Here is a 144,179-nt window from a genome sequence, read left to right as displayed (position 1 = left end):
AAAATAAGGATGGATTGATTACTTTCCAACTCTTTGGACTTTCGGAAAAACAGCATAGTAAAATAGAAAAAAATTACGCAGGTCTGAATTTGAATCCTGTTTCTATTTATGTATTATATCAGTGTCATTTTTCTAATCTATAAAATCTTTAAGGCTTTTACCTTAAAGGAATATTGTCTTTTGCAGTCAAACTCCTAGGAAAAGTTGTATTCCTTCAATTTCTTCAATCCCTAGAGCCTGGATTTTCTCCTAGACTCCTATCATCTGGCCTTTCTTTCACCATTCCAATATCACCGCTCTTGCCCAGTTCACCTGTGACTGTCATATTATAAAATCCAATGATGAATTCATGTCCTCATTTTACTGGTTCTCTTAGTGACACTCACACAGGTGCTCTCTCCCTCTTCACTTTCTTTATATGCTTTCCTCACTTGCCATTTAGGATACCACTATCTCCTGCTGCTGCTGCTTCTACTTCACAAGTGTTCTTTCTTTTTCTTGCCTGTTTTATTTTAATACTCTCAATGTCAAATTTGTGAAAGATCTCCAGGTTCAGTTTGGCCCTTTTCTATTCTTGAATTAGCTTCTTTCCTTGGTGAATTCATGCAGTGTCATGATTTTAAATACATGTACATGCTATTGATCCTCAATTTATATCTTTAGCCTGATCTTCCTTCTGAACTTCAAACTCAATTATTGGCTGCTTACTCAATATCTTTACTTGTCTGTTTGTTGAAAATCTCAAACTGAATGTATATAACATTGACCACTGTTCTTCTCCTCCTAAATCTGCTTATACCCACATCCATTCTTTCAGTTGCTTAACCCTAAATCTTTGGAGTCATCCTGCACGCTGATCTCCCTCTCCCACCCCCAACAATGTTGTCTGTCACAGAATCTGGCAATCCAGCACTTTCTCACTACCTCCCTACTGTCTCTTACTGGGATGACGGCAATAGACACCTGACTGGCCTCTTTGCCTCTATTCTTAGTTCACTACTATTAAATCTTCTACAGGTGCCATCCAAGGCAAGGGTAGGGGTAGGAACCCTCTATCAGGTCTTGTCTCCCTTCAACTCAAACCCTACCAGGATTCCTCATTGAACTCAGAGTAAAAGTCAGTCTTATGTACTCTGTAAAGCCCTATAATCTTATTCCTGCAAATTCGCCTTAAATCTTTCACTTCATTTTCTATGCTTTCTATTTGTCACCTCCACCAAGATATGCCAGCTGCACTGGCCTCTGGTTCTACCATAAAAGATTAAACATTTGCTATTTATTTATTCTGGCATAAGTCTAGAAGTCTGTGTGATTAAATCACTTACCTTCTTAAATCTTTGCTCAGATTTCATCATCCCAAAGAGGACATCCTGAGAGATTTTTTTTTAAATCCTCATATTTTCCTTTTTTTTCTTTCTTTTTGAGACACAGTCTTACTCTGTCACCCAGGCTGGAGTGCAGTGTCTTGATTATGGCTCACTTCAACATCTGCCTCCCAGGCTCAAGCAATCCTCCCACCTCAGCCTCTCGAGTAGCTATGACCACAGGCACGTGCCACCATGCCTGGCTAATTTTTGTATTTATTTGGTAAAGATGGGTTTTCACCATGATACCCAGGCTGGTCCCAAACTCCTAGGGTCAAGTGATCTGCCCGCTTCAGTGCTGGGATTACAGATGTGATCCATTGTACCTGGCCCTCATGTTTCTAAACATTAGATATTAATAATTCATTCATTATATAAATTTTTATTGTCTATTTTTTCCTGGTAGAATAAAAGCTGCAGAAAGACAGGAATCTAGTCTCTTTATGCACAGATATAGCCCAAATTCCTACAAGAATTCCTTGTACATAAACACTTATTAAATAAAGTTATCTAACCATTATAAGAATGCAGCATAGCTCCTTCTTGTATATATTCTGCTATGTTTTGGTATGTTCAAAAGACAATAATAAGTACTGATTCTATGCAAGATGTATATCTTTAAACAATGTGCTGTGTGGAAATCTTCACACTGCTGGCAGAGATAATTTGACATTGTAGGGCAGTGCTTAAAATGGCAAGCTGCTTGTCTTTCTATTCTGATGAGAAAAAAAGGCAATCATGAAAGCAGGGTTGGCTGTTCACATAAGTTTTTACTGGAGTTGACATGGGCAAAAAAGAAAAGAAAAAAAAAACAAAAAAGTCATAAGTTCTCCCCTGAGTTGTCAGGAACATCAATATCAGAATGTGGCTTGAATGCAGTGTTAACTAGTTAGACTTAGTGACCAAATACAGGCTGCATACCTGAAGGGAGTTGAGGATAGCGTAGGTATCCAGTCTCTTTGAAGGCAAAAATGAGCACAAGGCAGCAGTGTCTTAATTAGACACTGTAACTTCCCCGTCCCCTATAAGAAAGAGGAGTTTAGGCATTTTAGCAATAGCTAGAGTTTTGCTAGATAAATCACCCACAGGCAAGGATCAGGGCAATTTATATCCTCAAAATTTCAAAATCAATTATTATAAGGCATGGATGAACATCAGTGTTTTCAGTATATTACAAAAATAATTCATGACTATTTTCAAAGAGTGTTTTGTTTTGTTTTGTTTTGTTTTGTTTTTAATGTTAATATGTGGCTGGGCACAGTGGCTCACACCTATAATCCAAGCACTTTGGGAGGCCAAGGCCAGCAGATCACTTGAGCCCAGGAGTTCAAGACCAGTCAGGTCAACATGGCAAAACCTCATCTTAACAAAAAATACAAAACAAAATAAAACAAAATACCATTAGCTCAGTGTAATGGTCTGTGCCTGTAGTCCCAGCTACTCCGCAGGCTGAAGTGTGAGGATCTCTTCAGCCCTGGAGGTGAAGGCTACAATGAGCCAAGATTGTGCCACTGTACTCCAGCCTGGACAACAGACTGAGACCCTGTCTCAAAAAAAAAAAAAAAGGTGACATGTAAGTATATATGTCTAGATACTGGTAATTGTTATACAATTTTATGGGAATAAAAAAATTAAATCAAGTTACTTAAAAGTCATGATTTCAAAACAGATGTTTATTTTTCCAGGAGAAACTTAGAAAGATCTAAATTATGTGCTAATCAGTACCAATAAAATAACTGCTACATGTTAAAGAAACTACTGGTCTAAGCTTTACCATGAAAATTTTATTTAAAACATTTCACACTTTGATACTTTGTTTTCCTGAAGAGTAGAGAATATATTTTAATCTTTATTTATTTACTGTCTGGTAAACAATAAGCACCTTATAAATATTGTTTAATAAAGAATGTAGGTATTATATTTGTATATTTAGGATACAAATATTATCCTTTAGGTGCAGTCCATGTCCACTCTCTGTATCTAAAGAAAACTGGCCCAATATCTGATAAGAGGGGTAACAGATATATGGTCCCAAACACACACACACACACACACACACACACACACACACACACACAGAGAGAGAGAGAGAGAGAATCTGAATGGCTTCATAGCTGCCTTTGAGGCAGTATAAGAGGTTATTGAAATAAAAATCTTCTCTACTTCCATTCCCCAGGTCACTGTCCAAAGAAAATTACTGATACCAGATTTTTCATTTCTGTAATTATTACATGCTTAAAACTCAATTTTTTGTTTTGCAAATTTGTATAATATCTATTTTCTTTATTAAGAAATATGTTAATGCACTCAAACATTTATTTTCACCTCTACTACTTCCTCTCAGCCTCAATATTTCCTTGGTACATTAACATTTTTCTACTTTTAAGCTTTGACTAGGAACTAGGTATTGAATGGAAATTTATATTTTCAAGTTGGTGGTGAGGCACCAAACATGAAGATAATAGATGGAATGACCTGTCCATTTTCTGGAGCAGTGTCAGAGCCAGACACAACCTTGCAGGACATAATGAGAGGCAGTAAAAGCAGCCCAGCAACACAACTCCCAAGAGTCTATACATCTTACTGATTCATTGGAAGAATACTGATTAATTGAAGATTTTTTTCTAGAGATTCAGAGTGCTGTAAAAAAGATTTCCTACTTAAAGAAGCTTCTTCGTCCACAGCCAAACTGGTAGGAGTAAGGAAGAGAAACTTCTTAAAAGACACTTCAGATGTTTTCATCAAAGGGAGGGCTGGAGTGTCAGTCCCTACAGGACATAAGCCATGGTAAATAAATTGTAGTAGACCTGCACCTTGCTGACACTAGAGCAGAGCATGAGAGAAACTCACAGTAGTGCCAGGAGTGTGGAGAGATATGTGGAAGTAAGTACTCAAGCCCCACCTCTCATCCCAAGAATGCTGACAGCTGGAGACTACTGGCTGAACCAATCAAGATGGCAGCAGCAGAAGAGGCAGCAAGTGCTGGTCAAATTGGCAGAGCAAATATTTATGACCTTAGCAATCAGTCCCTCCAAATCAGTTCTGTGCAGAGTTTCCCATGGAAAGGTGGGTCACCCATATAACATTCTGCCTTTGTTTCTGCCATGACAGTTTACAATCAAAAGCCAAGAGAAACCCATGAAAGACTCCAGCTACATAAAAAGTTATTTTATTTTTTCCTCCTATGCCTAGTTCACATGCCCTGATCCAAGAAGAGCCGGAAGCAGCCTAGTAAGTGGGAAAAATGAAGTGTAAGAAAAAAGTGACAAAATCATGAAAGAACAAACCAAATCCTCTTTTTTTAGTTCCTGATCCCTAGTTCCAAGCCATAGGTAAACTCTAAACTGTAGGGAAAGTAGTATGGACCTGCATGCAAGAATGTAAGTATGGTGTCATCTCTGGGGCACCCTCTAGCATTTGTGAATTTGGTATATTCCATCTTTATTCATTCCTCAATAATTTCCCATTTGTTCTTTCTAGTTAATAATACATTTAAATTATGTGAATAATATTGAGTACTTTATTTTTATAAGAAAATCACAGCAATGTAAGTAAAGCAATAGCTCTCCCTGACCCTCATTTAATATAGTTTTCTTTCCAAGACATTGGTTTCATGTTTGAATTGTTTTCATGTGTATTTATCTAATTATTTTTACAAAGAACTTATATATATATGTGTGTATATATATATATAAATTCTCCCTTTCTATATATACACACAGAAATGTGTCTCATAAGCACTCTGAAATACTTCATGTTAAAAACAAACAAGTGGGAGGGGCAGAGCAAGATAATTGAATAGTAACAGATCCAGTCTCCAGCTCCCAGCGTGAGCCACACAGAAGACAGGTGATTTCTGCATTTTCAACTGAGGTACTGGGTTTATCTCACTAGGGAGTGCCGGACAATCGGTGCTGGTCAGCTGCTGCAGCCCGACCAGCCAGAGCTGAAGCAGGGCGAGTCATCGTCTCACCTGGGAAGTACAAGGGGAAAGAGAATCCCTTTTCCTAGCCAGGGGAACTAAGACACACAACACCTGGAAAATCAGGTAACTCCTACTCCAATACTGCCCTTAGAGCAAACGGGCACACTAAGAGATTATATCCCACACCTGGCCGGGAGGGTCCCATGCCCACGGAGCCTTCCTCATTGATAGCACAGCAGTCTGCAATCTAACTGCAAGGCAGCAGCGAGCCTGGGGGAGGGGTGCCCACCATTGCTCAGGCTTAAGTAGGTAAACAAAGCCCTGGGAAGATCGAACTGGGTGGAGCTCACAGCAGCTCAAGGAGGCCTGCCAGTCTCTATAGATGCCACCTCTGGAACAGGGCACAACTAAACAACAACAACAACAACAACAAAAAGCAGCAGAAACCTCTGCAGACGCAAATGACTCTGTCTGACAGCTTTGAAGAGAACAGAGGATCTCCCAACACGGAGGTTGAGATCTGAGAATGGACAGACTGCCTGCTCAAGTGGGTCCCTGAACCCTGAGTAGCCTAACTGGGAGACATCCTCCACTAGGGGCAGACCGACACCCCACACCTCACACGGTGGAGTACACCCCTGAGAGGAAGCTTCCAAAGTAAGAATCAGACAGGTACACTCACTGTTCAGCAATATTCTATCTTCTGCAGTCTCTGCTGCTGACACCCAGGCAAACAGGGTCTGGAGTGGATCTCAAGCAATCTCCAACAGACCTACAGCTGAGGGTTCTGACTGTTAGAAGGAAAACTATCAAACAGGAAGGACACCCACACCAAAACCCCATCAGTACTTCACCATCATCAACGACCAGAGGCAGATAAAACCACAAAGATGGGGAAAAAGCAGGGCAGAAAAGCTGGAAATTCAAAAAATAAGAGCGCATCTCCCCCTCCAAAGGAATGCAGCTCATCGCCAGGAACAGATCAAAGCTGGACGGAGAATGACTTTGACGAGATGAGAGAAGAAGGCTTCAGATCATCAAACTTCTCAGAGCTAAAGGAGGAATTATGTACCCAGTGCAAAGAAATTAAAAATCTTGAAAAAAGAGTGGAAGAATTTATAACCAGAATAATTAATGCAGAGACAGCTATAAACGAACTGACAGAGATGAAAACCATGACACGAGAAATACGTGACAAATGCACAAGCTTCAGTAACCGACTCGATCAACTGGAAGAAAGACTATCAGCGATTGAGGATCAAATGAATGAAATGAAGCGAGAAGAGAAATCTAAAGAAAAAAGAAGAAAAAGAAATGAACAAAGCCTGCAAGAAGTATGGGATTATGTAAAAGACCAAATCTACGTCTGATTGGGGTGCCTGAAAGTGAGGGAGAAAATGGAACCAAGTTGGAAAACACTCTTCAGGATATCATCCAGGAGAACTTCCCCAACCTAGTAGGGCAGGCCAACATTCAAATTCAGGAAATACAGAGAACGCCACAAAGATACTCCTCCAGAAGAGCAACTCCAAGACACATAATTGCCAGATTCACCAAAGTTGAAATGAAGGAAAAAATCTTAAGGGCAGCCAGAGAGAAAGGTCGGGTTACCCACAAAGGGAAGCCCATCAGACTAACAGCAGATCTCTCGGCAGAAACTCTACAAGCCAGAAGAGAGTGGGGGCCAATATTCAACGTTCTTAAAGAAAAGAATTTTAAACCCAGAATTTCATATCCAGCCAAACTAAGTTTCATCAGTGAAGGAGAAATAAAATCCTTTACAGATAAGCAAATGCTTAGAGATTTTGTCACCACCAGGCCTGCCTTGCAAGAGACACTGAAGGAAGCCCTAAACACGGAAAGGAAAAACCGGTACCAGTCATTGCAAAAACATACCAAAATGTAAAGACCATCGAGGCAAGGAAGAAACTACATCATCTAATGAGCAAAATAACCAGTTAATATCATAATGGCAGGATCAAGTTCACACATAACAATATTAACCTTAAATGTAAATGGACTAAATGCTCCAATTAAAAGACACAGACTGGCAAACTGGATAAAGAGTCAAGACCCATCAGTCTGCAGTATTCAGGAGACCCATCTCACATGCAGAGACATACATAGGCTCAAAATAAAGGGATGGAGGAAGATCTACCAAGCAAATGGAGAACAAAAAAAAGCAGGGGTTGCAATCCTAGTCTCTGATAAAACAGACTTTAAACCATCAAAGATCAAAAGAGACAAAGAAGGCCATTACATTAATGGTAAAGGGATCAATTCAACAGGAAGAGCTAACTATCCTAAATATATATGCACCCAATACAGGAGCACCCAGATTCATAAAGCAAGTCCTTAGAGACTTACAAAGAGACTTAGACTCCCATACAATAATAATGGGAGACTTCAACACCCCACTGTCATCATTAGACAGATCAATGAGACAGAAAGTTAACAAGGATATCCAGGAATTGAACTCAGCTCTCCAGCAAGCAGAACTAATATACATCTACAGAACTCTCCACCCCAAATCAACAGAATATACATTCTTCTCAGCACCACATCACACTTATTCCAAAATTGACCAAATAATTGGAAGTAAAGCACTCCTCAGCAAACGTACAAGAACAGAAATTATAACAAACTGTCTCTCAGACCACACTGTGATCAAACTAGAACTCAGGACTAAGAAACTCAATCAAAACCACTCAACTACATGGAAACTGAATAACGTGCTCCTGAATGACTACTGGGTACATAACGAAATGAAGGCAGAAATAAAGATGTTCTTTGAAACCAATAAGAACAAAGATACAACATACCAGAATCTCTGGGACACATTTAAAGCAGTATGTAGAGGGAAATTTATAGCACTAAATGCCCACAAGAGAAAGCTGGAAAGATCTAAAATTGACACTCTAACATCACAATTAAAAGAACTAGAGAAGCAAGACCAAACACATTCAAAAGCTAGCAGAAGGCAAGAAATAACTAAGATCAGAGCAGAACTGAAGGAGATAGAGACACAAAAAAACCCTCCAAAAAATCAATGAATCCAGGAGTTGGTTTTTTGAAAAGATCAACAAAATTGCCAGACCGCTAGCAAGACTAATAAAGAAGAAAAGAGAGAAGAATCAAATAGATGCAATAAAAAATCATAAAGGGGATATCACGACCGACCCCACAGAAATACAAACTACCATCAGAGAATACTATAAACACCTCTATGCAAATAAACTAGAAAATCTAGAAGAAATAGATAATTTCCTGGACACTTACACTCTTCCAAGACTAAACCAGGAAGAAGCTGAATCCCTGAATAGACCAATAGCAGGCTCTGAAATTGAGGCAATAATTAATAGCCTACCAACCAAAAAAAGTCCAGGACCAGATGGATTCACAGCTGAATTCTATCAGAGGTACAACGAGGAAGTGGTACCATTCCTTCTGAAACTATTCCAATCAATAGAAAAAGAGGGAATCCTCCCTAACTCATTTTATGAGGCCAACATCATCCTGATACCAAAGCCTGGCAGAGACACAACAAACAAAGAGAATTTTAGACCAATATCCCTGATGAACATCGATGCAAAAATCCTCAATAAAATACTGGCAAACCGGATCCAGCAGCACATCAAAAAGCTTATCCACCATGATCAAGTGGGCTTCATCCCTGGGATGCAAGGCTGGTTCAACATTCGCAAATCAATAAACGTAATCCAGCATATAAACAGAACCACAGACAAAAACCACATGATTATCTCAATAGATGTAGAAAAGGCCTTTGACAAAATTCAACAGCCCTTCATGCTAAAAACGCTCAATAAATTTGGTATTGATGGAACGTACCTCAAAATAATAAGAGCTATTTATGACAAACCCACAGCCAATATCATACTGAATGGGCAAAAACTGGAAAAATTCCCTTTGAAATCTGGCACAAGACAGGGATGCCCTCTCTCACCACTCCTATTCAACATAGTGTTGGAAGTTCTGGCTAGGGCAATCAGACAAGAGAAAGAAATCAAGGGTATTCAGTTAGGAAAAGAAGAAGTCAAATTGTCCCTGTTTGCAGATGACATGATTGTATATTTAGAAAACCCCATTGTCTCAGCCCAAAATCTCCTTAAGCTGATAAGCAACTTCAGCCAAGTCTCAGGATACAAAATTAATGTGCAAAAATCACAAGCATTCTTATACACCAGTAACAGACAAACAGAGAGCCAAATCATGAATGAACTTCCATTCACAATAGCTTCAAAGAGAATAAAATACCTAGGAATCCAACTTACAAGGGATGTCAAGGACCTCTTCAAGGAGAACTACAAACCACTGCTCAGCGAAATAAAAGAGGACACAAACAAATGGAAGAACATACCATGCTCATGGATAGGAAGAATCAATATCGTGAAAATGGCCATACTGTCCAAGGTTATTTATAGATTCAATGCCATCCCCATCAAGCTACCAATGAGTTTCTTCACAGAATTGGAAAAAACGGCTTTAAAGTTCATATGGAACCAAAAAAGAGCCCGCATTGCCAAGGCAATCCTAAGTCAAAAGAACAAAGCTGGAGGCATCACGCTACCTGACTTCAAACTATACTACAAGGCTACAGTAACCAAAACAGCATGGTACTGGTACCAAAACAGAGATATAGACCAATGGAACAGAACAGAGTCCTCAGAAATAATACCACATCTACAGCCATCTGACCTTTGACAAACCTGAGAGAAACAAGAAATGGGGAAAGGATTCCCTATTTAATAAATGGTGCTGGGAAAATTGGCTAGCCATAAGTAGAAAGTTGAAACTGGATCCTTTCCTTACTCCTTATACAAAAATTAATTCAAGATGGATTAGAGACTTAAATGTTAGACCTAATACCATAAAAACCCTAGAAGAAAACCTAGGTAATACCATTCAGGACATAGGCATGGGCAAGGACTTCATGTCTAAAACACCAAAAGCAATGGCAACAAAAGCCAAAATTGACAAATGGGATCTAATTAAACTAAAGAGCTTCTGCACAGCAAAAGAAACTACCATCAGAGTGAACAGGCAACCTACAGAATGGGTGAATATTTTTGCAATCTACTCATCTGACAAAGGGTAATATCCAGAACCTACAAAGAACTCAAACAAATTTACAAGAAAAAAACAAACAACCCCATCAAAAAGTGGGCAAAGGATGTGAACAGACATTTCTCAAAAGAAGACATTCATACAGCCAACAGACACATGAAAAAATGCTCATCATCACTTGCCATCAGATAAATGCAAAGCAAAACCACAATGAGATACCATCTCACATCAGTTAGAATGGCAATCATTAAAAAGTCAGGAAACAATAGGTGCTGGAGAGGATGTGGAGAAATAGGAACACTTTCACACTGTTGGTGGGATTGTAAACTAGTTCAACCATTATGGAAAACAGTATGGCGATTCCTCAAGGATCTAGAACTAGAAGTACCATATGACCCAGCCATCCCATTACTGGGTATATACCCAAAGGATTATAAATCATGCTGCTATAAAGATACATGCACACGTATGTTTATTGCGGCACTATTCACAATAGCAAAGACTTGGAATCAACCCAAATGTCCATCAGTGACAGACTGGATTAAGAAAGTGTGGCACATATACACCATGGAATACTATGTAGCCATAAAAAATGATGAGTTCGTGTCCTTTATAGGGACATAGATGCAGCTGGAAACCATCATTCTCAGCAAACTATCACAAGAACAGAAAACCAAACACCACATGTTCTCACTCATAGGTGGGAACTGAACAATGAGATCACTTGGACTCGGGAAGGGGAACATCACACACCGGGGCCTATCATGGGGAGGGGGGAGGGGGGAGGGATTGCATTGGGTGTTATACCTTATGTAAATGATGAGTTGATGGGTGCTGACTAGTTGATGGGTGCAGCACACCAACATGGCACAAGTATACATATGTAACAAACCTGCGCATTATGCACATGTACCCTAGAACTTAAAGTATAATAAAAAATAAAAAATAAAAATATAAAAACAAACAATTAAGCAGAATTTCCTCTTTAATTTATTTCTAAGTGCTTTCAGTTTTCATGAGTTCTCTGCCATTTAAATGGACTTTTATAACAGGTGGAAGGTTAGTCTATAGATCCCTTGAATATAAACCTCTTGAAGCAGTTAAAAATTTTGTGCATATTCTTTTTTTTCAAGCTCACATCTTAACTTTTAAACTTCTAAATAACATTTTTCTGTGTATCCTCACTCAGCAGCTTCCTGGACTTCTGGTTTTTAATCATAGAACTAGGCATATTTAAACAAATTGCCACAACTACATAAAATATAGAATAACATAAGAAAGAAAAAATGTAGGAAAACTGAAGTGGTTCATGTGACGGAAACTGAAGCTTTGAGAAATTGGATAGTTTTCTTAAGTTTGCACAGTTGATAATGAGTGAATTCAAAAATCCCATCTGATATTTTTTCTTAGTCTAACCTTTTTTATATGATTGCCTTTTCCCAAGAGTATAGCATAGCTAAGGAGAAAAATTACTGTCTTTTATATATATTATGTCAGTGGCTTCCTTGAACTTATGAGAACATTTCAAGGAGTAGATTTTTAAGTGATGCAGCAACATGTTGGACTTTCTCAAGTAAGGGTGTGACAGATTTCAGTTTTCTTTCTTTTATGTCTTCTTTTATACAACATTTTTCTACTATGCTTTTAAATCCCACATTGTTGAATCCTACAAATCATATAGTCTAATGCTAGGTTATAGAGTTCCAAATAAACTTACAATCTCTATGCCTGATACTATTATACAAAAGTAAAATAAAATTAAGGCAAAACATATATCACACTATCAAATCTTATTGATATAGCTAGAAGAATAAAAAAGTATCAGTTCCTTACCAGCTTCTGGTAAGCTTTGTGTAATATCTAGATATATTGAAATGTTTTATAGATATTTGTCTTGTTAAAGTTAATAAATTATCATTTTGATATCAAATCAGAAAACTACTTGACAAAATTCCATTTCATGGACTGAGTCAAATGTTTAACAAAGTAATCAAATCTATTAAAATTATTTAAAAGGCTTTATTTCTGTAGAAATATACAATGTATCATATACCAATGATATCAGCATAGAACTCATATTTTGTTGATCCTATTGATAGTATATTTTTGTAAGACTAGCTATTTTAGTGTATAATTCATCTTTGTGTGATAGAAGCATTTGATTATAGGTAGCAATCTTTTCTTTTTTTTTTTAACCCCCAGTCAGGGGGTTATTTAGTTTTCTTTGTCACTGATATAATGTAATGTCATCATTATGACAAATGTTACCAATATTCCATTATCCCTGGAATGCCAAAGCATGAATCTCCTTTATAACTGTAGCAACAGGGAGAGGTCTAGCTTCTGAGAATGTGCTGTACAGAGACCATTTGTTTGAGAAGTTTCTATGTGACCCAGAATAAAGAACGAGCCCCTGTGCATCCTCCCTGTATTTTATTTCTAAATGTGATGAATGTAGTTGTCTAGCAAAGCTAACCTGTGTTTAAAACCAACAACTTCGGCCGGGCGCGGTGGCTCAAGCCTGTAATCCCAGCACTTTGGGAGGCCGAGACGGGTGGATCACGAGGTCAGCAGATCGAGACCATCCTGGCTAACATGGTGAAACCCCGTCTCTACTAAAAAATACAAAAAACTAGCCGGGCGAGATGGCGGGCGCCTGTAGTCCCAGCTACTTGGGAGGCTGAGGCAGGAGAATGGCGTGAACCCGGGAGGCGGAGCTTGCAGTGAGCTGAGATCCGGCCACTGCACTCCAGCCTGGGCGGCAGAGCGAGACTCCGCCTCAAAAAAAAAAAAAAAAAAAAAAAAAAAAACCAACAACTTCAGTTTTCAAAGCCTAAGACAGATGTTCAGGGGATACATATTTTTTCCTGATGCTAGAAGAAAGCCTAAATTGTTTGCCTTTTTTTCTTTTTAAGAGGTCACGAGGTCAGGAGATTGAGACCATCCTGGCTAACACGGTGAAACCCCGTCTCTATTAAAAATACAAAAAAACTAGCCGGGCGAGGTGGCGGGCGCCTGTAGTCCCAGCTACTCCGGAGGCTGAGGCAGGAGAATGGCGTAAAACCCGGGAGGCGGAGCTTGCAGTGAGCTGAGATCCGGCCACTGCACTCCAGCCCGGGCGAAAGAGCAAGACTCCGTCTCAAAAAAAAAAAAAAAAAAAAAGAGACAGGGTCTCACTCTGCCACCCAAGCTAGAGTGCAGTGGTGAAATCACACCTCATTGCAGCCTAGAGCCCCTGGATGCAAATGATATTCCCACTCATAGTTGGGACTACAGGTGTATGCCACCACACCTAGCTAGTCTTTTTCTATTTTTAAGTTTTGTACAAAAGAGGTCCAGCTATGTTGCTCAGGCTTGTCTCCAACTCCTGGATTCAAGTACTCCTCCTGCTTTGGCTATTTTCCTCTCTTTTAGAGAGGAATGCTTCAGCTAGAATAGCAAGAGTAAGGAGAAATATTTTTTAAAAATAAAAAGAATCTGAGACATTATCAAGTCCACTTGGCGATTTATCATCAAAGAGGAATTCTCTCTCAAAGAAAGTTCTTGCTTTTGCAGTTTTGTTTAAAACAAAATGAACACCCCCACACAAATAATATAGAAAAAAAAAAGTTAGGCTTGATTTATACAAGACTAAAGGTGAGTATGAATAAACAATTATTGGATATTCTCTTGAAATTTACATCTCCTTTCATCTTACTGAAGTGCAATTGATTGGAGGAACTGTCAGATAGATAGGCACTGCTAAATTGCTAGGTTTGACCAAACGGAATGCACCTTCCTAGTGAAATCATCAGGCATTTCAATTTATGTATAACTTAAATATCAAAAAGTAGATAATGATTAATGTTTATATATGTACAATGAGTAGTTAATATACTGGAGTTGGAAGAAAGCAAATTTGGCTAAATTTTGAACTTCTAACAGATTCTTGGGTGATTATCTATATTACCTGAGACGATGTTACTGAAAGTGTGGTTCACAGAGCTGCAGAATTAGTATCACTCAGGACTGCTAGACCTACTGAATTGGAATTTCTGGGAATGAAACTGAAGAATCCATGCTGTAAAAAGCCCTCCAAGTGATTTTTATGTTGGTTACATTTAAAAACTGACCCAAGAGTTAAGCAGAAGGAATATTTGAGAACAGGATTTAAATTTTACCTGGGCATCTGGCATGATTCAGGAGTTATCTGATAAATAACTTACCGAGGAAAACATTGGGACTCAGATCACAAGTGAATGGCTCTTTGAAATGATGAAATAAAATCAAAATCCAGCCATGTACAATATATGCCCCCAGGGAAACATTTCATCATATTCTGATGTTTTCAGTTATTCATGTATCTTCTAGGCTAACTAGAAGATTATAAGGTTAATGTGAGAGTTAATGGGAGCCAACTCGTTTTCAGAATAAACAACATGCCATCTACATAAATTGCCCAAACCGCTCTAAAATACGTATTTTGAGATTTCTTGTGCTTTAATATCATGTCTGTTTTTTTTTGTTAGTTTATAGTATGGGTGCAACACACATATTTATAATGTTTTATATTGAGTATATATTTAATATTATATATTTCTTAAATTTAGTGAATATTTTTGCAGTTAACAATTGGGGCACATTGTCAAGTATGCTTTTTTAAAAAGCAATTATGGAAGCAGTGAGACAGAATACTTGATAAATGAAATCATTCTGCAAAACTGTCAAGTATTGACAATGAAGTCCTTGTTATGAGCTGACCCATTTCACATGAAAGTGACTAAACATTTTGATAAGCTACTTTATTAGATAAAACAATCTTTTTCACTTTTATTCTGTAGATCTGGGATATTAAATAAAAAAAGAATAAATTCTAAGAGGTAAAAAAACTAAAAATGGTCTTAAGAGAAGAGAACTTTTTAAAAAAGAGTTTTTATTATTGTCTAATTTCAAAGAAACAACGTAAGATTTTTAAAGTTGAAAAGGTACCGATTGATCTCTCCCATGTTAAAGTCTAGAGAATTGAAACCCAGATAGATCAAGTGACTTGCATGTGACCAGGTCCAGGTACAAACGAGTAGCAGAGTAAACTCTAACCTAAGTCTTCATGGATCAATGCTGTAGCCATTTGACAGTGCTATTTTTCTTCTTCTTCTAAGTTCCGAGTATTTTTTATGTTCCTCTCAATTCAGAATTTATGTGCAGCTATGAGTCTAGCTGTTCACTTACGTGAACAGAAGCCCAAATAATGAAGAAAAACCGTAGCTATTAACAAATCATATATATCCCCTGGTTAACGCGAAAATTACGTGTAAAGTAAGAAAATTCCGATAAAGGCTTTGATTTGATTCCATACTTACCAGCAGAGATTCATTGGCCCTCTTATTAAGAATGTCTTTTTGATCATTTTTCTTCTACTTTTTGGGCCAGCAGCCTGGGAGATTTGCAGTGAGATGGGTGGTGCTATCATAACGCTTTCAGAATTCATGAGTTTCCTTGTCACACTCAATTTCCCTAAACACGTATCAAAGCCCCTTATTTAAACTGTCACAAGTTCTGTGGCTTACTATATGCATTTTGAGGTAAAATTCACTTTATATTAAGTCTTTCCTAGATGTTCACTATGGAAAATATGGTAAGTATGTGTATAAAAGTTATTCTATTTCCTTTGAAATTATAACTTGAAAAGCATGCCTATAATTTAACCATTATTACTTTTGTAAGGAATACTTTTGAACTACTCTAACACATTTGAAGTAACTTTAATTGTTTACATGCACAGATATCAACAGATTAATTGAACAATAACAATTGAACTTTTTATACATATTTTTATTTTATCATGTAAATATAATTATACAATACTTGTATTAAAACCAAGCCTTCTGTTTACTCTAGGAATGATTTCAGGAGTTGAATTCATTAAGAAATGCACTATTATTTATGGCAGGTATAGGGTTGAAGTTCTTTAGACATGAGGAAAAATATTTGTTGTTGCTTTAAATATAATGATCGAAGCCTGGTTAATTATGAAGAATATGGCAAAGGGGAAGCAGTCTGACATCCTTGTGATTTGCTTCACTTACCATAAAATTTGTTATCATAGAGTTCTCCATTTGCATTTGCCTCACACATAAATCTTCGGCTTGACTTATAAAAAAAAAAGTCTTTAATAAATAACCAATAAATGACCAAGTGGTGAACATCAAACATACTTCCTTGCCCTCAGAGTTACAATAGTCAGCATAACATGTCATTAGTGTAAGCAGATGAGAGTCAGGATAACAAAAACCAAGTTCTATTCTTTCCCTATTTTTTTCTCTCATGTCAATAAATGACATTACAAGCTATCATGCTCTATGGTAGGAAATCTGGAAATCTCTTTGTTCTTGGTTTTCGTCACCACTACTATGATTCTCCACTTCTACAGCCAGTCCTCTGGGTTCTACCTTCATGCTCTAATCTGCAGTTATTTTCCATTTTTACCATACTAAAGCTCGTATTGTCTCAGGACTACTGCAAAATTTTCCCAAGGTTTCTTCTCATTGCTACATTTGTTGTGTTCTTATTCATGATATAAAAAGATCACCCACAATTCATTCTCACCTAAAATTTGCAGTGACTTCTTTTTGCAATCAAATTACACTCCAAACTTCTGTGAATGAAGTGCAAGTCTTCTGTGAACTGAGGCTGCATAAATTGCAGCTTATCTTTCCAAATCAATTTCACATCATCCCAGTGTTTGCTTTCTTTGCTACCTACATTGCTCTTTCCTTCATCTCTACCATGTCAAATTCTTTCACCTTAGTGATTTTCTGGAGTTTTTTCCTCAGGCTTTTCCCTGGGTTTAGTAGAGTTGTCTCCCAAGGTCCAGGGCTTACTTGGTTAGCCTCTTCAAAACATCTCACTCTTGGTTTCCTAGATGTCTTTTATATCAAAGCATAGAAAGAAAAGATAAGAGTAGCTTGAAATGAAACTAGGGAGGTAAGTGAGGATCAGTCATGAAGTCAGTTTTGTAGGTTGACTTGGCTTGAATGTTGGCAGAAACATTTATAAAAGTGCACATTCCTATAGGGAAGGGTTAATGTGATTCCTAATAAAAGATAAGATCATCTTTTATAAAAATTGTCCAGAATAGAAGAAGTAATTAGGCAGAAAACAGGTCTGGTGAAGGGAGTATTAACTATCATTCTTGGCCTAAACATCCTGAAGACCAAAATAGAGATGTTTCAAGTGGTTGTATTCACATTTAGAGAGGCTATGGTTATAGGTGGTTACCACGTGGGAGAGAATGACAGAGTTTAAACAGGGACCTCTGTATTACTGTTATATTAAGACAAGCACTACTTGGGCAATTTATATATCAGGATAATAAAGTTTGGATTACCTTACAAAAATAATTATATTCACATAGAGTATTATTGTGTATTGTATATTACGAAGTGCCAGACAAGTTCATGTTCATGATGCTTATGTTGATTTCTGACAGCATCTATATAAAGTAACGTGACAGCTATTTTTTTTTTTTTTTTGACAGGGTCTTGCCCTGTCACTCAGGCTGGAATACAGTTGTGTGATCATGGTCCACTGCAGCCTCGACTTCTTGGGCTTAAGTTATCTTCCCATCTCAGCCTGCAGAGTGCTGACACCATAGGCAGGCAATGCCACTCCCAGTTATTTATTTATTTTTTATTTTGTAGAGATGGAGTCTCCCTATGTTGTCCAGGCTGGTCTTGAACTCATGGATTATGGAATACTCCAGCCTCAGCTTCCCTAAGTGCTAGGGTTACAAGCATGAGCCACCATGCCTGGCCTATGACAGCATTATAGTTGGGAAACTAGTAGATGTGCTATATTTTGATGTAACATTAACAACAGGAAGGCTAGACCTAGAGGAATATTACATGATATGTTTAATACTAAATTCAACCTTGTGAATTGTTTTATATTAAATATTTTTAAAACTAATGAAAAAATAGCTATGGCAATTCTTTCTTCTAATATAAATATGAATTGCACAGATTCTGAGGATTATTCGGACAAATTTTAAAGTAGACATGAGCAGAGGGAAATCAATGAGATTTCAACTCTATAAGGAAATACAGAATGCCTTATTCACTCTTTAACATCAAGCCCTAAAATATACTCTTTGAATGTATAAATGAGTTATTTATACAAACATTTTCTATGGACTGAATACTTGTGTCCCTTCAAAATTAATATGTTGAAGCCTTAACCTCCAATGTGATGGTATTCAGAATATGTGGCCTTTGGGACGTGATGAGGGTTAGATGAGGTCGTAAGGGTGGGGACCTGGTCTGATGGAATTAGTGCCCTTATGTGATTAGACATCAGAGCTCTGTATCTCTCTTTCTGTCTCTCCCTTTCTCTCTGCACACAAAGAAGAGTTAGTATAAGCACACAGTGAGGATGTGGTCATCTGGACTTCCAGCCTCCAGAACTAGAATAAATACATTTCTTTCTTATAAGCAACTTGATCTACATGGTATTTTTTATGGCAGCTTAAGCTGACAAATACAATATTGTAAGCTAATTTTTAGCTGCAATATGGTATCACATAGTCAACAAAACTGAACCTTGAAGCACAAATTAAAATTGAGATGTTGCATATATCTTCTCCTTGAAACTGAAATGAGGATTGGAATTTAGAACTGTGTTTCACAGTATCTCATGATAGTATTTAAATTCTCTGTCAGAATTTGCATAGCTTACAGTTTGGACTACCCAGAATTTCCACAAAGGAAATAAGTTATGCTGTTATTATAACACTAAATGCTTTATGGAAAGACTGAATGAACCTGTGGGAAACATTTTATGAAAATATATTTCCAACATCAGTGATAGAATTGGAAAACATAATTAAAGTGATTGTTAGGTGCTGAAATAGTTTATCACATTTATGCTGTGTTTTAAAAAGTGTTATTCCTAATGGGACTGTGTTTTGTTATTTATAATAATCTGTTTCTTACTTTTCTTTGGAATTTAAGTATGCTCTTAATTTCAGATGCATTCATTATACTTAAAAACAATGTATTACAATACTGAGATAATTGGCTATCATATGGGAGAAAAAGTGGTATATGGGGAGTAGAAAGAGATAGTTCTGGTCTCACTTATGAAAATGAAGAATTTTATGTATGAATTTAGTTTTTTCAATTCATTGTTTTGTTCCATACACTATTTATAAAGGATGGCCACCTACCATTTTGGTGCAAATGGGTTTTCTGTAATAAGCCAATCATATCATATCTTTGGATATATACATACTCTCTCCTCTTGGTTATACTTGGAGTCCACTGCATCATGAGTTCTGCTTTTATAAAAGTATGTAAATAGCATTATTTCATAGACTAGTTGTGATGATAAAATTAAATAATTGGGAAAAATCCTTTATAAATCAAACAAAGTCTGGCAGGATTTCTAGCTACAGTAATAGAAAGATATTGGCAAATCTCCTATGAAAGCAAGTATAAAACTATAATATTATAGAAAATAAGTATTTCAGAACTCTGAAGTTAATTAAAGGCAAAAACAAATTGAGGAGTATTTATTTGTGAGAAACTTCCAGAACTTTATTAAAAAACAGTGAGACTCTATGGCCTTGCCTGGGGCTGCTCCCATTCCCACCCCACCCCTCCTGGCTCTGTCCGCACCTAGCATCACCAGAAACACTAGCAACAGTGCTGATAAAGGCAACTGACTGGATTTGGAGCAGAAAGTGAAAAACCACACCCTGCGGCGTAGTAAAAGTTTGTTACATAGTAAAAGTAGCAAACTAAGTTGGAAAGGAGGATGGAAATCTGATGCTCTGGCAGACTAAAGTTATAGACTTGATTGAGGAAAGTGGCAGAAAAGCCAGATATTTAAAAAGGAAATAAAGCCCAGAAATGAAAGTTTCCTGGAAGGGATAAGCAAGCTCCTCATACATCCCTGACTGACTAGAAAACAACTGAACTGCCTAGAAAACAGAGGAAACTGAACTGGACTGGTGGAAAGTGAAAGCTTAGGCAGAATTGAAAATTGTCTAACTCCCACTCTACCCCCAGATCCATCTGCCTTCGGGCACAAGGCATTTGAGCCTAGCCTTTGCCCCATCATTGGCTGACCAAAACTCATACAAACACATGGAAATCTGGTCTTGTGGCTAGAGGAAAAAAGAAATTTAGAGAAAGATTAAGTAAAACTTTTGTTAGTTTTAAGATATATTTTTGTGGATACAATTTTGATTATATTTCTGAAAACAACTAAAATGATTTTTTAACTATGCGATAAGATTCTGAAGGTCTCCCAAAGAACTACAAAGGTAGTTCAGTCAATGTATTTTGAATACTTAAACTTCTGATGCTACAAACAAATATATAGGGATCGAAAACTCAAATTGACAGGAAAATATGAACTTTACTCATTTTACAATGATTGACTTAAATCCCTGTAAATCTGCTGAGATATAGATAAAAATTAGTATAGCTAACTAATTCGGATCACAGTCTGTGTGAACTGTATAGTGCCTTGTACATTGTTAAAAGTTGGTGCTATTCTGTGACAAAGTAAAACTGCTGGTTAGAGCATCAAGACTATTAGCCCAAGAGCATTACTAGTTTTGCTATGTGCTCTGCCAGACCCCTATTGACTCCAATAGGGAAGGCACTGTGTCCAAGAGGCTGCAGAAAAGACCCAGCACCAGTGATCCAGACATAGGGATTATTGAGGACTTAAATACAGGGGTGGTCCAATGGTAGCTGGGTGGAGAGGAGAATTACTACTGTTTATAAAAAGCATGCAGTTTGCATATCATTTTCATTTATCACCCTCCACCTAGCAACCTCCATTTAACCCAAAGCAAAGGGCCTTGGTTCCTTGCATGTCTATATTCCAAGGGATGGTCCAGGAGTTTGGGTGTTCTTAACAGAAAAGGGGTTAAACTGGTTGGCCCCTCCTGGTTTTTTTTTTTAGCTCAGATCTCCAAACACACATTCTTTTTAGACCTTAGGGTCATTCTCAGGGTATGCTTCAATTATCGCTGTCAGATGCATCTGCCATACATTATGCTCTGGTTGTAGAAAGACTTGACCTTAGTTCAACCACATTCTTTGTTCCAAGGATAATACAAAATAGTTGAATGCCGAAAGAATCTTATTATTAAAATTTTCTCAAATTGCAGATTCTTCTGATGAAAGGATAGCTATATGTATTAACTTTAGTGCAATTTTTCCCCAAAGACCAACATTATCCAAATTCATAAATGTGCATAAACAAATTCAGCTTCTTAAATTTATTTGTGCATACAACCATATTTAAAACCAATAACTGGGCCGGGCGCGGTGGCTCAAGCCTGTAATCCCAGCACTTTGGGAGGCCGAGACGGGCGGATCACGAGGTCAGGAGATCGAGACCATCCTGGCTAACACGGTGAAACCCCGTCTCTACTAAAAATACAAAAAAAAACTAGCCGGGCGAGGTGGCGGGCGCCTGTAGTCCCAGCTACTCGGGAGGCTGAGGCAGGAGAATGGCGTGAACCCGGGAGGCGGAGCTTGCAATGAGCTGAGATCCGGCCACTGCACTCCAGCCCGGGAGACAGAGCGAGACTCCGTCTCAAAAAAAAAAAAAAAAAAACCAATAACTGTTTTATATGCTCATTTCAAATGTTCATATGGTATCAAAGTCCTTGGTTTCTTTACAAGAGTAAAATATGTCTTTTGGATTTAACTAAGACATCCAAAAAATATTTCTCCATTTAAGAGCACAAGGCTAACATCAACTGTTAATCTGTAACCATGCCCCCAAAGAAGTTTTACAATGTTAAAAACAAACAAACAAACAAACAAACACATAGGTAGAAACAGACTGCATTGCACATATGGTAATCTAAAAATCACCTAATAAATGATAATCCATTTACAAACAATCCAATATTGCATTCCCAGGTAAATGTATTTTCTTTCTGATATTCATTAACAAGAGACACTTCTAAGGATTCTGTGATATTTCTTATGCGAGTGGGAAATACTCTTGAAATGGTGGCCTCTACCCCAATCTTTTTAAAGCTGTTAGATTTATATTTTACAGCTTCAAGGGAAGTATGTTGGAGGGCATATAACAGGATTGATTCTTTTTTTTTCTTTTTTTTTCATAGCCCACACTTTTAGGAGAACTTAGAGACTTTCCTAAGAAAGTCAAAGGAAAAGAAATAAAGTTTCACATAGGAGCAGGGTGACTTGATGGAAGGAGGACTTTAGACTGTATGGAAAGTTTCTTTGCCTGAGAAAGAAAAAGAGGGAGAGAATTTTGGATCTAGAAGCAGTTAGAATAAGGGCTTCAGGATTTTATGGATAAATAATCCAATAATCACCTTGGGCTCTAGGGATAGGGTTTCAAAACTCAATAAAAACATCTATAGACAAAGAATTTCAACAAAATTGTGGAGACCCACCAAACCTAAAGGGAACATATGTGTGGGATGTTTGATGATGTGTGTAGACAGACAACTAAAGACTAGAGATACTTCTTCCCTTGTACCCTAATTAATGTATAGGGTCTTGGAACCAGAACAAAAGAAAGGAGGGAACATTACAATCATTGAGTTCAAATGCAAGGGCAGCCCAAGAGAATGGAGACTCCATGACGAATCTTAAAGTTATTTATAAAAACATCTAACGGTGTTTCTCTCACAACAGAGTTTATGGACTGAGATTTGTAACTGTTCCTTATATATGTGAAATTGCAATTTGATTATGGACCATATATTAAATTACTTTGTTAAAATAGAAAATAGCAATTTTACAAATTTAATGTAAGCATCTAATAATAAATACTCTTAGAGTAAGCATATATTTTTTCCTCTTTGTACTTATGAGTTTAAAGCTAATCATTTCTTTGCTATTTAAAAATAATAGCTGGTAGCATTTTTTAGGCACTAAAACAAATGAAATGAAATCCTATTTTTAAACCTTATCACAATGTTCCAAAGACAGATTAAAATATAATAAAATGTAAAATGACTTTTCCTTAGAAGAATTCACTTAGCAAAACAAAAAAAGGAAAGAACCACTTGGAAATGATCAAAAATATTCTTTACATTCTCAATATTTGGACAGATGGAGGAAAAATTAACATGAAAAAAGCAGATATTCCTAGGACAAAAATGCTTTCAATCAGGCGTAAATTCATAAGCCTCTAAAAATTTGAAGATGAATTCACTTCATTACTCTCATCAAATAATTAGAGACGGTACAGTGATCTCTGGGAAAGAACTACTTTTTTAAAAAAGACACACTCAGGTACAATGGATTCAATTCATACAAATTATAAGAGCAAAATTTTGTTCTAAGCCACCAAGTCTAAGTTCATATATGGCATTTTACTACATTAAGCAGACATCCTCTGGTAGTAATAATAAACTTCTGAAGCCACATTGCCTCTCCTGTATCAGTGAAGACCTTGTTAACTCTCACAGAGACTATTTTGATGGCCTTCCAATTGTTTGCCTCTAATCTCCTCTAAAAAGAAAATCACATTTTACCCTATTGCCGGAGAATGTGTTAAGAAGCTAATCATGGCTCTGATGATGTCCCTGCCTTGCATAAAAACTCTCCACTGGCTATAAAATAAAGTACACATTTCCTAGTTTGACATTCAGGGATTACTAGTTTAATTAGTTTAAGCATAATTTACTATAGAGCACTAAAAATAAAATTTAAGTTTTATTTTTAATGCTCTATCAATATATAATAATAAATATTTGAGTAACAGAAGTACAATAATGAAAACCACATTACACAGAGATAAAAAACATGGGCTCATTCATAAATCATTTAAGAATATAAATATTAACTCTATAGACACTAGCTAAGTAATACTCAGTTGTGTGCTGGTAAAACAGCTCTCTACAAAAAAAAAAAAAGAAAGCCCTGACTTTCAGGCTTTGCCATTTTCTGTGGTATAAATACTCCCACCATGGACATTTAAAAGCTACCAATGGTTAACAACTTTCACACAAAATTTAACAATTGCCTTTCACATGCTGACATAAGCTTACTCAAGCACATTGACCAATCTGGTAGATATTCCTAGGACAAAACTGGTCAAATTTCTTATTCTAATATTTAATTTTCTTAATTACAAAATTGGCCTAATAATCTCCATATCGTAGTGTTGTTCTGGGGTTTAAATGAGATAGTAATATAGTACAAAGTTCTTTTCTCCATAACAATCTCAAAATAAATTCTCAATAATGGTGTTTATTTTTATTATATTAACAAGATACATTAAATGAATTGAATGCCAGGATTAAAGAAACTAAGTATAATTTCTACACTTTAAAAAGTTAGCATGGTGACATTTTAAAGTGTAATATAAATATAGAATGCTGTAGATCACTTGATCAACAAGGCGGATACCATTATAAAGGAATCACAAACTAATAGTGAATTGAATTTCCACACGGTAAATTAGGCTCTGAAATTTTCAGTTGACTGAAATACAACTCCTTATGCTCCTAGACCTATTTAGATATTTATATTATCATCTTGTTTTTTGAAATTATTTGAATTTATTGCAACTGGTACAATTCGATAATATGGAAAAGAGATTGTATTGAACAGAGGCTCAAGATTAAAGAATGGGAATTAGAAAATGTGAGGGCCTTGATTTTTGCCTATGATTACTAGAAAATTACAAGTTATTTATATTAATATATTTTCTATACTTCCAACTATAGGTATTATGAGTCGTAACTGAGAGGAAGAGAACCACATCTATTATATTTAAAGACATGATCCAAGAATGGTTTCTGATTCTCATTTTAACTCTGACTTAACCTAGAATAACTTTCCCTTTGCCCCTTCGTTTTTAGAATTAAAACAACTTGATTTCCAAGAGAGAAAAAGTGTGTTTTAAAGAACTTTTAGTCTTTTTACAAAATTAAAACTTTTTCTAGCCGTGTATGTTTTCAAGCAAGACTCACCACCATAGGGTGCAATCAACAGCTGAGAAACAGGGCAAAGACCTTGCCCACAAGGCATAGAGTTTATGACCTTGGCCTCATTTGCATTAACCTGCCAAGTTACTGGGTCAGTACAAATTGACACTAAGGTAAGATAATGGGTGCTACTCCGATACTAAAATTATTATTTTGCTTAGTTGAAGTTGCACACCATATCTATATCATTAGTCTTGGTATTTTTTTCCAAGTTGTATATACAACCACGTCAATCATATTTACTAGATAGAAGATTATTATGATAATACCAGAGATCTTTCATCCAAAACCTTGTTGAGGATAAAATTGTGATAGTATTGTGGTGATTTTATTTATATCTTTCAAGTCATAAAAAATCTCATTTTTATTAATAAAAATATTCCATTTACAGATGAATAACTCCTCTGATAAAATGACACAAAGTTTAAAAATTTGCAATAACCGTTTCAATTAAATTTGTAGGTAGAGTCAGTATTTTTCTTTAGTTGTTAAAATGACAACATGCTTCATCGTTTCCACAATGGTACAGATAATAGTATTATAAAAACATTGATAATTTTGCAGATTAGGAAAGAAACTGAAAATATCATCTGTCATTCAGCAAACGTTTCTGAGAACTTCACTTGTACCAAGTTATGTTTAAGGAACTGAGGGCTTGACAGGGAATCAATCTCCTTATTGTCTTTTCTAGCTCTCATGGGTATAGATAGTACTTCTCATGCTCATGCATAGCGTATGTACAATCACATATATTTTAAATTATGTTTTTAAGAAATATACACAGTTTTTCACCTATTTTATTTTTGTAATTCATCCATGGTAAAATATGAATTCTACTTCATTCTGTTTTACTACTAAAAGAATATTTAGTTGTATACCTCTATTCCAATTTAGGTATAAATCCTCTTATAAATGAAATTGTTTGTAACATATTGTTGTTATAATCAATGTCTCAGTGGTTATAGTTTTATATGTCTTCTTGTGAACATTTATTTTTATTTATTTATTTGTTTGAGATGGAGTCTTGCTCTGACATCCAGGCTACAGTGTAGTGGTACAATCTTGGCTCACTGCAACCTCTGCCACCCGGGTTCAAGCAATTCTCCTGCCTTAGCCTCCCCAGTAGTTGGGATTACAGGCACCCGCCAACATGCCAGGCTAATTTTTGTATTTTTAGTAGAGATGGGTTTCAGCATCTTGGCCAGGTTGGTCTTGAACTCCTGACCTCATGATCCACCCATCTCGGCCTCCCAAAGTACTGGTATTGCAGGCGTGAACCACCACACCTGGCCAAACATGTTTATAAGTAGTTACTATTGGGTGAGCGGTTACAAACGTTTTTACCTTAACTAGATATTGTTAAATTCTTTCCCAAAATTGTGTTGCCAATGTTCATCCCTATTGGCAGTGTCTGAGAATTTCTGATTGCTCCATGTTTTCCTCAACTTGTGGTATTGCCAGTCTTCTCTAATTCCTTTTCTATTTCTTTCTTTTTTTTTTAATCCTTCCTCTGTATTTCCTTGTTCTTTTTCTTTCCTCCTTTTCTTCCTTCCTTCCCTCCTTTTCCTCCTGCCTTCCCTCCTTCTATTTCTTCCTTCCTTGCTTCTCTTTCCTCCCTAGTTTTCTCCCTCTCCCCCATCTCTTTATTTGTTAGACATGAAATGTTATATTATTATATGTGCTTATATTTCTAAGATGGTATGTAAGGAGGTGCAAATTTTCTTATGTTTATCGTATGTATTTTTTTCTCCAAATAGACCATCAGTATGCTTTTGATTATTTCTTCAAGTAGATTCATTCTCCTTAATCTGTAGAAGGTTTTAATTTGTAAAAAAAGTATTATAGATGATACTGGTAGATTTTATTTGCTAAAATGGTACATATAAATACAAGCTGCAATGATCTGATCATTTGCCAAGAGAGAATTATAGATATTTTCCACTCACTAAATAGAAGTAAATTCAGATATCTGTTAACCACATTTTATTTCCTTTCCCTCTCCCATTACCCTAACTTCTAGCATGACATGTGTTAACAGCAATGAACCTTATGTTTTACTATGTATGTTATAAAATGTAAAAGAGGGAGAAAGTAGTGCATAGGAAGGTTAAATAATTTTTCTAAGGGAATAGATCTATCCAGTGAGTAAGAGTAAGCCAGTTTAACTTAGGTTACTGGGCTTCAGAGTGTACATGCTTACCTATTTTGGCATCTGTCTTTGAAATTATCATGAAAAAATTATTTGACAAACAACAAGAAATAAGCTAACCCTAGCAAATATTGAATCATTATTATTCTAATAAATGGATTCTCCTTTTATTATTAGATTACCTGAGCAGAGAAGATGATGAAAATGGAATGGAAAGAGTCAAATAAAGAAGAGAGATATTTAATCTATATATTTAAATATATCCATTTATTTATGATGTTGTTCATTGTTTTCTTTATTTCACCACTTCACTATTCTGCAAAAAAATAACATAAATGCAAAATTTGTAATAGTATGTTGTCAACCTATCAGGCAAGTGAAATAAATGAGACAAAACTTAAAGTATAATGGTAGAAATCTATGTTAGTAAATTTCAACAATTAGAAGTAGAATTATTAAAGAAACAGAACTCCTGTGATTACATGTTTCAAAAATAAAAACAGGATTTGATTCCAATAAATATTCTATATTACTACATATATTTGGCAATATATTGATGAGTTAAGATTAGTATGGATTTTAAATTTCTACATTTTTTCTCAACTATAAACAAAGTTCATTATCTTATGATGAATCTTTGTACTTACTTTCAACACTGAAAATTCTAAAATCAAAAAAGATATGAGAAAATCTTATTGAAGCCCTTGGATAACCATGTACTTGTTATTTAATAATTAACATGTATTTAATTATATGTGTGCATATAAATCATATGTAAGATATATCAAATTATTATGTGCATTGGTTTACTTTTTCAACAGTATTTTAAATTAACTACATTTTTACTGTTTCTCTTTTTTTTTTATTGCTTTTTCCTCATTTCCTACCTCTTGCTAGAATATTTTTCATTCTGTCTGAAAACATCCTTTAGTATTGACTTTAATGCATGCCTATTTATGGCAAATTTTTTCAGGTTTTGTTTGTCTGAAAATATCTTGTTTTCTTGAATAATATTTTCATATTCTAGATTAGCGATTATTTTATTTTTGCACATAAGTATATCATTCCATTCAGTAGTAGTGCTTGTTTTAAGATAATTTTTAAAAATAAAATTATCTCGTCTTGTTTTTAGCATGTTTCTACCAACTGGTTCCTTTTTATATAGGCTTCTTGTGATTCAACGAACTTCTTAAGACAGTAGCTCTTAGGTTTTACCAATTATTTTTGGTTCTGTATACCGATTATACTGAACTATCTCAATTGAGGCAATCAATGCAACATAATTATTACCAAGTTTAAAATAATTTGTAACTCCTAAAGGTATAAAATATGTATATAACAACTATTTAAGAATTTTAAGCTTCACAATGTTACATATGAAATAGAGGAAATTATATTAACTTTTACAAATCAAATGTTCATATTGCTTATTAATCTTAATGTAAAAAATCTTTATTGTGCCTGATAAATGAGTCAATATGTGAATTTAAAGCAGAGTATGTGTTTTTAAATATGACTCTTTAAATTACTAAGAGGTAATGCATCACTGTATTAACTTAAATAGCATATAGCTCTAAATATTTTACTCAAATTCATCATCTACCAGAATATAAAAATAGTGCTTGTGTTTATAAAATGACAAATAGCCACTTGGCAAAACAGAAATTTCAATTAACTAATTATTCTGTCAATGATCTAAATCTATTTTAGTGAATATTTGATTAAAAGGCTAGATTAGCTTTACCAATAACCTCAGGTTATTTGGTAATTGTGTTTAGATTCTGTGATAGTTTATTCTATGCCTGATTTACCAGTCATAAATTGTGTATAAAACTTTTATAGAGTTTTAGCTACTTTTACTAAGATTATCTTCTTTGTGGTCTGCACATTAGTTTTGATGAGAAAATTTATAATTTAACATTCAGATTAGAGTCTTCATTCTGGAACAAGTATATTGGTTAGAAAATCACAAATCTGTATTTGAGTTTCGGTAGACTTAAAATCATTAAAATAATCAACTTTAGGCAGTTAGTATATATCTCTAAGTCACTTAAGCAGAATACCATGAAATTGCATTTCTGCTACTTTGAAATGCAAGAGTCTTTTAGATCTGATGTAAACAATATAAAAAGTAAAAATTCTAATTAACTCATTTCTGACATTAGCTTACTCAGTATTCAGAGATATTGCTTATTCTGATGAAAGAGAACCTTTGAGTTATAAAAGAACATTCTGCTATCATAATCAGAAATACAATTCCCAGCGTTGTTCCATTACAGCCAGGCAATTGGTTTTTTGTTAGACTATGATATGAAATACAAGCGATATTTGAATACATTGGTCAAGTTTTCAGTTTATACATAATCACAGATTCTTATAATTAACTGAGCCTTACAGATTATACAATCTCTACATTTTTCACATGAGAAAAATAAGAGTATGGGAAAATAGCCATCCTATTTTTCTTTTTTACTAATATAACACCAATTTTATTTGCATGCCAACATACTACTTTAAAATATTCATATACTCACACTACTTTGTTGAGACAGATATCACACTGATAGCTAACGATGTGTTAGCAAAGATATCTAGTGGATAGAATTCCCGGATTAGTTCCTCATAAAAAGAATAGATTCAGCTCATTTTGCCTTTAGTCTTTTTTGTTTATTTTTTCCTGCCTAGAGGTCACATGGCTTATTAGAAGTTGGAGCAGCTGACTTGCAACCAGGCATATAACATGCACATGCTAATGATGCTGGATTACAAAGAAATGTAATATCTACTTGACCAGTTGCAGTTTGGACTGCTTAGCTCTGGGCCTCTTTTTTATGATAAAAATATAATCCTATTAGGGAAACCACTGCAGCTAGCTTTCTTTTTTATGCAACTACATTTATTTTTAACTAATATAGTCATACTAGTATAGTGGCATTGATAGAACTTACACTTAGCACTAATAAGTCAATAGAATACTGTTTCCACTAAACTATATTGTCTATAAGCATTCATGTTTCAGTGGTCACACATTTGCATACCATTGATAGTAAAAACTAAAAGGATGAAAGAATATTTACAAAGCAAAATTTAATTATAATTATGATATAATAATTATGATACCTTATATCCTTTTTTTTTTTTTTTTTTTCTGAGACAGAGCCTCATTCTGCTGCCCAGGGTGCAGTGGCTGCTCACTGCAACCTTGAAGTTCTGGGTTCAAGTGTTCCTCCAGCTTCAGTCTCCAGAGTAGCTGGGATCCAGAGTAGCTGGGATTATAACACATCCAGCTAATTGATTTTTATTTTTTATAGAGACAGGGTCCTGCTATGTTGCCCAGTCTGATCTTGAACTCCTGGCTTCAAACAATCCTCCTGCCTCGGCCTCTCAAAGCATTAGGATTACATTCATGAATCACCCCACCCAGCCTTATATATATTTTGAAGAAAACAGAAGAGAAAAAATTGAGTTTTAGAATAGCTTTTCTGTAAAATGTTATATAAATTCTTACTCCCCTGAGTAAATAATCATTCTTTTCTATCAGATGATGCTTTCCGCTTCCCAGTTATCTCCTTCCCCTAGACGAAGAACGCTGAAGTCACCCCAGTCTTTTCCTGCTTCTTAACTTTTCCAGTGATTTAATTATTTTTCAACCCTTTTACTTATTTCTCTCAGCGTTTTTCAAATGTATGGTATCCTCTTGACCATGGGTAGTCAGACCTTCATTGCTAATGAACTAAATCATTGCAATTTTATTATCTCTAGCGTTCTTGCTTTCAGTATTTTCCTGATCTAATATATTTTGCATAATGTTGCAAATTAAAAACCTTTCTGAATGCTAACTCTAATTATGTCAACATATCCACTTTATGTCACACTCAAAAATGTACACACACTACTGAAAATTATAATCTAATATTGGTTTGTTTTTATAAGACTATTTAACCATTTCAGACATACATATCTTACTATATTAATTTTCCATTCACCATCACTGATTTATTTACCATGATTATTTTTCACCCACTTTGTAAATCCATCCAAAGTAGACTCTTCCTCAATTCTCTGCATATGGATTTGAATTTTCTACCTCTTTTTCTAGGTTCCCTCGATTTGTCTACATAAAACGCTCTTTCATTTCCCTATGTTCAAATATATAATACCTCCTTCATAAAGCATTTCCTTATTTTCAAATACTTTAAGAATAACATATTCTTTCAATAGATTGTTTTTTACAATATTAGTTTATTTTGTCTGCTCATTTTACTTACTGATGAAACTAGTATTTTCTAACCTGTTTAAAGAGCACTCAGAAATCCATATTGCATGTAGCATTTCACAAGAAGATTTAGAAACCTGAGTAACTATCTTAAATAGATATTCTCTAAACTTACTTATATTTTATAAAGATATATTGGCATCAACAATACATGGTACTTATCAGACAGAAAATAATATCTAGAATACAGCTTGGTCTATAAACATCTTTAACAAAGAGATGCTTCTGCTCTCTGTGTTTGAAGTTAGGTAGCTTTGGGTTTCAGGAGTCTGAGAAAAGGCTAAGGGCCTTTGTAGATGCAATGTCTACAAATAATTTGTTTAGCTCTGCAGTAAAGACAGAATCAGATGAATTCTGCCATTCACTTGTTTTCTGTTTGGGAAAATGGTGACAATGGATGATGAACACAGAGGTAGCATGATAATGGAAGGTTTCCACATCTTCCTGGAGTGCTGCTGTTAAGAGAGACTCTCCTTTCACATCCCTCTTTTTACTTCCAATCACATGGTACTGAATGCTCTGTATTCACTTATCTTTAAGACATGAATAAAAGCATACTGAGAAAAATGTTTTCAGAAATGGAGACAAAAATTTTCATTAGTAAAGTTTGGCAATTTGTTTCTGTGCTTCATAATGTTTTGTGCATACTGTTGCATTTCTGTGTTGTTCGGCTCTGTGATTACCATATTTCATCAACTCCCAGCTAAATTTTTTTACATTTTTCTAATTGAGCTATTAAAATATGTCCTATAATCACAATTAGAAAGTTTCTTTACTACACTATATGAGAGATACTCTATGATGCTGTTGTCATTGATTTCACCTAATTTAACTTACCTATCAAAGAAATTTACACTTATCTGATTATCATCTCACTTCAACTATTTCCATGTTTAGCACCCAAATGGAGTATAATGTTAATTTAAATGTGAATTTCTACATGTACCATAAAATGTTTTTTCAAAGATGATTAAGATAAGAAACCAATTTGTATTATATGCTTAGAATATTATCCAGTTGCAAGGAATACAACTGATAGCAAATAAATTGATAACTCTCCTTAAATAATACAAGCTTTAGAGTTAGGAGAATTAGGTATAACTATTTCATGAATCAAGAAGGAATGCCATTGAAGTACCAAACTGTTAAATGTCTCCAGGAAATAAAGACCTGAGAGAAATGCTACTTATCATAGCCATTTATAATACTATCAATCCTAAAAGTTTAAAAGAGGGCAAGTGAAATATTTTTTACTAATAACAGAATGATGCCCTAAATTCTTACCAATCACCAAATTAATTTAGAAAAAATACAATCTAAATATATAGAGATCTTAGATTCAAATTTTGATTGGAATACAGGGTAAAAGAAGTATATATTTGCATGAATAAATAAATGCTGTTTTCAGGTATTTTTTTAAAAAATTCATATCTTATACAGTGTTTCTTCTGTACCCTTAATCTGAATTAAATCAATGCAGAATCTTAGAATAAACATAATTTGTTATTAAACTGGATTTAATGTATTTGAGGATAATATATCTTGTTCATGTATATATGTCAAGGCCTATTATAAACCTTGGTGCTCAAAACATGAAAAACAAATGGTTTTTGGTTTCTTTTGGTTAGTTTATTTTAGAGACAAGTTCTTGCTCTGTCACCCAGGCTGGAGTGCAGTGTCATGATCATGTTCACTGCAGCCTTGAACTCCTGGACTGCAGAGATCCTCCCACCTTCGCCTCCCAAGTAGCTGAGACTGTAGTCTCAAGCCACCATGCCCAGCCAATTTTTAAAATTTTTTGTAGAGACAGAGTCCTGCTACATTGCTCAGGCTGGTCTCGAACTCCTGGCCTCAAGAGCTCCTCCTGCTTCAGACTCCCAAGGTGTTGAGATTACAGGTGTGAGCTACCATGCCTAGCCACAAATGCTTTTTGAATAAATATTAATGTAGGAGAAAAACATAGTTTTTTATGAAAAAAGTGTTATGTGCCCATCCCAACATTGTTTTTATTTGTTCTTTATTTTTTAGGTGTCCCTTTAAAGCACTTGGTATGTTTATCTTCATTTCTGCTTGTTTTGTAAGTTTTTTGTTTGTTTGTTTTCGAGATGGAGTTTCACTCTTCTTGCCAAGGCTGGAGTGCAAAGGCACGATCTTGGCTCACAGCAACCTCTGCCTCCTGGGTTCAAGCCATTCTCCTGCCTCAGCCTCCCGAGAAGCTGGGATTACAGGCATGCACCACCACACCTGGCTAATTTTGTACTTTTAGTGGAGATGGGGTTTCACTATGTTGGCCAGGATGGTCTCCATCCCTTGACCTCATGATTCACCCTCCTCAGCCTCTCAAAGTGCTGGGACTGCAGGTGTGAGCTACCACGCCAGCCAGTATTTTAATTCTTAATAAGTAATTCACATTACTGTACTATAGAGTCAATTTTACTTAGAGTTACAACACTTTTATTTATTTCAGTGTTCTTTTTTCCATCCTTCATTATTGAAAATCCAGTTAGGATACTTTCTCTTCTGCCTTCATAACTTTCCTTTGTTATTTCTCTTAGTGCAAGCAGGCTACCTATACATTCTCTTTTTGCTTCAATTTTAATTCATATTCAGGTTTAAATATACTTTAGGTGGATATCAAATTATAAATTAGCATTTATTTCTTTAAAGCATCTTAAATATATCACTTATTATCTACTGGTTTTCATCGTTTCTATTTAAAAACAGATACCATTATTATTCCTGCTCTTTTGAAGATAATTGATCTATTTTTCTCTGAATGCTTTTAACCATTTTCTGTTTGTTTGAATATCAGTAAATTTACTCGAGTTTGCCTTAGTTTTATCTTTTTGTATTAATTCTTCCTTTTCCTGTACCTTTTTTTTGTTTTTATTTCAATATTAGGAGATCTTTTTTTTTTTTTTTTTCTGAGACGGAGTCTCACTCTGTCGCCCAGGCTGGAGTGCAGTGGCCAGATCTCAGCTCACTGCGAGCTCCGCCTCCCGGGTTTACGCCATTCTCCTGCCTCAGCCTCCCGAGTAGCTGGGACTACAGGCGCCGCCACCTCGCCCGGCTAGTTTTTTGTATTTTTTAGTAGAGACGGGGTTTCACCGTGTTAGCCAGGATGGTCTCGATCTCCTGACCTCGTGATCCGCCCATCTCGGCCTCCCAAAGTGCTGGGATTACAGGCTTGAGCCACCGCGCCCGGCCATATTAGGAGATCTTGAACAGTGTCTTCAAATAGAACTTACTGCCTCCTTTTTTTTTCCTCTTCTCCTCTGGGACTCCAATTGGAATCCTATAATTTTTCATTCTGTGCCATGAATATTTTATAATCTTCTCTATATTTTTATTCATGTTCACTTCATGTATTGATCTGTATATGTGTGTGTGTATATATATGTGTGTACATATATACACACACATATATACATACACACACTGACTTATCTTTCATTCTATTAATATTTTATTCAGCTGTGTCTAGTAATAACTCCTCATGAATCTCAGTTGAAATCCTGGAGTATTTTCCAGGGCGCTTCCTCTTAGTTGGGACCTAAATAATATGTTTTTTTCTCTCTTTCAGTACTGTAAGACTGCCCTGCTGTCAATTTAGCTTCTTAGTTCTTACTTTCAGCTTGCTTACCTAGCTTCTCACACCCTACAGATTAGATATTAAGAACCACTCTGCAAGCAAAGAATCACATGGTGTCAGGTCCACCTTTTCTGTTGATGCCTTGGCTCTGAGATCTTTGTATTTTAATTCTAAGCTACTGTGGAAACCTTGAACTCTAATTTTTGTTTCTACAGTTCTGAGTCACTTCAAAAAGCTCTGAGCCTCTCCATTTTACTTGGCTTATGAGCCCTGTGCTACTGACAAGTTGGCAAATGCCTCCAGAAGAGAAGTGGCAAACAAACAGGGCTGGTCCTTTAGTTGTGTTTTTCCCCTCTGGGAAATTTAAGGCTTTGAAGTCCTGACTGCCTAAGTTGCTTTCCAATATCTTCAAACAGCAGTTTTCATTTTTAACCCAGGGTTTATGTTTCCTCATGTTGAGAAATGTCTGATATAAGCTATTCTACCATAACCAGAAAATGAAATCCCTGTAGTTTCCAGTCCAGTTTTTAAAAGGTGAGTGGGAATAATCAACAATGACAGTCAATTTAAGAAAACATTTTTAACATTATAGTATATATAACTAACTCTACAGAGCTTCAGGAAAATCAAAACATATGCTTTTGTGACACATGTGGCTTTTATAATTAACAATAAAGTGTGTGTTCTGCTGTATGGATAAAACAATTATAATGTGTAATGAGGAAAAGATACACATCACTAGAATAAATCAATGTTTTTTAAAATTTCTAAATCTATTTAAAGAGTTCACTAGTTTCAGTGACCTAAGTTTATTAATATGCTAATTGCCATCTTGATGTGATCAAATAAGATCGATTTTTAAATGCCATCAAACACTGATATTTGCATGTAATCTTCCCCCAATTATGTTCTGGTCTTTGCTTTCTCATAATATTTGATTAGGTCTTTGTATTTTATATTCACCCTTCACCATGCAACGCTTAAGCTTACCTCAGCTAAAATCAGAAACACTGTGACATGCTTTGCTCATTCTGGATGAATATGGGTTATTTTTTGCCTTTAGATTTCAACCTTTAGTTTGCATTTTGCTGATAGCTTGCACACTGCAAGATGGTACCTTTTTTTATTTATTCTGCTGAGAGATACATTGTATGAAAATGGATAAGGTTCAAGTGTCAAGTCTCGTTTTGTTATTCTAATCCTAGCAAGATCCTCCTTTAACTTCTTAGAGAAATGCCAGTTTGAGGGGGTTATATTACGAGGCTCATTTCCTTTTGGTATGGTATAGTCCAAAACAACAATTATTGCTGGTTTCTTTAGCAATGCAAATTTAGTGCTGAATATATATTTTAAATTAGTGAAAATAGAAATTACCTTAATTTCTGTTACTTGAGCTATGTGACCCATGTAAAATAGTTTTCTATAAAAATGATACTTATTTGATGAGCTTTCATTTATTTTGTAAGCTTATCAGCAGGGAGTTTTAAAATCTATTTAAACTTACACTAAAAATAAGTATTTTAATATGGATATTAAATAATATGGTTTAAAATTCAAAATATATTAAAAGAAGTCTTGAAATTAGGGATGTTGGAAAGTTAAGAATGAGTTTGAGCCAGGCACAGTGGCTCACTTCTATAATCACAGGAAAGATTGGAAGATCATTTGAAGCTAGTTGAAAACCAGCCTGGACAATATAGCAAAGGCTTATCTCAAAAAAAAAAAAAAAAAAAAAAAAAAAAAAAAAAAAAAGGCCAAGTGTGGTGGTACATGGCTGTAGCCTTGGGAGGCTGAGGCAGGAGGATTCCTTGAGCCCAGGAGTTCAAGCTGCAATGAGCTATGATAGATGGCACCACCACACTCCAGCCTGGGCAAAAGAACAAGATCCTCTCTTTAAAATAATTAAAAAATAGCATTTGACTTTCATGTTTTATACACCAATATTTATAGTAGGCCTGGGTCACAGAGGAAACCCTATCTCTAAATAAAAAGAATGAGTTTGTAGTTTATAATATCACTTAAATGAGTAGACCTACAAAAAAAGGAAAAGAGGATGTGTATAATCATTTAATAAAAATATTGAAGCATAATTATTTGAAAAATATAAAAATTGAGTAGTTACAAGTTATATAATTGGAGTAGTTATAAGTTATATATGAAATATGAAAGATGCATGAGGTTTCTATGAGATTATGAAATGTCTATCAAAAACCTTAACTTTGACACTATTTTCTTCATTGTTCAGTCCAGAAAGGAAAATGTATTTCCTTCTGGATACTTAGGGGAAAAATTGCTTTAAGAAAATATATTCTGGATATAATTTTGACAAATTGATTCTCTAAGAGATAAATCTTTGTTATTTAAAATACTAGCCTTCCTCAACAAAGTTGAAGTAGGTCAGAATAACACCAGTTTCTTGTATTTCTTAATACATAATACTTTCCAATTAATACACATTTTTCACCTACAATTTTTTTTTTTTTTTTTTTTTTTTTTTTTTTTTTTTGAGACGCAGTCTCACTCTGTAGCCCGGGCTGGAGTGCAGTGGCCGGATCTCAGCTCACTGCAAGCTCCGCCTCCCGGGTTTACGCCATTCTCCTGCCTCAGCCTCCCGAGTAACTGGGACTACAGGCACCCACCACATCGCCGGGCTAGTTTTTTTGTATTTTTTCAGTAGAGACGGGGTTTCACCGTGTTAGCCAGGATGGTCTCGATCTCCTGACCTCGTGATCCACCCGTCTCAGCCTCCCAAAGTGCTGGGATTATAGGCTTGAGCCACTGCGCCCGGCCTCACCTACAATATTTTATTCCTATGGCAATCATGTACTGTATTAAAATTGCGATTTTATAGGTCACTTTTATTGCTTAACATTACATGGGCAATAGAGAGCACAGTCTAGAAGTGAATCCATATTGTTTAACTAGGTTGTTTTGCACTTCATCACGATTAACAGAATTAACTAAAAGTTAATTAAAGCCTGAATATCCACAGTTTGGGAACACACGTATACATATATATGTGTGTATATATATCTCTCTTTTATGCATAAGATTACAGAGTGATCATGAATAGTTTTCTTCTTCTTTGCAGCCCCATATGACCTTCATCTTATAATAATTCTTATGCATTTTATCTTATATGGCTAATTCTGTTCTCAAGTGGAGGGCAAAGCAGTGACTACTAACTTACATGTTGATGTGGAGGATCAACATGCTTCCAAGCACCTGTTTACATTTTCATTATCTACTCCACTTTCTTTCCCATACATACATTTATTTAGATGAAAATAAAACTATTTTATAGTAAGAGATAAGTCTTTACTATTCTGATAGACTACAACAGCTTTGGTTGTCTTGTTTGCCATATGGAAATTATGTTCCTAGAGCACATTTTTAATTCCTGAGTCCTTTGCTTAAAATCTTTATCATCTCAGTTATCTATTAAATAAGAGCTATCACATTATTTAGAGGTCCTCAAAAACCAAATAGCAATGTAACAGCAAATTAGGATTTTTTAGTCATTCCCCTCCATTTCCTCCTGTTGCTTTGACATGCTTTTCCCTCTGTATGACACATCCAACTGCATGTTGTCATATGTGTTCCATGAACCGTCTCCCCACTTGTATCACCTTCTCTGATCTACTTTTAGATATATTTTTTGATAATACTTATCACCTGATGTGATATATATTACAAATATATATATATTTGAAATTTAATACTTAAAATCTCAAATCAAACTTAACTCTTCAGTAAAAATTTGACTTATTTTTTTACACATGCTGTTGGTGCATTCTTAATTCTGGCTGAATGTGCCATAATTCATCATGAAAGAATTACTTGGAGACATAAAGAATGCATTAAAGATCAGCTGCTATATTGCTGAAAGCAATGCATCAGGGCATGCACATGTTAGTATGAAACACAGAACTGATTAATTGCATATTCTTGTTACAGTAATTTCATCATTTTATGATAATTGCCATCAATTCAAGAGCAGAATGTGGCATTTCCTTTATGCAATAAACTTTTCCATATAAGCAAGCAATAATTAAGTTATTAACAGATATTTCACTTACTACAGTTTGGGAAATCTCAAATTATAAGTAATGTATTAAAGTTACCAATACTAGTAAAAGTCCAAGTCCAACTCTCATGATTTAGGTAAATTATGTGAAAATAACTGAAGGACCAAAGGTTTCAATATGTTTAATATCTTAATATTTGAATCATTTTACTTTTAAAATTTTATTATATCTACATAACTATTTTATTATATATAATTAATTCTCATTTTGCAGATTGCACTTTCACGTTACTGCTCAAATCCTGTCTCTAATGCTAAGATAATGATGGGCCATGTGAATAATGAATGAAGCTGGAGGCAATTCTGTGAAATATTCTTGACCATCCTGTATTTACTGGATAATAATTTTTTTAAGTGAAAATTTGAAGAATGAGAAAAAACTCATGACAAAGTAAAACAGCATGAACCTTCTTATTATTACTCAATATTTAACAAATATGTGTCTGTTTCTTACTTTGTTCTAGGCACCATGCCAGGATTATGTAGTAATAATAATAAAAATTGCTCCTTAATTCAAATAACTTTAAGTACAACAGATTAGGATATACACACATATGTTACCCATGAATTTACTGGAGATACTACTAATTAGAATCCTCAATTTGTTTAGTAAATTACCTATAGATCAATATTTTATTAGCATTTAGTTTAATTAACTATTTTAGATGCTGGCAAAATATGATTCCACTTAACTAGCCAAACTAAAATGTAAGGAGAGATTCATTATCCTTATCTGATAAAAAAAAAAAGATGTTTATATTAGCCAAGGTAATTAATAACTGGAAGATAGCTCTCAAGTTAAATTTAAGAGCTAAGGATTATATTTAGTTATTCTGACTTTACACCAGGGGTCCTTTTACTGGGTAAAATTTACTGGGTAATTACACTACCTTGATTCTCTTTAAATTTTCAGGCATGATTCCTGTAATTGTTTCTCTTGATGTCACATAAATTCTAGTAGAGTATGAAATGATAAAAATTTTGAGATTTTGGTTCAAAATTTAATCATTCATTTTTTTTTAGAACGGTATTATTTTTCTTCCTTTTTTCAATTCAATAAATGCTAATTAATATTTAACCTGTTACCCATTACTCATGCCCTCTTTAACAATAATAACATCAAATTTGCACCATGAGATGGGATGGGATGATTCACGTGTCAAAGGAAAACTCAAAATTTTGAGCCATGGATGCCTTTACCTAGATTTTGAAGGATGGAGCTTCCTGGAGACAGAAGCATGAGACCTAGGAAGAGGGCTGCTGCAAAAGTGGAAGCACTGCAGAAAAACCACACTTGGGTAATGCTTAGTGGAATCGTGAGGGTGGGGCCACCCTCAGAACTCCACACTGATGAAGCCACTTGGAAGCAACCCCATTCATTTTAGGAGGACTGAAGGCAATTGACTCCAACCTATGAAAGTGTGGCCTGGGATGAGACCAGTAATATCATGGGTGTGGGGCTGCCTAGAGCCATGGGGACCCAGCCCCTACTCCAGCATGTCTAAAAGGTGAGACATTTAGTCAAAGATTATTCTAAAGTCTTAATAGTTATTTTTTTCCCTATTAAGTTTTAGGCTAACTTGGAACCTATTATCCCTGCCATCTTTTATATTTCTCCTTTTTGGAATGAAAAGGTGTATCCTATGCCTGTCCTACCATTGTATTTTGAAAATGTTTAAATTGTTTGATTTCATAGACCCACAACTGGAAGAAAATTTGATTCAGACTAAATTGCATTGAGTTTCACTCATATTTGATTTTGATGATATTTAGATGAGAATGGACTTTAAATTTTTGAGTTAATGCTAAAATGAGTTAATATTTCTGGGGCTACTGGGATGAAATGAATTTATTTTGCATGTGAGAATGACATGAATTTTGGGGAGGCAAGGAGAGAAATGCTATGATCTAGATGTTGTGTCCATTCAAATTTGTATGTAAACGCTAACCTCAGGGTGATGATTTAAGCAGTGGGGCTTTTGGGAGGTGATTAGGTAATAAGGGCTCCACACTCATGAAGGGAATTAGTGCCCTTTTATAAAAGAGGCCTGAAGGAGCTTATTGACTCCTTTTGCCATGTGAGGACACAGCTGGAAGGCATCATCTTTGCAGCAAAAAGTAAGCCCTTACTAGACACCGAATCTACTGGTGCCTTATCTTGGATGCTCTAGCCTCCAGAACTCTGAGCAGTCAATTTCTGTTTATAAATTACTCAGTCTAAGATATTTTGTTATACCAGCAAGAATGGACTGAGATAGGCACATAATGGGGAATTTGCTTATGGTTCAGGTACTTTTATTTTGATTTATTTTATAAAAGGCTCTTAAATGATGAGATAGTGGACAAAATATTTATAAATATTCATCTATAATATCCTCAACTAAGTGTCAAATATGAATGGCTTTTTTGTAGTTAGAAAAAAACTCTAATTGAGGACTTTGTATTAACTATCAAAGTTGAGTTCAAATGCCTTTTAATTAGCAAATGTTGCATGCTATCAAATACCAAAATAGCATTGCTTTTTTTCAGAGAATCCAGTGTTATTTTAGTTTTCTGTGCAAATGAATGTATAATTTTAAAGGATATTAAAGGATAAACCACTTTGAGGCTTTTATTTTAAAGATTAAAATAGCATATATGGTTTAAAACAAAACAAAGAAATATTCCAGTTAAGAATTTGACAACCAGGTAAAAATCTAAATTAATAATATCAGGCTGAGCACAGTGGCTCATGCTTGTAATTCCAGCAATTTGGGAGGCCGGTGTGGGTGAATCATCTGAGGTCAGGGGTTCCAGACTGGCCTGGCCAACATGGCAAAACCCAGTCTCTACTGAAAAAAAAAAACAAAAATTAGTCAGGCATGGTGGCACATGCCTGCAATCCCAGCTACTCAGGAGTCTGAGGCAGGAGAATCCCTTGAACCCAGGAGGTGAGGGTGGCAGTGAGCTGAGATCACACCACTGCACTCCTGCCTGGGTGACAGAGCAAGATTCCATCTCGAAAATATATATATACATAAATAAAAATAAAATAAGTAACATCAGAGGAAAAATTATTGTGCTATTTGCATTTCATGTAATATTTGGAAGCAGTAAAAAATTTTGAGGGAAAGTCAAACATTAGCAGGTTCTTTATAAGAATACAGATTTTTCTAAATCAAACTCAATTTTGAAATTATGAAAAAATGTAAAAGAAAATAAATATTTTAATACACTTGTTTACCTTTTATATTTTTGGTCTTCACAGCATAATATCTTATATATGTAATAATATATATATGACATATATGATGATATTATATATATATATATATACGTATATTTGAGGTAAAAAGAAAACTAGCAACTGACTTTTTTTTTTTTGAGACAGAGTTTCAAAAAAGGGATTATCCTGCCTCAGCCTCCTGAGTAGCTGGGATTACAGGCACCTGCCATCACTCTCGGCTAATTTTTTTTTTTTTTGTATTTTTAATATAGACTGGTTTTTGCCATGTTGGCCAGGTTGGACTCAAACCCCAATCTCAGGTGATCCGCTCACCTTGGCATCCCAAAGTGCTGGGATTACAGGAGTGCGCCACTGTGCCCAGGTGCAACTGACTTTTCGTATTCTCTTATTATTAGAAAGTCCTTTTTACAGGAGCTATAAACAAATACTCAAAAACAGACTTGAAATAGTTTAATGAGAAGAAATAATTGGGCCAAAATTTCTTTGTTTGATTAGTCTATATCTATGTTAATGTTCTCCTTCTTTAATCACATATTTGTATGTTTACTTAATCTCTGCTTTTTAGCAGTAAAACCAGTAGACAGTAAGACTTCTTCAAATTGCTTTAGTTTTTAAAAACTTTCAAATCATGAGTTGGATATGCATTATACACAAAAATAAAAATAATATATCTCAAAAATATATTTTTTCAAATCCTAAAGTCATATGTGAAAGCTCTACATAAACAGAACAATAATGTATATATGCTGAATTATTGCATGATAAAAGACCCTGGTATAATCTTGTTTTGTTAAAACATATGTATTTCTGGGTCTACATGGTGAAAAGAGCAAAATAACTTTACTTTATCCACTCTAATTCATAGATATTATTGATGAAATATTAACTATACCATTTACATTTTTTAAAAAGATTTTAAATGCTAAAAGTAAAAAGATAAATACCAAAAAAGCAAGGTAGCAAAAAGCTGAACCCACGTGGAGCCTGGGACTGATATAAGAAGCACATATGAGGTTGGGGTGTGGTGGGGAAAAAAGCTTCCTGCATAATCTCTACAATTCAGGAAAACACCTGATACTATAATCTCATAGGAGGCATAATAATAAGAAACAGACTGAAAAATAAAAGCAATTGAGACATGGGAGATCAAATGCAAGTTTTCAACATAAAACTATTAGGAATTACAGAAGGATAAAAGAAGAAAGAAAGAAGAGATGGCTGAGAGATTTTTGAAAACAGATTTTTTTTTAGGATTAAAACCAATTAAAATTGATTTTTGAGGATATATGTCTAATAATACATATATAATAATAAATTGTTTATTATGTGTCAATTACCTTATCGTCATTACCTTAGGTGAATTACCTTTGCTCATCAAGTTGAGACAAAGCCGTAAGTGTGTCACTTTGAATGTACAGAAGCCTAAAGTAAATGCACTCACAAATAATTAGGATTTGATCTGCCTCATTTGTGGTTGCAAGATCAAGACTGCTTACCTGCAGAGGATAAGGTCCTGGAACAAATGGATGGTATAGTGCTTCTTACAGCAGATTGGAAGCTATTCCTTTAGTAATGAGCATATGATGGAGAGACCGCCAGGAAACCTTCAGTATTTGAGAGGTTCAACAAGCAGAAAATCTAAGGAAATAGAGATTAAAGAATTATATGGACTTTGGGAGGCCGAGACGGGTGGATCACGAGGTCAGGAGATCGAGACCATCCTGGTCTACACGGTGAAACCCCGTCTCTACTAAAACAAAATACAAAAAACTAGCCGGGCGAGATGGCGGGCCCCTGTAGTCCCAGCTACTCGGGAGGCTGAGGCAGGAGAATGGCGTAAACCCGGGAGGCGGAGGCTTGCAGTGATACGAGATCGCGCCACTGCACTCCAGCCTGGGCGACAGAGCTAGACTCCGTCTCAAAAAAAAAAAAAAAAAAAAAAAATTATATGGACAACAGTCTGTAATAACCAAGTGCAAAATACTAGTTTTCTGTACAGGGAGAAATTAAAATGGATGACATGGAAATACTGGAATTTTAAGATATAATCATTGAAGAAAAAATTTTAGAACTTTCAATAGGAGTGCTAAAGAGTAGACTTAATCTCGCTCAGGAAAAATTAATGAATTGAAACCAGAAGAAAATGAAAGAGCTAGCACTGGAGATCCTAAAACCAAACCTATTTGGTTTGAATACTTTCCCTCCCTTTCATCATCCGATTCTCCATCTATAAATTGAAAATTATAATACGTTTTGCATTTTTGAGTTGATGTGAATGTGTCTTTTTAAAATGTGAAGAGCAGTATCTGGTACTGAGTAGGTATGCGATAAATTCCTATTTATCCATTGCATTACTATAATCTCATAGGAGGCATAATAATGAGAAACAGACTGAAAAATAAAAGCAATTGAGACATGGGAGATCAAATGCAACTTTTCAGCATATATCTAGTAGGAATTACAGAAGGATAAAAGATGAAAGAAAGGAGATGGCTGAGAGATTTTGAAAATATATTTTTTTAGGATTAAAACCAATTAAACTTGATTTTTGAGGATATATATCTAATAATACATATATAATAATAAATTGTTTATTATGTGTCAAGCATATAGAGTAAATAATGCCTTGGGCATCTGCCAGTGGAATTAAGTTGGGTTGTCAAGGTAAGCATTGTGTGTATGGAAGTAGGTTGATACCTTCATTAATTGTCATTGATCTTCTAGCTTTGGGTAAACAGTTTGGAGTTGATTTTGAACTTCTAATCTAAACCTTTCATGCTTTTTCCATAAAAGGAAGTTTGGCAAAAAAAGCCTCAGTGTCTAACCTCAAGTGTTCAAATCATGATTATAATACTTTATAATTCTGAGATATTGTACAAGATATTTAAGCTCATGCTGCCTAAGATTTTTCATGTCACCAAAATTTTCATTAAGGCAGTATTGATAATTTGGATATTACACGTGTACAGATTCTAGAACTACGTTCTATTCATAGTAAGTGCTCAATAAATTAAATATAACAGTCATAAATGTAATGGCTCATTTGAAGAACATTTTAACAAATTTTATATTTTTTGTGATAATATAGTAAGCTACAAATAAGTTAATATATATAGTAAGTTCTCACTTAATGTCATTGATAGGTTCTTGGAAACAGCAACTTTAACAAAAACAGCATGCATCAGGCCCTTGAATATAGTCATTTCATTCATTATTTCATTATAATGCTAAAAGAAAAACAATTGGTTTTATTATATGTCCTTCCACTTAAAGTCAGTTTCCAAGAACCTGTTAACAACGTTAAGTGAGAACCTACTGTGTATGTGTGTGTGTAAAACTCATGAGACAAATAACATAAAGCTTGACCAATAAATTGAAAATTATTGTATAAGTAGAATTAAAGTATAAGTAGAAAATATTTCTATTTTTTTCTAACACTTGCTATGGACCTTGAAATCTCCTTTCCCACTGTGTAACTGATTACTGTAACTGCTTCTAATTTGAGCCCATGAATTTCAATCACTTTAAATGTCTCCACATATTTAATTCAAAGTTTTTCTCCTTCCCAAATTGAGTCTAGCTTTGCAGTCCTTTCCACCAGGTTGGGTGGAGTAGACTCAAGATCTACTCTTTCCTCTGGATCTCTTCTTTCACCCATTTCTCTAGTTGAAAATATACAGGGGAAGAAAAGGTAAAAATAACCACTCCACACTAGCCGTACAGAGATCATTGTCCCTATCATGTGGCATGCCACCAGCTCCCCAGCTAATGAGAACTGGTTTTTGTTTACCTCTCTATGGTAATACTGGGCCTTTTAGGAGAAAGATGTGTGATTGTACAAAGGGTACTATAAGACTTGCACAGATCTACCTTAAGCTATCCTTCCTGTCTCTACCACTCACCTACTAAAATTTTGACAAGAAATTTTTTTTTAAGTTTAAATGCTTAATGCAGATGAGTCATTGAAGTAGTGATTGTTTAGTATAATTATACTTGACATTTATTGAGTCATTACTATGGTGGTCTACTCCACATTTTATTGTCACTTGGGCCCTTTGCTAAGAAGGCACCTTACTTCAAAATAGTGATAAGTCAACTTAAGCTTCAGACAATAAATAAGATGTTCCTGTAATCAATGGAAACCTCATGTATTCTTATCCTGATAGGCTTATCCTGAAAGTTAGACATAGTCTACCTCTTGGTATCCTTGCTTTTGGCTAAACTATCTTCTGGCTTTTTCTTCTCTTTTCTTTAACACAGGGTCTCGCTCTGTCATCCAAGCTGGAGTGCAGTGGTGCAATCTCAGCTCACTGTAACATCTGCCTCCCAGGCTCAAGTGATCCTCCCACCTCAGCCTCCAGAGTAGCTGGGACCACAGGCACCTGCCACCATGCCTGACTAATTTTGATACTTTTTGTAGAGGTGGGGTTTTTTAATGTTGCCCAGGCTGGTCTTGAACTCCTAAGCTCAATCGATCCTGCTTCAGCCTCCCAAAGTGCTGGGATTACAGGTGTGAGTCACCATGTCTGGCCTTCTGGCTTTTTCTCTAATCTCTGGTGACCTTGTACTACTTTTTCAGGTGCACTAATGTTAGGTGTTTCATTTCCCTAGAGTTTGTTCCATTTTGCACAGTCATAATTTCATCATATTGTCCTTGAGCATATCACTTAAAATTTCTGTTCCTGTTACTTTACATGTAGTATACATATCAGGATACTTAATTCATTAAAGGTTAAACTGAGAAAGTGCTGTAAATCACAGTAAATATATGATGAATCATTAATCCAAACCTCTGTCTCATATACATCATACACATACACACACACACACACACACAGTGTTTTAGAACCTACTCTATATGTAAGGTCTGTCAAGTGCTTTATAATATTAGCATAGGACCATCATATAAATATTGATAAAGTTAAAAAGCATAAGGGGAATAATATTTTGACCCCACTAATTTGCTTTCCCCTTTTGCTGACCCAGCTTTCTACATTCCACAGGGACAGGAAGGCAAATGTCTCTACAGAAGGATGAGGATATAATTGTATTATTTTTCTCTTGTTGCCACAATAAATTATCAGACATATAGAAGCTTAAGACAACACAGATTCATTACCTCACAGTTTCTGGAAGGTTAGACCTGACTTGGATCTCACAGGACTAAAATCAAGGTGTTCGTATGGCTGCATTTCTTACTAGAGGCTCCAGATATAATCTAATTTCAGACTTAGGCAGAATTCATTTCCATGTGGTTGTAGAACTGAAGCCTCCATTTCTCTGGTGGCTGCCAGTCGTGAATCTTGCTCTTAAGGTATCCACAGTCCTTCTGTGTTTATTATGTGGCCTGTAGCCTCCTTCCAATAATAGTGGGTCTCCGCTATTTCAGGATTCAAACACCTTTCAGTTCCGCCACATTTCTCTGATTCATTCTTGTGCCTTGCTCTCCTGCTTTTAAAGGCTCATGTGATTACATTGGGCCCACCTGGATAACTCAGACTAATCTCCCTATTTTAAGGTCAGCTGATAAGCAACCTTACTTTCAAAGTTCAAAGAGCAGAACACTGTGTTTTTTCAGGTATACACTTACACAGTGTCCTCCCAGACTTGAACACTTTTTTTTTTTATGAGATGGAAGAATTTGCATGCCTTTTTCCTCCTTGGTACATCTCAGCTTGAAAAAAACAAACAAACAAAAAAGAAACAACAACAACAAAAATAGCTGAAAGTTCTCCAACTTGAAATGTAAGCAGAGTTCTAGAGTTCTCTGGGCCTCCAAATTATTAGATAAATTATTAACGCCAATTCTGAGGAAGCAGAAATCTCTCACTAAACATTTCTGTTTATTCTGATACTGCTGGTAGGAAGAAAGCAATGATTGTTTCACAGATGAGAACACTCAAGCAAAACAAGATTGGCACAGCACGTGATATTCTAATCAAGGAGAACACCTAGTGCACATTGAATATTCCTTATTTGAAACACTTGGGACCAAAAGTGTTTTGGATTTCAGATTTTTAAAAAATTTATTTTGGAATATTTGCATTATATACTTACTAGGTCAGCATCCCTAATCCAAAAATACAAAAATCTGAAATGTTGTAATTAGCCTTTCTTTTGAGCCATCATGTCAGTGCTCGAAAAGTTTCAAATTTTGGAGCGTTTTGTATCTCAGGTTTTTAGATTTTGGGATTAGGGATACTCAACCTATATATCACCTTTCATTTCTTCAGTACTACAATGTAAATGAAGTTAGGAACATTTTTGATTTTGCTTAATGTTTTCTTTAAGTGCCTTCATAGATCTAGACAGGGAATAAGCATTCAACAAACTGCATTCACCACTCCAAATGGTGGGCATTTATTTGGAATTTTTTGGCTATGCCTGTTAGCATAGATGAGCCTATTTATCTCATGGCCAAAACCTAGATCTGCAAAGACTCTTACACATCAATTAATGTGGCCCTACTTTAGGCAGGTAGGTATTATTATCATTCCACTTTACCAGGAAGATGACTGAGGCCCAAAGTGAGAGGATGATGATCATGCTAGAAAAATGCAGATAGAAGAACGTAGCCAAAAGTTTCTGACTCCCACTGCAGTGCTTTCTTTATTTCACAATTTTGCTCAAGTATAACAAGCTGAAATTGTTCCTTTTCTTTCCTTTGTACATCAGAGAATTTAATCAAAAAAGCAGACAAAAAATTAAATGAAGTTGTTGCCACCAGTATACAGGCTACCTGCCCTTTGCTGAGAAAGAAGAATACTTGGTATTGAACATCATCTTACTCCATAAAGAAGGTCCCACCAGACCCTACTTGCAAATTGTCAAGAGAATTTCCTCCTGAAACCCTGTGATAAGTGGATAGCCAGCCAATACAGATTAAAAACAGATCCAGGTAGCAGTGTTGTTCTTATAATGTCTAGACAGGGAGTAAGCATTCAACAAACTGTATTCACCACTCTAAGTGGTGGGCATTTATTTGGAATTTTTTGGCTATGCCTGTTAGCACAGATGAGTCTATTTATCTCATGGCCAAAACCTAGATCTGCAAAGACTCTTACACATCAATTAATATGGCCCTACTTTAGGCAGGTAGGTATTATTATCATTCCACTTTACCAGGAAGATGACTGAGGCCCAAAGTGAGAGGATGTATACCTTCAGCTAGAATAAGGATGAAATCCACAAAACCCAGGATAGGTGCTGGGTCAGTTTTGGTTAAAAGAAGAAAGCTTTAAAGCTTTTACTCTTGAATGAGAAAAAAAGGGGGAAAAACAAAACCTTTCTGGGAGTCTGTTTTTCAATATGGAAGATAAAATTTGGCCAGTTCTAAAAGACAATCTGTTCACTTACTAACTGCATTTAAACTCCCCAGCAGCCCACAGGAGCCTTTCCAATTTCTCAGAGAAAGACTCAGTGCTCAGGCTGTGAGGTGTATACCAATCAGTAGTGTAATGTGGGTTGCAGCTTCCCTTCAGGCAGGTTGGCTCTTTGCTGAAGATGAGAAGAGTTGGAAGGCAGCCAAAGTGGAAAAACAAACAGAAGTGGTGTCAGTGGATTTTTGTTGTTATAAGTGTGAAGTAATTACACATATTAAAAGTAATATAAAATTATACAAGAATACTCAAATTTGGGGTTTGAAATTAGATTGTCTTTAAATCTGACTGAAGAATATCATTTTCTCAAAGCCAAGTTTCTATCAGAATTTTAATGCAAAAGATGATGTCATTATATGGTTAAATTTAAAAATGAAGAAAAACAATCTAGCTTCAATCTATGTATTTTGAAACAAGAACAATTTAGTATTCCACGTTTGCCAAGAGAGTCATGTAATATCTCTACTTGATTTTGTCATGTAAGCCATGCATTTAATAATGTATGTTTTAAGAGAAAAAAAATCCTATCCATGTCTATGAATCTAAAATGTATTCAGGTACAGAGATTTTATTTGGTTCAGGGTGATCAATAAGGTGCATTCATATAATTGCAATTTAACTCATCATGGGCTGATTTTTGTGAGTAATAATGCTAGTTTATTTTCTATCTCTACAGAATATATCCATGTAAACATCTATTCTTATATGGAACATTTATTATGTTGTAAATTAAGAAAAACGGTATACATTATTTTCTTTCATTAATCAAATAAATTCCTCTATAGAAAACAAACAACATAGCCTCAATATCTCTCCATTTCAGAATACAAAAAACTTCCTCATTCTTCCTTAAAACTGCATTTTATTTCATTGTGAGTACAAAATCATAGTTAATTTAACTCTTCCCTCCCCCATTAATGATTCCTGTGCTAGTTATCATATGCTACTATGACAAAAATGTTGAAAAGCTATCAATGTACACATGTCATTTCATTTATACCATGTCATATATATGCAGATAAATCTATAGGATAGATTTAATGTGTGAGACATTTAGGAATAATAATAAATACATTTTAAATTCTGATAGATATGGTCAATTGTGTTTTAAAATTCATTGCTATTATACCATTTCCACCAACCAATGCTTGTGCATGCCTATGGGAAAAATACTGTCAACATTGAATATAATGTTTCTTTACGTTTGCTTTTCAGGTAAGAATATTAGTCTCTGTTTTCCTCCTTTTTGCCCTTAGTAAAGAATATGGGAAGAAAGGTTCAGGAAAAGCTGCCATCATACTCTAATTTTATGTTGAGAACTGGTAACTGAATTAGTTAACTGAGTAGTTTGGTAACGGAGTTAAAGTTTAAATAGCAAGGACAGCTTTATAATCAATTAAAATAAAATAAAATTTTGACAATTCAAATGTGAGAAAAATGATCAGACAGCTAAAGAAACTAGTAAGTATAAAAGTAAATGCCTGGAAAAGTTGATTTCAGGGGAATATGGATGAGAAGCAAAACACAAAATATTGGAGTTGTTTTTTGAGTATTCTTTGTGAATTGGACAAATATATTTGCTGCTTTTCTCCCTCCTTTTCTCCTTTCCTGTCTTCCTTCCTTTCTTTCTCCCCTACCCCCACCTCCTCCCTCCCTTCCCCCCTCCCTGTCTCCCTCCTTCCCTTCCTTCCTTCCTTCCTTCTTTCCTGTTCTTGCTTCACTTCTTTCCTTTTGCCTTCCTGCCTCCCTTTTATGCCTATAGAAAAAATAAGAATTGAAATAGCTTAATATGAAATTGTAAGCATATGCCTAATTTCCAAATTAACGACTACATTAGTGCCAGTCAGATTTAACTTGTATAAAATGTTTGGGCTGTAATATAATCTGAGCTATAATTTTTTTTTTTTTTTTTTTTTTTTTTTTTTTTTGAGACGGAGTCTTGCTCTGTCGCCCGGGTTGGAGTGCAGTGGCCGGATCTCGGCTCACTGCAAGCTCCGCCTCCCGGGTTTATGCCATTCTCCTGCCTCAGCCTCCCAAGGAGCTGGGACTACAGGCGCCCGCCACCTCGTCCGGCTAGTTTTTTTGTATTTTTTAGTAGAGACAGGGTTTCACCGTATTAGCCAGGATGGTCTGGATCTCCTGACCTCGTGATCCGCCCATCTCGGCCTCCCAAAGTGCTGGGATTACAGGCTTGAGCCACTGCGCCCGGCCTGAGCTATAATTTTTTAATGAATTGAAAGCATTTAGCATAAAATCATTTTCTTCTTCGGTACTCAGTGCCAGAAAATACAATGCAAACATGAAAATGACTTCAATTATTTTTTCAAAGACTTCTCTCTATATCTGGGATGACAGAAACAGAAACAAGTACTTATAATAAGAGATATTAGAATTGAGGTACTAATAAACTATGGTGGGAAGGCAGGTAAGAAAACAGCTCAGGGTGAAGAATTATGATTAGATGAGTGAGGTGAAAACACAGAGAGGAGGCAATGCATGAGCTGGCTTTTCAAAGATAAGAAAACTCAACATTTTGTATGTAAAAAAGATAAGGAAGACCTTTTCTAGAGAACAGTAGTCATCACAGATGTGAATTTTAGTAATATGACATTGAAGTACTTTTTAACATGGACTAGATGGCAAAAATAATTTCAATAAAAATGTATCAGGTGATGAAAACTTGACAGGGGATGTATGAATAACAAAAAATAATCAGGTGGCAGTAAGGAAAGAAAAAAAAAAAAAAAGAAGAGGCTTGTGAAGAAGGAAGATTCTCCAGGCAGGGGGTCAACTTGTCAGATTGGTAAGGAGGCATCAGTGAATGGAGAGAGTTCAGCAAATTAGGTAAGTTAGGAAAAAAGATAAATCAGAAAAAAATCATTCCTTTATGTTGGAGCCAACAATAAAATTGAAATAAGTGAATGTCTCTGTTGAAGCTTCTCTTTTTTCTTTTAACCACATTAATCCATCCTCCTGCTGTGATCATTTAACTACTGTTGTCCAGACAAAAAAAAAAAAAAAGAAAGATACATCTCATCATTTTGAAGCCTAAAGCCATTTAGATTGGAGTAGAAGCTTAGTCTTCACACCAAAAACTTCTCTCTAAACAAATGTTTAATCCACAATATTAGCATGAAAGAATTTTATTACAGTGACTAAGTTAGTGCCGTAATTTAATGGGACACATTAACTGAGACAAGACATGTTAGGAGCTAAGATTTACTGTGTTTTCAATTAACTCAACAATTTATCTTCGATGATTTCATTTAATCTCTCATTCAACAAATAATGTTTGAGTGTCAATTAAGTGCCAGGGAATCTTTTAGGAACAATGAATGCATTGCTTTCCTTACAGAGCTTTCTTCCCAGTGATGATAAAAAGATAAACAAATGGGTATTAATTATGTTGAATAATGATAAAAGCTAAGAAAAGGAAGTGTTAGATAAGAGAATCACAGTCGTATACAGGATTTTCCAGAGAGGATTGACTGAGAAGTTAACATTTGAACAAAGAAATGAGGCTGATAAATCAGCAAGATGTGCAATGAGTGGGGAAAGAGCACTCCACACAGAGCAAAGAACAAACGCTCTAGTGTGCTCTAGGAGACTGTCTAGTATGCTCTACAAATAGTCAAGTTTTCAAGTGACTAAATCAGAATGAGCAGAAAACAGTACCAGAGAGTGGCACACAGGAATAACAGGGTCCTCTTTACATAGGGCATTGGAAATCATTGTGTAGAACTTGATATTTGTTCTAATTTAGATGAGAAGTCACTGAAATGAAAAAGAGAAGCAACATACCAACCTTACCTTTGAACAGGGTCACTCTGGCTACTGTTTAGAATACACTTAATGTACATAAACAAGCAGCAGGAAAACCATTAAGGAGATTATTAACAAATCCAAGGATGAGTGATGTAGCTTGGAATGGAGACGCAGCAATGATGATAGTAATAGCGTCAGAAAGGAGTAAGCTTATTCTGGATAAATGTAAACAGACTCTGAATAAATGTTGATGATAAAGCTGACAGAATACGTTAACGAATTGTATGTGGAATGTTAAAAAACAGCGAAGAGTCAATGAAAGCTACACATTTTAAAGCCTGAGCAATGGAAAGATAGAGTTGCCATTTAACAAGATGGCAGACACTCTTGGGAGATCAGTTTGAAAAGGAATAGTATAAGCTCAGCCTCTAAGTGTTAAGCTTAAGATGTCTATTAAACATCAAGTTTAGATGTCCAGGAAATCATTGAATACATGAGTAGTTTAGGGGAGAAGTCCAAGCTGGAGATTTAGATTTGGAATTCATCAGCAATTATTATTTGTTATCAAGTACGTCCTTTGAATTTAACAGACATTTTAGAAAGACAGATATGGTTTTTCCTTCAAAGACTTAGAATGAAACTTCAAAAATGTAATGTATACTGGTAAAATAGCAAGAAAGCAATTGTACAGATCAGTGCTAAAGCATCTTTATCTCAAGGAGAGAGATGGTTGTAGCTGAAAAGAGTTACATAAAAGAGATCAATCTTCAGAAGCCAGAAACATTTTCATCAGAAATAGTGAGGAAATAGATGTTTTAGAGAGACTTGAGAAGGTTTTGAAAATGAAATGGAGTTTCACTTCCTTTGACCTGCCTGATCTCCCTTCATCATTTTTTTCTACTCATCTCCATCCTTACATTTGTAAAAATTTTCTTTCAAATATACGATCCATAAGTATAAGTTTTCTATTATGTACCCATAAAAATTAAAAACAAAAAACTCATAATCTTCTACTTTAATTTACTATGTACTACTGATAGAGATAGGAGACAGCCAAAGGTCCCTGCTGAAACCCTACCTTCAAGCCTAAGACAGCCTGAAGGTTGAAAGAGAAGACTGCTGGTCCTAGATGAAACCCATGACCCAGATGGAGAACTGCTCCTGTTTGCCCACCCTTTCCTGAATGATTCTTTCTGAATAATGCCCACATGCACACTACGGGAACTGGGCGGAGCCACCAGGAATTTGTGCCTTTTGCAGTGGGGAGGAGCCTGGCCTCTCTTCAGCTCGTGTGTGTGTGTGTGTGTGTGTGTGTGTGTGTGTGGTGGTGGCCTAGTATTCAATCTGTGAGGTGGGAGCCTGTTGGCAGGATCCCCTCTTGCTTTGCTGAGAGTTTTTTGTTTTTTGTTTTTTCCTTTTCGCCCAATAAATTTCATTCTCCTCACCCTTTATTCTGTCCCTATGCATAATTTTTCCTGGTTGTGACACAAAAACCCGGATTTAGCTGAACTAAGGAGCAAAAATCCTGCATCACTACTAACCACACTATGTACATGATACACAGCAGCCTTCACTTACTGGGTGCAGTGTCGTCACGGCCTGTGTTTCCCATTCTCACATGCCTGCCTCTTTCACAAGAGCCAGGTGAGCTCACCATCCATTTGCACAATTCTTTTGTTTTTCTTTCCTTTCCCCAATGACTGTTCTACCTGACATTAATTTATGAAACTCATCTTATCTTGCAATAGTCTGTTTCAATGTCCTCAAGTAAGATTTTAGGACTCACTGAACATCCCTCAAAGACTAAGACTACATGCCTCATCACAGCCTGGGGAAATAAAATACTCCTTTTTCCTTTTGCATTTAACAATTTGTTTATGTGTGCATTCTAGTGGATAACACTTTGCAATGGTTATTTACTAATTCGTTTTTCTCTCTACTTTATGTTGAACTCCTTGAGCCAGTTACTCCTCCTGTTGATCTCCCTGTTGCTTGATACTATCAAAGTTACTAATACATAATAAATCCTCAATAATTTTTTTTAAAAATCATAATTAAATTTAAAGGAAAAATGTATTTCTTTAAAATTATGTATTGCTTTAATATTATGACCCTTAGCCAAGTGCCATCTAAATTTTAATTCCTCAGAGAAGGAATGTTACTATTTTACTTATTTATATCAGGATAACTTGCCAAACTCACATTTTTAGTTCTAATTCATCATTTCTTATATAATAATTATATATATATAATTATTTTGATTTTACAGATGAGGAAAAGAAGTATATATATCTTTAAATCTTTATGCCTCTTTTTAAAAAAATTTATTGATTAACCAGAATTTCTGGTAACATGTTGAAAATAGAAAAGATAGTTGCCAGACTTGTTTAATTCCCCGCTCCTTTAAAAGCATGCTTCCAAGACTTCATCATTACATTTCTTGCAGTGGTTGAGAGTATAAACATGAAAATTAGAGTGCTCAAGATTTTATCCTAACTGCCTCAGTTACTAACGGTGCAATCCTATAATAATTTAACTTAATCTCACAATGCCTTCATTTCCTCATCTGTAAAATCAATATAATAATCAGATTAAGTGATATAATATATGTAGAGTACTTAAAACAGTGCCTAGATTGTAATGCCTTCAATAAACATTAATTATCTTTTTTTTTTGTTTCACTCTGCTGAAGTTCATATTAACAAGTCTAATAGGTCTATGTGCTCAACTTGCCCAACTATTTAACTGCTTGTTTCTTCATCAGCCCTTACATAATACATTACCTTTTATTTATTTTTTATTCTTTCTATCTCAAAGGCAATTTTTTAAAAATCCATTTATGGTAACTTCTCTAATCAATACGTAAATTTTAAAGAATTTACTATATAAAGCTAACCAATTTTCTATCTTCCTTCTGTAATATTACAGGGGTTTAATAAACCCATTTTCATGGATATAATACAGTCTACTGGATGCTAGTGTGCTTGTATTTATATTTTCAGGTCCAGATCTCTTCTGAGCTCAAGACTTAGGCACCAATTACCTATTTGACATCTTCATTATGTTTAATAAGCATCTAAAATATCAAATCTTCAAAACAGAACACCTGATAATTGTTCCTAGGAGAATAACTTTTTCCTACTGGCTCACCCATCTCAATAGTACCAAGTCTGTTTATCCAGTTGTTCAGATCAAAGAAAATTGGAGTCATCTTTTTTTTGCACTGCAATATCTTATACTTGAACAAATTATTTTGGCCCTCCTTTCAGAAATATATCCAGAATTTGACCACTTCTTATTCATTCCAAGTCTATTACACTGTATCTACCACTATCAGCTATTGAATTCTTTAATAATGTGCATTTGGTCACTCTGTCTCCACTCTTGTTTCTCTACAGTCTCTAACCCATGTGGCAGTCAACATGTTTCTTTTTTGGTTTGTTTGTTTGTGTTTCTTGAGCTTAATGAGAAAGCAGTCAATGTATTTCTTTAAATATGTAAGTCAGATCATCTCATTTATTTGCCACTCATACTGAATGCTTCCTTTCTTACTGAGAATACAATGCGGAAACTTCCCTGCGGTGTACAAAGCCTTACACAATTAGCTATCACACTGAGCTTGTCAACTCAGACTGTCTCATAACATGTAAAACATTTTAATCACATCAGTCTCTTTATGACTCTTGGAGCTGACAAAGTTAGCTTCTATTTTTCACAAGTTTTACATGTTTCTATTTCCTTTGCCTGGGATGCCCTTCCTCAAAATCTTCATAAAGCTAACTTCTGATCATTCACATTCTTTCTCAAACATCACATTTTTAGAGATTGTTTCTGATCACCGTATCTAAAACATCCTAGTTCAGTCACTGTCTACACGATTGCCCTGTTTCATTTTCTTCATGGAATTTATATTACCTGAACTATATAATTCAGATAATACATGCAGGTCTCCCACCACCCATCATCCATTTACTTCATTTGATTCCAGTATACATGTATAACAGTATCTGAATTGTTAACTTATATGCCTGAGGGAAATAATCATTAACTAGACTATAATTTTTATGCACAGTTCATTTTTTCCTTTAGTTTTACAGACAGATTTATCTCCAAAGTTATGCTTGCACCTTTTCTTTCACCCTCTTCAGTGATGCCGTTTCATACATTTGTAATAGAGTTAGAGTCTTTTCATTGCCTTCATTCTTTCCTCGCTGGAATTTCAAACCTCTCCTAACTGATCACACACACACACACACACACACACACACACACACAGAGACAGAGACATGTATACACAGGTATATTAACTAGGCTACAATTACGATTTGCTCTTTGTATTGTAAAGTTCTACTGGTTTTAAAAAGCATAATGTTGGCCGGGCGCAGTGGCTCAAGCCTGTAATCCCAGCACTTTGGGAGGCCGAGGCGGGTAGATCACGACGTCAGGAGATCAAGACCATCCTGGCTAACATGGTGAAACCCCGTCTCTACTAAAAATATAAAAAAACTAGCCGCACGTGGTGGCGAGCACCTGTAGTCCCAACTACTGGGAGGCTGAGGCGGGAGAATGGGGTGAACCCGGGAGGCGGAGCTTGCAGTGAGCTGGGATCCGGCCACTGCACTCCAGCCTGGGCAACACAGCGAGACTCCGTCTCAAAAAAAAAAAAAAAAAAAGCATAATGTTATATATATTTTATAACAGCATCATAGAGTATTTTCACCTAAAAACCACCTGGTAACCTGTTCAACTTTCCTCACTCCCAAAACCCTGGAAACTATTTAGATGTTTAATATCACTACAGTTTTGCCTTTTCTTGAACATCATATAATTGGGATGACACAGTCTATAGCCTATTCATACCAGGTTCTTTTAATTAGCCATATGTATTTAATGTTCATTCATGTCCTTTTTATGGCTTGATAGCTCATTTTTATTGCTAAATAATATTCCATTGAATGAATATAATAGTTTATTTATCCATTCAAATATTAAAAACATATTTCATACTCCCAGTTTTTAGCAATTATGAATAACATTGCAAAAAAATATTCATGTGCAGATTTTTATATAGACATAAGTTTTCAACTTTGGGTAAATACCAAGGAATACAACTAATTCTAGATCATACAGTAATACTGTATTTAGCTTCACAAATACCTTATAAATGAGCCAAATATGGTCTTTGTATATTGGCCTCTAGGTTGTTTATGTCTTCATTGCCCGATGAGACCCCTTCACTCACAAGCCCATCAGCTAACCTCAACCTAAACAACCAAATTTTTAATCATTAAAGCTTGCTTGCTTTGCATACTACATGCAAACAGATCTAGCAGCTATTGTCTGTTGATAACACAGAGCTTGTTTTATAAGATCCTAGGCAACTACTGCCCTTCAGAATTTCTAATCTAGATATAGCTGGCTGTGATACTTAGAGACAACACCTAGACACGTAAGTTCCCTTTCAAATCTCTCTCCCTTAAAAGTTTTCTTGTTCTGCTCACTTCTGCATGGAAGCCCCCTTCCATCCAGCCTGGTCCATTCAATAAATCTTGTCATCTGTTATTGTGTGTTACATGTCTTCTTCCTTATGCAGTTCCCCCCAAATCCCTTGAACATTCTACAGTAAGAAACAACCACACTGTCTTCTAAAGTGGATATACTATTTGCATTCCCAGCAGCAATGAATGACATGCTGGTTACTCCACAACCTGGCCAGCATTTGGCATTTTCAATGTTTCTAATTTTAGCAATTCTTACAGGTGTATAGGGGCATCTTGTTTTAATTTGCAATTCCTTAATAAAAATGATGTTGAATACTTTTATATGTCTATTTGCCATCTCTATATCTTCTTTGGTGAGGTGTTTGTTCAGATGTTTGATGATTTTTATAGGGTTGTTTCCTTATTGTTTAGTTTTAGAAGTTTTAAATTTTTATTAGTATTTATTTTACAGTACCACTACCACACTTAGTAGAAGTTTAAAAAAATTTGTTTACAAGTTGTTTGGGAGCTATGTGCTTTGCAAATATTTTATCCCAGTCTGTGGCTTGTATTTTTATTCCCCTAACAGATTCTTTTGAAGAGCAGATTTTTTATTTTAACAGACAGAGTAATCAGGGTTTGTGTGTGTGTGTATGTGTGTGCGTGTGATTTTTATGTTGTATATAATAATTCATTGCCAAACCCAAACAATGTTTAGTTGGGTTTTTCATCCCTTCCTTCCTTCCTTCCCTCCCTCCCTCCCTCCCTTCCATCCCTCCCTCCCTCCCTTCCTTCCTTCCCTCCCTCCCTTCCTTCCTTCCTTCCTCTTTCTCTCTCTCTTTTGCTTTCTTTTCTTTCTCTTTCCTTCTTCTTTTTTTTGAAACCGGGTCTTACTCTGTCCCTGAGGCTGGAGTGTAGTGGCACAATCATGGCTTGAACTCCTGGTCTCAAGCATTCCTCCTGCCTCAGCCTCCTGAGCTGCTGTGACTATAGGCATGATGAACCACTGCACCTGGCTAAGTTTTTTTCGTAGAGAGAAAGTCTCATCTTTGTTGCCCAGGCTGGTCTCAAATTCCTGAACTCAGGTTATTCTCATGCCTCAGCTTCCCAAACTGATTATAGATTATAGATCATGAGCCACTGGATGCCGACCAGGTCTTGTTTTTTAGTCACTCTGATTGCCTTTATTTTTAATTGTTGTATTTAGGCCTTTTACATCTAAGGTGATTGTTTATATAATTTGATTAATACCTACCATGTTGCTATGTTCTCTTCATTGCACATATTCTCTGTTTTTCATTCTATTTTCCCTCTATTCTTCTGTCCCTTCTGGTTATAACTGAGCATTTTATAAGATTTCATTTTGTTTCTTCACTTAGCATATCAATTATACCTCTCTTAAAGTTTGTGTTAGTGGTTGCCCTAGAGTTTTCAATAAATCTTTGCAACTAATTTAAGTCCACTTTTAAATAACACTTTTTGAGGAATGCAGGCACCTTATAACCTTAATTTTTTCTGTCTTCAACACACTTTCTCTTTTGATACAGACCTGAGTTTCTGACCTATATCATTTTCCTCTCTCTGAGGAACATCTTTCAATATTTCTGGCAGGATTGGTCTACTGGCAATAAATTCCCTCAGTATTTGAACATGTTTTTGTTTCCTTCACTTCTGAAGAATAATTTTGCAGGTATAGTACATTTGTATAACTTTTTGTTGCTTTGCCATTCGTTTTAAGTATAAATTGAATTTTCTCATTTCAGAAGAAGGACTTAGTTATCGTTGACACAGTTTTCTTTTTTTTTATTATTATTATTCTTTTTATTATACTTTAAGTTCTAGGGTACATGTGCATGACGTTTATATCATGTATAACTCCCCAGTGCAATCCCTCCCTCCCCGCCCCCCCCATGATAGGCCCCAGTGTGTGATGTTCCCCTTCCCGAGTCCAAGTGATCTCATTGTTCAGTTCCCACCTATGAGTGAGAACATGCGGTGTTTGGTTTTCTCTTCTTGTGATAGTTTGCTAAGAATGATGGTTTCCAGCTGCATCCATGTCCCTACAAAGGACGCAAACTCATCCTTTTTAATGGCTGCATAGTATTCCATGGTGTATATGTGCCACATTTTCTTAATCCAGTCTGTCACAGATGGACATTTGGGTTGATTCCAAGTCTTTGCTATTGTGAATAGTGCCGCAATAAACATACGTGTGCATGTGTCTTTGTAGTAGAGTAATTTATAATCCTTTGGGTATATACCCAGTAGTGGGATGGCTGGGTCATATGGTACATCTAGTTCTAGATCCTTGAGGAATCGCCATACTGTTTTCCATAATGGTTGAACTAGTTTACAATCCCACCAACAGTGTAAAAGTGTTCCTATTTCTCCACATCCTCTCCAACACCTGTTGTTTCCTGACTTCTTAATGATTGCCATTCTAACTGGTGTGAGATGGTATCTCATTGTGGTTTTGATTTGCATTTCTCTGATGGCCAGTGATGATGAGCATTTTTTCATGTGTCTGTTGGCTGTATGGATGTCTTCTTTTGAGAAATGTCTGTTCATATCCTTTCCCCACTTTTTGATGGGGTTGTTTGTTTTTTTCTTGTATATTTGTTTGAGTTCTTTGTAGATTCTGGATATTAGCCCTTTGTCAGATGAGTAGGTTGCAAAAATTTTCTCCCATTCTGTAGGTTGCCTGTTCACTCTGATGGTAGTTTCTTTGCTGTGCAAAAGCTCTTTAGTTTAATTAGATCCCATGTGTCAATTTTTGCTTTTGCTGCCGTTGCTTTTGGTGTTTTAGACATGAAGTCCTTGCCCATGCCTATGTCCTGAATGGTACTACCTAGATTTTCTTCTAGGGTTTTTATGGTATTAGGTCTAACATTTAAGTCTCTAATCCATCTTGAATTAATTTTCGTATAAGGGGTAAGGAAAGGATCCAGTTTCAGCTTTCTACTTATGGCTAGCCAATTTTCCCAGCACCATTTATTAAATAGGGAATCCTTTCCCCATTTCTTGTTTCTCTCAGGTTTGTCAAAGATCAGATGGCTGTAGATGTGTGGTATTATTTCTGAGGACTCTGTTCTGTTCCATTGGTCTATATCTCTGTTGTGGTACCAGTACCATGCTGTTTTGGTTACTGTAGCCTTGTAGTATAGTTTGAAGTCAGGTAGCGTGACGCCTCCAGCTTTGTCCTTTTGACTTAGGATTGTCTTGGCAATGCGGGCTCTTTTTTGGTTCCATATGAACTTTAAAGCCGTTTTTTCCAATTCTGTGAAGAAAGTCATTGGTAGCTTGATGGGGATGGCATTGAATCTATAAATCACCTTGGGCAGTATGGCCATTTTCACGATATTGATTCTTCCTATCCATGAGCATGGTATGTTCTTCCATTTGTTTGTGTCCTCTTTGATTTCACTGAGCAGTGGTTTGTAGTTCTCCTTGAAGAGGTCCTTTACATCCCTTGTAAGCTGGATTCCTAGGTATTTTATTCTCTTTGAAGCAATTGTGAATGGAAGTTCATTCCTGATTTGGCTCTCTGCTTGTCTGTTACTGGTGTATAAGAATGCTTGTGATTTTTGCACATTAATTTTGTATCCTGAGACTTTGCTGAAGTTGCTTATCAGCTTAAGGAGATTTTGGGCTGAGACGATGGGGTTTTCTAAATATACAATCATGTCATCTGCAAACAGGGACAATTTGACTTCTTCTTTTCCTAACTGGATACCCTTGATTTCTTTCTCTTGCCTGATTGCCCTAGCCAGAACTTCCAACACTATGTTGAATAGGAGTGGTGAGAGAGGGCATCCCTGTCTTGTGCCAGTTTTCAAAGGGAATTTTTCCAGTTTTTGCCCATTCAGTATGATATTAGCTGTGGGTTTGTCATAAATAGCTCTTATTATTTTGAGGTACGTTCCATCAATACCAAATTTATTGAGCGTTTTTAGCATAAGGGCTGTTGAATTTTGTCAAAAGCCTTTTCTGCATCTATTGAGATAATCATGTGGTTCTTGTCTTTGGTTCTGTTTATATGCTGGATTACGTTTATTGATTTGCGAATGTTGAACCAGCCTTGCATCCCAGGGATGAAGCCCACTTGATCATGGTGGATAAGCTTTTTGATGTGCTGCTGAATCCGGTTTGCCAGTATTTTATTGAGGATTTTTGCATCGATGTTCATCAGGGATATTGGTCTAAAATTCTCTTTTTTTGTTGTGTCTCTGCCAGGCTTTGGTATCAGGATGATGTTGGCCTCATAAAAAGAGTTAGGGAGGATTCCCTCTTTTTCTATTGATTGAAATAGTTTCAGAAGGAATGGTACCAGCTCCTCCTTGTACCTCTGGTAGAATTCAGCTGTGAATCCATCTGGTCCTGGACTTTTTTTGGTGGGTAGGCTATTAATTGTTGCCTCAATTTCAGAGCCTGCTATTGGTCTATTCAGGGATTCAACTTCTTCCTGGTTTAGTCTTGGGAGAGTGTAAGTGTCCAGGAAATTATCCATTTCTTCTAGATTTTCTAGTTGATTTGCGTAGAGGCATTTATAGTATTCTCTGATGGTAGTTTGTATTTCTGTGGGGTGGTGGTGATATCCCCTTTATCATTTTTTATTGCGTCTATTTGATTCCTCTCTCTTTTCTTCTTTATTAGTCTAGCTAGCGGTCTGTCAATTTTGTTGATCTTTTCAAAAAACCAACTCCTGGATTCATTGATTTTTTGGAGGGTTTTTTGTGTCTCTATCTCCTTCAGTTCTGCTCTGATCTTAGTTATTTCTTGCCTTCTGCTAGCTTTTGAATGTGTTTGCTCTTGCCTCTCTAGTTCTTTTAATTGTGATGTTAGAGTGTCAATTTTAGATCTCTCCTGCTTTCTCTTGTGGGCATTTAGTGCTATAAATTTCCCTCTACACACTGCTTTAAATGTGTCCCAGAGATTCTGGTATGTTGTATCTTTGTTCTCATTGGTTTCAAAGAACATCTTTATTTCTGCTTTCATTTCGTTATGTACCCAGTAGTCATTCAGGAGCAGGTTGTTCAGTTTCCATGTAGTTGAGCGGTTTTGATTGAGTTTCTTAGTCCTGAGTTCTAGTTTGATTGCACTGTGGTCTGAGAGACAGTTTGTTATAATTTCTGTTCTTGTACATTTGCTGAGGAGTGCTTTACTTCCAATTATGTGGTCAATTTTGGAATAAGTGCGATGTGGTGCTGAGAAGAATGTATATTCTGTTGATTTGGGGTGGAGAGTTCTATAGATGTCTATTAGGTCCGCTTGGTGCAGAGATGAGTTCAATTCCTGGATATCCTTGTTAACTTTCTGTCTCGTTGATCTGTCTAATGTTGACAGTGGAGTGTTGAAGTCTCCCATTATTATTGTATGGGAGTCTAAGTCTCTTTGTAGGTCTCTAAGGACTTGCTTTATGAATCTGGGTGCTCCTGTATTGGGTGCATATATATTTAGGAGAGTTAGCTCTTCCTGTTGAATTGATCCCTTTACCATTATGTAATGGCCTTCTTTGTCTCTTTTGATCTTTGATGGTTTAAAGTCTGTTTTATCAGAGACTAGGATTGCAACCCCTGCTTTTTTTTGTTCTCCATTTGCTTGGTAGATCTTCCTCCATCCCTTTATTTTGAGCCTATGTATGTCTCTGCATGTGAGATGGGTCTCCTGAATACAGCAGACTGATGGGTCTTGACTCTTTATCCAGTTTGCCAGTCTGTGTCTTTTAATTGGAGCATTTAGTCCATTGACATTTAAGGTTAATATTGTTATGTGTGAACTTGATCCTGTCATTATGATATTAACTGGTTATTTTGCTCGTTAGTTGATGCAGTTTCTTCCTAGCCTCGATGGTCTTTACATTTTGGCATGTTTTTGCAATGGCTGGTACCGGTTGTTCCTTTCCATGTTTAGGGCTTCCTTCAGGGTCTCTTGTAAGGCAGGCCTGGTGGTGACAAAATCTCTAAGCATTTGCTTATCTGTAAAGGATTTTATTTCTCCTTCACTGATGAAGCTTAGTTTGGCTGGATATGAAATTCTGGTTGAAAATTCTTTTCTTTAAGAACGTTGAATATTGGCCCCCACTCTCTTCTGGCTTGTAGAGTTTCTGCCGAGAGGTCTGCTGTTATTCTGATGGGCTTCCCTTTGTGGGTAACCCGACCTTTCTCTCTGGCTGCCCTTAAGATTTTTTCCTTCATTTCAACTTTGGTGAATCTGGCAATTATGTGTCTTGGAGTTGCTCTTCTGGAGGAGTATCTTTGTGGCGTTCTCTGTATTTCCTGAATTTGAATGTTGGCCTGCCCTACTAGGTTGGGGAAGTTCTCCTGGATGATATCCTGAAGAGTGTTTTCCAACTTGGTTCCATTTTCCCCCTCACTTTCAGGCACCCCAATCAGACGTAGATTTGGTCTTTTTACATAATCCCATACTTCTTGCAGGCTTTGTTCATTTCTTTTTCTTCTTTTTTCTTTTGGTTTCTCTTCTCGCTTCATTTCATTCATTTGATCCTCAATCGCTGATACTCTTTCTTCCAGTTGATCGAGTCGGTTACTGAAGCTTGTGCATTTGTCACGTATTTCTCGTGTCATGGTTTTCATCTCTGTCATTTCGTTTATGATCTTCTCTGCATTAATTAGTCTAGCTGTCAATTCTTCCACTTTTTTTAAGATTTTTAGTTTCTTTGCGCTGGGTACGTAATTCCTCCTTTAGCTCTGAGAAGTTTGATGGACTGAAGCCTTCTTCTCTCATCTCGTCAAAGTCATTCTCTGACCAGCTTTGATCCGTTGCTGGCGATGGGCTGCGCTCCTTTGCAGGGGGAGATGCGCTCTTATTTTTTGAATTTCCAGCTTTTCTGCCCTGCTTCTTCCCCATCTTTGTGGTTTTATCTGTCTCTGGACTTTGATGATGGTGACGTACTGATGGGGTTTTGGTATAGGTGTCCTTCCTGTTTGATAGTTTTCCGTCTGACAGTCAGAAGGACTGTCTGTTGGTCTGTTGGAGATTGCTTGAGGTCCACTCCAGACCCTGTTTGCCTGGGTATCAGCAGCAGAGGTTGCCGAAGATAGAATATTGCTGAACAGCGAGTGTACCTGTCTGATTCTTTCTTTGGAAGTTTCCTCTCAGGGGTGACGCCACCCTGTGAGGTGTGGGGTGTCAGACTGCCCCTAGTGGGGGATGTCTCCCAGCTAGGCTACTCAGGGGTCAGGGACCCACCTGAGCAGGCAGTCTGTCCGTTCTCAGATCTCAACCTCCGCGTTGGGAGATCCACGGCTCTCCCCAAAGCTGTCAGACAGAGTCGTTCGCGTCTGCACCGGCCCCCGCTCTTTCCCCTAATGGACTGCAGCTGTGCGCTGTCCGCAGAGGTAGAGTCTACAGAGACAGGCAGGCTTCCTTGAGCTGCTGTGAGCTCCACCCAGTTCGAGCTTCCCAGCGGCTTTGTTTACCTACTTAAGCCTCAGCAATGGCGGGCGCCCCTCCCCCAGCCTCGCTGCTGCCTTGCGGATAGATCGCCGCAGACGGCTGTGTTAGCAGTGAGGGAGGCTCCGTGGGCGTGGGACCCTCCCGGCCAGGTGTGGGATATATTCTCCTGGTGTGCCTGTTTCCTTAAAGCGCAGTATTGGGGTGGGAGTTACCCGATTTTCCAGGTGTTGTGTGTCTCAGTTCCCCTGGCTAGGAAAAGGGATTCCCTTCCCCCTTGCGCTTCCAGGTGAGGCGATGCCTCGCCCTGCTTCAGCTCACACTGGTCAGGCTGCAGCAGCTGACCAGCACCGATTGTCCGGCGCTCCCTAGAGAGATGACCCCAGTACCTCAGTTGAAAATGCAGAAATCACGGTCTTCTGTGTCGCTCGTGCTGGGATTTGGAGACTGGAGCTGTTCCTATTCGGCCATCTTGCTCCGCCCCCCCAACACAGTTTTCTATATTCCCCTTCATATCAGATTTCTGGATGACAGTTTCCTATGTGACCTGAATTTTTTGGTGGGCCTAAGAAAAGTAATTGGTTTTCAGTATATTCATCTTTTTCCTTGTAGAAGGTAAAATTATTGTAAATTTTTATTTTCAAATATTAATGAAATTTTACACTTGCTGAGGGCTTCATATTGCAGTCAGATCCTTATGCTATGGATTATCTTTATTTTTCCCATATCTCACATCGCTTGAAACTCTTCAATGAATTCCACTCCTCTTTTCCTTCTTCACTTTTCCTCTGTAGCTCTTCCTTTCTCTCATTCAGCCATTCTCTCTTTTCCTTTTTCAATAAACTACTCCCCTCTTTGATAATCTTTCTTCTTTTCTTTCTTATTTTGAACATCCTCTCCATTCCAAAATCAGAAGATTTCTCTATATATTCATTTTCTTCTACTCTTCATCCTTTATTTTATTTAAGCAGGAAAAGAGAGAAAAAAGAAAACAAGGCCAGATGCGGTGGCTCACGCCTGTAATGCCAGCACTTTGGGAGGCCCAGGCGAGTGGATCACAAGGTCAGGAAATCAAGACCATCCTGGCGACAAAGCGAGACTCTGTCTCCAGAAAATAAAAATAAAAATAAAAAAAAGAAAACAAAATGAAGTCAGCTTATGTTTAAAGACTAATCATTCTCTAAAGCCTCTGAAATGTGTAATAAATTGACTCTCAGAATCTCTATAGAAATTTATAGTGGGCATTTCTTCATTTGTTTATTAAATATTTTTATCTACTCCAAGAATCCACTACAAATGACTAATTTTATTCTATTTTTTCTGTTTTGTGTAATTGGTACTATTGCAACACTATTATTTTCCTACTATTTTCCTTTGCAATTATACATTTTCAACCACATTGTGGCCTAAATAGAGTTCTGTGGGTTTCTTGGAGAACCTACCATTTATAGCATTGTTTCCATGGGAAAATTACTCCCTAGATCTAAACAACTAGCTAGACAAAACTTTTTTAGACAGGTTATTTATAAATGTGATAAAGCAAGTCTCTTCCTCCTATTCTGATCTCCTCCTCCCCATTAATCAAAGAAAAGACTGGATGCCAATTTGTCTCATAAGACCAGACGCAAATTCTGTTTCTAATAATAGTAATGACATTCATGTAATGAATGACTACTCTGGGTCATGTAGTAACCTGTGTGAAGTACGATATAGTTATTAACCATTTAATTTTTTAAATGAAACATATGAATTATTATCACACCTTACATGTGAAGAAATTGAGGCCCAAGTTGATTAGGAAAATTTCTCAAAGTCACAATGTTTCTGAGTGGCATAACTGACATTTCAACCTGATTCGTGTGAATACATGCAACACTGGGCCACAACTTAAAAACGATACTAATTAAACATAAAGGCAACATTGGTATTTCTGATTTCTCCATTATTCTACCTATATTTAATTCCTAACATTATCTGGTGAGATAATGCTAACATTATCTGGTGAGATAATTCCTAACATTATCTGGTGAGATAATGCTATCTCACCAGAACTGCACCAAGCACTGCTACGGTCTGTGTAACCACAAATAAAAAGGCATTATCTACCCATATGTCACTTTTAGAATAGATTTCATGGGAGAATATACAAGACATTTATGCAGAGGGGAAATTCTAGCATTCTGGAATGCTAGAATTCCAGAATGCTGAATATTGTAAAAGCTGATGGAAAAAGGATAATATCTTAACAAAAAAAATAACAAAGGAATTGTGATTCTTTGATAGATCATAAAATTGTCTGAGTTTTATATCTTTTTGCATTTTAGGTATCCTTTTTTCAAGTATTCTTGAGACATCAAGGTGAAATGCAAGTTTCCTCAAACTTAAACACACTTACTTAGCTACAAAAACAACCAACCAACCAAATGAAAGTACCCAGCATAATCTACAATCTGCCTCTATGATGACAACCTAAAGTAAAATCTGTTCTAGCATATTTAAATACAGTGTTCTCCTCTGTGTTTGCCCAAATGACATCATAAGGTGCTATATAAACAATGTTTTTCAGAAGTTTAAGTAGAGGAAAATATGAGATTTTAATCCCTATCTCAATGTGCAAACATTCTTAACTCCAAAGACCCATAAAACAGAATACAGAATAATATTAAAGTCTTAACTTATATGAATTGTAGATAAAATGTTTACAGGTTCAAACTTTCAAACAATTGTTATCTTTCTCATTTTTACTGAAATAATTAGATACAATATGCACTTGGCATATTTTTATAATGCTACACTACTAAACTTTATAGTATTATCAACACTGTTAACTCAGTGACATCTCATTAAAATTAATATTTGTGGTGGTACTTTGATTATTAATGTGTTCTGATAATCCTATGTTAATAATAAAGATTTGATATTTATATTATTTTATACATCATTTTCTTTAAATATACATTTTGTCCCTGATATTATTGAAGTCAAAATATAACAACAGAATAAAATATAACTTAATTAGTAATTTAATAGAATAATATGATCAATTACCTATTTTATTCCAGTTAATTTGGTTTTGGTAATGATAAATAACTTTTCTCATTTTTATAACTGTAAAAAAACTATAACCATAAGGAGGTTTACCTTGAAATGCTATTTATAGAAACTTGATCTTAATAAAATATGTTTAATTTCATTTGGTGTCCCACAATTATTTTCTTATGAAAAAGATCCAAGCAGTACTCAAGTGTGATAAGTTCTAGTGTGTAAACAAAATGTTATAAATGTAAAAAACTTAGGCCAGTACCTCCTACACAATAGAAGTAAGTAATTTCCACTTTCGTTATTAATTGACATAGATAAGCTTAAAAGGTCTTATGAACATACAGACTTTTATTTCATACTACATAAAAGAAAACGCTTTTTACTAGGAATAATAGTCTATATTAAAGGAAAAATCTGTGTGTCTCTTTAGGTGTCAAAAAAGACTTAAACAAAAAAAAAGTATCCCCAAATTATGTTTCTCTCTCAAGAAAATACATTATTCCTTGCCAACATTGAAAAGTCAATTTTATTATAGAATAAAAATCAAAGACATACACTTAAAAATTATGAATTAAGATTATCATCTTCATAAAACGATACTCTAATTTTGCTCTCCTGGGAGTAAGACACATTACTTTCATCAGATTCGACTATAAAAGCTTTATTTCACACTTAAATAAAAAGAATATGTTAAAATGTAAAACAATATCTTTTTGGATAAATAGAAAAAAAATGACAAAACAATTATATCTTATACCCTTCATTATCTGCTCAGCTGCTATAGTTGTTAAGGTCAAGAGACAAATGTTAACAGGAAGGCTGAATTTCAAGAGATATGATAATACAAACTTAAATCACAAATGTTAAATGCTTTCCATTTGGTCGTTTATGGAAAAATACCTGAAGTTCAACTATAGATGATAATTAGAATGATAAAATTGAGAAATATAATATCAAAACACTGTAAATTCCAAACAATTTTTATTTTTGATTGACTACTCTTACGTAGATTCCTAATTTAAAGGTGAAAAATTGTTTTCCCTGCTTATGAGGAAAAATTTTATTTCAACAACTTTTTAAAAATGTTATAACCATACTACTTATTCTAATCAAACCAGTCAAACTGTCAATGATCTTTACCCATCATCATTATCATCACCTGTAGTGCTAGGAGGAGGAGGAGGAGGAGGAGGAGGAGGAGGAGGAGTAATAGTAATAGTAGTTTTGGTTGGTAAGATTATTTTGGTGGGCACAAGAGTCATTTATACTTATAATTTTTTGCATTTTATTTTCTTCAATTTTTTAATTTTTTGCATTTTATTTTCTTCAATTGCTTTCAAATTATTTATTAAGGTTGCTTATCTACTTATATTTATTTTCTAAATTAAATACAGAGGGTATTGAGAGGGTTATTAGTAAGCTAGACTTTATTGTGAACTTAAAGCTGGATGCTTTTTGCCTTCACGTTAGCAGGTTTTCTTTTAGGATGCAATATTATCTCATGATGAGTCTTCCTTCATGTTTGATTATTTGATCACCAAATGAGCCTGAGGGGGATGGAGTTAAAACAGCTGCCTGCTACTGAATTTTTTATCTTTACTGGGGGATGCCTTTGGTAAAATAAGAGAAAATTGGTGATCTGCTCTGAATAGGTTTGCCAGTTGGACCTCTTGGGTGATTAACCTAATGATTATTTGCCAGAGTTCTAAGCTACAGAATATTCTTAGCAACATACCTTTGCCTAAAGATTACTTATAGTTAATACATCCAGGATCTATGGATTTCTGAGGCACGGTAAGTTTTATAACACTCTGAGGTATAAAATGGAGGTATTTCACAACCTGAACTTTTCCTCCTTGTTGTGTGAGACGATCCCACAGAACCTCACCTAGGGACCTTATCCATTCATTCTGGGCCAAAAATACATGGAACCGGAGTCGAAAGAGAAGGAGCTGCTGTAGATGTCCCAGACCTCTTTTTGCTTTTGTGCCTCTTGATTGTCTTTGATCTTAAAATTATTAGAACATTTGATATTAGGTGATATTTATTAATATTAGGATCTTCAGTTTGTATGAGTCTTATTTAACAGTACAACCTGGAATATTAACTTAGAATCTTATCTGAAATAATAGATTTTGTTAACCAGTGAATCCCATAGAACAAATAAGAAGTATTATTTTCTCTTCCAAATGATACCAAACCTTAAGATAAATATGAGATTTGAAAAAAAATTGTTTCATTATTTTTGAATTCTTTAACTTTTATGTGATATTTTATGTCAAATTTAGACTCCCTTTCACTCTTCTTTCCTGGAAAGCAAGCAAAGCAAGAAAAATTAAAAGGAAGAGTCAGCAAGTTAAAATATTTTACTAAAAAGTCTGGGTTTTAATTTAAAAATATATGTAATAAACCTTTGAAATTCTAACGTTAATTAAAAAATTAAAATAATTAATAAGCTAAAATAATGTATTATAGACACATTAACACAAATGTATTTTGCATTAATGTGTGTATTTTGTACTGTAGATACAAACTTCCTCTTGCAGATGGTTTTCTGAATGATCAACTGTGAAAAAAATATTATGCAATTTTTCACGGGGGCTGATGCAAGGCCACACCTCATTTTGATATAAAAATTTACCAAAAAAATTTCCTGAGAGTTGCTTATCTTTTTGCACTTTAAACATAGGAAAATGAATACATTTGACTAATGAGAAAGTTTTCAAATACTTGAGTTCATTACTTCTAGGATAGGCAACATCAGTCTTTTTTTTTTTTTTTTTGAGATGGAGTCTGGCTCTGTCGCCCAGGCTGGAGTGCAGTGGCCGGATCTCAGCTCACTGCAAGCTCCGCCTCCCGGGTTTACGCCATTCTCCTGCCTCAGCCTCCCGAGTAGCTGGGACTACAGGCGCCCGCCACCTCGCCGGCTAGTTTTTTGTATTTTTTAGTAGAGACGAGGTTTCACCATGTTAGCCAGGATGGTCTCGATCTCCTGACCTCGTGATCCGCCCATCTCGGCCTCCCAAAGTGCTGGAATTACAGGCTTGAGCCACCGCACCCGGCCGGCAACATCAGTCTTTTGCAGTAACATACAATAAGAAAAAGCCCTATAAATGCATAGGAATATACCACATATAAATAATTTTCACCAGGCTGATACTTACATGTTTACCAATGCTGACATTTCTGCAGATTCAGGATACAAGAGTGTCTGTTTTCAAAGGCTTATCAGGATACATTGCAGAAAACATCAGTTTAGATGTAGTAGATGTTAAGAAATATGACTTCTTTTGTTTTGTTTTTTTGAGATGGAGTTTTGCTTTGTTGCCCAGGCTGGAGTGCAGTGCTGGGTTCAAGTAATTCTCCTGCCTCAGTCTCTCAAGTAGCTGGGTTTACAGTCATGCACTATCGCGCCCGGCTAATTTTTGTATTTTTAGTAGAGACAGGGGTTTTGCCATGCTGGCTAGGCTGGTCTCTAACTCCTGACTTCAGGTAATCCACCCACCTTGACCTCCCAAAGTGGTGGGATTACAGGCATTAGCCACCACACCCCGACAGAAATATGTTTATTTTTAATGTGCATGCTTATATTCATTCCTTTGTCTTCACAACAAAAAATTATTTAAAATATGTTAATTAATTAAATTATTTAGGACATTATTTTTTAAGTATAGAAATTGATTTGATAGTCATTAATTATTAGAAATGTTTATTTTCGGGTAACAATAGTGTCTAGAAAAAAATATTCCAACCCCACCAAAAATTTCTAGCCTCAAATGATTTTCCAAATAGATTTTCTTAACAGAATTACGGCCTATCTGAAATTTCAATACTAAAATAATCATCAGTTGTCGTGTTCATTATTCAAAATTGCCATAATGCTGTTATTGTTAAATACTGATGATGATAACAATGATGTCTATTTTACTTAGAAGACATATCCAAAGAACCTTTTTTAAAGAGCTGAATACCATTATATTAGAAAGCCTTAATTATCTTCACCTCTGATTTCTTGTTTCTTTTCTAACTTTCACATGACAATTTAAATAATATCAATCAATCCCCAAGCTCTTTAAAAAGAGGCACAGCAGAAGACATACCCACAAATCTTAAATCAGTAATGTCAAATGATATTCTACCTGTTATGATGCTTTATTAATAATAAATCAGAATAAACAGAGCAAAAACTACCTTTACTTGATGTCCACTAGAGAGTTTTTGTATAAGAGGGAGACTTTAACCAGTGATAATGACCCTTGCCAGGGAGTCTGGTTCATGCATAAAAATTGGGAGAGTCATAGTATTTTCCACTTCCCATCCCTGCTCTTAATTCTGAACGCCTCCCCCCATCAGATATATGTAATGGTGTGTCTTGTTCCTATTTGTTTCATGTTTCCATATTCAATCATACTATATTCATAAGGGGTATTTGAAGACTTTATCTCCTTTATTGGAAATCTGAATCCAAGCCACATAACCACACTTTTCTTGGGACATTATCTTGAAACATGCTGCAGTATCCTCTGTTTATTTCATATCAGCATTAGCTCTAATCAAACCTTCCTGGTCTGCTACCCCACTTGCAATTTCCGTAACCAGGTATTGTACAGAACTGTACCCTCTATAGACTTTGTGGTAGGCTGAATGATGACTGCTCCAAAAATGTTCATGTCCTTTAAAGTTTGCAGATGTGATTAAATTAAGGATTCTAGGAGCAGATGATCCTGGTTTATTTATTCGGGTCTACTAATGTAATCATAAAGTTACTTATAAAGGGAGGCAATAAAGTTGGAAATTCAGAGGAGATGTCACAATAAAAGCAAGCAGCTGGAACAAGGTGAGACATATGAGAAGAGATTATAGGATACATTTACTGCTTACTTACTAAACCTTTCCTATCCATTTTTGTTTATCTTATTTTCCATGTTAGTTTCAGATTTTCAAAAATACTATCACCAACTCTTCTATTATTTGATTTTTGTTGATGTACCAGCTTTTTAGAAGTAAATTTTATTTTCTGATTTTTTTATTCATTATGTCCTTTATTTGTAATTCTCTTAAATACGTCATTACATTTCAAAGCCACATTAAGCTGTTTTTCAGATTTAACTATAAGCATAATTGAAGTTAAAAATATTTTGTATGTGTGTTTGGAAATAATTGAACATTCTATTTGAAGAAAAAATAAAAATACTAATTGATTAAAATTGTATGTATGTTTACAGAATTTTCTTTGTGTTTACAGTTTTTTGGGGGAGTCTTCACATATATATTTTTATTGGTTTACTGGTTCTTGAAACAAATTGCCAAATTTCTACTCAAAAAGATTATAATCATTTATATTAAATAATATAAATATAATATTAATTTTAATATATTCCAATAAGAATTAAAATTAAAATGACAATAATTACTCTCAAATTTGCATGTCTCCATTGCAGTTTCAATAGTTTTTCCAGCAGGTTGAATGAAATATATTTTTCTATTGCTTTTCTCTGCACATTTATTAAAAGTGACCATTTTTCTAACATAAAAGAGTATTATAAAATCATTAAGCCAGATACACTTTAATTGTTAAGTCACAGAGATCACTGCTCCAATTCAATGTGAACAAAAGTGAGTTCACCCTTCTCTCTTACTTTCTGCAGAATCTTACTTTCTGCTATGCCAAAATTTAGATAATGTTAAAACCACATAGTAATTTTCTAAGGCTTAAAACCCAAATAATCATAGATGTCTTTTCCCTCTCCTTTACCCAACACATTCTGTCAATTAGTGAATTTTATTTATCCCACATTTTGAATCTTTTGTCTTCTTTCAGTAATTGTCACTGTGCCTTTACCATTTGGATCCTTATTAACCTTTACCTTTCATTATTTCAGTAGGATTATCTTTTCTCTGGCTCTAGCGTGTCCAGGCTCCAGTTAATCCCTACCATTGCTGACAATGGTAAATATCAAAAACAAACATGTTATCGGTTTACTTTCTTATCTAAAAATCATGCAATGCCTTATAGTAGTTTGTAAGCCAAAAATACAAATTCCAAAACAAAGTTTCTACATTCAGCTGCAGATCTCATTTCCTAACTTATTTCTTATTGCTTTTTTCCACTATTTCTCTGCACCTTTTGCCCAAGATTTGAAGAATCCTCATCTTTTCTGAATATATCCATCCTCCATAAGCTTTTGTGTATTACAAATATGTTTCATATAGTTGGCTTTGACCTAACTGGTAGGTAGGTCATGATATTAATTCAGTGGGCTACAACTAACATCTTTCAATAAAATAGAAGTCAAATGTCTTACACCATTTATATATTCTATAAATATATATTTAACTAAGTAACATGATTCTTTAATGATATACTTCTGCCTAAAGTATGTAATGACACTTATAGACTACATTAGATTTGGGCAAAGTTTTAATGCTTCTTTTCACATGTATTGATTATACAGTTTGGAACTCAAATACCAGATCTCAGAAAATTTATTTTAAAGAAAATGTCATTTCTCTAAATGAAACGTTTACAGATTCTGTGAGTAGAAAATACATGTATTAAAAAGTATGTTAATATATAAATAGTTAATAAGTTTAGTTGAAAAAAAATCTAAAAATTCTCTTTGATCTCTAGGCAAGGAGAATATGCTATATATGGTGTGATACAAAATAGAAAATTGCTAGTTTGCTAACTTTATAAAGCTCACATCCAGTTTGTTACAGGCAGAAGGAATTCAGTTACAAATTTCATAATATTTCTAGATTTTAAAAAAACTGTAAATGGTAACCCAAAACATAGTATGAGGTAGTATACAGTAATCATCCAAATAAATTAACAAATATAAAGTAAAATTTCTAAAAGCATTATGATTTTGTATTATGGTGGTAAGTAAAATTAAGTAAAGCATGGTACAAATCAAAGTGATTATGAAACACAATACTTTTAAGAAGAGGATTAATAATTTTAAAATATATGAACAATTTACAATTATCTTAATAACTTTGGCACAAGTGAGCAGATTAGGTGACATAATAGTGTATTCAATTACCAATTTGTGTATTATAAAGGTAGTCAAATTGAAGACAAAATCTAACTATATGAAAAATAGCAATTTTGAAAATTTAAAAAAAATGAATTGGTTCAGCTGAGCATTAAAATCAAAGAAAATAAAAGTTATGAAAACGTCAAGAAAACACTATTTGTTAATAAAATAAAGTGAAAGGTAACACAACCATTGGTCTCAAAGAAAAGTCCAGAAATAGGGAAATTCAAGGAATATTTAACATCCAACTAAATCTTCATATCACCCTTTTCAGGTCAGAATCTGATCGTCTTCCTGTAATCAATCATGATAAATATAAGAACTAGCTACAGAAAATAATAACTGTGGCTAGAGAAAAATCTTGTGTGTGGTGACTTATAACACCAAAGATTATAATTCATATGTTCTGTCTACTTAGTCTATATATTATGTAATATTATTATTGGGATTTTTTTTTTCAGGAGTTATGCTCATCTGTTTGCCTTTATTCAGTTTGATACAATTTGCTAAGACCACATTTGATTTGACTAGATTTCCTAAGACCCCTTTCCTGCTTGTATGCCAGGACATATGGAGAAAGGGTATGATACATGGAATTGCAAACAATTCAGTATGGAGTGAGGGCATTGAGAAGCAGTGATTATTAAGCCTTTTATACAGTGATGAAAAGATTTATTTGCCTCAGGGCAAATAAAATATTTCCAAATATTTTAATTCAGAAAATGATATGGTAAATTTATAATTTTAAAAGATTACTCTGGGATTCATATAGAAAATAGATCAGTAAGGAGTTTGAATATATCCAGAAGCATGAGTTAGGAGGTTCTTATGATACATAATAAATAATGAAGTCCATGCTAAAAGAATCGTTATGAAAATAGAGATAATATATTATAAGAAAATATTTAAAAGAAAAAATATATAAAATACATATCTAGAGAGAGAGAGAAAGAGTGTAGATAGATAAATTGTTGGGTCTGTTGTATAACATTAAGCAGAGAAATTAGCAATATTGCCATTTTACTAATCAAGTCTCAATATTACTCACCAATAATACACTCTACTCAGAAACAGAAGTCTCTTTGCTAACATCTTAATTTCTGGATTCCTCTGCCTAAGTCTCAGCTTTCATATTTTAACCACTTTCAATTACTATACTATCAAATGTATGATTTATTTTATACTCCATAATTATCCTCTAATGACCAAAAAAATTGGAGCAAGATAAGAAGGAAAGATTACACTCATCAGTTTTATGACAAACTCTACAATACCTCCTTCACCTTTTACTGCAGCAGGGTTTCCTGTCTATGGATCAAAGGTATCAGTCAGAAGAAACACATTATGCTGAAGTAACAAAAAGCCTACAGATATCATTGGTTTACAAGAGCTGAGATTTATTTCTTATTTATACAACATGTCCATCACAGGATAGTTTGAGGCAATGCACATTATGATTATTAAGAAACCCAGGAAGAAATCGCCATTTCAAATGTTGCTTGTGCTTCAAGAAGAGGCAATTATAAAGAGTTTTACGTTGACAATTTAGTGCTCGAGTCAGCAAGTGACACAAACTATTCTGGTTTGTGAAACTGAAATACTACTGGCATATGAGGTTGTGCTACAGTCCAGGCTAACTACATTTACCTGAGCCTACTGAGAATAATCTCTAAATACTAGCAGTGATTGAGAAAGATAACTCAAACAGTTTGATAATGAATAAGGTTGAAAAATTTAGTAGATGAAGCTTGGCTTAGTGGCAACAGCTCTGAGAAGAATGAACTTAGCAAAGAAAAAATAAATGAATTGCACAATGTCAGATATTTAAGCAGGCAGCATTCTCTTGTGGTCAAATTAAACTTGACATTAAAATCATTTGGCAAATCACTGATGAAAAGCAGGTTGATAATGTGTTCAACAATTAGCTAGAATATACCTGTGCTTAAAGTAATTCTATAAAGAGCATATGAAGCATTTCAGGAAAGTAAATCTCAAGAAACACCAAAAAGATTCATAACCCTTAACCATAATTATTTTATAGTATACTAGAAACATTAACCCTGGAGATTGAAGATGGGCTTCCAGGTGTGTGGTTAAGAGTAAATAATATAACGCTCTGAGGTTGGTTTACTTATCAATATAATATAGGTAGATCTAAGTTAGGAGTCAGAAAACTAAGATTCTTGGGCCAACCATATCCAATGGCCTGCTTTTTTAAAATAGGTCTCAAGCTAAGGATGCTTTTAATTTTTTTAAGTGAAAAGGAAGAAGGAAGAAGAAGGGGGAAAGTGGGTGAGGGAAGAAATAAAAAAATGCTATAGAAATGAAGTAAATTTAATAGTGGGGGATATCTTTTTGATGTGCTGCTGAATTTTGTTTGCCAATATTTTATTGAGGATTTTCGCATCAATGTTCATCAGGGATATTGCCCTGAATTTTTCTTTTTTTGTTGTGTCTCTGCCAGGTTTTGGTATAAGGATGATGCTGGCCTCAGAAAATGAGTTAGGGAGGAGTCCCTCTGTTTCTATTGTTTTGAATAGTTTCAGAAGGAATGGTACCAGCCCCTCTTTGTACCTCTGGCAGAATTCAGCTGTAAATCTGTCTGGTCCTCAGCTTTTTTTGAGGCTATTAATTACTGCCTTAATTTCAGAACTTTTTATTGGTCTATTCAGGGATTAAACTCCTTCCTGGTTTAGTCATGGGAGGGTGTACGTGTCCAGGAATTTATCCATTTCTTCTAGATTGCCTAGTTTATTTGTGTAGAGGAGCTTATAGTATTCTCTGATGGTGGCTTGTATTTCTGTGGGATCAGTGGTGATATTACCTTTATCATTTTTTTATTGTGTCTGTTTGATTCTTCTCTCTTTTCTTCTTTATTAGTCTGGCTAGCAGTCTATCTATTTTGTTAATCTTTAATAAAAAAAAAAAAAACAGATCCTGGGTTCATTGATTTTTTTGAAGGGTTTTTTGTGTCTCTATCTCCTTCAGTTTTGCTCTGATCTTAGTTATTTATTGCCTTCTCCTAGCTTTTGAATGAGTTTGCTCTTGCTTCTCAAGTCAGCCTCATCCCTGGGATGGAAGCCTGCTTCAACATACACAAATCAATAAATGTAATCCATCACATAAACAGAACTAAAAACAAAAACTGTATGATTATCCCCACAGATACAGAAAAGGCCATCAATAAAATTCAACACCACTTCATGCTAAAAACTCTCAATAGATTAGGTATTGATGGAAGAACATATCTCAAAATAATAAGAGCTATTTATGACAAATCCACATCCAATATTATATTGTATGGGCAAAAGCTGGAAGCATTCCCTTTGAAAACTGGCACAAGACAAGGATGTCTTATCTCACCACTTCTACTCAACATAGTATTGGAAGTTCTGGCCAGGGCAATCAGGCAAGAGAAAGAAATAAAGGGTATTCAAATAGGAAGAGAGGAAGTCAACTTATCTCGGTTTACAGATGACACAATTGTATATTTAGAAAATCTCATCGTCTCAGCCCAAAATTTCCTTAAGCTGATAAGCAACTTCAGCAAAGTCTCAGGATACAAAATCAATGTGCAAAAATCACAAGCATTACTATACACCAATAATAAACAGAGAGCTAAATCATGAGTGAACTCCCACTCACAATTGCTACAAAGAGAATAAGATACCTAGGAATGTAAATTACAAGGGATGTGAAGAACCTCTTCAAGGAAAACTACAAACCACTGCTCAAGGAAATAAGAGAAAACACAAACAAATGGAAAAACATTCCGTGCTCATGGATAGGAAGAATCAATATTGTGAAAATGGCCATACTGACCAAAGTAATTTATAGATTCAATGCTATCCCCATCAAGCTACCATTGACTTTCTTCACAGGATTAGAAAAAAACTACTTTAAATTTCATATGGAACCAAAAAAGAGCCCATATAGCCAAGAGAATCCCAAGCAAAAAGAACAAAGCTGGAGGCATCATGCTACCTGACTTCAAACTACACTACAAGGTTACAGTAACCAAAACAGCATGATACTGGTACCAAAACAGATATATAGACAAATGGAACAGAACAGAGGCCTCAGAAATAACACCACACATCTACAGCCATCTGATCTTTGACAAAACTAACAAAAACAAGCAATAGGTAAAAGATTCCCTATTTAATAAATGGTATTGGGAAAACTGGCTAGCCATATGCAGAAAACTAAAACTGGACTCATTCTTTACACTTTATACAAAATTTAACTCAAGGTGGATTAAAGATTTAAATGTAAAACCTAAAACCATAAAATCCCTAGTAGAAAACCTAGGCAATACCATTCAGCACATAGGTGTGAGAAAAGACTTTATGACCAAAACACCAAAAGCAATGGCAACAAAAGCCAAAATTGAGAAATGGGATCTAACTGAACTAAACAGCTTCTGCACAGCAAAAGAAACTATCATCAGAGTGAACAGGCAATCTACAGAATGGGAGAACATTTTTGCAATCTATCCATCTAACAACGGGCTAGTATCCAGAATCTACAAGGAACTTAAACAAATTTACAAGAAAATAACAACAACAAATCAAAAAGTGGGCAAAAGGTATGAAAAGACACTTCTTAAAAGAAGACATTTATGTGGCCAACAAACATATGTAAAAAAGCTCATTATCACTGGTCATTAGAGAAATGCAAATCAAAACCACAGTGAGATACCATCTCATGCCAATTAGAATGGTGATCATTAAAAAGTCAGGAAACAACAGATGCTGGAGAGGATGTGGAGAAACAGGAACACTTTTACACTGTTGGTGGGAGTGTAAATTAGTTCAACCATTGTAGAAGACAGTGTGGCAATTCCTCAAGGATCTAGAACCAGAAATACCATGACCCAGCAATATCATTACTGAGTATATACCCAAAGGATTATAAATCATTCTACTATAAAGACACATGCACATGTATGTTTCCTGAAGCACTAATCACAATAGCAAAGTCTTGGAACCAATCCAAATGCCCATCAATGACAGACTGGGTAAAGAAATGTGACCCATATATACCATAGAATACTATGCATCCATGAAAAAGGATTGTTTCATGTCCTTTGCAGGGACATGGATGATGCTGGAAACCATAATTCTCAGCAAACTAACACAGGAACAGAAAACCAAACACTGCACATTCTTACTCATAAGTGGGAGTTGAACAATGAGAACACATGGACACAGGGAGAAGAACATCACACACTGAAGCCTGTCAGCGGGTACATGGCTAGGGGAGGGATAGCACTAGGAGAAATACCTAATGTAGATGCTGGGTTGATGGGCGCAGCAAACCACCATGGTACATGTATACCTATGTAACAAACCTGCACATTCTGCACATGTATCCCAAAACTTAAACTACAATAATTTAAAAAAGGAATAAAATGAATTTAGCACTTTCCATTCAAAGCCTTAAAGATTTACTATTTGGCTATTTTTAAAAGTTTGCTAATCCTGGTGTATATAAACTCTAATAGAAATATAATGTGGGCCAGCAATGTCAGCCACACACATAATACATTTCCCAAAAGCTGCCTTTTAGAAAGAAAAAAGTGACATTAATTATATTGATGTATTTTATTTAAGTCAGTAAATCTAATATTATAATTTCAACATGTAATCAATTTTTGAAAAAAATAAGATATTTTATATTATTTTTGTTATTTTTGTATTAAGTCTAAGAAATCTAATGTATATTTTATAAGTACAATACATTTCAATTTAAGGTGGCCACAATTCAAGTGCTCAATAGCCCATGTGGCTAATGTCTGTGGTATTTTACAGCAAAGTTCTTAATGATCTCTGAGTTTTCGTCTATCTTTAAAGATTCATGATACTATAGATATAAATATTTAATAGCTACAAATAACAAGTAATTAGACATGAGTTATTTCTCCCTGGTTATCTGAGCAAGATGATTTTAATGTTAGTTGTGACTGAAAATTGTATACCAACATGGCCTGTTGTTGAACACTAATAGGCTTTTCAATTCAGCAGCCAGCTGATTGAAGCTATAACAAATTGCAGCTTGTCATTGCTAGGCCTCATTGTGCTCCTCAGAATTTCCAAGGCTGTGCCCCATTCTTGTTAGAAAAAGCTGAGTTAGCAATCTTGAACAACTTCCAAAGAGTCCTTCATCTCCAGTTACAGTTTTCCTGGTTATATTTTTGACAATAGTATTGGGAACTTCATTCTTATCCTCATTCAGCCTGAACTAGACTTTTTGCCTCTCTTAAGTCTATTCCATCCAATGTCCAGTTAAGTTCACTTCTGATTTGTGACTCTAACATTAGACTCATATTTTTACAGAAACTGATTTCATCCTGTCCCTGTTAAGCTGAGAAAACTGTACCCCATCAGTCCACCATGGTTGTTAAGAGGGCCTTCCCAGCACTCTGTACTTGGGATATGTAGGTCTCTTGCGGGTAGAAACTCCATCATTTCACCTGAAGAAAATAATGTCTGCATAATCACTGTGAAAACAGGCAAGAAATCACACCTCTGATTTTAGCATTTTACTGATTTGGACTGTTTTGTCCACTGCTGCTTACTATTTTTTTTTCCTATTTCTTCCTACACCTAATAATTCTAGAATGTGTTCCAGGTATTGTAAATGAACATCGTATTGGCTGTAATTCTGTTAATCTAAAAAACGCTGTTTTTTTTTTTTTCTTTTTTAAAGAAAACTAAATTGGCAGGAGTCAAACTCCAAACTCGGTCTTTTCAAGGTAGCAAAAGAACTTCTCTGTTTATTTGTGTTGTCTTTACCTAGGTGTTTTTTGTTTTTTGTTTTTTTTTTAGACAGAGTTTCACTCTTGTTGTCCAGGCATTGCAGCGGTGTGATCTTTACTCACTGCAACATCTGCCTCCTGGGTTCAAGTTATTCTCTTGCCTCAGCCTCCCCAGTAACTGACAGGCACCCGCCACCATGCCCAGTTAATTTTTGTATTTTTAGTAGAGACAGGGTTTCTGGCCAAGCTGGTCTCCAACTCCTGACCTCAGGTGATCCAGCCGCCTTGGCCTCCCAAAGTGCCGGAATTACAGGCATGAGCCACCGTGCCCGGGGTAGCTAGGTTTCTTGAAGTCTTCCTTGCACAAGTATAGCTTACGAGTCAATCAGAGATTTGGACAGAGATGTTTTACAAAATATTGGGCTCCAAATTATGGCTCTTTCTTTATACAGGTTTTTTGTTGTTTTTTTGTTTTGTTTTGTTTTTCTTTTCAACTGTGGTTTTACCCCAATATCTGTCCACTCATCCTTTAAGCCAGTAAGACTGAGCTTACTCTGGAAAATTTTTGAAAAAGTTAGGATACTCACCTTCACTTTTCTTTATCCCACTGTAGACTGACATAGAGTATCTGCTTACCTTTAAGTGTTTGCCAATGCCTTCAAGTACTTGTTATTTATTTTTTGTCCAGAGGTTTTGGTTACTATCTGAGGGAGGACTGGCTCAATAGGAGTTACTCTCACATTTTAAAACTCTGGATTCCTTTCCTTGAAACTGATAAAGAAGAGAATGTATTGATAAAATTTGTAACATTTAAACATCTTTGAATAACTAAGCAAATATTTCTTGGGCAGGATATCTCACTATTTAAATAACCATAAAATATTATTTCATGTTGTATTATTTATTTAAGATACCTGTATTAGGTATTACTTAAGATAGTCTCGTGTTTTAACATGATTTGATCTCTGGCATTGTTTTGTTGTGATGTCTTTTATTGGTTCTAGTTACAGTGGTTATGTTCAATTCATTCTCTGTAATCTTACAGTTTTTTTCTGTGCTTTGGAACTTTGTATATAAAATCTAAGTGTTTGTTCATTGAAGGGTGATTAAAGCTGAACTTATCATCTGTCGAGGCTCAGTGCCTATTTGTGTTAAGCATTAATAATTGCATTCTGTCTTGTTACTGTTCATTTTTCAAGTTTTCTATTTCTCTTCAATTATTTTTTGAATAATTGTTAGTTGAATTGACCTGGAAAATTGGTTTATTCCTAAATAGATTTTAAAATTAATTTGTGTAAAGAAGCACCAACTGTTTTAATAATTTTACATGTTTCAATATCTATAGTTACATCATTCTCTCTAAATGTTGCTAATTTTTGCTTTCTGTACTTTTATAAAAAATGATTGCTACAGTTTTGTTTACCTTTTAACTGTTTAACTATGGCATTTATTTTCCCATTACTTTTCATTTTTGTTTTTCTATAGCTCCTTCTGGTTTATTAGTGGGGTTATTTTTGGTTTATTTATCTATTTTTCCACACTATTTACATAAAAGCTTATTTTTTTCTTGCTTGTTTTTACATTATTGACTTTCAAAGTATAAATTTTCTTCTGACTATTGCTTTGTTCACATTTGATAGTTTTTACATATGAAGTGTTTATTTTTGTTTGCTACAAAATAACATGTAATTTTTATTTTAATATACTTTATTAACCAATAAATATTTGGGATTATAATATATCATCTTAGTACATTAACATTTTGATTTTTCATGTTGTCATTGATATTTTCTTTATATAACACTCTATAACTATAAATAAATAAGTATATATATATATATATATATATATAACTAGTTTTCGCTTTTGTGCTACGTGTCTGGAAAAAAATTTATTTTCTGGTCTTAGAGAGATTTTTTTCTAGAAGCCTCAGCATTTTTCAAAATTAGAAGAGTGAGCTCTGAGGGAAATAGAATTCCTGGGGAGCCCATCATAATGATAAAATTGGACTTTAGATGATCAATGTGATCAATGACTCCAATGTTCATTTAAAAAGCGCAAAGGTTTCAATATTCCTCTCAGACACATTGGGTATTTTACGTAATCAAATATTTTCCTATCTAAACTTTATGTGAAATGACAGGCTTGCAGAGCCAACTTTTTCCCAGAAAGTTTTTAATGTTTTTAAAACAGAACCTACTTTTTTTTTTCACAAACATATGTGTCAACAAAAATTATATCCACTCAGGAAATAGAGGTTTTCATTTTTCATTGGTTCCTTCAAATGTTGGCACAGTTCTCCTAGGTAAGCAGCCTACTGAGGTTAAAGTTAATCACAACAATCTAAGTTTTTATTCCTTTGGATTATTCAAATTCTATTAAAAAATCCCAGATTCATAATTTAAATCACATTGTCAGCTGTCATAAATCCAAACACATTCTGTTGCCATAAGCGCAGAGACTTTGACAAAGAATAAAGCAATGCACTACAGTGCTACTATGCCTCCATCTCAAATTATCAACACTTGCCGTTACACATAGACCTATCGTTGTATCACAGCATAACTTAGTATAATCACAGCTTTATTCTAATTTGGAATGCGTCCGAGATAGACTGCCACATTTGTACTATCACTCATATTCTACCTGAAAATTCCATGCCAGATTCTATCTTTGACAGTCAACTTTGATTTATTACATGTATATTATACTTTAGATTCCAGAAGTGGTAAGCTCAGGAAAACACTTTGGAGTGTGAGGTGTGGGCACAGGTGAGTTTTCCTAAAGCTTCATACTGATATTTAGTTCAATCATTTTATGCTTCTGCTTCTATCATAAAGTATAATCTGTTTTCCTGTGGCTCTCACAGCCAGTAAGATTGAGCTTAAATTATCTCTCTCTCTTCATTGTTTGTCTACTGGATTTAAACATATACTCCAATTTACATATGACTATTCTCTTTATTTTCACTTTAGCAATTTGTTGTAGGTGGTGAGAGAAAAAATTAATTATTTGACTAGTCTGTCTGACTCCCCTCTTGTTTCAGGGAGCAAAAACCTAGAACTCTATCTGAATCTAACCTGGTCTACTTTAACTCTTTAGACATAACTTGAGAGTTGTCTTATTCAACTTAAAGTTAGGACCCTGTCCTAAAAATACAAAATTAGTGAAGGATTACATAGATTCAGATCAAATAATATATTATCATCTGGTGTGATAGTTTAGACAACGATTTAAAGAATAAATGGGCAAGACATTAATAGTTCTATTAAATAGACATATACAACCCCAAAGCATGGTCTTATTGCACAAATTTAAAGGATTTTGCCCTTTTATGAGTTTAATTCCTTTACATTCAGAGTAATCATTAATTAGAAAAAACTTGCTTTTGCCATTTTCCTATCATTTCTGTTTGTCTTACATAGTGTTTGTCCCTCATATTCTTCATTACTCCCTTTATTGTGTTTAGTTAACTTTTTGTACTGAACCATTTTGATTATTTTCTCATTTCATTTTGTGTGTAGTTTTTAGATTATTTTTGTACTTATCATGAGTGTTACATTTAACATGGTAAATTGTTAGTTGACGTCAACTTAACATTAAAAGCATACAGAAACTCTGCTTCTATTCACCCTCATCATCCCTCCTTTATATTGTCATTGTCATCATGAACTGCTTTTTTATGCATAGTGTGCCAAATCATGTAAATTCAAAATTTATTTTGCCCTTTATTTTATACCTTGTTGGAAAATAGAAAGTGTTGCTACACTAATACCTGCTTTTATATTCACCGATATATTTACTCCTATCGTAGATCTTTATTTCTATATATGGCTTTCAGTTACTGTTTAGCATCCTTTTATTTCAAACTGAAGGGCTCCCTTTGGCATTCCTTATAGTATAGACAAACTAATGATACATTTTACCAGTTTCTGTTTATTTGAGAGATGCTTAATTTTCCCTCATTCTTGAAATGCAGTTTTGTCATATATAGCTTGATTTTGTCCCAGAAGCCCCTTAGGCTCTGTTCCCTTGTTTTCATTCTATTAGATTGGTGCAAAATTCATTGTGGTTTTGGCCATTAAAAATAATGAAAATAGGGGGGCGGAGCAAGATGGCCGAATAGGAACAGCTCCAGTCTCCAACTCCCAGCGCGAGTAACACAGAAGACCGGTGATTTCTGCATTTTCAACTGAGGTACTGGGGTCATCTCTCTAGGGAGTGCCGGACAATCGGTGCTGGTCAGCTGCTGCAGCCTGACCAGCGTGAGCTGAAGCAGGGCGAGGCATCGCCTCACCTGGAAGCGCAAGGGGGAAGGAAATCCGTTTTCCTAGCCAGGGGAACTGAGACACATAACACCTGGAAAATCGCGTAACTCCCACCCCAATACTGCGCTTTAAGGAAACAGGCACACCAGGAGAATATATCCCACACCTGGCCGGGAGGGTCCCACGCCCACGGAGCCTCCCTCACTGCTAACACAGCCATCTGCGGCGATCTATCCGCAAGGCAGCAGCGAGGCTGGGGGAGGGGCGCCCGCCATTGCTGAGGCTTAAGTAGGTAAACAAAGCCGCTGGGAAGCTCGAACTGGGTGGAGCTCACAGCAGCTCAAGGAAACCTGCCTGTCTCTGTAGACTCCACCTCTGGGGACAGCCCACAGCTGAGGTCCAATAGGGAAAGCAGCGGGGGCGGTGCAGAGGCGAACGACTCTGTCTGACAGCTTTGGGGAGAGCCGTGGATCTCCCAACGCGGAGGTTGAGATCCGAGAACGGACAGACTGCCTGCTCAGGTGGGTCCCTGACCCCTGAGTAGCCTAGCTGGGAGACATCCCCCACTAGGGGCAGTCTGACACCCCACACCTCACAGGGTGGAGTCATCCCTGAGAGGAAACTTCCAAAGGAAGAATCAGACAGGTACACTCGCTGCTCAGCAATATTCTATCTTCGGCAACCTCTGCTGCTGATACCCAGGCAAACAGGGTCTGGAGTGGACCTCAAGCAATCTCCAACAGACCAACAGACAGTCCTTCTGACTGTCAGACGGAAAACTATCAAACAGGAAGGACACCTATACCAAAACCCCATCAGTACGTCACCATCATCAAAGACCAGAGACAGATAAAACCACAAAGATGGGGAAAAAGCAGGGCAGAAAAGCTGGAAATTCAAAAAATAAGAGCGCATCTCCCCCTGCAAAGGAGCGCAGCCCATCGCCAGCAACGGATCAAAGCTGGTCAGAGAATGACTTTGACGAGATGAGAGAAGAAGGCTTCAGTCCATCAAACTTCTCAGAGCTAAAGGAGGAATTACGTACCCAGCGCAAAGAAACTAAAAATCTTGAAAAAAAAGTGGAAGAATTGACAGCTAGACTAATTAATGCAGAGAAGATCATAAACGAAATGACAGAGATGAAAACCATGACACGAGAAATACGTGACAAATGCACAAGCTTCAGTAACCGACTCGATCAACTGGAAGAAAGAGTATCAGCGATTGAGGATCAAATGAATGAAATGAAGCGAGAAGAGAAACCAAAAAAAAAGAAGAAAAAGAATGAACAAAGCCTGCAAGAAGTATGGGATTATGTAAAAAGACCAAATCTACGTCTGATTGGGGTGCCTGAAAGTGAGGGGGAAAATGGAACCAAGTTGGAAAACACTCTTCAGGATATCATCCAGGAGAACTTCCCCACCTAGTAGGGCAGGCCAACATTCAAATTCAGGAAATACAGAGAACGCCACAAAGATACTCCTCCAGAAGAGCAACTCCAAGACACATAATTGCCAGATTCACCAAAGTTGAAATGAAGGAAAAAATCTTAAGGGCAGCCAGAGAGAAAGGTCGGGTTACCCACAAAGGGAAGCCCATCAGACTAACAGCAGATCTCTCGGCAGAAACTCTACAAGCCAGAAGAGAGTGGGGGCCAATATTCAACGTTCTTAAAGAAAAGAATTTTCAACCCAGAATTTCATATCCAGCCAAAGTTTCATCAGTGAAGGAGAAATAAAATCCTTTACAGATAAGCAAATGCTTAGAGATTTTGTCACCACCAGGCCTGCCTTACAAGAGACCCTGAAGGAAGCCCTAAACATGGAAAGGAACAACCGGTACCAGCCATTGCAAAAACATGCCAAAATGTAAAGACCATCGAGGCTAGGAAGAACTGCATCAACTAATGAGCAAAATAACCAGTTAATATCATAATGACAGGATCAAGTTCACACATAACAATATTAACCTTAATGTCAATGGACTAAATGCTCCAATTAAAAGACACAGACTGGCAAACTGGATAAAGAGTCAAGACCCATCAGTCTGCTGTATTCAGGAGACCCATCTCACATGCAGAGACATACATAGGCTCAAAATAAAGGGATGGAGGAAGATCTACCAAGCAAATGGAGAACAAAAAAAAGCAGGGGTTGCAATCCTAGTCTCTGATAAAACAGACTTTAAACCATCAAAGATCAAAAGAGACAAAGAAGGCCATTACATAATGGTAAAGGGATCAATTCAACAGGAAGAGCTAACTCTCCTAAATATATATGCACCCAATACAGGAGCACCCAGATTCATAAAGCAAGTCCTTAGAGACCTACAAAGAGACTTAGACTCCCATACAATAATAATGGGAGATTTCAACACTCCACTGTCAACATTAGACAGATCAACGAGACAGAAAGTTAACAAGGATATCCAGGAATTGAACTCATCTCTGCACCAAGCGGACCTAATAGACATCTATAGAACTCTCCACCCCAAATCAACAGAATATACATTCTTCTCAGCACCACATCGCACTTATTCCAAAATTGACCACATAATTGGAAGTAAAGCACTCCTCAGCAAATGTACAAGAACAGAAATTATAACAAACTGTCTCTCAGACCACAGTGCAATCAAACTAGAACTCAGGACTAAGAAACTCAATCAAAACCGCTCAACTACATGGAAACTGAACAACCTGCTCCTGAATGACTACTGGGTACATAACGAAATGAAAGCAGAAATAAAGATGTTCTTTGAAACCAATGAGAACAAAGATACAACATACCAGAATCTCTGGGACACATTTAAGCAGTGTGTAGAGGGAAATTTATAGCACTAAATGCCCACAAGAGAAAGCAGGAAAGATCTAAAATTGACACTCTAACATCACAATTAAAAGAACTAGAGAGGCAAGAGCAAACACATTCAAAAGCTAGCAGAAGGCAAGAAATAACTAAGATCAGAGCAGAACTGAAGGAGATAGAGTCACAAAAAACCCTCCAAAAAATCAATGAATCCAGGAGTTGGTTTTTTGAAAAGATCAACAAAATTGACAGACCGCTAGCAAGACTAATAAAGAAGAAAAGAGAGAGGAATCAAATAGACGCAATAAAAAATGATAAAGGGGATATCACCACCGACCCCACAGAAATACAAACAACCATCAGAGAATACTATAAATGCCTCTACGCAAATCGACTAGAAAATCTAGAAGAAATGGATAATTTCCTGGACACTTACACTCTCCCAAGACTGAACCAGGAAGAAGTTGAATCCCTGAATAGACCAATAACAGGCTCTGAAATTGAGGCAACAATTAATAGCCTACCCACGAAAAAAAGTCCAGGACCAGATGGATTCACAGCTGAATTCTACCAGAGGTACAAGGAGGAGCTGGTACCATTCCTTCTGAAACTATTCCAATCAATAGAAAAAGAGGGAATCCTCCCTAACTCATTTTATGAGGCCAACATCATCCTGATACCAAAGCCTGGCAGAGACACAACAAAAAAAGAGAATTTTAGACCAATATCCCTGATGAACATCGATGCAAAAATTCTCAATAAAATACTGGCAAACCGGATTCAGCAGCACATCAAAAAGCTTATCCACCATGATCAAGTGGGCTTCATCCCTGGGATGCAAGGCTGGTTCAACATTCGCAAATCAATAAACGTAATCCAGCATATAAACAGAACCAAAGACAAGAACCACATGATTATCTCAATAGATGCAGAAAAGGCTTTTGACAAAATTCAACAGCCCTTTATGCTAAAAACGCTCAATAAATTCGGTATTGATGGAACGTACCTCAAAATAATAAGAGCTATTTACGACAAACCCACAGCTAATATCATACTGAATGGGCAAAAACTGGAAAAATTCCCTTTGAAAACTGGCACAAGACAGGGATGCCCTCTCTCACCACTCCTATTCAACATAGTGTTGGAAGTTCTGGCTAGGGCAATCAGGCAAGAGAAAGAAATCAAGGGTATCCAGTTAGGAAAAGAAGAAGTCAAATTGTCCCTGTTTGCAGATGACATGATTGTATATTTAGAAAACCCCATGTCTCAGCCCAAAATCTCCTTAAGCTGATAAGCAACTTCAGCAAAGTCTCAGGATACAAAATTAATGTGCAAAAATCACAAGCATTCTTATACACCAGTAACAGACAAGCAGAGAGCCAAGTCAGGAATGAACTTCCATTCACAATTGCTTCAAAGAGAATAAAATACCTAGGAATCCAGCTTACAAGGGATGTAAAGGACCTCTTCAAGGAGAACTACAAACCACTGCTCAGTGAAATCAAAGAGGACACAAACAAATGGAAGAACATACCATGCTCATGGATAGGAAGAATCAATATCGTGAAAATGGCCATACTGCCCAAGGTGATTTATAGATTCAATGCCATCCCCATCAAGCTACCAATGAGTTTCTTCACAGAATTGGAAAAAACTGCTTTAAAGTTCATATGGAACCAAAAAAGAGCCCGCATTGCCAAGACAATCCTAGGTCAAAAGGACAAAGCTGGAGGCGTCACGCTACCTGACTTCAAACTATACTACAAGGCTACAGTAACCAAAACAGCATGGTACTGGTACCACAACAGAGAAATAGACCATGGAACAGAACAGAGTCCTCAGAAATAATACCACACATCTACAGCCATCTGATCTTTGACAAACCTGACAAAAACAAGAAATGGGGAAAGGATTCCCTATTTAATAAATGGTGCTGGGAAAATTGGCTAGCCACAAGTAGAAAGCTGAAACTGGATCCTTTCCTTACCCCTTATACGAAAATTAATTCAAGATGGATTAGAGACTTAAATGTTAGACCTAATACCATAAAAACCCTAGAAGAAAATCTAGGTAGTACCATTCAGGACATAGGCATGGGCAAGGACTTCATGTCTAAAACACCAAAAGCAACGGCAGCAAAAGCAAAATTGACACATGGGATCTAATTAAACTAAAGAGCTTTTGCACAGCAAAAGAAACTACCATCAGAGTGAACAGGCAACCTACAGAATGGGAGAAAATTTTTGCAACCTACTCATCTGACAAAGGCTAATATCCAGAATCTACAAAGAACTCAAACAAATATACAAGAAAAAAACAAACAACCCCATCAAAAAGTGGGGAAAGGATATGAACAGACATTTCTCAAAAGAAGACATCCATACAGCCAACAGACACATGAAAAAATGCTCGTCATCACTCGCCATCAGAGAAATGCAAATCAAAACCACAATGAGATACCATCTCACACCAGTTAGAATGGCAATCATTAAGAAGTCAGGAAACAATAGATGTTGGAGAGGATGTGGAGAAATAGGAACACTTTTACACTGTTGGTGGGATTGTAAACTAGTTCAACCATTATGGAAAACAGTATGGCGATTCCTCAAGGATCTAGAACTAGATGTACCATATGACCCAGCCATCCCACTACTGGGTATATACCCAAAGGATTATAAATTACTCTACTACAAAGACACATGCACACGTATGTTTATTGCGGCACTATTCACATAGCAAAGACTTGGAATCAACCCAAATGTCCATCTGTGACAGACTGGATTAAGAAAATGTGGCACATATACACCATGGAATACTATGCAGCCATCAAAAAGGATGAGTTTGCGTCCTTTGTAGGGACATGGATGCAGCTGGAAACCATCATTCTTAGCAAACTATCACAAGAAGAGAAACCAAACACCGCATGTTCTCACTCATAGGTGGGAACTGAACAATGAGATCACTTGGACTCGGGAAGGGGAACATCACACACTGGGGCCTATCATGGGGAGGGGGGAGGAGGGAGGGATTGCATTGGGGAGTTATACATGATATAAACGTTATGCACATGTACCCTAGAACTTAAAGTATAATAAAAAATAAAAAATAATAAATAAAAAAAATAAAAAAATAAAAATAAAGTGTTCTATATTTGCGGTATGAAGAAAAAAAAATAAATAAATAAAAAAAAATAAAAAAAAATAATGAAAATAATGGCAAAATCACAATTACTTTTGTACCAACCTAATATTTCCTTTTCACTCCATGGGCTTGATAACTTCAATGGCTCTATCTTCAGGTTCACTGATTCTTCTGCCAGCTAAAATCAATTATTGAAACCCTATAGTGAAATTTTTATTTTAGTCTTTGTACTATTCAGCTCTACAATTTCTTATTAATTACTTTTCATAACTGCTCTTAATAGTCAAAATTCTCATTTTGTTCATATATAGATTTTTCTGATTTCCCTTAGTTATTTGTGTTTCCTTTTAGCACTTTGAACATACTTAAGATAGTTGTCTAGTAATTTCAATATCTGCACCTTCTGCATGATATATGTCAATTTATTTTGTTCCTTTGAATGAACTGTACTTCGCTGGTTTTATATGCATTGTTTTTGTTGTTGCTGAAAACTGGACATTTGGGCATTATAATGTGGTCGTTCCAGAAATTATACTCAATCTCTTCCCTAGTTTTTTTTTTTTTTTTTTTAATCGGGGACTTACTTAAGGCTGTGGTAGCCCATTTGTTTAGTGTCTTTGCCAAACTATTATTGAGAAGACTATATCCCTTGTCAATGTGGTCATTGAAGTTTCTGTTCCTTAGTTTGTGTTTATCAAATATTTTGACAGCGTTTTTTTGGAGCTAAAAAGTGAAAAAATAAATAAATAAATAAAAGATAGAGCAAGAGAAACACACATCTTTCCTAGTCTTTGAAAACTGACTTTGTGCTAGGGCAGTTTCTCAACTCTTATCCAGGCTTGCCCTGAGAGTAGGGAGAGCTCAGGGTCTTCTCAGGTTTTTTCTTAGATTCTTACCCTGAGTATCCAGATGCTTTTCTAAGTTCCCTAGTTTACACAGTTGCTTTTGACAAATCATAATTTCTCTCCCACAAAAAACTACCCAGCTTTTGCCTTAGGCAGTTTACTGTACATTTTGAGTATAAACTTTTGCTCTAGGCATGTGAGGATTGTTAGCTTGATTACAATGTTTTCCAGCAATGTTCTCTGATTTTCCACCAGAATTCCAAGTTAGGCAAAACAGATGTGAATACCTTGCACGAGTATTGCATGTAGCCCCTAGACAGGTTAAAACAGACATAGCCAATACTTTGTCAGTGAGGTTTGTTTTGCTCCCTCCAGAATTAAGGAAACTGCCCGACTTTGAGAACGTGAGTTGCTGCCACTTTAAGATCTCTACCATTTTAAAACTGCTGTCCTGCCATAATGTGAGTAGGATAAGGACAAATAATGTTGCTACAACACATTCTTATAATTCTGAAGTTACTTTTCTTGATTCAACTCTTATTTGATTGCTGAAAACTTTAGGCTGTTTTCAGAGTTCCCACAAAATTGATTCTGATGTTTTCTGCTTCTTTTTTACACAATATTTATGTGGGACAATAAGCCTGAAGATGTCTACATTGGCCATTTTGCTGACATTATCCCTCAGATATTGGTCTAAAAGCCAATCTTTATCAAGGAAAAATAATTATATTATTCTAAGGATGTTCTCAATATATTAGGACAACAAGACTTCCCCCGCCCTGCTGCCCACAACAGCTATAGGGCTTTTATTGTTTTAATTTGAAAAGAATCTTTAGAAATGGTTACTTGGGCTGGGCACGGTGGCTCACACTTGTAATCCCAACACTTTGGGAGGCCGAGGCGGGCAGATCACGAGGTCAGGAGATTGAGACCATCCTGGCTAACACGGTGAAACCCCATCTCTGCTAAAAAATACAAAAAAATTAGCCGGACGTGGTGGTGGGCGCCTGTAGTCCCAGCTACTCAGGAGGCTGAGGCAGGAGGATGGTGTGAAGCCGGGAGGCAGAGCTTGCAGTGAGCCGAGATCGCACCACTGCATTCCAGCCTAGGCGACAGAGTGAGACTCTGTCTCAAAATAAACAAATAAATAAAAATAAATAGTTATGCGAAGTCATCTTTAACCATTTTAGTACAATGGTAACAATCAATTAGTATAAAATAATACAAATACAAAAGTGTATAGTATTGGAGGGTAATGTGTGAAGAGTCAGTTTCCCTCATTTGTTGTTTCTGATATCTTGAATACTATTTGATTTTTCATCGGTGAGTTTAAATTTCATGAGAATTAGTTTTTGTTTACATCCTGAGTTGTAGACTTGATTGTTTATCCTGAGGTTCCCAAGATTTATTGGTTAAGAGCCATATTTTAATTTTTTAGCTTGTGCCCTCTCTATAGTGTGATTCACTCATATGTGGCACCAGCCATAGGCTTCATTTTTTTTTTTTTTTTTTTTTTTCAGTGAAAGATAGGTAAGTAGCCCATTTGTCCTTCACCATCTTAAGTAGATAGGTCAGTTTCTATTATTGTCATTTTTAATTTTTTTGTGTGGTTTCCACTATCTTTTAAGGGAATCAGTTCCAAGTCCCAGAGCCACAATTGAAATATGTAACCTCAGCTTCCTTTCCTAACATTAAAGTATGGATGTAGTTGACCTTCCATGTAGAATACAGAACTTCAAATTCACCTACTACTGTGAAGTCTCACTTTGTTTCTTGTACCTGGAAATAACATTTATATACATTTGGTGTTAAAAGGCATTTGTACAAAATTTTAGTCTCATTATTCTAGACAAGATCTTATGCTCAGGTGCCATCAGTCATCTTGTTCTAATGTTTTTTCTGGTATCCCATGCTGCTGATGTGTCTGATGGTCTCAGAATCCTTCTGAGCACCATTTTATCATTCCCTGTGGTTTCTTATCACCCACGGAAGAAACAAGCAAGAAACACATTTCCTTACCTTTAGCAAAGCTCTGCCCACAGCTTCATCACAGTTTCTCCTTGCCCCATTTGACAGATTCTTGCTTGCTGCAATTAAACTTTTTGAAAGTTCATCTAAGGTCATGGAAGATCTGGAAATCACTTTTATGCTATCTTTTGTTCTGTGGAGGAATGGAGAGGGAGTACATTGGAATTATCCTGATTTATTTTGCATTCTCTCATCTCTCTGCTGCCTTTAATAAACCAAAAATGCCTGACGTTATGTTATCTTGCTCAAGTTAATTCCACACATTAGGAGGTTTCTCTAAGTTGGAATGCTAGGTATGGATAATGTAATGGCTCGGGGACAAGGAGGACCTCACTACTGAAGGTTGAGTATTGTTAGTTCCTGTCATGCTTTAACAGTGGCATTGCTAAGATTTTCACCATTACAAACTGCAAAGGAGTACTTATGGAGTTAGATGTACCAACTGGTATAATGTCTTGAGTACCTCAGAGAGGTAGGATAATAACAATTATAAACACTGTCGATTCCGAGGAAAGAGAAAAAAAAAAAAGGCTCAGATATGTTAATCAAAAACTTAAAGCAAAGTATAAGAAAGAAAAGGCTTCCCTAAAAAGCTTTAAAGATACCTTATGACAGCTGAAGAGCAGACAGAGACAGAATGCCTCAGGGTAGGACCAACTTTGTGAAAAAATTCAAGTTTTAGAACTTTCCTAAGGGATCAGACTGAAACAAGCTTCCAGATGACACCACAATTTTGCTGAGCTTTTCTCCCTACTCTGCCCTCCTCCTCTGACTCTCCTCTTTTTTTTTTTTTTTTTTTTTTTTTTAGTATTTTTTTCCAAACAGCATTATTAGAATTTTTTTTTTGTTTTTTTTTCTTTTTTTTTTATTATACTTTAAGTTCTAGGGTACATGTGCATGACGTTTATATCATGTATAACTCCCCAATGCAATCCCTCCCTCCTCCCCCCTCCCCATGATAGGCCCCAGTGTGTGATGTTCCCCTTCCCGAGTCCAAGTGATCTCATTGTTCAGTTCCCACCTATGAGTGAGAACATACGGTGTTTGGTTTTCTCTTCTTGTGATAGTTTGCTAAGAATGATGGTTTCCAGCTGCATCCATGTCCCTACAAAGGACGCAAACTCATCCTTTTTTATGGCTGCACAGTATTCCATGGTGTATATGTGCCACATTTTCTTAATCCAGTCTGTCACAGATGGACATTTGGGTTGATTCCAAGTCTTTGCTATTGTGAATAGTGCCGCAATAAACATACGTGTGCATGTGTCTTTGTAGTAGAGTAATTTATAATCCTTTGGGTATATACCCAGTAGTGGGATGGCTGGGTCATATGGTACATCTAGTTCTAGATCCTTGAGGAATCGCCATACTGTTTTCCATAATGGTTGAACTAGTTTACAATCCCACCAACAGTGTAAAAGTGTTCCTATTTCTCCACATCCTCTCCAACACCTGTTGTTTCCTGACTTCTTAATGATTGCCATTCTAACTGGTGTGAGATGGTATCTCATTGTGGTTTTGATTTGCATTTCTCTGATGGCCAGTGATGATGAGCATTTTTTCATGTGTCTGTTGGCGGTATGGATGTCTTCTTTTGAGAAATGTCTGTTCATATCCTTTGCCCACTTTTTGATGGGGTTGTTTGTTTTTTCTTGTATATTGTTTGAGTTCTTTGTAGATTCTGGATATTAGGCCTTTGTCAGATGAGTAGGTTGCAAAAATTTTCTCCCATTCTGTAGGTTGCCTGTTCACTCTGATGGTAGTTTCTTTAGCTGTGCAAAAGCTCTTTAGTTTAATTAGATCCCATTTGTCAATTTTGCTTTTGCTGCCGTTGCTTTTGGTGTTTTAGACATGAAGTCCTTGCCCATGCCTATGTCCTGAATGGTACTACCTAGATTTTCTTCTAGGGTTTTTATGGTATTAGGTCTAACATTTAAGTCTCTAATCCATCTTGAATTAATTTTCGTATAAGGGGTAAGGAAAGGATCCAGTTTCAGCTTTCTACTTATGGCTAGCCAATTTTCCCAGCACCATTTATTAAATAGGGAATCCTTTCCCCATTTCTTGTTTCTCTCAGGTTTGTCAAAGATCAGATGGCTGTAGATGTGTGGTATTATTTCTGAGGACTCTGTTCTGTTCCATTGGTCTATATCTCTGTTGTGGTACCAGTACTATGCTGTTTTGGAGCGTGACGCCTCCAGCTTTGTCCTTTTGACTTAGGATTGTCTTGGCAATGCGGGCTCTTTTTTGGTTCCATATGAACTTTAAAGCCGTTTTTTCCAATTCTGTGAAGAAAGTCATTGGTAGCTTGATGGGGATGGCATTGAATCTATAAATCACCTTGGGCAGTATGGCCATTTTCACGATATTGATTCTTCCTATCCATGAGCATGGTATGTTCTTCCATTTGTTTGTGTCCTCTTTGATTTCACTGAGCAGTGGTTTGTAGTTCTCCTTGAAGAGGTCCTTGACATCCTTGTAAGCTGGATTCCTAGGTATTTTATTCTCTTTGAAGCAATTGTGAATGGAAGTTCATTCCTGATTTGGCTCTCTGCTTGTCTGCTACTGGTGTATAAGAATGCTTGTGATTTTTGCACATTAATTTTGTATCCTGAGACTTTCCTGAAGTTGCTTATCAGCTTAAGGAGATTTTGGGCTGAGACAATGGGGTTTTCTAAATATACAATCATGTCATGTGCAAACAGGGACAATTTGACTTCTTCTTTTCCTAACTGGATACCCTTGATTTCTTTCTCTTGCGACTCTCCTCTTGAGAACAATTTCTCGAGAAACAAATAAGAATTTCCCATTTCAGGCTCAGCCACTAGAGAACCCAACCTATGACAGACCTCTATTTAGGTCTTCTCTGATTAAATCAATCAGTGACCTAATATCTTTTTATCCTCCCCTCCAAGAAGAGAAACATAATAAAGGAAGAAAAATGAATGACTATCTCTATTTGTTGGCATAATTAGGTATTTCATGTCACCAGGTTACATTTTTTTTTTACACCTATGTTCATTTTATTTAATAGTATATTGTGGAAATTCTTTAATGAAAACATTTAATAAAAATTATCATAAATTTTACCATTGTTACTTTAGGTACATTTTTGCAAGACCATGCATTTGTCACCCAAATGGCAAACCTAAAATATTATATCTTACTACACAATGATAACTGCAAAACATAATATTAACTAATATTTATACTAAATATCAAGCCTATTCCTCCCATATGCTCTTTAAAAAAAAAACAGAAAAAGTATCTATACATGTATAAAAAGCTACAATATTTTATCATAAATAAATAAGTAGTTTAATAATGATTAAACAGTAAAGTGTGTACATATCAAGTGATTCAGGAAATAAATTGAAAAATAATCATACCATATCTTGTATCCCTGACATTTTACATGAAGCAGCTCTCTTCTGTTTTACAAAATGCCTTGCTATCTTTGGCTATGAATCCACTGAGTTCAAAATTATAAGACATGTATACTTATACATATGCCTGATTTCTATATTTTATATGTACATATTAAAATTAGGGAAAAATAGTTTTAATGAATACATTTTATAATGTGTTTTAGATCTTAATGTATGCAATACATGGGATGCGAAATATAAAACCTGAATATTAAACTATTTATTTTTCAGTCTGTAACAAAACGTCCCAGTCCTAAAACTGACAATAAAAAATGGCATATAGAGCCGGGTGCAGTGGCTCATGTCTGTAATCCCAAAACTTTGGGAGGCTGAGGCGGGTGGATCACCTGAGGTCAGGAGTTCAAGACCAGCCTGGCCAACATGGTGAAACCCCTTCTATATTAAAATACCAAAAATTAGCTTGGCATGATGGCAGGTGCCTGTAACCCCAACTACTCAGGAGGCTGAGGCAGGAGAATCACTTGAACCCGGGAGATGGAGGTTGCAGTGAGTCGAGATCATGCCATTGTACTCCAGCCTAGGCAGCAAGAGTGAAACCCCATCTCAAAAAAAAATAAAAATAAAAATAAAAATAAATAAATAAATAAATAAAGGCACATACTCTTTCATCCCATCCACAGTTGTGATTCATCACTGATATTTATGGTTGCTTTCATGTCTAATTCAAATTACAAAACACAGTTGGAGTTTATGTTTAAGAAAGAAAAGGTCTAGTATTAAGTGACCTTGCTTAGTTCAGTATTTCTTTCCTTTTTTTCTATTTTTTAAAAATCATTTTGATATTTTCATGTTTAAAAGTATAGTAACTAATACATGTATTTTCTGTTGGCTTTATGTGAATTAAATCTCTCTTTTTATTATTTTTTCTTGGTAAATATTTTTTATTCTACTTCATAAAACATTTATTTTCATGATCAAGCTACCATAGTATCTTTGTGGCAGCTAACAGATATCTGAGCATATGTGATATACCAGGACTTGTTCTATAGGCTGGAGCTCTAACAATAAAAAATTAGAGACAAACCCCCTTCCTTCATGGAGCTTATATTCTAATGGGACTGACATATAATAAAAAGAAAGTAAATATGAAATATGATTGTAGATGGGACTAAGCACTCTGAAGAAAATAAAGAATAACAGGAGGGTCTACCTGTTTTAGATAATCATCAGAGATTACTCTCTAAGGAAGTAACAAAATATTAGCCAGGCGTGTTGACACACGCATGTAATCTCAGCTACTTGGGAGGCTGAGGCAGAATTACTTGAACCCAGGAGGCGGAGGTCGCAGTGCGCCAAGATTGTGCCACTGCACTCCAGCCTACATGACAAGGCAAAACTCTCTGTCTCAAAGAAAAAAAGGAAATAACAAATAAATATGGTTATAAGAATAAAAATAAGTGTATTATTTTAAAAATATGATTAGGAAAATTTAAGTGCTCTGCTAACCTTTTAAATAAAATTATAAATACACTTAATCAAAAGTTACAGGTTTTTCCCTCCACTAGTGAAGTAATAAATCAGTTCTGATGAGATTTTTCTTGCTATAAACCACTAGAAAATTGGACACATTATACAGAATAACTGTCCTCAGATACGAGGCAAGAGGTAGTGCAGAGTAATGTTTCATGAGGAAAAAGATAGAAATAAGGTTATCCCTATGAGAACCATGGCTTTCTGCTACAAGGCAGTTTCTAGACATCATGGCAGAAAATGGGAACTCAAATAGAGCATTATATTCCAGCTATGTTGAGCAGAAAGACACCGGTGTTTGGGGAGGCAGAAAGGGGCTATAATTTATGGGACATAGTACCAATGAAGAGAATTAATTTAGGGAAAAAAAGGTTTTTTAAAACTATTTTAAATATATCATGATAAATTCTTACTTGACATCAATAATTGGTTCTTGACAACTGCAACTTTAAGAGAAATAACATATAGCAGGTTTTCAAATAACGTAATTTCATTTAATGTAATTTTGTCATAACATCAGTGAGAAGAAAAATGTTTCTGTTATATATATAGTTTCACTTAAATTTGCAGTTTCCAAGAACCTATCAACTACCTCAAGTGCAGACTTATTGTGTGCATATATAATATTTTATGTATTATATTACATTTAAATATTCAAAAGAAAATAAATGAAGACAAGTATAAAATGGAAGTAATAAAAATAACCAAAGGAACTTGTAATGATAAAAAATGCAATACTGAACTGAAAGAGTTACTGGAAAAGATTAGGGCAGATTAGACACTTTGGAAAAAAATCGGTGGTATTTAAGACTTAACAAGAAATATCAAAAATAAGCGCAGAAAGAGAAAAGATTAAAATGGAAAACAAACCTCTGTGACTAGTGGGATGATATTAAGTTTCTCACATAGATTAGGAGTTCAAACAGAAGAGGGAGCAGACAGAAGGAAAGAATAAGATATCTGAGGAAATCATATGCAAATATTTTCCGATTAAATCGCATAAAATCAGTGAAAAAAGAAAATGTTATAGACAATCAGTGAAAACAGATAACATTTCATTCAAAGGAAAAAAGATAATGTCAGCAGACAATTTATGAGAAAATATGGACATGTGAAATCAATAGAATAGCATCTTTAAAGTAGTAGAAGAAAAAATTCGACCTATATTTCTAAATTCAGAAAAAATATATTAAAAAACTAAAGGTCTTGAAATAAAGACTTCTTCAGACAAATAGAAGGTGAGAAAATATATTGTCAGTCGATTGGCACTATAAGAAATGTTAAATTTATTGTTTTAGGCAACAGGTAAATGATCTCAGATGGAAAACCGAATCTACATAATGGAGTGAAGAGCACAGGAAATTATACATTTAATGTAAATATAAAAATATTTTTCTCATTTGTGCATTTAAAAATATGTATCTGATTGCTTAAAATAATGATAATAACTGTTAACTAGATTAATACAAATCCATATCCTAGAGGCCTAAAAGAAAATAAGTATTCATTTCCAGGCAATAAAAACTATGTATTTATCCTGAATTTCTACTCTCCTCTAGAAGATTTCTGGCCATCAGTAAAAAAACAAAAACAAAGAAACAAAATAGAGAGAGACTTATAAAATACAGAATAAAACAACCTCTTATAAGAGTCACAGTTATCCTCAGAAATAATAGATTCAAGTCCATTTTTCTTGACACAAACATTAAAACTGTCTCACAAGAAATTCAAAAGATGATAGATTTAAACTATTTATTAATAACTAAATTAAAGTATAAGTAATCCAATGTACCAATTAAAAGAAATTTTCCATCTTTCAAAGCAAGATCCAATGGTATGTTATATATAAGAAACCAATTAAACACATAAAAATACATATGGCTTAAATACAACAGGATGAAAAAGATATACAGTCAGGCATTCACCACCAAGATACATTTTAAGACATTCACTGGTAGATTTTCATACTGTGAACATCAACGAGCATGGTTACACAAATCCAGATGGTATAGCCTACTGCACACCTACGAAATATGATAAAGTCTATTGCTCCAGGCTACTAACCTGCACAGCATGATACTGTGATGAATACTGTAGGCAACTGTAACACAATGGAAGTATCTATCTGTCTATATATACCTAAAATTTAAAGGTATGGTAAAAATACAGTGGAAAAATTAAACAATACTGTTGCGGGAAATCAGGGACCCCGAACGAAGGGACTGGCTGAAGCCGCGGCAGAAGAACATACATTGTGAATATTTCATGGACATTTATTAGTTCTCCAAATTAATACTTTTATAATTTCTTATGCCTGTCTTTACTGCAATCTCTGAACATAAATTGTGGAGATTTCACGGACACTTATCACTTCCCCAATCAATACCCTTGTGATTTCCTATGCCTGTCTTTACTATCTTAACCCTATCATCTTCTTTGTAAGCTGCAGAGGATATATGTCACCTCAGACCCTGTGATGATTGCATTAACTGCACAAATTGTTTGTAGAGCATGTGTGTGTGAAGAATATAACATCTGGGCATCTTGAAAAAAGAACGGGATAACAGCAATATTAAAGGAAACAAGAGAGATAAGACTTCTGACTGCTGGTGAGCTGGATGGAACAGAGCCATATTTCTCTTGTTTCAAAGGCAAATAGGATAACTATTGCTGAATTCTTTTTCTCAGCAAGGAACATCCCTGAGAAAGAGAATACGCCCTGAGGGTAGGTCTACAGATGGCCCCCTTAAGGCCACCTTTTATGGTCAAAGCCGAGGGGATGAAATAAGCCCCTGTGTCCTGTAGCGCTGCCAGGCTTATTAGGACAAGGAAATTCCCGCCTAATAAATTTTGGTCAGACAGGTTGTCTGCTCTCAAACCCTGTCTCCTAATAAGATGTTATCAATGACAATGTGTGCCCGAAACTTCATTAGCAATTTTAATTTCGCCCCCGCCTGTGGTCCTGTGATCTCATCCTGCCTCCACTTGTTTTGTGTATTTTATTACCTTGTAAAGTATGTGATCTCTGTGACCCACCCTATTTATGCACTCCCTCCCCTTTTGAAAATCTCTAATAAAAACTTGCTGGTTTTATGGCTCAGAGAACATCATGGAAACTGCTGACATGTGATATCTCCCCTGAACATCCAGCTTTAAAATTTCTCTCTTTTGTGTTCTTTCCCTATATTTCTCAGACCAGGCAGGACGTTTAGGGAATAGAAAATAACCCACAATAAACATCAGGGGTGGGGTTTCCCCTGATAAGTACACCTATATAGGGCAGCTTCATTATAATCTGATTGGACCACTGTCCAATGTTGTACATGTAGTCTGTTGTTGACCAAAATTTCATTATGTGGCACATGATTGTATCATAAAAATAAACTAAAATTGAAAAACATTTACCAAAATAATTGGCCAATACTCTTCAAAAGTATCACGGAAAAGAATAACTAGTAAACATTATGGAACATTCACTGAATGGGGAACACTAATTGGACATAAAATCTAAACAATATAGTTGGTCATGAGTTGATCTTGAAACATAAAAAGTATTTCAGTAAAAAAAAATGCTGAAATCAAAACAAAATAGTTTAGTTAATAATATTGTAGTGACCTTGATCTCTTAGTTTTGATAATTGTACATTGCTATGTAATTGTACATTGCTATGTAAGTAAATATTGTCTTTTTAATATGGAAATGAAATTCACAGTACGCTGCATTTAAAATAAAACAAAATAACATAATTTGAGTCTTTGTCTAATGCAAATCCTAGTGGTGTTTTTCTTGGACATCCCTATTTTTTCTTATTAGCAGGAAATTGTCAATGAAGTCAGAAAAACAATTGCTTGAGTTTTTTGGGTCACTATCATCATACTACATTTTAGATGTAAAAAGCATATATGCTGTGAACATTGTTTCAATTTCAATGATTTTTTTTTTAATGGAGTCTCACTCTATTGGCAATGCAGTGGTGCAATCTCAGCTCACTGCAACCTCTGCCTCCCAGATTCAAGCAATTCTCCTGCTTCAGCCTCCCGAGTAGCTGGGACTACAGGTGCGTGACACCATGCCTGGCTAATTTTTGTATTTAGTAGAGACAGGGTTTCACCATGTTGGCCAGTATGGTCTCTAACTCTTGACCTCATGATCCACCCACCTTGGACTCCCAAAGTGCTGAGATTACAGGCGTGAGCCATTTTGAGACAGAGTCTCGTCCTGTCACCCAGGCTGGAGTACAGTGGCACAATCTCAGCTCACTGCAACCTCCGCCTCCCAGGTTCAAGCAATTCTCTGCCTCAGCCTCCCGAGTAGCTGGAATTACAGGCACCCACCACCATGTGCAGCTAATTTTTGTATTTGTAGTAGAGACAGGATTTCACAATGTTGGCCAGGCTGGTCTTGAACTCCTGACCTCGTGATCCACCCTCCTGGGCCTCCCAAAGTGCTGAGATTACAGGAGTGAGCCACTGCACCTGACCTCAATGTTCTTACTGAGACTATATGTATGTGTAACTTAATATATTGAGGTGCCAAATTTTGAATGGAATATGATAATTAGAGTTTCAAAAAGTAAGACTGAGGGGTTTTCACACTTATCAGTACATCACAGTCACCTGGGGAGTCTTTTAAAATTGCATATTCTATGATTGCACAGTCAGAGTTTATTAAAACTGAATTGGTGCAAGAGAAAATGTATATTTAATAGGTCCCCAGGTGATTTTGATTAAGTTCCAGGTCTGAATACTATTGTCATAAGCCAAACTTCAAATATAACCATTTAATTCTTAATAATATAGCATAAGATAACAGAGTATAGTGCTTCAAAATCAGGAAACCGTAACATATTTCTACAAGAAGTGCACTTGGGAATTTTCTAAGCTTCCTAAAAATCCCATTTTTTAAATCTCAAAAGAAATCAAGATAGTAATATATGCCATTTAATGTTATGATTGTTAGAACAGTGTAAGTGTGCTACATTCCTGACATGTAACAAATGTTTTATAAATTATGAAATGTTAAAAATACTTACATGTAAAATTTAGATATTTTACATACCATATGATTAAACATAAAATATATAAGTATATAATACACATAAAGGGGATATATGTATATGCAGAATATTATATATTAAATATAAAGTGTTTTGATATATATACTTGCCTTAGGAGTTAATAAAACTTGTACTAAGCTGAGATATTTTCAAGGACGGCATTGTCTTCTTCATTTCTTTACCACTATTACTATATTCGAAAGAATAGATAAATAATGATATGCATTACCATTGTCAATCTAATTGCAGGTGTAACTATTTACATTTGTACATTATTTTTTATTTTTTCAGGTGCTGATCACTTAATCTAATTCTATGTGCGATATTACCTTCGGTAAAGCTAAAGCACAACCTACAAAACTCTAACTGCCCTCTCTCTCATATGCATGAGTAAAAGATATCAAGAAATCCCAAGAATAATTGTAAAGGGATATCCTATTCGCACAGAAATGATCTGTATCTGAAGAACTTTATTGAGAAGACATGGAAATCCTTTAAAACTTGATAATGCTCTAAGCATAAAAAGGATACAGTTTTTCTTTCCTTGAATTCACTGTATTTCCTTCATATGTACCAACAATTTGTCTTTAGTGACAACTTTCCAAGAGGTTACATACCATTTTTTATATGATGGAAACATTAATAAATATGTACGTTCTATAGAAGAAAAGTAAAATGTTGGAAATTTCTAAGGGTCAGAAAAAAGAAAGGGAGTAGACTCTTATGTATTAACACATAGAAAAAAATTTAACAATATAAAAACTTTAATTTTTTTTTCATTTTTCCATGTAAACTTTCTTTCATTGTTCAATTATTCTACTGAGACCTAGAGTAATTATATTCTAAAAGATATTCTACATATTTTCTGGAAATGAGGCATTTATATGATCATAAAATATCTTGCTTCTTGGAATAGCAATATGATATGAATGCACTCTAAATCTTGTATTGTTGAAATAGGAAAGGTTAGTGATGACTTGAAGACTTAAGCAATACCATTGGGTCATAGAGAGCTAAATCTCCTTAAAACACAAATTTAGATATTAAATTTTCAAAATTTCACTTTCTTTTCTACCCAACCTGTAAACAATATAAAATGTAAAGTAGCTTGTGTGAATTCTACTCTGTATCATGAAAGAAATTCTGTGAGTTATTTCATTTGCTTTTAATCATTGTTTGTGTCTATAAGACAATAATCTTCAAACTTAGATACGGCAAAGCTCTTATAAAGTTTAAGATGTTGATTTTGAGCCTGTGTTTTGAAAACTATTTATCTCCTTTATAAAATCAATTGACTCACGTAAAAATTTCCTTCTGAGGAACACTTTTGTTAGCATAATTAAAACAAAGATAAAAAAGAATTGACTTTACCTATATTCTATGACAGCCCCATTTTTTTCTAAAAACTATTCTATTTTATATTTCATGTCAACTATTTAGGTTAAACTCATATCTAAAGTTTACGTATTTAATGTTTCTAGCATCCACTTTATGTTTACCCGATGTACACTTACTCCCAACTAAAAGTAAGTACTTCGTTGTGTGCACCTGTGAACACTTAGAACTGAGTCAGCTATTATCTGAAATAGGTGAAATCCAAAGTCTAATTTACTGACCACGATGAAATTTATGACACTTATAAATACCTTGCATAATAGATAAAATTGGCTTAGGTATATTAAAAGATTGCTCAGTAGTGCCAAATGGCATGCCACTGCTTTATTATTAATTTATCTATAGAGCTTGTTTTGAATCTTAAAATAATCACAGTTCCAGCAAACATTTATTGCACAGCTAGTATGTTTCAAGTACCATACTTAGCATTTTATCTATATTATCACACTGAAGCTTCAAATAACCCTGTGATATGGGAAATTTTATCTATTTTATAAAAAGTAACAAGCCTGTCTACAGTGTCAAAATGAGTAAGTAACTGAACTGGTTTCAAACCAGATTATTGGATTCAAAACCTCATGGGCTTAATAAGTCGGTATAGTGAAAAAAGCCCTGGAAGAGCAATCACTGGGGAGATAATTGCTTATGATCACTGCAGTATAAAATGGCTTTAAATATCCCACCACTGAGAAACTCTTTGCCCCCTCAATATACGCCACAAGGGATATAAACTATAAACTTCACTTTGCTCTTTAAATGATTGCCCAGCAAGTGGAAATCTTTTTTAAGAAGTCATAAGGAGGAAATGAACTAGTTCAAAAATCCCTCATCAGTTTTGTGCAGAAGGCAAACTCTTTTGTACAAATGCATTGTGCTTTAAACATTTCCATTATTAGTTAATATTCCTTCCCAGCAAGTAAAATGTGACATAATAATACATTTCTATTCACCATACAACTTCTGATGAACAATAAATAACATCCAAAAGGCAAAAGGCCATTTTTTTTACTTATTAACTGTTTGAGTAGCAACTAGACAGAAACAGATGACCTGATGTTTATTATGTCTGAAGATAAAGTTGGAAAAATTTAAATCTTGACTGGGAAGGTTATTTTATCATTTTAGACCAAGAAAGAACCACAAAGATTATATTGCTCATCTTCTGTAATTTAAGGTGAAGAAATTCAGACTCAGTAAAGTTAAGTGGCTTATTCAGGGTCACACAGCTGACTATTGACAAATCTGAAAATAGAATGAAGTCTTTTGTGCTTTTCTAATGCACTTCTTTCTTTATTGAGGCTGACTTGAGACACTGGTTTAGACATTTAATCAAAATGGAATTATTATTTGTTTCTTCTCTTAATCTCAAAGTTAGCACTCCCTAAAGCTACAACCAAAATCTTGCGTTATCCTGAATTTTGATCTTTTTCACTACATAACTAATTTATCTGTACTTTGAACCATGCATTTTACATATTTCTTTATATTTAATTGTGGGTTTTGAAAACTTAAATGTAAGGTTTTAAAGAAAGAAGCTTTATCTTTTACCCCACTATTTCCAGTAGGGTGACCAGCCATCCTGGTTGGCCTAGAACTACACAGTTCCCTGGATGTAAGTTTTCAGTGCTAAAATTGGAAATGTCCTTGGAAAATTGGGATGAGTTAGTCATTCCATAAGGGCTTAAGCATATAGCTTTTACAGCTTCTGCATCTCACTTTTCTAAGGAGTAACATTAACATTAGAAGCATCCTGTTTTTTTTTTAATTATTACCAACACATTCTGGAAGATGGCAGCAATGTGTCTCAATTTACATACAGTTGCTATTTGATTTGGGGTAGTGCTGGTTCTATCCTCATTTTAAAGAACACTATAAGAATCAGCATGGTAGCTTATGTTTGTAATCTTAGTTCTTTAGGAGGCTGAAGCAGGGGGATTGTTTGAGGCCAGACTGGGCAGCATAGAGAGACCTTTGTCTCAATAACAACAACAAGAACAAGAACAACAACAACAAAAGCCAAGCATGGTGTTGTGTGCCTGTAGTCCCAGCTACTTGGGAGGCTGAAGTGGGAGGATTGCTTGAACCCAAGAGTTTAAAGTTACATTGAACTCTGATCATGCCACTGCACTCCAGCCTGGGTAACAGAGTAAGACCCTGTCTCAAAATGTAAATAAATAAAAATAAAGGACAGTGTATGTTCCACTGTAGTCAGTCAATCAGTACTTGTTTCCTGACATATATGTTAAAATTATAACAATAAAGGAATCATATACAGTCATGATTTTTGATGACAGGTGATTTATCTATTTATCCATTGCATGATTACTCAGTCTCACATTTTGGAATGAATAGTTATTAGTTTGTTAAGATGGTAGGTCGTTGTAAGATGCTTACCATTATACATACATATATGTGTGTGTGTGTGCATATATATATATATCCCTGTATATGCACACATGCACAGACACAGATTTATACATATATAGCATACATACTATACATATATATTAACACGTATGTATAATAAAACTAAGAATAACCATATGGATGCTATATATATATGCATACACATTGTCTTAAACTGCTGTTATTTTATTGTTTGGCTCAGAGTTGTCAAATAATACCAGTTAGAAAAAGTACACAGACAAAAAAATTAAAGATTGTTTTTGGTTTCAAGAAATAGACAGCAAATCCCATCACTATAAGAATCCCTTAAAAATGGCTTTTAAATTAATCTCAACAGAGTGGCCATCACTATAATGAGTGGGGCTTGGCAGAACTACCTAAGGCTCCATTCTCCTGCTGTGACAAACAACAAACCCTATACTTAGAGTCTGCTTGCATTGCTGAGTGAAATCTGTCATGTTACTTCCTATATAGCCCCTGAATGTATTTGTGGTTTGGGACTGCTCTACAAAGTCTTGATAGAATTGTAGTTATCAGCTATTCACTGTTATCACAAACCACAAAATTACTATTTCTTTTTTGCAATTATCTACATTCAACACTTCTTTCCAACCCTTCAATGACTAGTTTAGGTGTCTGGTAATTTTCTTTGGACCACAACATCATCTTTGTTCATAGCTAGACTTATTTATTCATTGTTATGACAAACATCTTTACAAAAACCTCTCTAATATGTTTTTTATAGAGGCCATTTTGTGACATTTTTATCCCTTCTTTTGATCTCTTGATCAAAATTACCCTACTGGAGTTTTTCATACATAATGCCAAGCATTTAATCACAAATTATCAGTCATAAAGTACCAAAAGCAAGAGAAAGTAAATAGATAACCGAAACAGACCCTCAGAAAAATTATGCATTGCAGTTAACAAACACAAATTTAATATAAATAATACTAACATCTTCAAGAAAATAAATAAAAAGGAATTCCAGCAGGGAAGTTGATCAATAAAGTAGAATCAAGTACAAATTCTAATGTTACAGTATAAATTAATAGACATTAGAAACACAAGAAATTAAGAATATAGACTCAGAGAATTCAGGGGAACTTAAGGATTCAAAATTCTCAACTGACCCTATTCATATATCTCCAGTCCAAGTCTAACAGTCCAATCTCTTCTCTATGAAAACTATTGGCATAAGAGAAGTGCACTTGGCAGGGGCCAAAAGCAAAGAAAGTGCATAGTCTCTGATGGAAACTAGCTTTAAGCTGATTCATTTGGATAAATTGAAGCACAACCATACATCAAATCGGCTTCCCTCACAGAAAGGGGCTCAGCTATTGGTATTAATATGTCAGTTAATTGTCAGCTGATTGTCAAAAGATAAGGATGAGGATTGGGGGAATTGGACAGAAATTCCCGGAGTAGATGGTTCTATCTGGTCAACAACAATTCTGTAGATAAAGGATAAAGCTGTGAGCTGTAGGAGTGTACATGCCAGTAAAAATGAGCTGGGTGGGTAAATTAGTTAGAGTTTTTCAGAGAAACAGAACCAATAGGAAAATATGTATACCTACATATCTAGTAATACAGATATATCATGTGAACTAATTCTGTATAATAAATGTCTTATATATGTCTGTGTGTATATATATACATATATACAAAAGATACACATACACACACGAGAGATATTCAAAAATTTTATGAAAAACGTATATTTTTTAAAAACTATACATGTATTTCAATTTTTTTCCACCAAAGTAGATTTGTACTAACTCATTATAACACATCTGAACAAGATGTAGTATGAGGCACTAAGAAGGGTAAGATATCAGTCTGAAAAGACATTATTAGTACAATATAAATTTTGCAAAAATTGAAGCAAAAACAAACATCAATTTTATGGTGAAGCTTGGGTGGAAGAATGGTGTAATCATTAATCCTTTATGAAAAGTTTATGGAAACAATGACCTAAAGAAATCAGCAGCTTACAAATGGATAATTCATTTTAAGGGAGACAAAATGATGTTAAAGATGAAGCCTGCAGCAACAGATCATTCATATCAATTTGTGAAAAAGAAATTAATTTTGTTTATGCCATAATTGAAGAAGATTAATGATTAACAGCAGAAACAATAGCCAATATCAAAGATATCTCAATTGATTCAACCTACACAATTCTGACTAAAAAAACTGAAGTTAAGCAAACTTTCCACTTGATGGGTGCCAAAATTGTTGTAGCCAGATTGGCTGCAGACAAGAGCAGAGCTTTCAATGGAAATTTAAAGCAAGTAGGATCAAGATCCTTAAGCATTTACTTGAAGAATTGTAACAGGAAATAAAACATGGCTTTACCAGTATAATCCTGAAGACAATGCACATAGTGATGGCTATCAAGAGTTGGAAGTGATCCAGTCAAAGCAACAATAGCATGAGCAAAACAAAGCAAATGCTATCATGAGCAAAGGTCATTGCAACAGTTTTGGGGAATCCTCAAGGCACTTTGCTTGAGCATTCTCCAAAACTAGCTGGACCCCTTGCCTCCAGGAGAGGACAATTTGATGTATATTTTGTGCCTCAGATTAGGGCACAAAGTGAGATCAGATTAAAGCTAATTTCCATCAGAGAATATGTGCTCTTTTTGCTTTTGGCCCTTCCCCAATCCGCTTTCCTCAGTTTCCTTATTCCAAGAGAATATCCAATATTTATTGGCTTTCTGGAGAGACAATTGCTTCCTGTGAGAGTACTTTAAGAAACGGAAAGTTTTAGCAGAAAAACACCTGTGAAAGCTTCACCAGAGAGTCCTCTACTATGATAATGCTTCTGCTCATTCCTATCATCAAAAAAGGGTATTTTTATAAGAGTTTTGATGGAAAGTCATTAGGTATCTACCATACAGTTTTAATTTAGTCCTTTCTGACTTCTTTTTGTTCCTTAATGTCCAAAAAATCTTTAATGGGTACTCATTTTTACTTTAGATAATAAAGTAAAAAAGACTGTATTTATGTGGTTAAGTTCCCAGGACCCTTAGTTCTTCAGGGATGGACTAAATGGCTGGTGTGATTGCTTAAAATAGTGTCTTGAACTTGATGGAGCTTGTTTGAGCAATAAAGTTGATATGCTTTATTTTTGTCTTTGAATTTTTAATGAATTTTTGAAGTCCCCTCAAATTGTGTCAGCCAACTCCTTATAATAAATTTTCCTCATATGACATATGTATTATAAGGAGTTGGCTCACATCATTATAAAAGCTGAGAAGTCCCACAATCTGGTGTAACACCAGTCTGAATCCAAAGGCCTGCCAACCAGGAGAGCCAATGGTACAAGTTCTAGTTTGAGTCCAAAAGCTTGAAAAACAGGACAGCTGATAGTGTGATTCCAGGTCAAAAGTCAGCAGACTCGGCACCCAAGAAGTTTTGATGTTTCGATTCAAGTTAGAAGACAGGAAAAGACTGCTGTCCCAGTTTGAGGTAGTCAGTAAAAAGGAGTACCTTTTTACTCAGTCTTTTTGTTACATTCAGGTCTTCAATTGATTGAAAGTGTTAATCTGATCCAGAACACCCTCACAGACACATTGTGGATAATGTCTGCCAGATTTCTGAGTATTCTGTGGCTTAGTCACATTGATGCATAAAATTAATTATCACAGCAGGCAACACAGCATCTAATACATCTAAGAAAAAGAGCATATGCAAGGAAATCAAGATGATTATCAAATAATAGGATTTAAATATATGAAGAATTACAATACCTGACAAAATCACATAAAAGGCTGAAAGAATAAATATAATTAAAAGGTCTTTGTATTCGGTAATAGATGATAAAGTAATAATTTAAATTAGACAATGTGCCAAGGTGTTTTTTTTTTTACTTATTTAAATATGACTTAATCTAAAAGTTATTTCAGCTAATACAAAAATATATAACTAACGATGAAATAAAAATAGAGAAGTGGAAAATAATACCATAATAATAACAATAAAATATTGGTTAACATAAAAGCCAAAAAGGAAGAAAGAACATAGAGATATGGGACAACTTTGTTTCTAAATGTATTAATAAGTGGCATATTTAAACCCACATATATCAATAACTACATTAAAAAGTAGTAGACTAAGTAATTTCTAAATTTATAATTGTATTAAAAATACATAATTCAATGCTGTTTTTGAGATACAGAGTTGAATACATATGCACTGTAAAGTTGAATTAAAAGGATCAAAGAAATTATAGCAGACAAATATTAACCAAAAGAAGGCTAGAATACCTGCAATGTTATATGAGAAGTATAATTAATATAAGAATGATAACTAAGATGAATAAGCATATTTCATAATGATAAACATGTCCATCCACAGGAAAATTTTATTAATCTCAATATGTATTCAGTTATTAACATGGTCTCAAAATGCATAAAACAGATGGATATTAATAAAAGGAGAAATGAGCAAATCTCCAATTACACTCAAAAATTTTCACACATATCTCTCAGTAAGGTATAGTAAAAGTAGACCAAAATACTCATAAAGAATATAGTATATTTGAAAAATAACATTTGCAACTTTATCTAATTGACATTTATATAATATTGCATTAAAACTACAAAATTCAAGTTTCTTTCAGTGTATATAATACATTTATCAAACTGGTCACGTGCTCTGCCATAAATCAAATATTACTTTTGTCACAGAATTACAATAAATGAAATATGTTCTCTGATAATAGTAAGAAGACACTCATAATAAAAAAAAATTTTATACATTTATGAATTAAGTGACTCATTTCTAAATAATCCATAAGTCAAAAAGGAATCACATTAAAAAGGAGAAAGTGATTTTAAATTAAATGAAATTGCACACTAAATATAGTAGTGGATAAACCTAGGACAGTAGCCAAGAAAAAATGTATGTTTATTCTGAAAAAGTTTTTAAAAACTTAAGTGAGCTAAACATCTATTAAAATGAATTGTGGATAGAAATTCAAAGTAAACCAAAGAAAATAGAGAAATAGAAATAATAAAAATAAGAACAAAAATTAATGATATACACTGCAAACAATATAAAGGGAATAATACATACTTGATAATTAAAAGAAATCTAGTAAGACTAATAAGAAAAAAGAGTAAAACAAAAAATTACACATATCAGGAATGAAAAAGGACATTTCTACAAAGACTACAGATACTTACATGATAATAATAACAGAATATTATGAGTAAATTTAAAACTATACTTTTGAAAAATTATAAGTAATTAATAAAATCCTAAAAGAAAATACCTTGTACCCAAGCAGGCATGGACACATAATGAAAATCTGAAAACATATACATAAACACTTGCACACGTACACACACACACAAACATATGCACACATATACATATATTTAAAAAAACCTAAAAGAAAAATATTTGCCTAAAGAAAACTCCTCTAGGCCAAAATGAATTTACCAATTTTTTTCTAACATTTAAAGAAAAAATTATCCTTTCTAATTTACAATATTAAGAAAAAAAAGAAGAAAATCATATGATCATTGTAACACATACATAAAAAATCATCTGTTAAGATCAAAAATCATTCATTCTCTAATATATTTTCTCTCATATATATGTCATGTGTATATACATATAGGTGTGTGTGTATATATGTTTAAATATATGCAAAAGACAAATCAATAGAATAAAATGTGAGTAGGGAACTCACAAAAAAGATATCTCTATGGCCAACTACTAGAAATAATATTCAACCTTATTAGTTGTCAAAAAATTTCAAATTAAAACCACCATTCTGCATCACTACATACCTACCAGAATGCTTAAATTAAAACAAATGACAATACTAAATTTTCTTGAGGATTTGTAGCAAACGATGATTTTATTTTTATCTAATAAAAAAAGTACAGTATTATTTAAAATATCCAAAAACCGGTAACAAAAACCAATGATAGATGAAAGGCTATCATCAAGAGAATGGACAAATGCCTTTTTTCATATTTGTAAAATGGTATACTAAACATCAGTGAAAATGAACAGAATGCTGCCATGTGGCACAACATGGATGAATGTCCTGGATGTGACACCAAATACAAGAAGCCACACACAAATGATTCTTATTTTATGATTCCCAAAGCTGATAACTTTAATTAATGATGTTAGAAGTGAGACTGATTGGCCAGGCATAGTGGCTCACACTTGTAATCCCAGCACTTTGGGAGGCTGAGGCAGGTGGATCAACTGAGGTCAGGAGTTCAAGACCATCCTGGCCAACATGGTGAAACCCCATCTCTGCTAAAAATACAAAAATTAGCTGGGTTGTGGTTGTGGGGGCCTGTAATCCCAGCTACTCAGGAGGAGCTACTGAGGCAGAAGAGTTGCTTGAACCTGGGAGGCACTGGTTGTAGTGAGCTGAAATTGCACCACTGCACTCCACCTTGGGAAACAGCAAAACTCCATCTCAAGAAAAAAAAAAGTGAGTGTGATCTTTAACTCTGTGGAAGAGAGAGACACAATGGAGACACAGCATAAGAGGCCTTTAGGATGTAGATAATATTATATTCCATGATTTGATTTGTGGTTACACAATCATGTTAATTTTCAAAAATACTTCAAGCCATACACTTTCTGTATTTTGTCAGTCATTAAAAAATATGATTTGCGTAATTACGTTATGCTTCATAAAGAAAATTATTTAAAAATAACACAGCTTGAATATTTCATTCAGTTTGTTGGGCTCGGATTCTTGACGGTAGCACAAGAAACTGGGAAGTTTATATGATGCCCAGAAAATGGAGTAAAGTATTTTTGTTCACATAAATGTCTCTCTTTACCTTTTCTCCACTGCTGAATCTTGCAGCTCTAGAGTTTTATTGTGTGTTACTTGTGACTTGTTCACTAATCAGTCAAATGAACTCACACAAATGTCTTTTCTTCGTCATTACTGCTCTCAGAGCCTCATTACTTAATATCCAGCACCAGTGGCAACTAAGAGCCAATATTTTTAGAATTCTGACTGTAATTCAGGTATAGGTCTAATTTCCTTTCTTATCTCTCTTCTGAGTAAAAAAAGACACAAAGAAAACTACAGGCCAGTATCTCTGGTGAATGTGGATGCAAAAATCCTCAATGATATACTAGAAACCAAATTCAACCATACATTAGAAAGATCATTCATCATGACCAAATGGGATTTATCCCTGGAAATGCAAGAATGGTTCAAAAAATGCAAATCAATGCACTACATCATTTCAACAAAATGAGGGATAAAAAGCATTTCATTTGCTGCTGAAAAAAGAGTTGATAAAATTCAACATTCCTTCATGATAAAAACATTTAAAAAATTGGGCACAGAAGGAACATACCTCAACATAATAATAGCCATATACAATAGACACACAGCTCATATCATACTGAATGGGAAAAAACTGAAATTCTTTCCTCTGTAATCTAGAACACGAAGAGAATGCCTACCAACACCATTATTATTCAACATAGTGCTGGAAGTCCTACCTAGAACTATCACACAAGAGAAAGAAATACTAGGCATCCAAATTTGAAAGGAAGAAGTCAAATTATCCTTGTTTGCAGATAATACAATTTTACATTTGTAAAAACCCAAAGAATCCACAAGAAAACTGTTAGGACTGATAAACAAATTTCAGTAAAGTTGCACAATACAAAATATACAGGCAATAATCAGTAGCATTACTATATGCCAACAGTAAATAATGTGAAAAAGAAATGTAAAAAGGTAATTTTATTAGTAAAAGCCACACATAAAAATTAGACACTTAGGAATTAACTTAACCAAAAATGTGAAAGTTATCTATAATGAAAACTATAAAAGAAGTTGAAAAGAGTCACAAAAATGGAAAATAGTTCATGAAAGAAATTGAAGAAGACAATTAAAATGGAAAAGTATTTTATGTCCATGGATTGGAAGAATCAACATTGTTAAAATGTTTATACTAGCTACAGCAATGTGTAGATTCAATGCAATTCCTATGAAACTGCTAATGACATTCTTCACAGAAATAGAAAAAACAATTCTAAAATGTATACCAAACCATAAAAGTCCCAGAATAGCTAAAGCTATCTTAAGCAAAAAGAACAAAACTGGAGGAATCACATCATCTGACTTCAAATTATTCTACAGAGTTATAGTAACCTAAACTGTATGGTACTGGCATAAAAACAGACACATAAAACAATGAAATAGAATAAAGGACCCAGAAAGAAATCCACACACCTACAGTGATCTCATTTTTGACTAAGGTGCCAAGAACATACACCAGGGAAAAGACAATCTGGTGCTAGGAAAACTGGACATTCATATGCCAAATAATGAAACTAGATGCTTATCTCTTGCCATATACAGAAATAAAATCAAAATGAATTAACAAGTTAAATCTAATACCTCAAACTGTGAAACTACTACAAGAAAACTTTGGAGAAATCTCCAGGACACTAGTTTGATCAAAAATTTCTTGAGCAATACCCCACAAGCAGAAGCAGTCTAAGTACAAATGGACAAATGTGATCCACACATCAATTTAAAGGCATCTGCACAGCAAAGGATACAATCAACAAAGTGAAGAGAGAGCCCAAAGAATGGCAGAAAATATTTGCAAGCTATCCATCTGACAGGAGATTAATAACCAGAACACATAAAGAGCTCAAGTTACTCTACAGTAAAAAAAAAAAAAACTGACAATTCGATCAAAAAATGGGCAAAAGATTTTAAGACATGTCTCAAAAGAAGATATGCAAATAGCAAACATGCATATGAAAAGGTACTCAACATCACTGATCATCAGAGAAATACAAATAAAAAGTATAATGACCTATCATCTCACTCCAGTTAAAATGGCTTATATCCAAAGACAGGCAATAGCAAATGCTGGGGATGTGGAGAAAAGGGAACTCTTATATACTGTTGGTGAGAATATAAGTCAGTACAACCACTATAGAGAAGAGTTTGGAGGTTCCTCAAAACACTAAAAAGTTGAGCTACCATATGAACCAGCAATTCCACTGCTAGGTAGACACCCCCAAAAAAGGCAATCAGTAGACTGAAGAGATATCTGCACTCCTATATTTGTTGCAACACTGTTTAAGATTTGGAAGCAACCTAAGTATCCATCAACAGATGAATGGATAAAGAAAATGTGGTACACATTCACAATGGAATGCTACTAATCCATAAAAAAGAATGTGATTGAGTCATTTGCAACATGGATGGAACTGGTGTTCATTGTGTTACATGAAATAAGCCAGGCACAGAAAGACAGACATCGCGTGTTCTCACTTATTTGTGGGATCTAAAAATCTAAACGATTGAATGCATGGAAACAGAGAGTAGAAAGATGATTACCAGAAGCTGGGAAGGGTAGTGAGGCGCTGAAGGCAGGTGGGGGTGGTTAATGAGTACCAAAAAACGTAGTTAGAAAGAGTAAATAAGACTTATTATATGATAGCAAATAGGGTGACTATAATCAATAACTTAATTGTGCATTTTAAAATAAAGAGTGTAATTGGATTATTTGTAACTCAAAGGACAAATGGTTGAGAGCATGGAAACCCCATTCTCCATGATGTGCTTATTTCATATTATCTGTGTCAAAACATCTCATTTAACTCATATGTGTATATGTATATACACACACACTATGTACCCACAAATTTTTTTTAAAAATTAAAGAAAAAATTCACCAACTAGTAGCAATTAGCATCATTTATTTCAGTTGGTAAACAATAAAACATTTCCATAAGAATCTACTGCAAAAATACCGTCATAAATATATATAGCTAGCTTTTTGATCTCTCAAATACTGGAAGTTAATTACCTCTGTGAAATAAAACAACACAGAAGCTATCAAAACAAATAAAATCAATGGATTGGACATTTCAAAACTTACAAATGCAGACAACCCTCAACTTATAATTGTTCAACCTACAATTTATTTCCTTTAAAATGGTGTGAAAATTCCTTTAAAATTGCAGCAGATTTGCTACAATCCTGGGCTGCAGATGGTGTTATATCCAGAAAAATTTGTGATAAATTGAAAATATTATAAATCAAAAGTGTTTTTTGATATCAACAAACAATTTTGAATTACAAATCAAAATTGATTTTTTCTTTACAAATCAAAAAACACTTTTGATTTACAATATTTTCAATTTACAAGAGGTTTATCAAAACGTAATTCCATTTTTAAATCCAGGAGCATTGTTTATGTTGATGCTTTTCAATCAAAGAAAGCAGGATCACTGTGCAGTGGAACCAAAAGTGAGCTTATTGGCTCACTGAAACAAGGGAGCAAGTAGAGCATGGGATTTGGAGGTGTGGACACACAGCTTCTCAGTAAAAGGTTTAAATACAGGCTTCTTACAGGCTTGGGCTTATATTTAGGGATTTGGAGAAGATTCAATAAAGCATGATTTTGTTCTGAATTGTAGAAAAAGTAGAGGTGGTTATATGAGTGTCTTAATAATTTTATCTAGAAGTTAGGAAGGCAGAAAAAAATGTAATAGTCTGAAAAGCAGAAGTTACTTATGTTACTGGGAGAGGAGGATATTTTGTTTGTTATTTAGACATATTATCATTTTGTCTGCATTTGAACATAATTATGAGGAGCTGTTGTTTTGGTTTGGCCCCATCTTGGTCTCAGAGTAGCCTCGTCTAATGTTAATTTATTGTGAAATCATCTATGTTCCATGAGAAAACACTAGGGTTGTCTCTAACAATGAGTAGTCATTGGGGTTATTTTTCTTTTTAAGCACAAATGTAGAAAATATAGTCATGATTTGCATGAACAAGAAGGAAACTGTATTTTAATCAATAATAATACTTAGAAATAAAAAATTTTGTATTTTGTTTCCTTCTATATACCTGCATAAATAATTTGATAGGCTCTCTACCTGTATACAAATTAATCCCAGATAAATTCTTAGGAAAGTAAAATAATAAAGAATAGTTACTCCACAGACAGAGCAGCTCAGAGGGCTGCTGAATGTCCTTTCTGTTTTGTTGTTGTTGTTGTTGTTGTTGTTGTTGTTTTCTGAGACGAAGTCTCACTCTGTTGCCCAGGCTGGAGTGCAGTGGCACAGTCTTGGCTCACTGCAATCTCTGCCTCCCGGGTTCAAGCTATTCTCCTGCCTCAGGCTCCCGATTAACTGGGATTACAGTCGCCTGCCGCTACACCCGGCTAATTTTTGTATTTTTTTTTTTAGTAGAGACGGGGTTTCACCATGTTGGCCAGGCTGGTCTCGAACTCCTGACCTCAGGTGATCTACCAGCCTCGGCCTCTCAAAATGCTGGGATTACAGATATGAGCCACTGTGACCAGCCTGGTTGGCCATTTTTATGGTTATTTCTTGATTATATGCTAAACAAGGAGTGGGTTATTCATGCCCCCTTTTTTAAGACCATATAGGGTAACTTCCTGATGTCGCCACAGCATTTTTAAACTTTTACTGCACTGGTGAGAAAACAATTGTCTGTGGATAATAAAAAGTCTTAGCCACTATTAAAGCCACAATTGATAAGGAAATTTTGGTTACTTCTGTGGTATGCAATAATTTTACATAACAATTATAATTATTAATAACATACACTAAGTCATGTCATAATTACAGGAGTTTTTCATAATTTTGGAACACCCGCCAATAACTGTTTATACAAGTACAGCCCAAAGAAAGCCAAATGCCATTTCATACTTGACAATGCTTTCTGTATGATTTTTATACCAAATAAGCCAAATTTCACTTTTACATTAGTATACTATTAATGTTAAACCCAATTCTTAATAAAACCTTATAGACATATCTCCCCAATTTTAAGGTTTGACCACAAGGTAAGATTCTCATAAATCTTTAAACCCTTTACAATTTTTGTTAACAAGTTCATTTTATAAAGCATGCCCGTGCTCACAGAAAATAGGAGGTGTCTCTACGGGCAAAACAACAACAGACACAGTGTACTTTTACAAGTCGTTGGATATGACAAAGTGAACTTACTATCAATGTCCATTTTTTTTATTCTTCTATAGTGATAGGAGCTCAATATATTTAGTTGAGTACAAGACAAGGTGACTATAACTCAGACTTATTTTGAGATAAATACAGCCATTTGACTAAGCTCAGTCAATGAACTAGAAGCAGCAGTATCATGTGGTCAAGTCTTGGAAACTTCTGGAGACATAAGACTGTGTTCCTTGCCTCTTTCTACCATTTGCCTTCCTCTGCTGTGTAGTATGCAAGTGGAAACAGCTAAGGCCCTAAGTTAAAGTCTATCTGTGGCAGATATACAAGACAGAAGGAGCCTGGGACTCAGACAGTGGATGGTAATGGCAGTCTTGGACTCTCTACCTGGACGTTTACATGATACAAAATAAACTCCTATCTCATTTTAGTCACTGCTATTTTAGTTTTTCTGTTCTTCTCTTAAACCTAATAATACTTATTGATACAGAAAATATAATGGGCCAAGATTTCCTCAAGACAAATGACAATACTGGTACCAGGGCCTAGAAATTAAGCCTGGGGCCTTCTTCATTTAAGTATGTGAACCTGAGACTCTTTTATTAAGTCACAACTCTAAGAATAAGTACTGACAGGTAGTGTTGAAATGGTCTTTGCAAAGTTATAACTGAGGAAATAACGACAGTGAAAAAAATCAGAACTAACTGATTCTGTCTTGCTTCTAACCTTTAAGCTGTCCTTGTTCATTCCCTGGCACAGGTAGAACTAACTTTGTTAAGGAATTCAGTTCATGGTTAGACTGTGAAACAAAATTGGTAATAGCCCTTTCCTGAAAAGACCCTCTTCTTGCCTGGGGACCAGTCTGCCTTTGTAGGACTCACAAATTAGCTACAAGATTAGAAATGACAATTTAGGGGTCACGCAGCCTCTGCCTCCAAGAGTCTGAACCTCCTTAAATTGCTCTTGGGGATAATATTACTATTGTTAAATCTAAAAGTAGTGCTTGGGATATTTTGCAGACCATGAACTCAATGGATCAGCTGATACCACCCAGCCTGGTAATCTGCCTCAACCAGTTCTGCCATTCCACACAGGAACAGAAAACAGCAGGAAAGACTCACTTCCATCCTTGTTAATTCCATCTCCAACCCGACCAATCAGCACTCCCCACTTCCCAAGCCCCTACCCGCCAAATTATCTTTAAAAACTCTGATCTCCGAATTCAGGGAGACTAATTTGACTAATAATAAAACTTCAATCTCCCACACAGCCAGCTCTGCGCCAATTACTTTCTCCATTGCAATTCACCTTTCTTTATAAATCAGCTCTGTCTAGGTAGTGAACAAGGTGAACCCATTGGGCGGTTACAGTGTCACCTGGCTCATATTATTAAATGCTATATTCAGTAGAAGGAACCGGCCTCTGCTTCATCCATCTGGGACACTGTTTATTATTATTGTTTTATTGTTGTTGTTAAGAGAAGGAGAAGGCCGGGCGCGGTGGCTCAAGCCTGTAATCCCAGCACTTTGGGAGGCCGAGACGGGTGGATCACGAGGTCAGGAGATCGAGACCATCCTGTCTAACACAGTGAAACCCCGTCTCTACTAAAAATACAAAAACTAGCCGGGCGAGGTGGCGGGCGCCTGTAGTCCCAGCTACTCGGGAGGCTGAGGCAGGAGAATGGCGTAAACCCGGGAGGCAGAGCTTGCAGTGAGCTGAGATCCGGCCACTGCACTCCAGTCCGGGCGACAGAGCGAGACTCCGCCTCAAAAAAAAAAAAAAAAAAAAAGAGAAGGAGAAGTATTTTTACAGTGTCTTTAAATCAGGTAAGGAGACTTAAGATCTACATTTTTTTTGGAAAGGCACCATTATTTTATTGGAAGATCACTATAAATTAACTATTGTACTTACTGCTTTGCATATTAGCCTACCCCCACTACTACATTAACTTTAAAAGTTTATTTTCTGGGATAAAAGATGTAGGATGTATAATAGCTAATTTATAGTGAAAAGACAAACTTGAATTCAGGTTTTCATATTTGCAAGTTTGGGTTCTCAAGTTATTCAGCTACTAGGAAGAGGCTAATATGAATTAACAGAATTAATAGAATTCAGGTTTTCATATTTTCAAGTTTGGGTCCTCAAGTTATTCAACTTATAAGACAAAGGAAACTTCCTAGAAGTGTTCTGGAGCTGGGAAGGATGATGAGAAATGTGATGTGGAAAGGAAGGCAGAGAGATTGAAAGTTGGTATTTATTCAACGCTTACTTTGTCAATCACTCAGTTAGGCACTAACACACTACAGTACACAGAAGAAGGCATGAGAGATACTAAGAAAACAGAGGCTGAAAATTGCATATTTGGGGCTGAAACCCAAGGGTCACATATCCCTGGACATTAAGAGACACATTGACCAGTATCCTTCCCCATCATTCCATTATCTCTGACTTGCTACACATTGACCTTTCCTACTTTCTGTACACAGACCTCATCCTATGTTTATTGTGGAAAAATCTCTTATCCCAGAAAATAAATTTTTAAAGTCAGGATAGCTCCAGATAAACATGTTATCTAAACAAGGCTGATGGTACAGTATTTAGTTCAAAGAGAGTATAGATCAACGTTTATATTATCTATTCAATGAACCATAGATTAATATTAGAAACATATGTATGATTTTATGCCAAGAAAATATTTCATTATATCATTTATAAAACCAAATAGAAAACTGTTTCAAAACACTTAGAAATTACAGAGAGATATAATAATAAAAACAGTTTAGTAATAAACATATTATTATAAATTTTACTATGTTTCATTAATCTAGCCCATAAATCATTTTTATATATACACCAAAAGTTTAATCATTGTAATTTTATATTTGTGAAGTCTGGTAATATTTTTTTTATTTTCTTGGTATTTTCTTCTGTTTATTCTTTCACATGAATGTAACATTGTTTTGCCCAGTTAAAAAAGTTTTAACATTTATTGTTACATTATTGTATATATTTAGATGAGAAGACAGAGAGAAGAGAGAGAAATGTCCACATTATTGAATCTTTCATATAGAAGTACTCTTTATTTACTTCTACATACTTTCATAACTTATATAGCATGTACCATTATGACATAAACATCTAGTTACGTTTACTTTTTAAAATTTAAGTTTCAGGTTACATTTTATTTGTAAATTTCTGGTTATATTTAACTCTTTAATTTTAAGGATATGTGATTATTTTATAGTCTCTATTCTGCATTTTGCTTTCATTAAATTGTTTTCATTATCCCAACTAGATGATTATCTAAGATAATTATTTCTCTATTTCCTATGAATAATGCATATTTTATTATTCTGTAAAAGCGTCATTCTTTTTTCATTCTTGCTAGAGTTATACATTTGGATATATGACTCTTGGCTCTACTGAACATTATTGTAACTGATTTCCCTTCTCAGATCTACAGCTAAAAAAAGAGCAGATATGCTTTGCTCTACATGTAGTTTTCATTTATACCACATATTAATGTAGTGAACACTCTTGTACCCTAGTGGAATCTTTTAACTTAAAGCCTAGTTTTCAGATATGTTTTCTTATTAAAGCATCTGGAATATAAATCTCCCTGCACTGGTATCAGGAGTGAAATAATTTCTGAGCCTACATACCTTGAATTACTCTCTCCGTGGCAAGTCTTAGTGGCCTCTTTCTCCTCTTTTCTATCATATCTCTTTTTTTCTCTCTGACTCGGCAAATATGGGGAAAGACTGTTTTAGATGTATTTTTAAATACTATAACCAGAAAATATTTTCCAGTAAAGGGCATCTAAGAATCTTGGGGCATGAGGACGTTAAATGAGGGAGGAAAACTTTTTTCTTTTTTCTTTTTTTGTCAAGAAGTTAATTAAGAATTTTCAGAAATGTATACCATGAAACAAAGGGAATTCTTTAGAGAAACTAGTAAGTCCTAAGGCCAACTTTTGTCCTTTTGTCCTTTAGTGACAAGAAGGACAGGAAAAAATACCCAGGACTTGTGCAAGCAGGAAGTCAGAGCTTGGATTTCTCAGAAAAAAAAAGTCCATTTTTCTCAGCAAGTGAATGAAGAAATAACCCACTATGTACAGCCAGCATGGTGATGGGGAACCATGTCTGTCTCAGCCTTAGCTTGAGAGGAGAAGTACAAAAAAATAAAACAAAGAGCACGGCTAGAAAGAATCTCTAGGCTGGTTGTGGTGGCTCACGCCTATAATCCCAGCACTTCTGGAGGTCACGGCAGGTGGATCATTTAAGCTCAGGAGTTCAAGACCAGCCTGGCTAATATGGTGAAACCCTGTCTCTACTATAAATACAAAAATTAGCTGGGCGGTGGTGGTGCGCGCCAGTAATCCCAGCTACTCGGAAGCTGAGGCAGGAGAATTGCTTGAGCCTGGGAGATGGACGTTACAGTGACCTGAGATTGCACCACTGCACTCCATCTTGGGTGACAGAGGAAGACTCCATCTCAAAACAAAACAAAACAAAAACAAAACAAAACAAAACAAAAAATCTCTAATCACCCACTCTCAACTCATAACCACCCACCTGAAGAATCTGCTGAAAATGTATTTTAAGGTAGTCCCTAATTCGTAGTCAGCAAGACCTTTAACAGAATGAGAGAAAAGTCCTATCTGGAGACATGCACATTACAACTGGGACTCAAAGAATTACCACAAGTAAAGGTTTAAATATCATAGGCTAGAATAAATAAATAAACAAACAAACAAACAAACAAATATCAGGATGCGATTCCTACCCTTAGAAGTTATGAAAAACAAAGGATATAGCTATCACTTTAGACTATATGTTATAATATGTGAGACAGAGGACTTGAATTATGATATATTTAGGTTTCTTTCTTTTTTATTTTTTTGAAGATTTTAAAAAATGTATTGACCAGACTGGTCAACATGATGAAATCCTGTCTCTACTAAAAATACAAAAATTGGCTGGGCATGGTAGCACATTCCTGTAATCACAGCTACTCGGAAGGCTGAGGCAGGAGAATCACTTGAGCCCAGGAGGCGGAGGTTTCAGTGAATGGAGATTGTGCCACTGCACTCTAGCCTGGGTGACAGTAAGAGACCTGTCTCAAAAAAAAATTGTATTTCGTAACGAGAAATAAAAATTGTACATATTTACAGTGCGTTACATTACGTTTTTATATCTATATACATTGTGGAATGTCTAAATCAAGCTAATTAACATATACATTACTTCATATTATTTTTGTGTGTGTTGAGAACACTTAAAATCTACTCAAGCAATTTTCAAGTATACGATCAATATATTGTTATATATATAACAACATATACATAATAATATAGAATATATAATAATATATGCATATATTATAATATTTATGTTGCTTAATATCATAAATACATGACTTTTCAGCAGGTTTTGTATATTTTGTATAATACAAAATGTAATATTCAATAATATTTATTTCTCTTTTGTTAATATTTAGTTCACTACCCAAAAAAATCCATAGAGCTATTTTCTCCACAACAATCCCTCCATGAGTGGTACTAATTTTGGATGATATTCATCCCTTTATGATGGATTTTTTTTTCTTAATATCTACCAAATGTTGTACATCTGTCAGTAGAAACAGAAGGCTTTGAGAGGGTTACATAGATGATTTTTAGCACCTGTCACAGCCTCATACCATAAGATAAATTATGGAGGCTGGGCGCGGTGGCTCATGCCTGTAATTCCAGCATTTTGTGAGGCCAAGGCGGGTGGATCACGAGGTCAGGAGTTCGAGATCAGCCTGGCCAAGATGGTGAAATCTTGTTGGTATTAAAAACACAAAAATTAGCCTGGCACAGTGGCAGGCACCTGTAATCCCAGCTACTTGGGAGGCTGAGGCAGGAGAATCTCTTGAACTTGAGCCGAGATAGCGCCACTGCACTCAAGTCTGGGTGACAGAGCAAGACTCCGTCTCAAAAAAATATATAAGTAAATAAATAAATTATGGAAACATGTTTGCTTAAAACCATAAAAAAAGTATAATTTTGTAGTAAGCTTTAATCTATACTTTTACAGAATGAACTGCTCACAGACATCATTTTTAAGGAGAAATATATAGTAGAATATATTTATTATTTATTTATTTATTTATTTATTTATTTTTAGACAGAGTTTCGCTCTTGTTGCCCAGGCTGCAGTGCAATGGTGCAATGGTGTAATCTCGGCTCACCACAACCTCCACCTCCCGGGTTCAAGCGATTCTCCTGCCTCAGCCTTCTGGGGTAGCTGGGATTACATAAAATTTTTCTAAGTATAAACATAATAAACAAAACATTTCAAATGGAAATTACTTTATAGAATTCTAGGAATAATAGGCAATGGCACCTAAATATGAATTGTTTTAAAATAAAATCTATGGCATTAATTTCAAAATATTCAGATTACATGTATGCATTCACAGACAATACATTATCAGGCATAGCTAAAAGATAATCTAAATTTGGAAAGCTTAAAAAGGAAAATATACTATGAAATGTTTTGTCAATTCCCAATTCTCTCACAGAAATAAATATAAGAAAGAAGCATGTTCATATTTCTTTCTCATTCACATTGGACTGCATGTAACATTGCTCTGTGTGTGTGCCCATTAGAAATTATATACAACCTTTTTTTCAAATTCCTACTAATAATTCATTGACTGAGATGAACTTTTATCAAAAACAACAAAGATTTGTGATGTGGGGACTCTCTCTGGCCTTGGATATTTAGATTTCTCCACTCCTTTCTGTTCGGTTTAATTCTTATCCATAGGCGTTCATTGTTTTAAGCATATTTTTACACCTTACCACATATGTAATAAATACAAAAATTGATCATTTTCATGCTTTTGGAGGTTGAGTGAAGCTCCTTGGACATCTTTTGAGCAGAAACTTTTGGATTGTGAGGGTAGCTACACTGACAGCAGTTTAGTTAGCAATTGCTAAATTTAGTTAAAGGTAATGTAACTATTTGTTTGATGTTAATGTTTCACCTAGAGAATTTGGAACAACATTCAAAAAGCTTTTTTAACTTTATTTCTTTGTGATAAGACTTTTATTACAGCCAATAGTTCTTTTAAAATGCATAATAGACTTTACATTATTCATAGTATAAAGGTAGAAATATTTAAGATAATTTAAAAAGATGGCTTAATAATTTGAAAATAATATGTGTCTGTTAAATATATTGCTATGCTAAAAAGGTAGCATTTTTGTATTAGGTTGGTGCAAAAGTAATTGTGGTTTCTGTCATTGAAAGTAATGGAAGAAACCACAATTTCTTTTACACCAATCTCTTCTAGTACATTCCTTGCTGAATTAAAGAAAATTATTTAAATGAATGAATATTTGGAACATATTTGTGTCTGAAACTCTAGGAACTTACATTCATTTAAACAAGTAATGAGGAATAAAGTATAACATTTCCTTTTTTTATCTACAGAATTGTTTATCTTTTCTTCTCACCTCGTTCCTAGATTACTCATTCATTAAGGCCTGATCTTTCCCTTAATGTGAAAACCTTAATGAGTTTTGTTGTCAGTTAATAGTTTCCTCGTTTTTGTACTTAACACTCAAAATACATTTCCTTGAAGAGTTAATCATGAATTCATTATAATTGTACCTACCTGACTACTTTGTTGCAGGTTTTAAGGTTCTAGATATCAGAGCAATTGTAATTCAGCTTTATGTACTAAATGTAAAATTAGATGATGAGACTGACTGGATGAACGAATGAACGAATGACTAGATAGTGAACAAGTAAAGGAAGTATTGGTTTGCATTTCCCTGATGATTAATGATGTTGAACATTTTTTCAACTATCTGTTGTTGATTTGTATGTCTTCTTTTGAGAAATGCCTATTCTGCTCTTTTGCCCATTTTTGACCAGGTTGTTTGAATTTTTTGCTGTTGAGCTGAGTTTCTTATGCATTCTGGATATTAACTTCTTGTTAGATGCATAGTTCACAAATAATTTCTTCCTTTCTGTCGGTTTTCCCTTCACTCTGTTGTTTTCTTTGCTGTGAACGAAGTGTTTAGTTTAATGTAATCCCATTTGTCTATTTTTGCTTTTATTGCCTGTGCTTTTGATCTTAATAAAAAAAACTTTGCCCAGTCCAGTTTCATGAAGCATTTTCATTATTTTTTTCTAAGTTTTCATAGTTTCAGGTCTTACGTTTAAGTATTTAATCAATCTAGAGTTGGTTTTTGTATACAATGACAGATAGGTGTCTAGTTTCATTCTTCTGATGTGGAAATCCAGTTTTCTAGCACCATTTATTCAAGAGAATGCCCTTTCCTCAGTTTTTGTTTTTGGTGCCTTTGTTGAAAAGCAATTGGCTGTAAATGTGTGGAAATGCAAATGCAAATCAAAACCACAATGAGGTATTACCTCATCTCAGTTAGAATGGCTATTATCCAAAAGACAAAAAAAATAACAAATTCTGGCAAGGATGTGGACAAAGGAAAACTTATGCATTGCTGGTGGAAATGTAAATTAGTACAGCCATTATGGAAAACTATGGAGGTAACACACACACACACACACACACACACACACATAAAACTAAAAATAGAACTACCAAATGAACCAGCAATCCCATTACTGGGTGTATACCCAAAGGAAATAAAATCAGTATGTCAAAAAGGTATCTCTACTTACATGCTTATTGCAGTACTATTTACAATATACAAAATATGAAATTAGCCTAAATGTCTATCAGAGGATGAATGGATAAACAAAATATTTTATGTATATATACAAAATGGAATACTATTCAGCCATAAAACAAAATAAAATCCTATTATTTTTAGCCACATAGATGAACCTAGAGGACATTATGTTATGTAAAATAAGTCAGACAAAGAAAGACAAATATCACATAACCTCAGATGTGGAATCTAAAAAAGTTGATTTTATAAAAGTCAAGAGTAGAATGGTGGTTACCAGGGACTGAGGAGAGTAGGGAAGAGAGGTGAACCAAAGAGGTTAGTCAGCAGATACAAAGTTACAATTAGACAGGAAGAATAATTACTGGTGTTCTATTACACAGAAGGGTGACTATAGCAAACAATAATGTAGTGTGTATTACACGATATCTAGAAGAGGTCACAACAAAGGAATGATAAATATTTAAAGTGATGGATATGTTAATTAACTTGATCTGATCATTATAAAATACATGCATTCACTAAAACACCATATTACATCCCATAAATATGTGCAATTACTATGTGTCAACTCTAAATTTAAAAACATGACTTCTTAACAGGAAAAATAAATGAAATAAACTTTTTTTCTAGAGTCCTCTTTTTCTGTTTCTCACACTATGCCTGGCATAGATATCTTTTTCTCTGCAACTCATGCCAGACGTAAGACTTGATAGGGAAAGAGTCTTGCTCAGTCCTCTTCAACGTCTTTTTCCCTCTAATCTTGTTCATAGAAGTTTTGTCCAGGGGAAGATATGGTATGATGAGCAGGGAATCAAGTTCAACAGAGGAATAGAAGAAGAATCTTTATACAAAAAAAAAGCAAAAAACAAAAAACAACTCACTATGTTTTAAAGAATAAGAAAAGATAAATATGATAATGATGTAATGTAAATTCCTAAACTAAATCATATATGCTTTTTAGTTGAATTTACATATAAATCTATAAATCCAAAAAGATATTAACCCTATATGAGTATGTGTCTTGTATTAGGTTGGTGCAAAAGTAATTGTGACTTTTGCCATTAAGAGTAATGACAAAAACCACAGTTACATTTGAACCAACTTGATATTTTATTTTTACGTATCCTTCATTATACTTAATGTAATGCAAAGTAGTCAATATGTTAACTGCTGAGCAATTGCTTAACCAAACTCTTATGTGTCAGAATTAATTAATCAAAACACCAAATGTACTTCTGAGACTTGATGACATTGTTGTTAATGAGCATTTGATGAGGAACAGAGAGAATAGTGACAGTGTCTTCTAAATCATTTATACAACTATATTCATTATAAACTCTTTGTATACAGATTACTAGACTGTTCTTCACACATCTTAAAAAAGTTTTGTGAAATTCATTTAAAAAAATTTAAGTAGAGACACAAGTTTCAAAAAGTCATATTCGCTCACATCTGTTAAAAAATGCCTAGGCAGTAGGGTTTTTGCTAATTGGAAAAAGAGGAGCTAACGCCTCACAATATAAAGTAAAATCGCAATTTAAAAAGTATAATAATTATGATGTAATAACTTATGACTTTTGTTCAGGCTTCTGGATAATATGTAAAGTAGAAAACATATTTGACCTTATGTTTTCACACATAAATGCACTTTTAATTTAGATAGTATCATCCTTTTAAAACAGACTTTTCCAGAGTCATTCAGTTGAATAAAATTATTATTCAAAAAATTTTAATACCACTAACTGAAGGTCAGTGGTTCCTCATAGACATAAATGTTAAGCAAAGATTTGTGATTGTTTTTCCCTCTGGTGATGGTGCTAGGGCAAGTAAGTTCCAAATCTGTAAATGTGCAATATGCATTTTGAAATAACTCAATAGTACTTGTTGCATTATATAAAATTTATAATTATTAATTTTTAGAAATGTTCTTCAAAATGTACTGAAACTACTGAAAATAAAATAGAATAGAAAGCAAACATAAAATGTGTCATACAACAAAATAATAAAAATCAGGTTATTTTCCCTGTTTCTATGCCAGTTTAGTAATACTAAAATTAAAAAATAAATTAGCTATAGTTAAATACATACTTTATGGGAGGAATTCTCACTAGAGTTTCATTTTTTTCTTTCCATAGTACCATTAAACTATTAGATTATTTAGAGTAGTATTAAAAAATGAAGTCATGTCTTACTTTTAAAAGATATTAGTGAGAAAGATAAAAATTTAATACTGTAAAATGAGTAACAGATGATTATCAAAAAGAAAAATTGAAATGGAAAATCCTAGAACAATCAGTAGAGTCATTTAATGAGAGTTTTAGTGTGCATACTTTTCTGTCTATTTCATTTCAATTTTTTAGTTCAATTTTTCTTTAAGTTTGTTTTAAAATCATTTGTTTCTGGAGATGCTACTCCTGAAAGATGTTTCTTCTACCAAAAATATTTGTTAAAGCATAAATTATATGTTTTGTATAGTTAAAATAAGACAATCAAAAGTCTAACTTTATAAATCACATCGTTATTGTCATACATAGATTTTTTTCTGTATTTTTTTAATGCTTAAAGAGGAGAAGAGTAATGAGAACAACTAACAACTCACAGGGAATACACTTGATAGATCAGGTACATTTACCACATAGTGAGTGAGATCCAGAATTGTTAAAGTCTAGTTGCTCAATTAGGATGGAAGCAGGCATCTGTAGAAAGTTAAGTCTAATTGAAGTTTGAGGCATACCTTTATAGGAAAGGCTGTGGAGAGAGATGGTTTGACCAATACTACAGAGATCCCTGACGGCATGACGTGTACTGTCCCTAGACACTAGAGGGCGGTGCCGGTGTTGGCCGGAGATTAGCTCTAAGGCTAATGGGATGAGGCACAGCCACAGCCTAAGCTCTTGGTCTTCTGAGAAGCAGCTGACAGAGGATAGCCCTGCCACAGCTTAAGCTTTCAAACTGCCTAAAAACTCTTGGGTTCATATGAATTTTGGAGTCCAGTAGTTGAAGGTCAATAACTCACATACTAAGTCTGATAAGGTATGATGTAACATTCTCAAGGAGGGCAGAATTACACTCCAAATTCTTATCACAGCAAAACATATGTCACTCAAGTAGCAAGTTATGTAAAAGTTTGGAATCATTTCAAATTTATGTCATATATCCCTTCTAGAAATACAAGTCAGATTAATATAAAAAATTGTGAATTAAAAATTTGTTAAATATTTTTTATTAGTAACATGTTAGTTACACAGGACCAATTAAATATCTTTAAGGAAATCCCTATTAATTCAATTAAATATACTTAGGAAAAAATATGCTTTTTAACTGAAACTTTTATAATATTAACCTGATAAAATTTAAAAAAAATTTAAACATTTCATATCCAGGTTTAATAATTAGCAAAACATCTATTCTTTCAATGAGAAACAACTTATATTCAGTTTGTAAAGAATCAGTTTTTCACAAGGTGTCTTGTTCACCTTAATTAGTATTCTTTTATCAATGAATATATGTTTCAAGATTTTTATTACATATAACACACTAGTGGAAATATTAATGAATACAGCTTTTTTAACCACTTGCAATTTTTTTAGGATATTCAAAATTGAATTATTATGTAATAATATATAAAAATTTTAACATTAATCATACTAATTTTCCAAGTGCTTTTCAAATAAAAAAAAATGTGTTTATTTTGCTACAGCAAGAAGTAAAAAGACTTGTGTTGCAGCATTCTTAGTTTTAACAACTTTTATTTTATTTCAACATAGGTTTTTTTTCCAAGCATAAGGTAAAAATAGATACAGATAGATTAATAAAGATGATGATAGATAGATAGATAATAGATAGATAGATGTAATATAACAAACGCTCAATTACTCAAGAATCCAATTTAACATTTCTAAAGTATTTCCTTGAATATTTTTTCCAAGTAGATGAGTGTGAACAGATATCTCTATTTTTAAAATGGCATTGAGGATTCTTTGGTAAATCATTTTGGTTACATGTTTTGTAAATTACGTTTCTTAGCCTTTGTCTATTTGCTAATAACATATGATTTTCTTTTAAAGTTTAGTATATTAAAATGATATATGCTAATGCTAATTCTACAGTTAGGTGTTTAAAGAATGTTTTTACATTTTTTGCTTATCTTTTCATTTTTTATCTGTATAGAATACATACTTATAATATAAATGTATTGTATATTATGTATTATGCTTTCTACATCTTATTGTATTTCATATTTTTGACAAAAGTTTTAAATTTTATAATTTTGCCTATCTAATCAGCTATTAATTTATGTTTATACTACAAGGTAGGAATCATTTTATTTTTATTTTTTCAAAGGGGTATTTCATGGGAGAAGCAGTCACTTGCATAGTCTTTCCTGCCCAATTGTATAAGAGTGTGCTTTGCATTGGGAACATATCCTTACAAAGAAATTAAGAGCCTTCACAGCTTGTGCTTGGCCCATCTCTGTTTGGGAATTTCTTTATCTGTTCCAAATTTGTGTGCTTTTTAGTTCTACTTAAGTGTGTGCATCAATCCCAGTGCTGTATGGGTTCCCAAAGGGAGGGAATGGGGGTCCTTTATCCGAATCACAAGAGGAATGTGTGCAGACCATCCCCCTACATTGACTGAGAGCCTGAAGCTCATTATTGAAGCTTACCTTCTCTGTTTCTGCTCTATGTGAGTAAAACTTTGTTCCTTCCAATGTCAGTGTGAGTTGTGTTTCCCTTGGCCAACCCAATACCTGAAAACCATGGAAGGGAGACTGACTTCCTGAGACTACTGCTTCTGGCTATCAACATTGTTATGCTATTTGACATCCTCTATGTGTGGGACTCTTAAACTTGAGTTGGTAATAGGTATCACTTGCTCAGTAATATTTATTGATTCAAATTCTGTTTAGTGAATCAGCCATCTTTTCATGGATCGAACTATTTCCAGTATTGTCTAATAATATTCAAATAAGAGGTATAAAGTTTCTTTATGCCTCAGACTATATCTAGACTTTCCATTCTGTTACACTGCTTTATCTGTTTATTTTGCAATGTAACAGCCATAATTGCTATTATTTTTAATTGTACTGCTATTTTGTAGAATGAATTTCCTTATCTTAACCTTTAAATCTAGTCTAAGGTAGATATGGAGACATTGGGAAAGAAGAGACGTTGACTAACTTTATTTATTTTTACTATTTCTGCCTCTTGCTGGGCCTGTCACTAGCATAAATGGAAGTTATATACAAATTCCAAAATGTACCTTATGTGATTATATTTATTATAAAATATGCCCTTTAAAAACAAATTTCAAGACTACATTTTTTTTTTCTATGAAATAAGGCATTTCTGCCACATGTTGCAAAGGCTTGATACACAATCTTACTTGGAAGCATTGGATCTTACTCTTTCTTGTGTTCTCTCCCACTCACTTTGCTACACCTGACTATATAGAATTGGGGATGGAGGAGATGGAGGAAGAGGAGATGCAGGGGATGGAAAAACTCTGATTTGACCAATCTGATTCATGTAATCTGGTTCTGGATTTCTCTGGATATGAATGGATAGAATCCGATTCTTGCAATCTGGTTCTGGATTTCTATGGATGTCAATCTCTTTTCTTAGCAGTGCATATTTTATGGGCTTTTCAAATTCACAAGACAGGAACAGTTGACTCCCCATGCCTGCTTTCTGCATCTTTCTACAGAATCACCTTTGTCCAGGTAGGAAAGCTTAGGCAAAACCCCTTGATATGGTTTGACTCTGTGTCCCACCCAAATCTCACCTTGAATTGTAATAATCCCGATGTGTCAAGGGTGGGACTAAGTGGAAATAATTTGATCATGGGGGCGGTTTCCCCCATGCTATTCTCGGGATAATGATTCACTTCATGAGATGTGGTGGTTTTACAAGTGTCTGGCATTTCCGCCCTGCTGGCACTCATTCTCTCTCCTGCCACCCTGTGAAGAAGTGCCTTCTGCCATGATTGTAAGTTTCCTGAGGCCTCCCCAGCCATGCAGAACGGTGAGTCAATTAAACCTCTTTTCTTATAAATTACCCAGTCTCAGGTATTTCTTTGTAACAGCATGAGAATGAACTAATACATCCTTTAAAGATACTTGAGTCCAAACATTATCCAGGGACCCAGTCGGTCATTTGGTAGACAGACTTCCCACAGTGTGTCTGAAAGCCCAGTATGCTTTGATTAGTACTTTGAAACAGCCTTCTTACTGGCTAAAGCTAGAGGTGTAAGATAAGCCTTTGCTTCAAAAGCATCCTACTCTCTGTCAGTGTTTATTTTAAAAACCCACTCCCTGAGCTTGTGATAATGGTGAGGACCACCAATATTCTAAGCTGTGAGGACATTGGAGAGTAAGAGAGTTTCCCAGTACTCCAGCAACTCCCTCAAAGAAATACCTTTTTAAAATATCTCCCTTAGACTGGGCGCCCTGGCTTACGCCTGTAATCCCAACACTTTGGGAGGCCGAGGCGGGTGGATCGCAAGGTCAGGAGATCGAGACCATCTTGACTAACACCGTGAAAACTCGTCTCTACTAAAAATACAAAAAAATTAGCCGGGCGTGGTGGAGGATGCCTGTAGTCCCAGCTAGTCGGGAGGTGGAGACAGGAGAATGGTGTGAACCCTGGAGGAAGAGCTTGCAGTGAGCCCATATCACGCCACTGCACTCCAACCTGGGCGACGGAGAGAGACTCCGTCTCAAAAACAAAACAAAACAAAACAAAAAAGTGTGTCTGTCACTCTTCATACTCTGGAGCAGTGCTGTCTCGTAGAGCTTTCTGCTGTAGTGGAAAAGTTGACTCTCCATCTACTGAGTATAGCCATCACTAGCCACATATAGCTACTGAGCGCTTGAAATGTGGCTCATATGACTGAAGAACAGATTCATACATTTTCATAAATGTTCTTTTATAAAAATCATTAATTTTAAAGTTAAATTTACTAAAAATGAAGAACTAGAGTTCTTTTTGGGCCTAGGAGACCTAAACTTCATTTGTATGATATAAATAAATAGTCTTATATCTTGTTTTGCGAGAGAACTTAGAAAATATTATCTTTTTTGGGGCTCTAGGTGAAATATTAAATAGAAGAAGTCCTGCTAATATCCACTCCCAATTCTTACTACATGATTTTCTGGATTTAATTTAGATAGTAATATTTTTCTCTGTTTTTACATTAATGTGTTGATAGATATGGATAAATTTTCTAAAATAGGCCAGGCGTGGATTCTAGGGATGAACTCTATTTGTTAATGTTTCAATATTTTAATACACTGCTAAATGTGATTTACTTAGGATCTTTGAATGTAAGTTAATGAGGAAGAATAATTTATTGTTTTATTTTTTGTACTATTTTTGACTACTTTAGAATTAAAAATGTACAGAAGTCATTTAATGAGTTAGAGAGATATTTTTGTCATCCTTAGAGGACTGATTTAAAATGTGTATTATTTCTTCTTTGAAAGTTTAATAAAATCATGTGCTCCTGATTTGATTTGCCAGGAGGAGGTTTAGACATTTACTTGACTAATTGGTTTAATGATTACTGTTCATTTAGATTTTTATATTTCTTAGTCAATTCTATTAAATTACAGTTTTTAAGAAAATCATTCATTGACATTAAATAGTACATTTTTTTTCTTTTAATTCCTCCATCTGTATGCTTAAGATCATGCACCTACTTATAATTACATCATTGTTAATAATGATAATGCTTTGCAATCACAAGGACTAATTCCAGAACTTCCATGAAGCCTAAAGTATATTCGATGAAAAATTATTCTTCTCGTGTTTTACACCACATATTATCTTTTTTTCCTAGTGATTAAAGAGTGTTCATATTAAAACTTGAATTAAACAAAAAATAAGTGATAATAGAAGTAGCCTTTTGAGTAGCGGCCTTATATTTCTCTTAAATTCCTGAACTGTAAGTTATAATTTGAAAAATGGACACTAACAAAAAGGCCATAAGACTGTTTATGAAGTTTAAGCACCAACTTAGAGACAATCACATCTCTTTTGATCCTGATTCTAATATTTTATCTTTCAAGTTTAAAGCATATACATTACTCTCTAAAACTGTTATATTTATCATTTCACTAGAATTGGTGTATTATACTCTAAACTGTATGTCCTTATGATTGGATATGCTTTCGCTTTCCAATATTTCTGTCAATGGTATTTCTTGCCTATATAATATCAAACATAGTTTTTATTTGAGAAACTATTTATTATATATGTCAGGCCATGAAAGAAAAATAAGATATGGACTCTTCTCTCACTAATCTTATTGCCATTGTTTTAATAATATTATGTACCAAACAAAACTGTGTAATTACATTATGACGTTCTTTATTTGAATTTTGGAGATACTGCACTTAGTATGATTTCCTAAATTCTCATGCTTAAAGTATATAGTTTCATATTTAGAGAGACATGCGTGTATATATAAACATATCCATATGTGAATCCATATCATACTAATACAGTGAGTTTTTTGTGATTGAGTGATCCTTGTTTTAACAAAGTTAAAACTTGATTATTTAGTAAATTTTTGATATATTAAAGTCATTTATCAATTTTTCTATGCCATGAATGTAAGATAGTAGGTATTTTACACATTACCAAAGGAAAAATAGATTTAAAATATTTTAAGTATGGCCTTAGATTAGATTTTAACATCTTTATGTCCATGTGGACTATGTATCAGAGTAAGGCTGTCAGTTTAGAAACAGCAAGAAGGACATGTATGGAAGAAAATAAAGATCACATTCGTAATGTCCTAATTATAATTTTAGTAATTTCTGAGACCTGAATGTTTTTCATGATTTTGTAGTTGCTCAGTAAAAAGGCCTTTGAATCATTAGAAATACATGTATCTCTCCATCAATAGCCCACAAGTTGCTTCACTTCAGGCTCACTGGCCTCAAAAATGCTGTACTCCAGAGTCTAGATATCCCCAAGATGCAGGCATCATCCATAGGCTTTGAATGATGAAATATCTTTGTATCTAAGATTTTGCACATGAAAGGACAGAAAGATTTATGGTTCAGATAGTAATAGTTAATATTTATGACATGCTTGCTTTATACTAAAGGTCCTTAGTTCTTTAGATATAGTCATTGTTTCCATTACATAGCAACCAAATGATACCAGGAATTATTGTTATCATCTGGGAAGAACAAGGTTATAATAAATGACAAGCCCAAGATCATCTATTCAGACTGAGGAAGAACTCAGGTTTGAATCTAGGTAGTCTAGCTCCAGAAGATAGTTGTCAGGTGTGATTCTGCTCTTTAATTGCTGTGCAAAGACTAGACAGATGAATAACACAAGTAAGCTCTAAAAATAGTCTCCAGTACATATGTATGGACTACAATCTTGTATTCATGTAATTTTGTCCTTTGTAAGACATTCTGCTGTGACATAAAGGAACCTGCAGTTTTCAATGCTTATAATTTGGTATCAGTTTATTAAATATCTGTTGAGCAGTTAATCAAAAATTGATCACTGTGTAAGGTACAATACAATGTAAAACAGATGTGTTCCTGAAGTTTCTAATCAAGGTAAGTTGAGATAGTAAACCATGAATTATAGAATCAAGCATCTATGAAAGGCAGAAATAATGACTGCTAGATTACCCCAAAGATGTGTAGGATGACCACTGAGCAAGACTGGTCAAGAAGTGTTTCCAGGAGTGTCTGAGATTTTACTTGACATATGAGGTAATTGCCTTTGTCTCTGACTCACAAATGCAAATTCCTCATGGAGACACCACTATATTCTTTATCCACAACTGTCCCCGTGAGTCTCCAAATGTATGGTGCAGCTAAAGTTAAATTACAGAATTAAGTACTGTATTCAACTTTGCTTCCTAGAGTTGACTGATTCTCTTACATGAATTCTCCTCTTTCTATTATGGTTATGTATTTAAGCCATAGTTGAACTTGATATAGTTTATATTGCATGTACCTAGTTTACACTGCTGATTTCTCTGATGGCTTTTTTCCTTTTCATCCTTAGCAGTTATTATTTTAAATAACGTTCATACACTCACCCAAGTAGTCAAAAGAAAAACCAAAGTCTGTTTCCTCTTCCCAACACCTGTTGCCTTTTTGCATTGGTTACAAGGTGTTGGGCTATCTCTGATTTATGTCCATAATACTTGGACACTGCCTTTATTTTGAAATTTTTCTGCTCTACATAAGGTCTCCGGACTCCACTGCTGACAACTGATTCCAAAAGCATGTGAGAATTAGGTCTTCTGAGCTTCCTGACTCATTTTTATTGGATAATTTTATTCTGTGGTGTTTTAGGTATTGTTCCTCCATGTAAGAGCAATATGTGTTATGATTGGTTTCCATAAATCTTTGGTTGTGGTCTTTTCCAGGAATTCAACTGATGGAATATCAACAAAGAAAATATTAAAGTAAAATATTTAGTATAAGCCCTTTAAATCACTGAATTATTTATAACATTTTCCAACTCAAGGCATAAGCCAAATTGATGTCATCCTTCATATTCTATTATGTAATTGGAGAGGATGTAGTAGCATTAATGATTACTTTTCTGATCTTGTATAGTCTTTCAGCAACAGTTGAGCACTTTAGATGAGGTTCTGGAATAAGTCAAAATGCCAGACAAATAATAACTATCCTATTAAACTATGTAGAATGTTAACAGATTTACAATATATAGAGGAGAACATTGTATGGCAAAAGTCAGCAGCAGATACAACAATTATTTGAGTCAGTTATATATGCTCTTTTCTACCTATGTCTACCTTAGATCAAAACAGTGTTAAATGCCAATCCAACTTTGATGTTTAACTTAGTGACTACTTGTTCTCCCTACAGAAGAAAATATTAGCAATCCTACAGTTTAACTATATATATATGTATGTTAAGTCATCTTTACAAATTTGAAATCCTCACTTTTATGTATGAATAGTAATAATGCAATTTACATATGAGCTGGTAGTCTCTTGAAACCTAGTTAAAATGAATGTAAGCTTTCAATTCTGAGACCTGGGCCTTTTCTGATGGCTCCATTAGTCTATATGCCCCTCCTACTCCTTCCTCATCTTCTTATTCTCAGATTGGATAGCACCAGAATCTTTTTCTTCCTCTCAGTGGAGAGAGAGTGAGAAAGAGAGAGAGAGAGAGAATTCATCCTGCTCAGCTCCTATTTGAATATTTGCATATTAAATCTACTAAGTAGTTCAAGAAAATAATTGTTTTATCTAACTGCAACCACCTTCTTAATGGCAGATGTTATTTAGAATTTGGCAGATCATAACAAAATGAAAAGGATGTAGGCTGAAGGAAACTTGACCTCTTTTACAAGATTTTTGTATGTTGATACATGTTTTTTAACCAAAGTGTGTGTATGCATGCAAATACACATCAAATGTCACACATTTTGCAACCATAAGGAACACATATGTTTTGGGAGGCTTAGCTAAGAATGAGTTAATTGGTCAGATTACAACCCTCATATGGTAGCAATTCCTAAACCTCAATTTCTGATATTATTATTAATAGAAAGTGAACTTACTCTGTATGCCACTTGGAATCTACTAGCATGGAGCATTTTGGGAGGAAAAAAATAACAGAATAATTAGCAGATACCTACCTGTGTTATCAAATACATAGGAATTTGAGACATGCAAAGGCCATTTGAAAAAGCAGTTTGTAATTAATTTGTTAATTAATTTAATGTGAATCAGTACATTCTTGGATTGGACAAAGTTTTGGTAAAGGAAAAGTTTTGGTGCCTTAGAGAAGTGATATCCAAAGTGCAGTGTCTACTCCCAAAGGTACATGAAAATATTATATCTTATCAATGTCTGTGTCTATTTTTCTGTGTAGAGTATATTAGTACAGTTGTATAAGCACAAAATTGTAAACAGTGTGCCTGTATTAGGGAAATGGGCTTAATTTTTATTGTATTGTTATACAGTGTTTTAGAGAAAAATAATTGGGGTTGCTGGTTGAAAGATGTTATGCATTGCTAAGCATAAACACAGGTCCTTAACCATGTTAAAAGTCCTATGTTGATTGTTCTTAACATGGCTGTCAACGTGACTTAAAAAATGGTCTTCAATTTGGAGGAGATAAAGCAAAAAGTATGAGTGACTTGCTCTTCTCAGTGAAAGTACAAATGTATCAAATTATTTATTTGTACAAAAGTACAAATAAATAAATAAGTGTTTCCATTTATTTTATTTTATTTTATTTTTTTTGACAGAGTCTTGCTGTGTCACCCAGGCTGGAGTGCAGTGACTTGATCTCAACTCACTGCAACCTCTGCATCCTGGGTTCAAGCAATTCTCCTGCCTCAGCCTCCTGAGTAGCTGGGATTACAGGCACGTGCGACCACACCTAGCTAAATTTTTTTGTGGTTTTGGTAGAGATGGGTTGTCAACATGTTGGCCAGACTGGTCTTGAACTCCTGACCTCAAGTGATCCACCCATCTCAACCTCCCAAAGTTCTGGGATTACAGGCATGAACTACTGCTCCTGGGTTAATATACGTTATCTTAAAATGTGATTCTTTTATACTTTATGTAAGATTTTTGTGTTAATATGCACACATATACACACACGGCACAAAATGAAAGATTCTTTCACAAAAGAAATAACTACGGTACAAATATGCATTAAGTATTCTACATTGTAAAATGGAAAGTCAATTTTTATGTAGAGTACATTTTATCAATAAACCTTTGTGAAATAAGAATTACAGAAAGAAGTTCACTGTATACTATAGTGAAAAATATATAGTCATATTTAGTATAGTTAACATTTTGAAAATCCTTTGACGTTTTTGAAGCACCTGAGCAATAAATGACTCTTAAAATCTTATACAACAAACAATATTATTCCCTACATTTTTGCTTCTACACATTTCTCAATAATATTTAATATTGTGTCACCATTTTGAAGATTTTTACCGGTAGCCCAAAAAGCTACTTTTTTAAATTTGTAACATTTTAAAATAAAATGTATAAAACACTATTTTCAACAAGTTTATATGATAAGTATTA

At 35.0% G+C, this 144,179-nt stretch overlaps 1 long non-coding RNA gene across 4 annotated transcripts; it reads right to left on the bottom strand.

Annotated features, from left to right (window-relative positions):
* Nucleotides 1-27,765: 27,765 nt before the first annotated feature.
* On the bottom strand, nucleotides 27,766-134,053 carry LOC117089727. 4 transcript variants are annotated; one of them, XR_004439723.1, is made up of 5 exons: nucleotides 133,849-134,053; nucleotides 113,918-114,099; nucleotides 96,638-96,779; nucleotides 44,178-44,319; nucleotides 27,766-27,816 (listed from the first exon to the last, which is right to left on the bottom strand). It is a non-coding gene; the product is annotated as an uncharacterized LOC117089727 (long non-coding RNA). The 4 variants fall into 4 exon arrangements; XR_004439721.1 differs by lacking the exon at nucleotides 113,918-114,099; XR_004439724.1 differs by lacking the exons at nucleotides 113,918-114,099; nucleotides 133,849-134,053 and adding an exon at nucleotides 133,747-133,843.
* Nucleotides 134,054-144,179: the final 10,126 nt, after the last annotated feature.

Source organism: Trachypithecus francoisi, unplaced genomic scaffold, assembly GCF_009764315.1.
Source record: "Trachypithecus francoisi isolate TF-2019V2 unplaced genomic scaffold, Tfra_2.0 Lachesis_group11, whole genome shotgun sequence".
Classification (NCBI taxonomy): Eukaryota; Metazoa; Chordata; class Mammalia; order Primates; family Cercopithecidae; genus Trachypithecus; species Trachypithecus francoisi.
Note: the sequence above shows the minus strand (reverse complement) of the source record. Positions and strands in the feature narration are given on the sequence as shown.